This window comes from Euwallacea fornicatus, unplaced genomic scaffold (assembly GCF_040115645.1).
Source record: "Euwallacea fornicatus isolate EFF26 unplaced genomic scaffold, ASM4011564v1 scaffold_45, whole genome shotgun sequence".
NCBI lineage: Eukaryota > Metazoa > Arthropoda > Insecta > Coleoptera > Curculionidae > Euwallacea > Euwallacea fornicatus.
In genome coordinates this window covers 866,606-1,010,784 of record NW_027096013.1, presented here as the reverse complement: position 1 = coordinate 1,010,784, position 144,179 = coordinate 866,606, and positions in this window count along the sequence as shown.

The following is a 144,179-nucleotide window of genomic DNA, read 5'->3' as shown; positions in this document are numbered from 1 at the left end:
AAACTTTGAAGCTCGATAACTTCGGCAAATGAGGACCAAATTTGTTAAACAAAGTGCCAAATTAATCAGCTGGACGAGATTTTGAAGATGCCACAACACATCATTATTGAATCTTGTTGAAGTTGCAAGAAAAATAGTACTTTACGTGCTCAAACACACAAGTTTTGAGACTTTTCAAACTTCGAAGCTCGATAACTTCGGCAAATGAGGACCAAATTTGTTAAACAAAGTGTCACATTAATCAGCTGGACGAGATTTTGAAGATGCCACAACAAATCATGATTGCATCTTGTTGAATTTCCAAGAAAAATAGTACTTTACGTGCTCAAACTCACAACTTTTGAGACTATTCAAACTTTGAAGCTTGATAACCTCGGCAAATGAGGACCAAATTTGTTAAACAAAGTGTCAAATTAATCAGCTCGACAAGATCTTTAAGATGTCACAACAAATCATGATTGCATCTTGTTGAAGTTCCAAGAAAAATTGTACTTTATGTGCTCAAACACACAACTTTTGTGACTTTTCAAATTTTGAAGCTCGATAACTTCGGCAAATGAGGACCAAATTTGTTAAACAAAGTGTCAAATTAATCAGCTCGACGAGATTTTGAAGATGCCACAACACATCATTATTGCATCTTGTTGAATTTCCAAGAAAAATAGTACTTTACGTGCTCAAACACAGAACTTTTGAGACTCTTCAAACTTTGAAGCTCGATAACTTCGGCAAATGAGGACCAAATTTGTTAAACAAAGTGCCAAATTAATCAGCTCGACGAGATTTTGAAGATGCCACAACACATCATTATTGAATCTTGTTGAAGTTGCAAGAAAAATAGTACTTTACGTGCTCAAACACACAAGTTTTGAGACTTTTCAAACTTTGAAACTCGATAACTTCGGCAAATGAGGACCAAATTTGTTAAACAAAGTGTCAAATTAATCAGCTGGACGAGATTTTGAAGATGCCACAACACATCATTATTGAATCTTGTTGAATTTCCAAGAAAAATAGTACTTTACGTGCTCAAACACACAACTTTTGTGACTCTTCAAACTTTGAAGCTCGATAACTTCGGCAAATGAGGACCAAATTTGTTAAACAGAGTGTCAAATTAATCAGCTGGACGAGATTTTGAAGATGCCACAACACATCATTATTGAATCTTGTTGAATTTCCAAGAAAAATAGTACTTTACGTGCTCAAACACACAACTTTTGTGACTCTTCAAACTTTGAAGCTCGATAACTTCGGCAAATGAGGACCAAATTTGTTAAACAAAGTGCCAAATTAATCAGCTCGACGAGATTTTGAAGATGCCACAACACATCATTATTGAATCTTGTTGCATTTCCAAGAAAAATAGTACTTTACGTGCTCAAACACAGAACTTTTGAGACTTTTCAAACTTTGAAGCTCGATAACTTCGGCAAATGAGGACCAAATTTGTTAAACAAAGTGCCAAATTAATCAGATCGACGAGATTTTGAAGATGCCACAACACATCATTATTGCATCTTGTTGAATTTCCAAGAAACATAGTACTTTACGTGGTCAAACACAGAACTTTTGAGACTTTTCAAACTTTGAAGCTCGATAACTTCGGCAAATGAGGACCAAATTTGGTAAACAAAGTGACAAATTAATCAGCTCGACAAGATCTTTAAGATGTCACAACAAATCATGATTGCATCTTGTTGAATTTCCAAGAAAAATAGTACTTTACATGCTCAAACACAGAACTTTTGAGACTTTTAAAACTTTGATGCTCGATAACTTCGGCAATTGAGGACCAAATTTGTTAAACAAAGTGCCAAATTAATCAGATCGACGAGATTTTGAAGATGCCACAACACATCATTATTGCATTTCGTTGAATTTCAAAGAAAAATACTACTTTACGTGGTCAAACACGGAACTTTTGAGACTTTTCAAACTTTGAAGCTCGATAACTTCGGCAAATGAGGACCAAATTTGTTAAACAAAGTGGCAAATTAATCAGCTCGACGAGATTTTGAAGATGCCACAACACATCATTATTGAATCTTGTTGAATTTGCAAGAAAAATAGTACTTTACGTGCTCAAACAAACAACTTTTGAGACTTTTCAAACTTTGAAGCTCGATAACTTCGGCAAATGAGGACCAAATTTGGTAAACAAAGTGACAAATTAATCAGCTCGACAAGATCTTTAAGATGTCACAACAAATCATGATTGCATCTTGTTGAATTTCCAAGAAAAATAGTACTTTACGTGCTCAAACAAAGAACTTTTGAGACTTTTCAAACTTTGAAGCTCGATAACTTCGGCAAATGAGGAACAAATTTGTTAAACAAAGTGCCAAATTAATCAGCTCGACGAGATTTTGAAGATGCCACAACACATCATTATTGAATCTTGTTGAATTTGCAAGAAAAATAGTACTTTACGTGCTCAAACACAGAACTTTTGAGACTTTTCAAACTTTGAAGCTCGATAACTTCGGCAAATGAGGACCAAATTTGTTAAACAAAGTGTCAAATTCATCAGCTGGACGAGATTTTGAAGATGCCACAACACATCATTATTGCATCTTGTTGCATTTCCAAGAAAAATAGTACTTTACGTGTTCAAACACACAACTTTTGAGACTTTTCAAAATTTGAAGCTCGAAAACTTTCGCAAATGAGGACCAAATTTGTTAAACAAAGTGTCAAATTAATCAGCTCGACGAGATTTTGAAGATGCCACAACAAATCATGATTGCATCTTGTTGGATTTCCAAGAGAAATAGTACTTTAGGTTATCAAACAAACAACTTTTTTGACTTTTCAAACTTTGAAGCTCGATAAATTCGGCAAATGAGGACCAAATTTGTTAAACAAAGTGCCAAATTAATCAGCTCGACGAGATTTTGAAGATGCCACAACACATCATTATTGCATCTTGTAGCATTTCCAAGAAAAATAGTACTTTACGTGCTCAAACACAGAACTTTTAAGACTTTTCAAACTTTGAAGCTCGATAACTTCGGCAAATGAGAACCAAATTTGTTAAACAAAGTGTCAAATTAATCAGCTGGACGAGATTTTGAAGATGCCACAACACATCATTATTGAATCTTGTTGAATTTGCAAGAAAAATAGTACTTTACGTGCTCAAACACAGAACTTTTAAGACTTTTCAAACTTTGAAGCTCGATAACTTCGGCAAATGAGAACCAAATTTGTTAAACAAAGTGTCAAATTAATCAGCTGGACGAGATTTTGAAGATGCCACAACACATCATTATTGAATCTTGTTGAAGTTGCAAGAAAAATAGTACTTTACGTGCTCAAACACACAACTTTTGTGACTTTTCAAACTTTGAAGCTCGATAACTTCGGCAAATGAGGACCAAATTTGTTAAACAAAGTGTCAAATTACTCAGCTCGACGAGATTTTGAAGATGCCACAACAAATCATGATTGCATCTTGTTGGATTTCCAAGAGAAATAGTACTTTAGGTAATCAAACAAACAACTTTTTTGACTTTTCAAACTTTGAAGCTCGATAACTTCGGCAAATGAGGACCAAATTTGTTAAACAAAGTGCCAAATTAATCAGCTCGACGAGATTTTGAAGATGCCACAACACATCATTATTGAATCTTGTTGAATTTGCAAGAAAAATAGTACTTTACGTGCTCAAACACACATCTTTTGAGACTTTTCAAATTTTGAAGCTCGATAACTTCGGCAAATGAGGACCAAATTTGTTAAACAAAGTGTCAAATTAATCAGCTCGACGAGATCTTTAAGATGTCACAACAAATCATGATTGCATCTTGTTGAATTTCCAAGAAAAATAGTACTTTACGTGCTAAAACTCACAACTTTTGAGACTATTCAAACTTTGAAGCTTGATAACCTCGGCAAATGAGGACCAAATTTGTTAAACAAAGTGTCAAATTAATCAGCTCGACAAGATCTTTAAGATGTCACAACAAATCATGATTGCATCTTGTTGAAGTTCCAAGAAAAATAGTACTTTATGTGCTCAAACACACAACTTTTGTGACTTTTCAAACTTTGAAGCTCGATAACTTCGGCAAATGAGGACCAAATTTGTTAAACAAAGTGTCAAATTAATCAGCTGGACGAGATTTTGAAGATGCCACAACACATCATTATTGAATCTTGTTGAATTTCCAAGAAAAATAGTACTTTACGTGCTCAAACACACAACTTTTGTGACTCTTCAAACTTTGAAGCTCGATAACTTCGGCAAATGAGGACCAAATTTGTTAAACAAAGTGCCAAATTAATCAGCTCGACGAGATTTTGAAGATGCCACAACACATCATTATTGCATCTTGTTGAATTAACAAGAAAAATAGTACTTTATGTGATCAAACAAACAACTTTTGTGACTTTTCAAACTTTTAAGCTAGATAACTTCGGCAAATGAGGACCAAATTTGTTAAGCAAAGTACCAAATTAATCAACTCGACGAGATTTTGAAAATGCCACAACACATCATTATTGCATCTTGTTGCATTTCCAAGAAAAATAGTACTTTATGTGATCAAACACACAACTTTTGTGACTTTTCAAATTTTGAAGCTAGATAACTTCGGCAAATGAGGACCAAATTTGTTAAACAAAGTGGCAGATTCATCAGCTCGACGAGATCTTTAAGATGTCACAACAAATCATGATTGCATCTTGTTGAATTTCCAAGAAAAATAGTACTTTATGTGCTCAAACACACAACTTTTGTGACTTTTCAAACTTTTAAGCTAGATAAGTTCGGCAAATGAGGACCAAATTTGTTAAACAAAGTGTCAAATTCATCAGCTGGACGAGATTTTGAAGATGCCACAACACATCATTATTGCATCTTGTTGCATTTCCAAGAAAAATAGTACTTTACGTGTTCAAACACACAACTTTTGAGACTTTTCAAAATTTGAAGCTCGAAAACTTCGGCAAATGAGGACCAAATTTGTTAAACAAAGTGTCAAATTAATCAGCTCGACGAGATTTTGAAGATGCCACAACAAATCATGATTGCATCTTGTTGGATTTCCAAGAGAAATAGTACTTTAGGTTATCAAACAAACAACTTTTTTGACTTTTCAAACTTTGAAGCTCGATAAATTCGGCAAATGAGGACCAAATTTGTTAAACAAAGTGCCAAATTAATCAGCTCGACGAGATTTTGAAGATGCCACAACACATCATTATTGCATCTTGTAGCATTTCCAAGAAAAATAGTACTTTACGTGCTCAAACACAGAACTTTTAAGACTTTTCAAACTTTGAAGCTCGATAACTTCGGCAAATGAGAACCAAATTTGTTAAACAAAGTGTCAAATTAATCAGCTGGACGAGATTTTGAAGATGCCACAACACATCATTATTGAATCTTGTTGAATTTGCAAGAAAAATAGTACTTTACGTGCTCAAACACAGAACTTTTGAGACATTTCAAACTTTGAAGCTCGATAACTTCGGCAAATGAGGACCAAATTTGTTAAACAAAGTGCCAAATTAATCAGCTCGACGAGATTTTGAAGATGCCACAACACATCATTATTGAATCTTGTTGAAGTTGCAAGAAAAATAGTACTTTACGTGCTCAAACACACAAGTTTTGAGACTTTTCAAACTTTGAAACTCGATAACTTCGGCAAATGAGGACCAAATTTGTTAAACAAAGTGTCAAATTAATCAGCTGGACGAGATTTTGAAGATGCCACAACACATCATTATTGAATCTTGTTGAATTTCCAAGAAAAATAGTACTTTACGTGCTCAAACACACAACTTTTGTGACTCTTCAAACTTTGAAGCTCGATAACATCGGCAAATGAGGACCAAATTTGTTAAACAAAGTGTCAAATTAATCAGCTGGACGAGATTTTGAAGATGCCACAACACATCATTATTGAATCTTGTTGAATTTCCAAGAAAAATAGTACTTTACGTGCTCAAACACACAACTTTTGTGACTCTTCAAACTTTGAAGCTCGATAACTTCGGCAAATGAGGACCAAATTTGTTAAACAAAGTGCCAAATTAATCAGCTCGACGAGATTTTGAAGATGCCACAACACATCATTATTGAATCTTGTTGAAGTTGCAAGAAAAATAGTACTTTACGTGCTCAAACACACAAGTTTTGAGACTTTTCAAACTTTGAAACTCGATAACTTCGGCAAATGAGGACCAAATTTGTTAAACAAAGTGCCATATTAATCAGCTCGACGAGATTTTGAAGATGCCACAACACATCATTATTGCATCTTGTAGCATTTCCAAGAACAATAGTACTTTAGGTGCTCAAACACACAAATTTTGAGACTTTTCAAATTTTGAAGCTCGATAACTTCGGCAAATGAGGACCAAATTTGTTAAACAAAGTGTCAAATTAATCAGTTCGACGAGATTTTGAAGATGCCACAACACATCATTATTGAATCTTGTTGAAGTTGCAAGAAAAATAGTACTTTACGTGCTCAAACACACAAGTTTTGAGACTTTTCAAATTTTGAAGCTCGATAACTTCGGCAAATGAGGACCAAATTTGTTAAACAAAGTGTCAAATTAATCAGCTCGACGAGATCTTTAAGATGTCACAACAAATCATGATTGCATCTTGTTGAATTTCCAAGAAAAATAGTACTTTACGTGCTCAAACACACAACTTTTGTGACTCTTCAAACTTTGAAGCTCGATAACTTCGGCAAATGAGGACCAAATTTGTTAAACAAAGTGCCAAATTAATCAGCTCGACGAGATTTTGAAGATGCCACAACACATCATTATTGCATCTTGTGGCATTTCCAAGAAAAATAGTACTTTACGTGCTCAAACACAGAACTTTTAAGACTTTTCAAACTTTGAAGCTCGATAACTTCGGCAAATGAGGACCAAATTTGTTAAACAAAGTGTCAAATTAATCAGTTCGACGAGATTTTGAAGACGCCACAAAACACCATTATTGTATCTTGTTGAATTTCCAAGGAAAATAATACTTTATGTGCTCAAACACAGAACTTTTGAGACTTTTCAAACTTTGAAACTCGATAACTTCGGCAAATGAGGACCAAATTTGTTAAACAAAGTGTCAAATTAATCAGCTGGACGAGATTTTGAAGATGCCACAACACATCATTATTGAATCTTGTTGAAGTTGCAAGAAAAATAGTACTTTACGTGCTCAAACACACAAGTTTTGAGACTTTTCAAATTTTGAAGCTCGATAACTTCGGCAAATGAGGACCAAATTTGTTAAACAAAGTGTCAAATTAATCAGCTCGACGAGATCTTTAAGATGTCACAACAAATCATGATTGCATCTTGTTGAATTTCCAAGAAAAATAGTACTTTACGTGCTCAAACACACAACTTTTGTGACTCTTCAAACTTTGAAGCTCGATAACTTCGGCAAATGAGGACCAAATTTGTTAAACAAAGTGCCAAATTAATCAGCTCGACGAGATTTTGAAGATGCCACAACACATCATTATTGCATCTTGTGGCATTTCCAAGAAAAATAGTACTTTACGTGCTCAAACACAGAACTTTTAAGACTTTTCAAACTTTGAAGCTCGATAACTTCGGCAAATGAGGACCAAATTTGTTAAACAAAGTGTCAAATTAATCAGTTCGACGAGATTTTGAAGACGCCACAAAACACCATTATTGTATCTTGTTGAATTTCCAAGGAAAATAATACTTTATGTGCTCAAACACAGAACTTTTGAGACTTTTCAAACTTTGAAACTCGATAACTTCGGCAAATGAGGACCAAATTTGTTAAACAAAGTGTCAAATTAATCAGCTGGACGAGATTTTGAAGATGCCACAACACATCATTATTGCATCTTGTGGCATTTCCAAGAAAAATAGTACTTTACGTGCTCAAACACAGAACTTTTAAGACTTTTCAAACTTTGAAGCTCGATAACTTCGGCAAATGAGGACCAAATTTGTTAAACAAAGTGTCAAATTAATCAGTTCGACGAGATTTTGAAGACGCCACAAAACACCATTATTGTATCTTGTTGAATTTCCAAGGAAAATAATACTTTATGTGCTCAAACACAGAACTTTTGAGACTTTTCAAACTTTGAAACTCGATAACTTCGGCAAATGAGGACCAAATTTGTTAAACAAAGTGTCAAATTAATCAGCTGGACGAGATTTTGAAGATGCCACTACACATCATTATTGAATCTTGTTGAAGTTGCAAGAAAAATAGTACTTTACGTGTTCAAACACACAAGTTTTGAGACTTTTCAAACTTCGAAGCTCGATAACTTCGGCAAATGAGGACCAAATTTGTTAAACAAAGTGTCAAATTAATCAGCTCGACGAGATCTTTAAGATGTCACAACAAATCATTATTGAATCTTGTTGAATTTGCAAGAAAAATAGTACTTTACGTGCTCAAACACACAACTTTTCAGACTTTTCAAAATTTGAAGCTCGAAAATTTCGGCAAATGAGGACCAAATTTGTTAAACAAAGTGCCAAATTAATCAGCTCGACGAGATTTTGAAGATGCCACAACACATCATTATTGAATCTTGTTGAATTTGCAAGAAAAATAGTACTTTACGTGCTCAAACACACAACTTTTCAGACTTTTCAAAATTTGAAGCTCGAAAATTTCGGCAAATGAGGACCAAATTTGTTAAACAAAGTGTCAAATTAATCAGCTCGACGAGATCTTTAAGATGTCACACCACATCATGATTGCATCTTGTTGAATTTCCAAGAAAAATAGTACTTTACGTGCTCAAACTCACAACTTTTGAGACTATTCAAACTTTGAAGCTTGATAACCTCGGCAAATGAGGACCAAATTTGTTAAACAAAGTGGCAGATTCATCAGCTCGACGAGATCTTTAAGATGTCACAACAAATCATGATTGCATCTTGTTGAATTTCCAAGAAAAATAGTACTTTATGTGCTCAAACACACAACTTTTGTGACTTTTCAAACTTTTAAGCTAGATAAGTTCGGCAAATGAGGACCAAATTTGTTAAACAAAGTGTCAAATTCATCAGCTGGACGAGATTTTGAAGATGCCACAACACATCATTATTGCATCTTGTTGCATTTCCAAGAAAAATAGTACTTTACGTGTTCAAACACACAACTTTTGAGACTTTTCAAAATTTGAAGCTCGAAAACTTCGGCAAATGAGGACCAAATTTGTTAAACAAAGTGTCAAATTAATCAGCTCGACGAGATTTTGAAGATGCCACAACAAATCATGATTGCATCTTGTTAGATTTCCAAGAGAAATAGTACTTTAGGTGATCAAACAAACAACTTTTTTGACTTTTCAAACTTTGAAGCTCGATAAATTCGGCAAATGAGGACCAAATTTGTTAAACAAAGTGCCAAATTAATCAGCTCGACGAGATTTTGAAGATGCCACAACACATCATTATTGCATCTTGTAGCATTTCCAAGAAAAATAGTACTTTACGTGCTCAAACACAGAACTTTTAAGACTTTTCAAACTTTGAAGCTCGATAACTTCGGCAAATGAGGACCAAATTTGTTAACCAAAGTGTCAAATTAATCAGCTGGACGAGATTTTGAAGATGCCACAACACATCATTATTGAATCTTGTTGAATTTGCAAGAAAAATAGTACTTTACGTGCTCAAACACAGAACTTTTGAGACATTTCAAACTTTGAAGCTCGATAACTTCGGCAAATGAGGACCAAATTTGTTAAACAAAGTGTCAAATTACTCAGCTCGACGAGATTTTGAAGATGCCACAACAAATCATGATTGCATCTTGTTGGATTTCCAAGAGAAATAGTACTTTACGTGCTCAAACACACATCTTTTGAGACTTTTCAAATTTTGAAGCTCGATAACTTCGGCAAATGAGGACCAAATTTGTTAAACAAAGTGTCAAATTAATCAGCTCGACGAGATCTTTAAGATGTCACAACAAATCATGATTGCATCTTGTTGAATTTCCAAGAAAAATAGTACTTTACGTGTTCAAACACAGAACTTTTGAGACTTTTCAAACTTTGAAACTCGATAACTTCGGCAAATGAGGACCAAATTTGTTAAACAAAGTGTCAAATTAATCAGCTGGACGAGATTTTGAAGATGCCACTACACATCATTATTGAATCTTGTTGAAGTTGCAAGAAAAATAGTACTTTACGTGTTCAAACACACAAGTTTTGAGACTTTTCAAACTTCGAAGCTCGATAACTTCGGCAAATGAGGACCAAATTTGTTAAACAAAGTGTCAAATTAATCAGCTCGACGAGATCTTTAAGATGTCACAACAAATCATTATTGAATCTTGTTGAATTTGCAAGAAAAATAGTACTTTACGTGCTCAAACACACAACTTTTCAGACTTTTCAAAATTTGAAGCTCGAAAATTTCGGCAAATGAGGACCAAATTTGTTAAACAAAGTGTCAAATTAATCAGCTCGACGAGATCTTTAAGATGTCACACCACATCATGATTGCATCTTGTTGAATTTCCAAGAGAAATAGTACTTTACGTGCTCAAACTCACAACTTTTGAGACTATTCAAACTTTGAAGCTTGATAACCTCGGCAAATGAGGACCAAATTTGTTAAACAAAGTGGCAGATTCATCAGCTCGACGAGATCTTTAAGATGTCACAACAAATCATGATTGCATCTTGTTGAATTTCCAAGAAAAATAGTACTTTATGTGCTCAAACACACAACTTTTGTGACTTTTCAAACTTTTAAGCTAGATAAGTTCGGCAAATGAGGACCAAATTTGTTAAACAAAGTGTCAAATTCATCAGCTGGACGAGATTTTGAAGATGCCACAACACATCATTATTGCATCTTGTTGCATTTCCAAGAAAAATAGTACTTTACGTGTTCAAACACACAACTTTTGAGATTTTTCAAAATTTGAAGCTCGAAAACTTCGGCAAATGAGGACCAAATTTGTTAAACAAAGTGTCAAATTAATCAGCTCGGCGAGATTTTGAAGATGCCACAACAAATCATGATTGCATCTTGTTAGATTTCCAAGAGAAATAGTACTTTAGGTGATCAAACAAACAACTTTTTTGACTTTTCAAACTTTGAAGCTCGATAAATTCGGCAAATGAGGACCAAATTTGTTAAACAAAGTGCCAAATTAATCAGCTCGACGAGATTTTGAAGATGCCACAACACATCATTATTGCATCTTGTAGCATTTCCAAGAAAAATAGTACTTTACGTGCTCAAACACAGAACTTTTAAGACTTTTCAAACTTTGAAGCTCGATAACTTCGGCAAATGAGGACCAAATTTGTTAAACAAAGTGTCAAATTAATCAGCTGGACGAGATTTTGAAGATGCCACAACACATCATTATTGAATCTTGTTGAATTTGCAAGAAAAATAGTACTTTACGTGCTCAAACACAGAACTTTTGAGACATTTCAAACTTTGAAGCTCGATAACTTCGGCAAATGAGGACCAAATTTGTTAAACAAAGTGTCAAATTACTCAGCTCGACGAGATTTTGAAGATGCCACAACAAATCATGATTGCATCTTGTTGGATTTCCAAGAGAAATAGTACTTTAGGTGATCAAACAAACAACTTTTTTGACTTTTCAAACTTTGAAGCTCGATAACTTCGGCAAATGAGGACCAAATTTGTTAAACAAAGTGCCAAATTAATCAGCTCGACGAGATTTTGAAGATGCCACAACACATTATTATTGAATCTTGTTGAATTTGCAAGAAAAATAGTACTTTACGTGCTCAAACACACATCTTTTGAGACTTTTCAAATTTTGAAGCTCGATAACTTCGGCAAATGAGGACCAAATTTGTTAAACAAAGTGTCAAATTAATCAGCTCGACGAGATCTTTAAGATGTCACAACAAATCATGATTGCATCTTGTTGCATTTCCAAGAAAAATAGTACTTTACGTGTTCAAACACAGAACTTTTGAGACTTTTCAAACTTTGAAACTCGATAACTTCGGCAAATGAGGACCAAATTTGTTAAACAAAGTGTCAAATTAATCAGCTGGACGAGATTTTGAAGATGCCACAACACATCATTATTGAATCTTGTTGAAGTTGCAAGAAAAATAGTACTTTACGTGCTCAAACAAACAACTTTTGAGACTTTTCAAACTTTGAAGCTCGATAACTTCGGCAAATGAGGACCAAATTTGGTAAACAAAGTGACAAATTAATCAGCTCGACAAGATCTTTAAGATGTCACAACAAATCATGATTGCATCTTGTTGAATTTCCAAGAAAAATAGTACTTTACGTGCTCAAACAAAGAACTTTTGAGACTTTTCAAACTTTGAAGCTCGATAACTTCGGCAAATGAGGAACAAATTTGTTAAACAAAGTGCCAAATTAATCAGCTCGACGAGATTTTGAAGATGCCACAACACATCATTATTGAATCTTGTTGAATTTGCAAGAAAAATAGTACTTTACGTGCTCAAACACAGAACTTTTGAGACTTTTCAAACTTTGAAGCTCGATAACTTCGGCAAATGAGGACCAAATTTGTTAAACAAAGTGTCAAATTCATCAGCTGGACGAGATTTTGAAGATGCCACAACACATCATTATTGCATCTTGTTGCATTTCCAAGAAAAATAGTACTTTACGTGTTCAAACACACAACTTTTGAGACTTTTCAAAATTTGAAGCTCGAAAACTTTCGCAAATGAGGACCAAATTTGTTAAACAAAGTGTCAAATTAATCAGCTCGACGAGATTTTGAAGATGCCACAACAAATCATGATTGCATCTTGTTGGATTTCCAAGAGAAATAGTACTTTAGGTTATCAAACAAACAACTTTTTTGACTTTTCAAACTTTGAAGCTCGATAAATTCGGCAAATGAGGACCAAATTTGTTAAACAAAGTGCCAAATTAATCAGCTCGACGAGATTTTGAAGATGCCACAACACATCATTATTGCATCTTGTAGCATTTCCAAGAAAAATAGTACTTTACGTGCTCAAACACAGAACTTTTAAGACTTTTCAAACTTTGAAGCTCGATAACTTCGGCAAATGAGAACCAAATTTGTTAAACAAAGTGTCAAATTAATCAGCTGGACGAGATTTTGAAGATGCCACAACACATCATTATTGAATCTTGTTGAATTTGCAAGAAAAATAGTACTTTACGTGCTCAAACACAGAACTTTTAAGACTTTTCAAACTTTGAAGCTCGATAACTTCGGCAAATGAGAACCAAATTTGTTAAACAAAGTGTCAAATTAATCAGCTGGACGAGATTTTGAAGATGCCACAACACATCATTATTGAATCTTGTTGAAGTTGCAAGAAAAATAGTACTTTACGTGCTCAAACACACAACTTTTGTGACTTTTCAAACTTTGAAGCTCGATAACTTCGGCAAATGAGGACCAAATTTGTTAAACAAAGTGTCAAATTACTCAGCTCGACGAGATTTTGAAGATGCCACAACAAATCATGATTGCATCTTGTTGGATTTCCAAGAGAAATAGTACTTTAGGTAATCAAACAAACAACTTTTTTGACTTTTCAAACTTTGAAGCTCGATAACTTCGGCAAATGAGGACCAAATTTGTTAAACAAAGTGCCAAATTAATCAGCTCGACGAGATTTTGAAGATGCCACAACACATCATTATTGAATCTTGTTGAATTTGCAAGAAAAATAGTACTTTACGTGCTCAAACACACATCTTTTGAGACTTTTCAAATTTTGAAGCTCGATAACTTCGGCAAATGAGGACCAAATTTGTTAAACAAAGTGTCAAATTAATCAGCTCGACGAGATCTTTAAGATGTCACAACAAATCATGATTGCATCTTGTTGAATTTCCAAGAAAAATAGTACTTTACGTGCTAAAACTCACAACTTTTGAGACTATTCAAACTTTGAAGCTTGATAACCTCGGCAAATGAGGACCAAATTTGTTAAACAAAGTGTCAAATTAATCAGCTCGACAAGATCTTTAAGATGTCACAACAAATCATGATTGCATCTTGTTGAAGTTCCAAGAAAAATAGTACTTTATGTGCTCAAACACACAACTTTTGTGACTTTTCAAACTTTGAAGCTCGATAACTTCGGCAAATGAGGACCAAATTTGTTAAACAAAGTGTCAAATTAATCAGCTGGACGAGATTTTGAAGATGCCACAACACATCATTATTGAATCTTGTTGAATTTCCAAGAAAAATAGTACTTTACGTGCTCAAACACACAACTTTTGTGACTCTTCAAACTTTGAAGCTCGATAACTTCGGCAAATGAGGACCAAATTTGTTAAACAAAGTGCCAAATTAATCAGCTCGACGAGATTTTGAAGATGCCACAACACATCATTATTGAATCTTGTTGAATTTGCAAGAAAAATAGTACTTTACGTGCTCAAACACAGAACTTTTGAGACATTTCAAACTTTGAAGCTCGATAACTTCGGCAAATGAGGACCAAATTTGTTAAACAAAGTGTCAAATTACTCAGCTCGACGAGATTTTGAAGATGCCACAACAAATCATGATTGCATCTTGTTGGATTTCCAAGAGAAATAGTACTTTACGTGCTCAAACACACATCTTTTGAGACTTTTCAAATTTTGAAGCTCGATAACTTCGGCAAATGAGGACCAAATTTGTTAAACAAAGTGTCAAATTAATCAGCTCGACGAGATCTTTAAGATGTCACAACAAATCATGATTGCATCTTGTTGAATTTCCAAGAAAAATAGTACTTTACGTGTTCAAACACAGAACTTTTGAGACTTTTCAAACTTTGAAACTCGATAACTTCGGCAAATGAGGACCAAATTTGTTAAACAAAGTGTCAAATTAATCAGCTGGACGAGATTTTGAAGATGCCACTACACATCATTATTGAATCTTGTTGAAGTTGCAAGAAAAATAGTACTTTACGTGTTCAAACACAGAACTTTTAAGACTTTTCAAACTTTGAAGCTCGATAACTTCGGCAAATGAGAACCAAATTTGTTAAACAAAGTGTCAAATTAATCAGCTGGACGAGATTTTGAAGATGCCACAACACATCATTATTGAATCTTGTTGAAGTTGCAAGAAAAATAGTACTTTACGTGCTCAAACACACAACTTTTGTGACTTTTCAAACTTTGAAGCTCGATAACTTCGGCAAATGAGGACCAAATTTGTTAAACAAAGTGTCAAATTACTCAGCTCGACGAGATTTTGAAGATGCCACAACAAATCATGATTGCATCTTGTTGGATTTCCAAGAGAAATAGTACTTTAGGTAATCAAACAAACAACTTTTTTGACTTTTCAAACTTTGAAGCTCGATAACTTCGGCAAATGAGGACCAAATTTGTTAAACAAAGTGCCAAATTAATCAGCTCGACGAGATTTTGAAGATGCCACAACACATCATTATTGAATCTTGTTGAATTTGCAAGAAAAATAGTACTTTACGTGCTCAAACACACATCTTTTGAGACTTTTCAAACTTTGAAGCTTGATAACCTCGGCAAATGAGGACCAAATTTGTTAAACAAAGTGTCAAATTAATCAGCTCGACAAGATCTTTAAGATGTCACAACAAATCATGATTGCATCTTGTTGAAGTTCCAAGAAAAATAGTACTTTATGTGCTCAAACACACAACTTTTGTGACTTTTCAAACTTTGAAGCTCGATAACTTCGGCAAATGAGGACCAAATTTGTTAAACAAAGTGTCAAATTAATCAGCTGGACGAGATTTTGAAGATGCCACAACACATCATTATTGAATCTTGTTGAATTTCCAAGAAAAATAGTACTTTACGTGCTCAAACACACAACTTTTGTGACTCTTCAAACTTTGAAGCTCGATAACTTCGGCAAATGAGGACCAAATTTGTTAAACAAAGTGCCAAATTAATCAGCTCGACGAGATTTTGAAGATGCCACAACACATCATTATTGAATCTTGTTGAATTTGCAAGAAAAATAGTACTTTACGTGCTCAAACACAGAACTTTTGAGACATTTCAAACTTTGAAGCTCGATAACTTCGGCAAATGAGGACCAAATTTGTTAAACAAAGTGTCAAATTACTCAGCTCGACGAGATTTTGAAGATGCCACAACAAATCATGATTGCATCTTGTTGGATTTCCAAGAGAAATAGTACTTTACGTGCTCAAACACACATCTTTTGAGACTTTTCAAATTTTGAAGCTCGATAACTTCGGCAAATGAGGACCAAATTTGTTAAACAAAGTGTCAAATTAATCAGCTCGACGAGATCTTTAAGATGTCACAACAAATCATGATTGCATCTTGTTGAATTTCCAAGAAAAATAGTACTTTACGTGTTCAAACACAGAACTTTTGAGACTTTTCAAACTTTGAAACTCGATAACTTCGGCAAATGAGGACCAAATTTGTTAAACAAAGTGTCAAATTAATCAGCTGGACGAGATTTTGAAGATGCCACTACACATCATTATTGAATCTTGTTGAAGTTGCAAGAAAAATAGTACTTTACGTGTTCAAACACACAAGTTTTGAGACTTTTCAAACTTCGAAGCTCGATAACTTCGGCAAATGAGGACCAAATTTGTTAAACAAAGTGTCAAATTAATCAGCTCGACGAGATCTTTAAGATGTCACAACAAATCATTATTGAATCTTGTTGAATTTGCAAGAAAAATAGTACTTTACGTGCTCAAACACACAACTTTTCAGACTTTTCAAAATTTGAAGCTCGAAAATTTCGGCAAATGAGGACCAAATTTGTTAAACAAAGTGTCAAATTAATCAGCTCGACGAGATCTTTAAGATGTCACACCACATCATGATTGCATCTTGTTGAATTTCCAAGAGAAATAGTACTTTACGTGCTCAAACTCACAACTTTTGAGACTATTCAAACTTTGAAGCTTGATAACCTCGGCAAATGAGGACCAAATTTGTTAAACAAAGTGGCAGATTCATCAGCTCGACGAGATCTTTAAGATGTCACAACAAATCATGATTGCATCTTGTTGAATTTCCAAGAAAAATAGTACTTTATGTGCTCAAACACACAACTTTTGTGACTTTTCAAACTTTTAAGCTAGATAAGTTCGGCAAATGAGGACCAAATTTGTTAAACAAAGTGTCAAATTCATCAGCTGGACGAGATTTTGAAGATGCCACAACACATCATTATTGCATCTTGTTGCATTTCCAAGAAAAATAGTACTTTACGTGTTCAAACACACAACTTTTGAGATTTTTCAAAATTTGAAGCTCGAAAACTTCGGCAAATGAGGACCAAATTTGTTAAACAAAGTGTCAAATTAATCAGCTCGGCGAGATTTTGAAGATGCCACAACAAATCATGATTGCATCTTGTTAGATTTCCAAGAGAAATAGTACTTTAGGTGATCAAACAAACAACTTTTTTGACTTTTCAAACTTTGAAGCTCGATAAATTCGGCAAATGAGGACCAAATTTGTTAAACAAAGTGCCAAATTAATCAGCTCGACGAGATTTTGAAGATGCCACAACACATCATTATTGCATCTTGTAGCATTTCCAAGAAAAATAGTACTTTACGTGCTCAAACACAGAACTTTTAAGACTTTTCAAACTTTGAAGCTCGATAACTTCGGCAAATGAGGACCAAATTTGTTAAACAAAGTGTCAAATTAATCAGCTGGACGAGATTTTGAAGATGCCACAACACATCATTATTGAATCTTGTTGAATTTGCAAGAAAAATAGTACTTTACGTGCTCAAACACAGAACTTTTGAGACATTTCAAACTTTGAAGCTCGATAACTTCGGCAAATGAGGACCAAATTTGTTAAACAAAGTGTCAAATTACTCAGCTCGACGAGATTTTGAAGATGCCACAACAAATCATGATTGCATCTTGTTGGATTTCCAAGAGAAATAGTACTTTAGGTGATCAAACAAACAACTTTTTTGACTTTTCAAACTTTGAAGCTCGATAACTTCGGCAAATGAGGACCAAATTTGTTAAACAAAGTGCCAAATTAATCAGCTCGACGAGATTTTGAAGATGCCACAACACATTATTATTGAATCTTGTTGAATTTGCAAGAAAAATAGTACTTTACGTGCTCAAACACACATCTTTTGAGACTTTTCAAATTTTGAAGCTCGATAACTTCGGCAAATGAGGACCAAATTTGTTAAACAAAGTGTCAAATTAATCAGCTCGACGAGATCTTTAAGATGTCACAACAAATCATGATTGCATCTTGTTGCATTTCCAAGAAAAATAGTACTTTACGTGTTCAAACACAGAACTTTTGAGACTTTTCAAACTTTGAAACTCGATAACTTCGGCAAATGAGGACCAAATTTGTTAAACAAAGTGTCAAATTAATCAGCTGGACGAGATTTTGAAGATGCCACAACACATCATTATTGAATCTTGTTGAAGTTGCAAGAAAAATAGTACTTTACGTGCTCAAACAAACAACTTTTGAGACTTTTCAAACTTTGAAGCTCGATAACTTCGGCAAATGAGGACCAAATTTGGTAAACAAAGTGACAAATTAATCAGCTCGACAAGATCTTTAAGATGTCACAACAAATCATGATTGCATCTTGTTGAATTTCCAAGAAAAATAGTACTTTACGTGCTCAAACAAAGAACTTTTGAGACTTTTCAAACTTTGAAGCTCGATAACTTCGGCAAATGAGGAACAAATTTGTTAAACAAAGTGCCAAATTAATCAGCTCGACGAGATTTTGAAGATGCCACAACACATCATTATTGAATCTTGTTGAATTTGCAAGAAAAATAGTACTTTACGTGCTCAAACACAGAACTTTTGAGACTTTTCAAACTTTGAAGCTCGATAACTTCGGCAAATGAGGACCAAATTTGTTAAACAAAGTGTCAAATTCATCAGCTGGACGAGATTTTGAAGATGCCACAACACATCATTATTGCATCTTGTTGCATTTCCAAGAAAAATAGTACTTTACGTGTTCAAACACACAACTTTTGAGACTTTTCAAAATTTGAAGCTCGAAAACTTTCGCAAATGAGGACCAAATTTGTTAAACAAAGTGTCAAATTAATCAGCTCGACGAGATTTTGAAGATGCCACAACAAATCATGATTGCATCTTGTTGGATTTCCAAGAGAAATAGTACTTTAGGTTATCAAACAAACAACTTTTTTGACTTTTCAAACTTTGAAGCTCGATAAATTCGGCAAATGAGGACCAAATTTGTTAAACAAAGTGCCAAATTAATCAGCTCGACGAGATTTTGAAGATGCCACAACACATCATTATTGCATCTTGTAGCATTTCCAAGAAAAATAGTACTTTACGTGCTCAAACACAGAACTTTTAAGACTTTTCAAACTTTGAAGCTCGATAACTTCGGCAAATGAGAACCAAATTTGTTAAACAAAGTGTCAAATTAATCAGCTGGACGAGATTTTGAAGATGCCACAACACATCATTATTGAATCTTGTTGAATTTGCAAGAAAAATAGTACTTTACGTGCTCAAACACAGAACTTTTAAGACTTTTCAAACTTTGAAGCTCGATAACTTCGGCAAATGAGGACCAAATTTGTTAAACAAAGTGCCAAATTAATCAGCTGGACGAGATTTTGAAGATGCCACAACACATCATTATTGAATCTTGTTGAATTTGCAAGAAAAATAGTACTTTACGTGCTCAAACACACATCTTTTGAGACTTTTCAAATTTTGAAGCTCGATAACTTCGGCAAATGAGGACCAAATTTGTTAAACAAAGTGTCAAATTAATCAGCTCGACGAGATCTTTAAGATGTCACAACAAATCATGATTGCATCTTGTTGAATTTCCAAGAAAAATAGTACTTTACGTGCTAAAACTCACAACTTTTGAGACTATTCAAACTTTGAAGCTTGATAACCTCGGCAAATGAGGACCAAATTTGTTAAACAAAGTGTCAAATTAATCAGCTCGACAAGATCTTTAAGATGTCACAACAAATCATGATTGCATCTTGTTGAAGTTCCAAGAAAAATAGTACTTTATGTGCTCAAACACACAACTTTTGTGACTTTTCAAACTTTGAAGCTCGATAACTTCGGCAAATGAGGACCAAATTTGTTAAACAAAGTGTCAAATTAATCAGCTGGACGAGATTTTGAAGATGCCACAACACATCATTATTGAATCTTGTTGAATTTCCAAGAAAAATAGTACTTTACGTGCTCAAACACACAACTTTTGTGACTCTTCAAACTTTGAAGCTCGATAACTTCGGCAAATGAGGACCAAATTTGTTAAACAAAGTGCCAAATTAATCAGCTCGACGAGATTTTGAAGATGCCACAACACATCATTATTGCATCTTGTTGAATTAACAAGAAAAATAGTACTTTATGTGATCAAACAAACAACTTTTGTGACTTTTCAAACTTTTAAGCTAGATAACTTCGGCAAATGAGGACCAAATTTGTTAAGCAAAGTACCAAATTAATCAACTCGACGAGATTTTGAAAATGCCACAACACATCATTATTGCATCTTGTTGCATTTCCAAGAAAAATAGTACTTTCTGTGATCAAACACACAACTTTTGTGACTTTTCAAATTTTGAAGCTAGATAACTTCGGCAAATGAGGACCAAATTTGTTAAACAAAGTGGCAGATTCATCAGCTCGACGAGATCTTTAAGATGTCACAACAAATCATGATTGCATCTTGTTGAATTTCCAAGAAAAATAGTACTTTATGTGCTCAAACACACAACTTTTGTGACTTTTCAAACTTTTAAGCTAGATAAGTTCGGCAAATGAGGACCAAATTTGTTAAACAAAGTGTCAAATTCATCAGCTGGACGAGATTTTGAAGATGCCACAACACATCATTATTGCATCTTGTTGCATTTCCAAGAAAAATAGTACTTTACGTGTTCAAACACACAACTTTTGAGACTTTTCAAAATTTGAAGCTCGAAAACTTCGGCAAATGAGGACCAAATTTGTTAAACAAAGTGTCAAATTAATCAGCTCGACGAGATTTTGAAGATGCCACAACAAATCATGATTGCATCTTGTTGGATTTCCAAGAGAAATAGTACTTTAGGTTATCAAACAAACAACTTTTTTGACTTTTCAAACTTTGAAGCTCGATAAATTCGGCAAATGAGGACCAAATTTGTTAAACAAAGTGCCAAATTAATCAGCTCGACGAGATTTTGAAGATGCCACAACACATCATTATTGCATCTTGTAGCATTTCCAAGAAAAATAGTACTTTACGTGCTCAAACACAGAACTTTTAAGACTTTTCAAACTTTGAAGCTCGATAACTTCGGCAAATGAGAACCAAATTTGTTAAACAAAGTGTCAAATTAATCAGCTGGACGAGATTTTGAAGATGCCACAACACATCATTATTGAATCTTGTTGAATTTGCAAGAAAAATAGTACTTTACGTGCTCAAACACAGAACTTTTGAGACATTTCAAACTTTGAAGCTCGATAACTTCGGCAAATGAGGACCAAATTTGTTAAACAAAGTGTCAAATTACTCAGCTCGACGAGATTTTGAAGATGCCACAACACATCATTATTGCATCTTGTTGAATTTCGAAGAAAAATAGTACTTTACGTGTTCAAACACAGAACTTTTGAGACTTTTCAAACTTTGAAACTCGATAACTTCGGCAAATGAGGACCAAATTTGTTAAACAAAGTGTCAAATTAATCAGCTGGACGAGATTTTGAAGATGCCACAACACATCATTATTGAATCTTGTTGAATTTGCAAGAAAAATAGTACTTTACGTGCTCAAACACACATCTTTTGAGACTTTTCAAATTTTGAAGCTCGATAACTTCGGCAAATGAGGAACAAATTTGTTAAACAAAGTGTCAAATTAATCAGCTCGACGAGATCTTTAAGATGTCACAACAAATCATGATTGCATCTTGTTGAATTTCCAAGAAAAATAGTACTTTACGTGCTCAAACTCACAACTTTTGAGACTATTCAAACTTTGAAGCTTGATAACCTCGGCAAATGAGGACCAAATTTGTTAAACAAAGTGTCAAATTAATCAGCTCGACAAGATCTTTAAGATGTCACAACAAATCATGATTGCATCTTGTTGAAGTTCCAAGAAAAATAGTACTTTATGTGCTCAAACACACAACTTTTGTGACTCTTCAAACTTTGAAGCTCGATAACTTCGGCAAATGAGGACCAAATTTGTTAAACAAAGTGCCAAATTAATCAGCTCGACGAGATTTTGAAGATGCCACAACACATCATTATTGAATCTTGTTGAAGTTGCAAGAAAAATAGTACTTTACGTGCTCAAACACACAAGTTTTGAGACTTTTCAAACTTTGAAACTCGATAACTTCGGCAAATGAGGACCAAATTTGTTAAACAAAGTGTCAAATTAATCAGCTGGACGAGATTTTGAAGATGCCACAACACATCATTATTGAATCTTGTTGAATTTCCAAGAAAAATAGTACTTTACGTGCTCAAACACACAACTTTTGTGACTCTTCAAACTTTGAAGCTCGATAACATCGGCAAATGAGGACCAAATTTGTTAAACAAAGTGTCAAATTAATCAGCTGGACGAGATTTTGAAGATGCCACAACACATCATTATTGAATCTTGTTGAATTTCCAAGAAAAATAGTACTTTACGTGCTCAAACACACAACTTTTGTGACTCTTCAAACTTTGAAGCTCGATAACTTCGGCAAATGAGGACCAAATTTGTTAAACAAAGTGCCAAATTAATCAGCTCGACGAGATTTTGAAGATGCCACAACACATCATTATTGAATCTTGTTGAAGTTGCAAGAAAAATAGTACTTTACGTGCTCAAACACACAAGTTTTGAGACTTTTCAAACTTTGAAACTCGATAACTTCGGCAAATGAGGACCAAATTTGTTAAACAAAGTGCCATATTAATCAGCTCGACGAGATTTTGAAGATGCCACAACACATCATTATTGCATCTTGTAGCATTTCCAAGAACAATAGTACTTTAGGTGCTCAAACACACAAATTTTGAGACTTTTCAAACTTTGAAGCTCGATAACTTCGGCAAATGAGGACCAAATTTGTTAAACAAAGTGTCAAATTAATCAGTTCGACGAGATTTTGAAGATGCCACAACACATCATTATTGAATCTTGTTGAAGTTGCAAGAAAAATAGTACTTTACGTGCTCAAACACACAAGTTTTGAGACTTTTCAAATTTTGAAGCTCGATAACTTCGGCAAATGAGGACCAAATTTGTTAAACAAAGTGTCAAATTAATCAGCTCGACGAGATCTTTAAGATGTCACAACAAATCATGATTGCATCTTGTTGAATTTCCAAGAAAAATAGTACTTTACGTGCTCAAACACACAACTTTTGTGACTCTTCAAACTTTGAAGCTCGATAACTTCGGCAAATGAGGACCAAATTTGTTAAACAAAGTGCCAAATTAATCAGCTCGACGAGATTTTGAAGATGCCACAACACATCATTATTGCATCTTGTGGCATTTCCAAGAAAAATAGTACTTTACGTGCTCAAACACAGAACTTTTAAGACTTTTCAAACTTTGAAGCTCGATAACTTCGGCAAATGAGGACCAAATTTGTTAAACAAAGTGTCAAATTAATCAGTTCGACGAGATTTTGAAGACGCCACAAAACACCATTATTGTATCTTGTTGAATTTCCAAGGAAAATAATACTTTATGTGCTCAAACACAGAACTTTTGAGACTTTTCAAACTTTGAAACTCGATAACTTCGGCAAATGAGGACCAAATTTGTTAAACAAAGTGTCAAATTAATCAGCTGGACGAGATTTTGAAGATGCCACAACACATCATTATTGAATCTTGTTGAAGTTGCAAGAAAAATAGTACTTTACGTGCTCAAACACACAAGTTTTGAGACTTTTCAAATTTTGAAGCTCGATAACTTCGGCAAATGAGGACCAAATTTGTTAAACAAAGTGTCAAATTAATCAGCTCGACGAGATCTTTAAGATGTCACAACAAATCATGATTGCATCTTGTTGAATTTCCAAGAAAAATAGTACTTTACGTGCTCAAACACACAACTTTTGTGACTCTTCAAACTTTGAAGCTCGATAACTTCGGCAAATGAGGACCAAATTTGTTAAACAAAGTGCCAAATTAATCAGCTCGACGAGATTTTGAAGATGCCACAACACATCATTATTGCATCTTGTGGCATTTCCAAGAAAAATAGTACTTTACGTGCTCAAACACAGAACTTTTAAGACTTTTCAAACTTTGAAGCTCGATAACTTCGGCAAATGAGGACCAAATTTGTTAAACAAAGTGTCAAATTAATCAGTTCGACGAGATTTTGAAGACGCCACAAAACACCATTATTGTATCTTGTTGAATTTCCAAGGAAAATAATACTTTATGTGCTCAAACACAGAACTTTTGAGACTTTTCAAACTTTGAAACTCGATAACTTCGGCAAATGAGGACCAAATTTGTTAAACAAAGTGTCAAATTAATCAGCTGGACGAGATTTTGAAGATGCCACAACACATCATTATTGCATCTTGTGGCATTTCCAAGAAAAATAGTACTTTACGTGCTCAAACACAGAACTTTTAAGACTTTTCAAACTTTGAAGCTCGATAACTTCGGCAAATGAGGACCAAATTTGTTAAACAAAGTGTCAAATTAATCAGTTCGACGAGATTTTGAAGACGCCACAAAACACCATTATTGTATCTTGTTGAATTTCCAAGGAAAATAATACTTTATGTGCTCAAACACAGAACTTTTGAGACTTTTCAAACTTTGAAACTCGATAACTTCGGCAAATGAGGACCAAATTTGTTAAACAAAGTGTCAAATTAATCAGCTGGACGAGATTTTGAAGATGCCACTACACATCATTATTGAATCTTGTTGAAGTTGCATGAAAAATAGTACTTTACGTGTTCAAACACACAAGTTTTGAGACTTTTCAAACTTCGAAGCTCGATAACTTCGGCAAATGAGGACCAAATTTGTTAAACAAAGTGTCAAATTAATCAGCTCGACGAGATCTTTAAGATGTCACAACAAATCATTATTGAATCTTGTTGAATTTGCAAGAAAAATAGTACTTTACGTGCTCAAACACACAACTTTTCAGACTTTTCAAAATTTGAAGCTCGAAAATTTCGGCAAATGAGGACCAAATTTGTTAAACAAAGTGCCAAATTAATCAGCTCGACGAGATTTTGAAGATGCCACAACACATCATTATTGAATCTTGTTGAATTTGCAAGAAAAATAGTACTTTACGTGCTCAAACACACAACTTTTCAGACTTTTCAAAATTTGAAGCTCGAAAATTTCGGCAAATGAGGACCAAATTTGTTAAACAAAGTGTCAAATTAATCAGCTCGACGAGATCTTTAAGATGTCACACCACATCATGATTGCATCTTGTTGAATTTCCAAGAAAAATAGTACTTTACGTGCTCAAACTCACAACTTTTGAGACTATTCAAACTTTGAAGCTTGATAACCTCGGCAAATGAGGACCAAATTTGTTAAACAAAGTGGCAGATTCATCAGCTCGACGAGATCTTTAAGATGTCACAACAAATCATGATTGCATCTTGTTGAATTTCCAAGAAAAATAGTACTTTATGTGCTCAAACACACAACTTTTGTGACTTTTCAAACTTTTAAGCTAGATAAGTTCGGCAAATGAGGACCAAATTTGTTAAACAAAGTGTCAAATTCATCAGCTGGACGAGATTTTGAAGATGCCACAACACATCATTATTGCATCTTGTTGCATTTCCAAGAAAAATAGTACTTTACGTGTTCAAACACACAACTTTTGAGACTTTTCAAAATTTGAAGCTCGAAAACTTCGGCAAATGAGGACCAAATTTGTTAAACAAAGTGTCAAATTAATCAGCTCGACGAGATTTTGAAGATGCCACAACAAATCATGATTGCATCTTGTTAGATTTCCAAGAGAAATAGTACTTTAGGTGATCAAACAAACAACTTTTTTGACTTTTCAAACTTTGAAGCTCGATAAATTCGGCAAATGAGGACCAAATTTGTTAAACAAAGTGCCAAATTAATCAGCTCGACGAGATTTTGAAGATGCCACAACACATCATTATTGCATCTTGTAGCATTTCCAAGAAAAATAGTACTTTACGTGCTCAAACACAGAACTTTTAAGACTTTTCAAACTTTGAAGCTCGATAACTTCGGCAAATGAGGACCAAATTTGTTAACCAAAGTGTCAAATTAATCAGCTGGACGAGATTTTGAAGATGCCACAACACATCATTATTGAATCTTGTTGAATTTGCAAGAAAAATAGTACTTTACGTGCTCAAACACAGAACTTTTGAGACATTTCAAACTTTGAAGCTCGATAACTTCGGCAAATGAGGACCAAATTTGTTAAACAAAGTGTCAAATTACTCAGCTCGACGAGATTTTGAAGATGCCACAACAAATCATGATTGCATCTTGTTGGATTTCCAAGAGAAATAGTACTTTACGTGCTCAAACACACATCTTTTGAGACTTTTCAAATTTTGAAGCTCGATAACTTCGGCAAATGAGGACCAAATTTGTTAAACAAAGTGTCAAATTAATCAGCTCGACGAGATCTTTAAGATGTCACAACAAATCATGATTGCATCTTGTTGAATTTCCAAGAAAAATAGTACTTTACGTGTTCAAACACAGAACTTTTGAGACTTTTCAAACTTTGAAACTCGATAACTTCGGCAAATGAGGACCAAATTTGTTAAACAAAGTGTCAAATTAATCAGCTGGACGAGATTTTGAAGATGCCACTACACATCATTATTGAATCTTGTTGAAGTTGCAAGAAAAATAGTACTTTACGTGTTCAAACACACAAGTTTTGAGACTTTTCAAACTTCGAAGCTCGATAACTTCGGCAAATGAGGACCAAATTTGTTAAACAAAGTGTCAAATTAATCAGCTCGACGAGATCTTTAAGATGTCACAACAAATCATTATTGAATCTTGTTGAATTTGCAAGAAAAATAGTACTTTACGTGCTCAAACACACAACTTTTCAGACTTTTCAAAATTTGAAGCTCGAAAATTTCGGCAAATGAGGACCAAATTTGTTAAACAAAGTGTCAAATTAATCAGCTCGACGAGATCTTTAAGATGTCACACCACATCATGATTGCATCTTGTTGAATTTCCAAGAGAAATAGTACTTTACGTGCTCAAACTCACAACTTTTGAGACTATTCAAACTTTGAAGCTTGATAACCTCGGCAAATGAGGACCAAATTTGTTAAACAAAGTGGCAGATTCATCAGCTCGACGAGATCTTTAAGATGTCACAACAAATCATGATTGCATCTTGTTGAATTTCCAAGAAAAATAGTACTTTATGTGCTCAAACACACAACTTTTGTGACTTTTCAAACTTTTAAGCTAGATAAGTTCGGCAAATGAGGACCAAATTTGTTAAACAAAGTGTCAAATTCATCAGCTGGACGAGATTTTGAAGATGCCACAACACATCATTATTGCATCTTGTTGCATTTCCAAGAAAAATAGTACTTTACGTGTTCAAACACACAACTTTTGAGATTTTTCAAAATTTGAAGCTCGAAAACTTCGGCAAATGAGGACCAAATTTGTTAAACAAAGTGTCAAATTAATCAGCTCGGCGAGATTTTGAAGATGCCACAACAAATCATGATTGCATCTTGTTAGATTTCCAAGAGAAATAGTACTTTAGGTGATCAAACAAACAACTTTTTTGACTTTTCAAACTTTGAAGCTCGATAAATTCGGCAAATGAGGACCAAATTTGTTAAACAAAGTGCCAAATTAATCAGCTCGACGAGATTTTGAAGATGCCACAACACATCATTATTGCATCTTGTAGCATTTCCAAGAAAAATAGTACTTTACGTGCTCAAACACAGAACTTTTAAGACTTTTCAAACTTTGAAGCTCGATAACTTCGGCAAATGAGGACCAAATTTGTTAAACAAAGTGTCAAATTAATCAGCTGGACGAGATTTTGAAGATGCCACAACACATCATTATTGAATCTTGTTGAATTTGCAAGAAAAATAGTACTTTACGTGCTCAAACACAGAACTTTTGAGACATTTCAAACTTTGAAGCTCGATAACTTCGGCAAATGAGGACCAAATTTGTTAAACAAAGTGTCAAATTACTCAGCTCGACGAGATTTTGAAGATGCCACAACAAATCATGATTGCATCTTGTTGGATTTCCAAGAGAAATAGTACTTTAGGTGATCAAACAAACAACTTTTTTGACTTTTCAAACTTTGAAGCTCGATAACTTCGGCAAATGAGGACCAAATTTGTTAAACAAAGTGCCAAATTAATCAGCTCGACGAGATTTTGAAGATGCCACAACACATTATTATTGAATCTTGTTGAATTTGCAAGAAAAATAGTACTTTACGTGCTCAAACACACATCTTTTGAGACTTTTCAAATTTTGAAGCTCGATAACTTCGGCAAATGAGGACCAAATTTGTTAAACAAAGTGTCAAATTAATCAGCTCGACGAGATCTTTAAGATGTCACAACAAATCATGATTGCATCTTGTTGCATTTCCAAGAAAAATAGTACTTTACGTGTTCAAACACAGAACTTTTGAGACTTTTCAAACTTTGAAGCTCGATAACTTCGGCAAATGAGGACCAAATTTGTTAAACAAAGTGTCAAATTAATCATCTCGACGAGATTTTGAAGATGCCACAACACATCATTATTGCATCTTGTTGCATTTCCAAGAAAAATAGTACTTTACGTGCTCAAACAAAAAACTTTTGAGACTTTTCAAACTTTGAAGCTAGATAACTTCGGCAAATGAGGACCAAATTTGTTAAACAAAGTGTCAAATTAATCAGCTCGACGAGATCTTTAAGATGTCACAACAAATCATGATTGCATCTTGTTGAATTTCCAAGAAAAATAGTACTTTACGTGCTCAAACACACAACTTTTGTGACTCTTCAAACTTTGAAGCTCGATAACTTCGGCAAATGAGGACCAAATTTGTTAAACAAAGTGCCAAATTAATCAGCTCGACGAGATTTTGAAGATGCCACAACACATCATTATTGCATCTTGTAGCATTTCCAAGGAAAATAATACTTTATGTGCTCAAACACAGAACTTTTGAGACTTTTCAAACTTTGAAGCTCGATAACTTCGGCAAATGAGGACCAAATTTGTTAAACAAAGTGCCAAATTAATCAGCTCGACGAGATTTTGAAGATGCCACAACACATCATTATTGCATCTTGTAGCATTTCCAAGAAAAATAGTACTTTACGTGCTCAAACACAGAACTTTTAAGACTTTTCAAACTTTGAAGCTCGATAACTTCGGCAAATGAGGACCAAATTTGTTAAACAAAGTGTCAAATTAATCAGCTCGACGAGATCTTTAAGATGTCACACCACATCATGATTGCATCTTGTTGAATTTCCAAGAAAAATAGTACTTTACGTGCTCAAACTCACAACTTTTGAGACTATTCAAACTTTGAAGCTTGATAACTTCGGCAAATGAGGACCAAATTTGTTAAACAAAGTGTCAAATTAATCATCTCGACGAGATTTTGAAGATGCCACAACACATCATTATTGCATCTTGTTGCATTTCCAAGAAAAATAGTACTTTACGTGCTCAAACAAAAAACTTTTGAGACTTTTCAAACTTTGAAGCTAGATAACTTCGGCAAATGAGGACCAAATTTGTTAAACAAAGTGGCAGATTCATCAGCTCGACGAGATCTTTAAGATGTCACAACAAATCATGATTGCATCTTGTTCCATTTCCAAGGAAAATAATACATTATGTGCTCAAACACACAACTTTTGTGACTTTTCAAACATTTAAGCTAGATAAGTTCGGCAAATGAGGACCAAATTTGTTAAACAAAGTGTCAAATTCATCAGCTGGACGAGATTTTGAAGATGCCACAACACATCATTATTGCATCTTGTTGAATTAACAAGAAAAATAGTACTTTATGTGATCAAACAAACAACTTTTGTGACTTTTCAAACTTTTAAGCTAGATAACTTCGGCAAATGAGGACCAAATTTGTTAAGCAAAGTACCAAATTAATCAGCTCGACGAGATTTTGAAAATGCCACAACACATCATTATTGCATCTTGTTGCATTTCCAAGAAAAATAGTACTTTATGTGATCAAACACACAACTTTTGTGACTTTTCAAATTTTGAAGCTAGATAACTTCGGCAAATGAGGACCAAATTTGTTAAACAAAGTGGCAGATTCATCAGCTCGACGAGGTCTTTAAGATGTCACAACAAATCATGATTGCATCTTGTTGAATTTCCAAGAAAAATAGTACTTTATGTGCTCAAACACACAACTTTTGTGACTTTTCAAACTTTTAAGCTAGATAAGATCGGCAAATGAGGACCAAATTTGTTAAACAAAGTGTCAAATTCATCAGCTGGACGAGATTTTGAAGATTCCACAACACATCATTATTGCATCTTGTTGCATTTCCAAGAAAAATAGTACTTTACGTGTTCAAACACACAACTTTTCAGACTTTTCAAAATTTGAAGCTCGAAAACTTCGGCAAATGAGGACCAAATTTGTTAAACAAAGTGTCAAATTAATCAGCTCGACGAGATTTTGAAGATGCCACAACAAATCATGATTGCATCTTGTTGGATTTCCAAGAGAAATAGTACTTTAGGTGATCAAACAAACAACTTTTTTGACTTTTCAAACTTTGAAGCTCGATAAATTCGGCAAATGAGGACCAAATTTGTTAAACAAAGTGCCAAATTAATCAGCTCGACGAGATTTTGAAGATGCCACAACACATCATTATTGCATCTTGTAGCATTTCCAAGAAAAATAGTACTTTACGTGCTCAAACACAGAACTTTTAAGACTTTTCAAACTTTGAAGCTCGATAACTTCGGCAAATGAGGACCAAATTTGTTAAACAAAGTGTCAAATTAATCAGCTGGACGAGATTTTGAAGATGCCACAACACATCATTATTGAATCTTGTTGAAATTGCAAGAAAAATAGTACTTTACGTGCTCAAACACAGAACTTTTGAGACATTTCAAACTTTGAAGCTCGATAACTTCGGCAAATGAGGACCAAATTTGTTAAACAAAGTGTCAAATTACTCAGCTCGACGAGATTTTGAAGATGCCACAACAAATCATGATTGCATCTTGTTGGATTTCCAAGAGAAATAGTACTTTAGGTGATCAAACAAACAACTTTTTTGACTTTTCAAACTTTGAAGCTCGATAACTTCGGCAAATGAGGACCAAATTTGTTAAACAAAGTGCCAAATTAATCAGCTCGACGAGATTTTGAAGATGCCACAACACATCATTATTGAATCTTGTTGAATTTGCAAGAAAAATAGTACTTTACGTGCTCAAACACACATCTTTTGAGACTTTTCAAATTTTGAAGCTCGATAACTTCGGCAAATGAGGACCAAATTTGTTAAACAAAGTGTCAAATTAATCAGCTCGACGAGATCTTTAAGATGTCACAACAAATCATGATTGCATCTTGTTGAATTTCCAAGAAAAATAGTACTTTACGTGCACAAACACACAACTTTTGAGACTCTTCAAACTTTGAAGCTGGATAACGTCGGCAAATGAGGACCAAATTTGTTAAACAACGTCGCAAATTCATCAGCTCGACGAGATCTTTAAGATGTCACAACAAATCATGATTGCATCTTGTTGAATTTCCAAGAAAAATAGTACTTTACGTGCTCAAACACACAACTTTTGAGACTTTTCAAAATTTGAAGCTCGATAACTTCGGCAAATGAGGACCAAATTTGTTAAACAAAGTGCCAAATTAATCAGCTCGACGAGATCTTTAAGATGTCACAACAAATCAAGATTGCATCTTGTTGAATTTCCAAGAAAAATAGTACTTTACGTGCACAAACACACAACTTTTGAGACTCTTCAAACTTTGATGCTGGATAACGTCGGCAAATGAGGACCAAATTTGTTAAACAAAGTGTCAAATTAATCAGCTCGACGAGATCTTTAAGATGTCACACCACATCATGATTGCATCTTGTAGCATTTCCAAGGAAAATAGTACTTTATGTGCTCAAACACACATCTTTTGAGACTTTTCAAATTTTGAAGCTCGATAACTTCGGCAAATGAGGACCAAATTTGTTAAACAAAGTGTCAAATTAATCAGCTCGACGAGATCTTTAAGATGTCACAACACGTCACTATTGCGTCTTGTAGCATTTCCAAGAACAATAGTACTTTACGTGCTCCAACACACAAGTTTTGAGACTTTTCAAACTTCGAAGCTCGATAACTTCGGCAAATGAGGACCAAATTTGTTAAACAAAGTGTCAAATTAATCAGCTCGACGAGATCTTTAAGATGTCACACCACATCATGATTGCATCTTGTAGCATTTCCAAGGAAAATAGTACTTTATGTGCTCAAACACACATCTTTTGAGGCTTTTCAAATTTTGAAGCTCGATAACTTCGGCAAATGAGGACCAAATTTGTTAAACAAAGTGTCAAATTAATCAGCTCGACGAGATCTTTAAGATGTCACAACAAATCATGATTGCATCTTGTTGAATTTCCAAGAAAAATAGTACTTTACGTGCTCAAACACACAACTTTTGTGACTTTTCAAACTTTGAAGCTCGATAACTTCGGCAAATGAGGACCAAATTTGTTAAACAAAGTGCCAAATTAATCAGCTCGACGAGATTTTGAAGATGCCGCAACAAATCATGATTGCATCTTGTTGGATTTCCAAGAGAAATAGTACTTTAGGTGATCAAACAAACAACTTTTTTGACTTTTCAAACTTTGAAGCTCGATAAATTCGGCAAATGAGGACCAAATTTGTTAAACAAAGTGCCAAATTAATCAGCTCGACGAGATTTTGAAGATGCCACAACACATCATTATTGCATCTTGTAGCATTTCCAAGAAAAATAGTACTTTACGTGCTCAAACACAGAACTTTTAAGACTTTTCAAACTTTGAAGCTCGATAACTTCGGCAAATGAGGACCAAATTTGTTAAACAAAGTGTCAAATTAATCAGCTGGACGAGATTTTGAAGATGCCACAACACATCATTATTGAATCTTGTTGAATTTGCAAGAAAAATAGTACTTTACGTGCTCAAACACAGAACTTTTGAGACATTTCAAACTTTGAAGCTCGATAACTTCGGCAAATGAGGACCAAATTTGTTAAACAAAGTGTCAAATTACTCAGCTCGACGAGATTTTGAAGATGCCACAACAAATCATGATTGCATCTTGTTGGATTTCCAAGAGAAATAGTACTTTAGGTGATCAAACAAACAACTTTTTTGACTTTTCAAACTTTGAAGCTCGATAACTTCGGCAAATGAGGACCAAATTTGTTAAACAAAGTGCCAAATTAATCAGCTCGACGAGATTTTGAAGATGCCACAACACATCATTATTGAATCTTGTTGAATTTGCAAGAAAAATAGTACTTTACGTGCTCAAACACACATCTTTTGAGACTTTTCAAATTTTGAAGCTCGATAACTTCGGCAAATGAGGACCAAATTTGTTAAACAAAGTGTCAAATTAATCAGCTCGACGAGATCTTTAAGATGTCACAACAAATCATGATTGCATCTTGTTGAATTTCCAAGAAAAATAGTACTTTACGTGCTCAAACTCACAACTTTTGAGACTATTCAAATTTTGAAGCTTGATAACCTCGGCAAATGAGGACCAAATTTGTTAAACAAAGTGTCAAATTAATCAGCTCGACAAGATCTTTAAGATGTCACAACAAATCATGATTGCATCTTGTTGAAGTTCCAAGAAAAATAGTACTTTATGTGCTCAAACACACAACTTTTGTGACTTTTCAAACTTTGAAGCTCGATAACTTCGGCAAATGAGGACCAAATTTGTTAAACAAAGTGTCAAATTAATCAGCTCGACGAGATCTTTAAGATGTCACACCACATCATGATTGCATCTTGTTGAATTTCCAAGAAAAATAGTACTTTACGTGCTCAAACTCACAACTTTTGAGACTATTCAAACTTTGAAGCTTGATAACTTCGGCAAATGAGGACCAAATTTGTTAAACAAAGTGTCAAATTAATCATCTCGACGAGATTTTGAAGATGCCACAACACATCATTATTGCATCTTGTTGCATTTCCAAGAAAAATAGTACTTTACGTGCTCAAACAAAAAACTTTTGAGACTTTTCAAACTTTGAAGCTAGATAACTTCGGCAAATGAGGACCAAATTTGTTAAACAAAGTGGCAGATTCATCAGCTCGACGAGATCTTTAAGATGTCACAACAAATCATGATTGCATCTTGTTCCATTTCCAAGGAAAATAATACATTATGTGCTCAAACACACAACTTTTGTGACTTTTCAAACTTTTAAGCTAGATAAGTTCGGCAAATGAGGACCAAATTTGTTAAACAAAGTGTCAAATTCATCAGCTGGACGAGATTTTGAAGATGCCACAACACATCATTATTGCATCTTGTTGAATTAACAAGAAAAATAGTACTTTATGTGATCAAACAAACAACTTTTGTGACTTTTCAAACTTTTAAGCTAGATAACTTCGGCAAATGAGGACCAAATTTGTTAAGCAAAGTACCAAATTAATCAGCTCGACGAGATTTTGAAAATGCCACAACACATCATTATTGCATCTTGTTGCATTTCCAAGAAAAATAGTACTTTATGTGATCAAACACACAACTTTTGTGACTTTTCAAATTTTGAAGCTAGATAACTTCGGCAAATGAGGACCAAATTTGTTAAACAAAGTGGCAGATTCATCAGCTCGACGAGGTCTTTAAGATGTCACAACAAATCATGATTGCATCTTGTTGAATTTCCAAGAAAAATAGTACTTTATGTGCTCAAACACACAACTTTTGTGACTTTTCAAACTTTTAAGCTAGATAAGATCGGCAAATGAGGACCAAATTTGTTAAACAAAGTGTCAAATTCATCAGCTGGACGAGATTTTGAAGATTCCACAACACATCATTATTGCATCTTGTTGCATTTCCAAGAAAAATAGTACTTTACGTGTTCAAACACACAACTTTTCAGACTTTTCAAAATTTGAAGCTCGAAAACTTCGGCAAATGAGGACCAAATTTGTTAAACAAAGTGTCAAATTAATCAGCTCGACGAGATTTTGAAGATGCCACAACAAATCATGATTGCATCTTGTTGGATTTCCAAGAGAAATAGTACTTTAGGTGATCAAACAAACAACTTTTTTGACTTTTCAAACTTTGAAGCTCGATAAATTCGGCAAATGAGGACCAAATTTGTTAAACAAAGTGCCAAATTAATCAGCTCGACGAGATTTTGAAGATGCCACAACACATCATTATTGCATCTTGTAGCATTTCCAAGAAAAATAGTACTTTACGTGCTCAAACACAGAACTTTTAAGACTTTTCAAACTTTGAAGCTCGATAACTTCGGCAAATGAGGACCAAATTTGTTAAACAAAGTGTCAAATTAATCAGCTGGACGAGATTTTGAAGATGCCACAACACATCATTATTGAATCTTGTTGAATTTGCAAGAAAAATAGTACTTTACGTGCTCAAACACAGAACTTTTGAGACATTTCAAACTTTGAAGCTCGATAACTTCGGCAAATGAGGACCAAATTTGTTAAACAAAGTGTCAAATTACTCAGCTCGACGAGATTTTGAAGATGCCACAACAAATCATGATTGCATCTTGTTGGATTTCCAAGAGAAATAGTACTTTAGGTGATCAAACAAACAACTTTTTTGACTTTTCAAACTTTGAAGCTCGATAACTTCGGCAAATGAGGACCAAATTTGTTAAACAAAGTGCCAAATTAATCAGCTCGACGAGATTTTGAAGATGCCACAACACATCATTATTGAATCTTGTTGAATTTGCAAGAAAAATAGTACTTTACGTGCTCAAACACACATCTTTTGAGACTTTTCAAATTTTGAAGCTCGATAACTTCGGCAAATGAGGACCAAATTTGTTAAACAAAGTGTCAAATTAATCAGCTCGACGAGATCTTTAAGATGTCACAACAAATCATGATTGCATCTTGTTGAATTTCCAAGAAAAATAGTACTTTACGTGCACAAACACACAACTTTTGAGACTCTTCAAACTTTGAAGCTGGATAACGTCGGCAAATGAGGACCAAATTTGTTAAACAACGTCGCAAATTCATCAGCTCGACGAGATCTTTAAGATGTCACAACAAATCATGATTGCATCTTGTTGAATTTCCAAGAAAAATAGTACTTTACGTGCTCAAACACACAACTTTTGAGACTTTTCAAAATTTGAAGCTCGATAACTTCGGCAAATGAGGACCAAATTTGTTAAACAAAGTGCCAAATTAATCAGCTCGACGAGATCTTTAAGATGTCACAACAAATCAAGATTGCATCTTGTTGAATTTCCAAGAAAAATAGTACTTTACGTGCACAAACACACAACTTTTGAGACTCTTCAAACTTTGATGCTGGATAACGTCGGCAAATGAGGACCAAATTTGTTAAACAAAGTGTCAAATTAATCAGCTCGACGAGATCTTTAAGATGTCACACCACATCATGATTGCATCTTGTAGCATTTCCAAGGAAAATAGTACTTTATGTGCTCAAACACACATCTTTTGAGACTTTTCAAATTTTGAAGCTCGATAACTTCGGCAAATGAGGACCAAATTTGTTAAACAAAGTGTCAAATTAATCAGCTCGACGAGATCTTTAAGATGTCACAACACGTCACTATTGCGTCTTGTAGCATTTCCAAGAACAATAGTACTTTACGTGCTCCAACACACAAGTTTTGAGACTTTTCAAACTTCGAAGCTCGATAACTTCGGCAAATGAGGACCAAATTTGTTAAACAAAGTGTCAAATTAATCAGCTCGACGAGATCTTTAAGATGTCACACCACATCATGATTGCATCTTGTAGCATTTCCAAGGAAAATAGTACTTTATGTGCTCAAACACACATCTTTTGAGGCTTTTCAAATTTTGAAGCTCGATAACTTCGGCAAATGAGGACCAAATTTGTTAAACAAAGTGTCAAATTAATCAGCTCGACGAGATCTTTAAGATGTCACAACAAATCATGATTGCATCTTGTTGAATTTCCAAGAAAAATAGTACTTTACGTGCTCAAACACACAACTTTTGTGACTTTTCAAACTTTGAAGCTCGATAACTTCGGCAAATGAGGACCAAATTTGTTAAACAAAGTGCCAAATTAATCAGCTCGACGAGATTTTGAAGATGCCGCAACAAATCATGATTGCATCTTGTTGGATTTCCAAGAGAAATAGTACTTTAGGTGATCAAACAAACAACTTTTGTGACTTTTCAAACTTTGAAGCTCGATAAATTCGGCAAATGAGGACCAAATTTGTTAAACAAAGTGCCAAATTAATCAGCTCGACGAGATTTTGAAGATGCCACAACACATCATTATTGAATCTTGTTGAATTTGCAAGAAAAATAGTACTTTACGTGCTCAAACACAGAACTTTTAAGACTTTTCAAACTTTGAAGCTCGATAACTTCGGCAAATGAGGACCAAATTTGTTAAACAAAGTGTCAAATTAATCAGCTGGACGAGATTTTGAAGATGCCACAACACATCATTATTGAATCTTGTTGAATTTGCAAGAAAAATAGTACTTTACGTGCTCAAACACAGAACTTTTGAGACATTTCAAACTTTGAAGCTCGATAACTTCGGCAAATGAGGACCAAATTTGTTAAACAAAGTGTCAAATTACTCAGCTCGACGAGATTTTGAAGATGCCACAACAAATCATGATTGCATCTTGTTGGATTTCCAAGAGAAATAGTACTTTAGGTGATCAAACAAACAACTTTTTTGACTTTTCAAACTTTGAAGCTCGATAACTTCGGCAAATGAGGACCAAATTTGTTAAACAAAGTGCCAAATTAATCAGCTCGACGAGATTTTGAAGATGCCACAACACATCATTATTGAATCTTGTTGAATTTGCAAGAAAAATAGTACTTTACGTGCTCAAACACACATCTTTTGAGACTTTTCAAATTTTGAAGCTCGATAACTTCGGCAAATGAGGACCAAATTTGTTAAACAAAGTGTCAAATTAATCAGCTCGACGAGATCTTTAAGATGTCACAACAAATCATGATTGCATCTTGTTGAATTTCCAAGAAAAATAGTACTTTACGTGCTCAAACTCACAACTTTTGAGACTATTCAAATTTTGAAGCTTGATAACCTCGGCAAATGAGGACCAAATTTGTTAAACAAAGTGTCAAATTAATCAGCTCGACAAGATCTTTAAGATGTCACAACAAATCATGATTGCATCTTGTTGAAGTTCCAAGAAAAATAGTACTTTATGTGCTCAAACACACAACTTTTGTGACTTTTCAAACTTTGAAGCTCGATAACTTCGGCAAATGAGGACCAAATTTGTTAAACAAAGTGCCAAATTAATCAGCTCGACGAGATTTTGAAGATGCCACAACACGTCATTATTGCGTCTTGTAGCATTTCCAAGGAAAATAGTACTTTATGTGCTCAAATACACAACTTTTTTGGCTTTTCAAACTTTGAAGCTCGATAACTTCGGCAAATGAGGACCAAATTTGTTAAACAAAGTGTCAAATTAATCAGCTCGACGAGATCTTTAAGATGTCACAACAAATCATGATTGCATCTTATTGAATTTCCAAGAAAAATAGTACTTTACGTGCACAAACACACAACTTTTGAGACTCTTCAAACTTTGAAGCTGGATAACGTCGGCAAATGATGACCAAATTTGTTAAACAACGTCGCAAATTCATCAGCTCGACGAGATCTTTAAGATGTCACAACAAATCATGATTGCATCTTGTTGAATTTCCAAGAAAAATAGTACTTTACGTGCTCAAACACACAACTTTTGAGACTTTTCAAAATTTGAAGCTCGATAACTTCGGCAAATGAGGACCAAATTTGTTAAACAAAGTGTCAAATTAATCAGCTCGACAAGATCTTTAAGATGTCACAACAAATCATGATTGCATCTTGTTGAATTTCCAAGAAAAATAGTACTTTACGTGCTCAAACACACAACTTTTGAGACTTTTCAAAATTTGAAGCTCGATAACTTCGGCAAATGAGGACCAAATTTGTTAAACAAAGTGCCAAATTAATCAGCTCGACGAGATCTTTAAGATGTCACAACAAATCATGATTGCATCTTGTTGAATTTCCAAGAAAAATAGTACTTTACGTGCACAAACACACAACTTTTGAGACTCTTCAAACTTTGAAGCTGGATAACGTCGGCAAATGAGGACCAAATTTGTTAAACAAAGTGTCAAATTAATCAGCTCGACGAGATCTTTAAGATGTCACACCACATCATGATTGCATCTTGTAGCATTTCCAAGGAAAATAGTACTTTATGTGCTCAAACACACATCTTTTGAGACTTTTCAAATTTTGAAGCTCGATAACTTCGGCAAATGAGGACCAAATTTGTTAAACAAAGTGCCAAATTAATCAGCTCGACGAGATTTTGAAGATGCCGCAACAAATCATGATTGCATCTTGTTGGATTTCCAAGAGAAATAGTACTTTAGGTGATCAAACAAACAACTTTTTTGACTTTTCAAACTTTGAAGCTCGATAAATTCGGCAAATGAGGACCAAATTTGTTAAACAAAGTGCCAAATTAATCAGCTCGACGAGATTTTGAAGATGCCACAACACATCATTATTGCATCTTGTAGCATTTCCAAGAAAAATAGTACTTTACGTGCTCAAACACAGAACTTTTAAGACTTTTCAAACTTTGAAGCTCGATAACTTCGGCAAATGAGGACCAAATTTGTTAAACAAAGTGTCAAATTAATCAGCTGGACGAGATTTTGAAGATGCCACAACACATCATTATTGAATCTTGTTGAATTTGCAAGAAAAATAGTACTTTACGTGCTCAAACACAGAACTTTTGAGACATTTCAAACTTTGAAGCTCGATAACTTCGGCAAATGAGGACCAAATTTGTTAAACAAAGTGTCAAATTACTCAGCTCGACGAGATTTTGAAGATGCCACAACAAATCATGATTGCATCTTGTTGGATTTCCAAGAGAAATAGTACTTTAGGTGATCAAACAAACAACTTTTTTGACTTTTCAAACTTTGAAGCTCGATAACTTCGGCAAATGAGGACCAAATTTGTTAAACAAAGTGCCAAATTAATCAGCTCGACGAGATTTTGAAGATGCCACAACACATCATTATTGAATCTTGTTGAATTTGCAAGAAAAATAGTACTTTACGTGCTCAAACACACAACTTTTGTGACTCTTCAAACTTTGAAGCTCGATAACTTCGGCAAATGAGGACCAAATTTGTTAAACAAAGTGCCACATTAATCAGCTCGACGAGATTTTGAAGATGCCACAACACATCATTATTGCATCTTGTAGCATTTCCAAGAACAATAGTACTTTACGTGCTCAAACACACAAATTTTGAGACTTTTCAAACTTTGAAGCTCGATAACTTCGGCAAATGAGGACCAAATTTGTTAAACAAAGTGTCAAATTAATCAGTTCGACGAGATTTTGAAGACGCCACAAAACACCATTATTGTATCTTGTTGAATTTCCAAGGAAAATAATACTTTATGTGCTCAAACACAGAACTTTTGAGACTTTTCAAACTTTGAAACTCGATAACTTCGGCAAATGAGGACCAAATTTGTTAAACAAAGTGTCAAATTAATCAGCTGGACGAGATTTTGAAGATGCCACAACACATCATTATTGAATCTTGTTGAAGTTGCAAGAAAAATAGTACTTTACGTGCTCAAACACACAAGTTTTGAGACTTTTCAAATTTTGAAGCTCGATAACTTCGGCAAATGAGGACCAAATTTGTTAAACAAAGTGTCAAATTAATCATCTCGACGAGATTTTGAAGATGCCACAACACATCATTATTGCATCTTGTTGCATTTCCAAGAAAAATAGTACTTTACGTGCTCAAACAAAAAACTTTTGAGACTTTTCAAACTTTGAAGCTAGATAACTTCGGCAAATGAGGACCAAATTTGTTAAACAAAGTGTCAAATTAATCAGCTCGACGAGATCTTTAAGATGTCACAACAAATCATGATTGCATCTTGTTGAATTTCCAAGAAAAATAGTACTTTACGTGCTCAAACACACAACTTTTGTGACTCTTCAAACTTTGAAGCTCGATAACTTCGGCAAATGAGGACCAAATTTGTTAAACAAAGTGCCAAATTAATCAGCTCGACGAGATTTTGAAGATGCCACAACACATCATTATTGCATCTTGTAGCATTTCCAAGGAAAATAATACTTTATGTGCTCAAACACAGAACTTTTGAGACTTTTCAAACTTTGAAGCTCGATAACTTCGGCAAATGAGGACCAAATTTGTTAAACAAAGTGCCAAATTAATCAGCTCGACGAGATTTTGAAGATGCCACAACACATCATTATTGCATCTTGTAGCATTTCCAAGAAAAATAGTACTTTACGTGCTCAAACACAGAACTTTTAAGACTTTTCAAACTTTGAAGCTCGATAACTTCGGCAAATGAGGACCAAATTTGTTAAACAAAGTGTCAAATTAATCAGCTCGACGAGATCTTTAAGATGTCACACCACATCATGATTGCATCTTGTTGAATTTCCAAGAAAAATAGTACTTTACGTGCTCAAACTCACAACTTTTGAGACTATTCAAACTTTGAAGCTTGATAACTTCGGCAAATGAGGACCAAATTTGTTAAACAAAGTGTCAAATTAATCATCTCGACGAGATTTTGAAGATGCCACAACACATCATTATTGCATCTTGTTGCATTTCCAAGAAAAATAGTACTTTACGTGCTCAAACAAAAAACTTTTGAGACTTTTCAAACTTTGAAGCTAGATAACTTCGGCAAATGAGGACCAAATTTGTTAAACAAAGTGGCAGATTCATCAGCTCGACGAGATCTTTAAGATGTCACAACAAATCATGATTGCATCTTGTTCCATTTCCAAGGAAAATAATACATTATGTGCTCAAACACACAACTTTTGTGACTTTTCAAACTTTTAAGCTAGATAAGTTCGGCAAATGAGGACCAAATTTGTTAAACAAAGTGTCAAATTCATCAGCTGGACGAGATTTTGAAGATGCCACAACACATCATTATTGCATCTTGTTGAATTAACAAGAAAAATAGTACTTTATGTGATCAAACAAACAACTTTTGTGACTTTTCAAACTTTTAAGCTAGATAACTTCGGCAAATGAGGACCAAATTTGTTAAGCAAAGTACCAAATTAATCAGCTCGACGAGATTTTGAAAATGCCACAACACATCATTATTGCATCTTGTTGCATTTCCAAGAAAAATAGTACTTTATGTGATCAAACACACAACTTTTGTGACTTTTCAAATTTTGAAGCTAGATAACTTCGGCAAATGAGGACCAAATTTGTTAAACAAAGTGGCAGATTCATCAGCTCGACGAGGTCTTTAAGATGTCACAACAAATCATGATTGCATCTTGTTGAATTTCCAAGAAAAATAGTACTTTATGTGCTCAAACACACAACTTTTGTGACTTTTCAAACTTTTAAGCTAGATAAGATCGGCAAATGAGGACCAAATTTGTTAAACAAAGTGTCAAATTCATCAGCTGGACGAGATTTTGAAGATTCCACAACACATCATTATTGCATCTTGTTGCATTTCCAAGAAAAATAGTACTTTACGTGTTCAAACACACAACTTTTCAGACTTTTCAAAATTTGAAGCTCGAAAACTTCGGCAAATGAGGACCAAATTTGTTAAACAAAGTGTCAAATTAATCAGCTCGACGAGATTTTGAAGATGCCACAACAAATCATGATTGCATCTTGTTGGATTTCCAAGAGAAATAGTACTTTAGGTGATCAAACAAACAACTTTTTTGACTTTTCAAACTTTGAAGCTCGATAAATTCGGCAAATGAGGACCAAATTTGTTAAACAAAGTGCCAAATTAATCAGCTCGACGAGATTTTGAAGATGCCACAACACATCATTATTGCATCTTGTAGCATTTCCAAGAAAAATAGTACTTTACGTGCTCAAACACAGAACTTTTAAGACTTTTCAAACTTTGAAGCTCGATAACTTCGGCAAATGAGGACCAAATTTGTTAAACAAAGTGTCAAATTAATCAGCTGGACGAGATTTTGAAGATGCCACAACACATCATTATTGAATCTTGTTGAATTTGCAAGAAAAATAGTACTTTACGTGCTCAAACACAGAACTTTTGAGACATTTCAAACTTTGAAGCTCGATAACTTCGGCAAATGAGGACCAAATTTGTTAAACAAAGTGTCAAATTACTCAGCTCGACGAGATTTTGAAGATGCCACAACAAATCATGATTGCATCTTGTTGGATTTCCAAGAGAAATAGTACTTTAGGTGATCAAACAAACAACTTTTTTGACTTTTCAAACTTTGAAGCTCGATAACTTCGGCAAATGAGGACCAAATTTGTTAAACAAAGTGCCAAATTAATCAGCTCGACGAGATTTTGAAGATGCCACAACACATCATTATTGAATCTTGTTGAATTTGCAAGAAAAATAGTACTTTACGTGCTCAAACACACATCTTTTGAGACTTTTCAAATTTTGAAGCTCGATAACTTCGGCAAATGAGGACCAAATTTGTTAAACAAAGTGTCAAATTAATCAGCTCGACGAGATCTTTAAGATGTTACAACAAATCATGATTGCATCTTGTTGAATTTCCAAGAAAAATAGTACTTTACGTGCACAAACACACAACTTTTGAGACTCTTCAAACTTTGAAGCTGGATAACGTCGGCAAATGAGGACCAAATTTGTTAAACAACGTCGCAAATTCATCAGCTCGACGAGATCTTTAAGATGTCACAACAAATCATGATTGCATCTTGTTGAATTTCCAAGAAAAATAGTACTTTACGTGCTCAAACACACAACTTTTGAGACTTTTCAAAATTTGAAGCTCGATAACTTCGGCAAATGAGGACCAAATTTGTTAAACAAAGTGCCAAATTAATCAGCTCGACGAGATCTTTAAGATGTCACAACAAATCATGATTGCATCTTGTTGAATTTCCAAGAAAAATAGTACTTTACGTGCACAAACACACAACTTTTGAGACTCTTCAAACTTTGATGCTGGATAACGTCGGCAAATGAGGACCAAATTTGTTAAACAAAGTGTCAAATTAATCAGCTCGACGAGATCTTTAAGATGTCACACCACATCATGATTGCATCTTGTAGCATTTCCAAGGAAAATAGTACTTTATGTGCTCAAACACACATCTTTTGAGACTTTTCAAATTTTGAAGCTCGATAACTTCGGCAAATGAGGACCAAATTTGTTAAACAAAGTGTCAAATTAATCAGCTCGACGAGATCTTTAAGATGTCACAACACGTCACTATTGCGTCTTGTAGCATTTCCAAGAACAATAGTACTTTACGTGCTCCAACACACAAGTTTTGAGACTTTTCAAACTTCGAAGCTCGATAACTTCGGCAAATGAGGACCAAATTTGTTAAACAAAGTGTCAAATTAATCAGCTCGACGAGATCTTTAAGATGTCACACCACATCATGATTGCATCTTGTAGCATTTCCAAGGAAAATAGTACTTTATGTGCTCAAACACACATCTTTTGAGGCTTTTCAAATTTTGAAGCTCGATAACTTCGGCAAATGAGGACCAAATTTGTTAAACAAAGTGTCAAATTAATCAGCTCGACGAGATCTTTAAGATGTCACAACAAATCATGATTGCATCTTGTTGAATTTCCAAGAAAAATAGTACTTTACGTGCTCAAACACACAACTTTTGTGACTTTTCAAACTTTGAAGCTCGATAACTTCGGCAAATGAGGACCAAATTTGTTAAACAAAGTGCCAAATTAATCAGCTCGACGAGATTTTGAAGATGCCGCAACAAATCATGATTGCATCTTGTTGGATTTCCAAGAGAAATAGTACTTTAGGTGATCAAACAAACAACTTTTTTGACTTTTCAAACTTTGAAGCTCGATAAATTCGGCAAATGAGGACCAAATTTGTTAAACAAAGTGCCAAATTAATCAGCTCGACGAGATTTTGAAGATGCCACAACACATCATTATTGCATCTTGTAGCATTTCCAAGAAAAATAGTACTTTACGTGCTCAAACACAGAACTTTTAAGACTTTTCAAACTTTGAAGCTCGATAACTTCGGCAAATGAGGACCAAATTTGTTAAACAAAGTGTCAAATTAATCAGCTGGACGAGATTTTGAAGATGCCACAACACATCATTATTGAATCTTGTTGAATTTGCAAGAAAAATAGTACTTTACGTGCTCAAACACAGAACTTTTGAGACATTTCAAACTTTGAAGCTCGATAACTTCGGCAAATGAGGACCAAATTTGTTAAACAAAGTGTCAAATTACTCAGCTCGACGAGATTTTGAAGATGCCACAACAAATCATGATTGCATCTTGTTGGATTTCCAAGAGAAATAGTACTTTAGGTGATCAAACAAACAACTTTTTTGACTTTTCAAACTTTGAAGCTCGATAACTTCGGCAAATGAGGACCAAATTTGTTAAACAAAGTGCCAAATTAATCAGCTCGACGAGGTTTTGAAGATGCCACAACACATCATTATTGAATCTTGTTGAATTTGCAAGAAAAATAGTACTTTACGTGCTCAAACACACATCTTTTGAGACTTTTCAAATTTTGAAGCTCGATAACTTCGGCAAATGAGGACCAAATTTGTTAAACAAAGTGTCAAATTAATCAGCTCGACGAGATCTTTAAGATGTCACAACAAATCATGATTGCATCTTGTTGAATTTCCAAGAAAAATAGTACTTTACGTGCTCAAACTCACAACTTTTGAGACTATTCAAATTTTGAAGCTTGATAACCTCGGCAAATGAGGACCAAATTTGTTAAACAAAGTGTCAAATTAATCAGCTCGACAAGATCTTTAAGATGTCACAACAAATCATGATTGCATCTTGTTGAAGTTCCAAGAAAAATAGTACTTTATGTGCTCAAACACACAACTTTTGTGACTTTTCAAACTTTGAAGCTCGATAACTTCGGCAAATGAGGACCAAATTTGTTAAACAAAGTGCCAAATTAATCAGCTCGACGAGATTTTGAAGATGCCACAACACGTCATTATTGCGTCTTGTAGCATTTCCAAGGAAAATAGTACTTTATGTGCTCAAATACACAACTTTTTTGGCTTTTCAAACTTTGAAGCTCGATAACTTCGGCAAATGAGGACCAAATTTGTTAAACAAAGTGTCAAATTAATCAGCTCGACGAGATCTTTAAGATGTCACAACAAATCATGATTGCATCTTATTGAATTTCCAAGAAAAATAGTACTTTACGTGCACAAACACACAACTTTTGAGACTCTTCAAACTTTGAAGCTGGATAACGTCGGCAAATGAGGACCAAATTTGTTAAACAACGTCGCAAATTCATCAGCTCGACGAGATCTTTAAGATGTCACAACAAATCATGATTGCATCTTGTTGAATTTCCAAGAAAAATAGTACTTTACGTGCTCAAACACACAACTTTTGAGACTTTTCAAAATTTGAAGCTCGATAACTTCGGCAAATGAGGACCAAATTTGTTAAACAAAGTGTCAAATTAATCAGCTCGACAAGATCTTTAAGATGTCACAACAAATCATGATTGCATCTTGTTGAATTTCCAAGAAAAATAGTACTTTACGTGCTCAAACACACAACTTTTGAGACTTTTCAAAATTTGAAGCTCGATAACTTCGGCAAATGAGGACCAAATTTGTTAAACAAAGTGCCAAATTAATCAGCTCGACGAGATCTTTAAGATGTCACAACAAATCATGATTGCATCTTGTTGAATTTCCAAGAAAAATAGTACTTTACGTGCACAAACACACAACTTTTGAGACTCTTCAAACTTTGAAGCTGGATAACGTCGGCAAATGAGGACCAAATTTGTTAAACAAAGTGTCAAATTAATCAGCTCGACGAGATCTTTAAGATGTCACACCACATCATGATTGCATCTTGTAGCATTTCCAAGGAAAATAGTACTTTATGTGCTCAAACACACATCTTTTGAGACTTTTCAAATTTTGAAGCTCGATAACTTCGGCAAATGAGGACCAAATTTGTTAAACAAAGTGTCAAATTAATCAGCTCGACGAGATCTTTAAGATGTCACAACACGTCACTATTGCGTCTTGTAGCATTTCCAAGAACAATAGTACTTTACGTGCTCAAACACACAAGTTTTGAGACTTTTCAAACTTCGAAGCTCGATAACTTCGGCAAATGAGGACCAAATTTGTTAAACAAAGTGTCAAATTAATCAGCTCGACGAGATCTTTAAGATGTCACAACAAATCATTATTGAATCTTGTTGAATTTGCAAGAAAAATAGTACTTTACGTGCTCAAACACACAACTTTTCAGACTTTTCAAAATTTGAAGCTCGAAAATTTCGGCAAATGAGGACCAAATTTGTTAAACAAAGTGTCAAATTAATCAGCTCGACGAGATCTTTAAGATGTCACACCACATCATGATTGCATCTTGTAGCATTTCCAAGGAAAATAGTACTTTATGTGCTCAAACACACATCTTTTGAGGCTTTTCAAATTTTGAAGCTCGATAACTTCGGCAAATGAGGACCAAATTTGTTAAACAAAGTGTCAAATTAATCAGCTCGACGAGATCTTTAAGATGTCACAACAAATCATGATTGCATCTTGTTGAATTTCCAAGAAAAATAGTACTTTACGTGCTCAAACACACAACTTTTGTGACTTTTCAAACTTTGAAGCTCGATAACTTCGGCAAATGAGGACCAAATTTGTTAAACAAAGTGCCAAATTAATCAGCTCGACGAGATTTTGAAGATGCCACAACACATCATTATTGCATCTTGTTGAATTTCCAAGAAAAATAGTACTTTACGTGCTCAAACACAGAACTTTTAAGGCTTTTCAAACTTTGAAGCTCGATAACTTCGGCAAATGAGGACCAAATTTGTTAAACAAAGTGTCAAATTAATCAGTTCGACGAGATTTTGAAGACGCCACAAAACACCATTATTGTATCTTGTTGAATTTCCAAGGAAAATAATACTTTATGTGCTCAAACACAGAACTTTTGAGACTTTTCAAACTTTGAAACTCGATAACTTCGGCAAATGAGGACCAAATTTGTTAAACAAAGTGGCAAATTCATCAGCTCGGCGAGATCTTTAAGATGTCACACCACATCATGATTGCATCTTGTAGCATTTCCAAGGAAAATAATACTTTATGTGCTCAAACACAGAACTTTTGAGACTTTTCAAACTTTGAAACTCGATAACTTCGGCAAATGAGGACCAAATTTGTTAAACAAAGTGTCAAATTAATCAGCTGGACGAGATTTTGAAGATGCCACTACACATCATTATTGAATCTTGTTGAAGTTGCAAGAAAAATAGTACTTTACGTGTTCAAACACACAAGTTTTGAGACTTTTCAAATTTTGAAGCTCGATAACTTCGGCAAATGAGGACCAAATTTGTTAAACAAAGTGTCAAATTAATCAGCTCGACGAGATCTTTAAGATGTCACAACAAATCATGATTGCATCTTGTTGAATTTCCAAGAAAAATAGTACTTTACGTGCTCAAACACACAACTTTTGTGACTCTTCAAACTTTGAAGCTCGATAACTTCGGCAAATGAGGACCAAACTTGTTAAACAAAGTGCCAAATTAATCAGCTCGACGAGATTTTGAAGATGCCACAACACATCATTATTGCATCTTGTAGCATTTCCAAGAAAAATAGTACTTTACGTGCTCAAACACACAACTTTTGTGACTCTTCAAACTTTGAAGCTCGATAACTTCGGCAAATGAGGACCAAATTTGTTAAACAAAGTGCCAAATTAATAAGCTCGACGAGATTTTGAAGATGCCACAACACATCATTATTGCATCTTGTAGCATTTCCAAGAACAATAGTACTTTACGTGCTCAAACACACAAATTTTGAGACTTTTCAAACTTTGAAGCTCGATAACTTCGGCAAATGAGGACCAAATTTGTTAAACAAAGTGCCAAATTAATCAGCTCGACGAGATTTTGAAGATGCCACAACACATCATTATTGCATCTTGTTGAATTTCCAAGAAAAATAGTACTTCACGTGCTCAAACACAGAACTTTTAAGACTTTTCAAACTTTGAAGCTCGATAACTTCGGCAAATGAGGACCAAATTTGTTAAACAAAGTGTCAAATTAATCAGTTCGACGAGATTTTGAAGACGCCACAAAACACCATTATTGTATCTTGTTGAATTTCCAAGGAAAATAATACTTTATGTGCTCAAACACAGAACTTTTGAGACTTTTCAAACTTTGAAACTCGATAACTTCGGCAAATGAGGACCAAATTTGTTAAACAAAGTGTCAAATTAATCAGCTGGACGAGATTTTGAAGATGCCACAACACATCATTATTGAATCTTGTTGAAGTTGCAAGAAAAATAGTACTTTACGTGCTCAAACACACATCTTTTGAGACTTTTCAAATTTTGAAGCTCGATAACTTCGGCAAATGAGGACCAAATTTGTTAAACAAAGTGTCAAATTAATCAGCTCGACGAGATCTTTAAGATGTCACAACAAATCATGATTGCATCTTGTTGAATTTCCAAGAAAAATAGTACTTTACGTGCACAAACACACAACTTTTGAGACTCTTCAAACTTTGAAGCTGGATAACGTCGGCAAATGAGGACCAAATTTGTTAAACAACGTCGCAAATTCATCAGCTCGACGAGATCTTTAAGATGTCACAACAAATCATGATTGCATCTTGTTGAATTTCCAAGAAAAATAGTACTTTACGTGCTCAAACACACAACTTTTGAGACTTTTCAAAATTTGAAGCTCGATAACTTCGGCAAATGAGGACCAAATTTGTTAAACAAAGTGCCAAATTAATCAGCTCGACGAGATCTTTAAGATGTCACAACAAATCATGATTGCATCTTGTTGAATTTCCAAGAAAAATAGTACTTTACGTGCACAAACACACAACTTTTGAGACTCTTCAAACTTTGAAGCTGGATAACGTCGGCAAATGAGGACCAAATTTGTTAAACAAAGTGTCAAATTAATCAGCTCGACGAGATCTTTAAGATGTCACACCACATCATGATTGCATCTTGTAGCATTTCCAAGGAAAATAGTACTTTATGTGCTCAAACACACATCTTTTGAGACTTTTCAAATTTTGAAGCTCGATAACTTCGGCAAATGAGGACCAAATTTGTTAAACACAGTGTCAAATTAATCAGCTCGACGAGATCTTTAAGATGTCACACCACATCATGATTGCATCTTGTTGAATTTCCAAGAAAAATAGTACTTTACGTGCTCAAACACACAATTTTTGTGACTTTTCAAACTTTGAAGCTCGATAACTTCGGCAAATGAGGACCAAATTTGTTAAACAAAGTGCCAAATTAATCAGCTCGACGAGATTTTGAAGATGCCACAACACATCATTATTGCATCTTGTTGAATTTCCAAGGAAAATAATACTTTATGTGCTCAAACACAGAACTTTTGAGACTTTTCAAACTTTGAAACTCGATAACTTCGGCAAATGAGGACCAAATTTGTTAAACAAAGTGGCAAATTCATCAGCTCGGCGAGATCTTTAAGATGTCACACCACATCATGGTTGCATCTTGTAGCATTTCCAAGGAAAATAATACTTTATGTGCTCAAACACAGAACTTTTGAGACTTTTCAAACTTTGAAACTCGATAACTTCGGCAAATGAGGACCAAATTTGTTAAACAAAGTGTCAAATTAATCAGCTGGACGAGATTTTGAAGATGCCACTACACATCATTATTGAATCTTGTTGAAGTTGCAAGAAAAATAGTACTTTACGTGTTCAAACACACAAGTTTTGAGACTTTTCAAATTTTGAAGCTCGATAACTTCGGCAAATGAGGACCAAATTTGTTAAACAAAGTGTCAAATTAATCAGTTCGACGAGATTTTGAAGACGCCACAAAACACCATTATTGTATCTTGTTGAATTTCCAAGGAAAATAATACTTTATGTGCTCAAACACAGAACTTTTGAGACTTTTCAAACTTTGAAACTCGATAACTTCGGCAAATGAGGACCAAATTTGTTAAACAAAGTGTCAAATTAATCAGCTGGACGAGATTTTGAAGATGCCACAACACATCATTATTGAATCTTGTTGAAGTTGCAAGAAAAATAGTACTTTACGTGCTCAAACACACATCTTTTGAGACTTTTCAAATTTTGAAGCTCGATAACTTCGGCAAATGAGGACCAAATTTGTTAAACAACGTCGCAAATTCATCAGCTCGACGAGATCTTTAAGATGTCACAACAAATCATTATTGAATCTTGTTGAATTTGCAAGAAAAATAGTACTTTACGTGCTCAAACACACAACTTTTCAGACTTTTCAAAATTTGAAGCTCGAAAATTTCGGCAAATGAGGACCAAATTTGTTAAACAAAGTGTCAAATTAATCAGCTCGACGAGATCTTTAAGATGTCACACCACATCATGATTGCATCTTGTAGCATTTCCAAGGAAAATAGTACTTTATGTGCTCAAACACACATCTTTTGAGGCTTTTCAAATTTTGAAGCTCGATAACTTCGGCAAATGAGGACCAAATTTGTTAAACAAAGTGTCAAATTAATCAGCTCGACGAGATCTTTAAGATGTCACAACAAATCATGATTGCATCTTGTTGAATTTCCAAGAAAAATAGTACTTTACGTGCTCAAACACACAACTTTTGTGACTTTTCAAACTTTGAAGCTCGATAACTTCGGCAAATGAGGACCAAATTTGTTAAACAAAGTGCCAAATTAATCAGCTCGACGAGATTTTGAAGATGCCACAACACATCATTATTGCATCTTGTTGAATTTCCAAGAAAAATAGTACTTTACGTGCTCAAACACAGAACTTTTAAGGCTTTTCAAACTTTGAAGCTCGATAACTTCGGCAAATGAGGACCAAATTTGTTAAACAAAGTGTCAAATTAATCAGTTCGACGAGATTTTGAAGACGCCACAAAACACCATTATTGTATCTTGTTGAATTTCCAAGGAAAATAATACTTTATGTGCTCAAACACAGAACTTTTGAGACTTTTCAAACTTTGAAACTCGATAACTTCGGCAAATGAGGACCAAATTTGTTAAACAAAGTGGCAAATTCATCAGCTCGGCGAGATCTTTAAGATGTCACACCACATCATGATTGCATCTTGTAGCATTTCCAAGGAAAATAATACTTTATGTGCTCAAACACAGAACTTTTGAGACTTTTCAAACTTTGAAACTCGATAACTTCGGCAAATGAGGACCAAATTTGTTAAACAAAGTGTCAAATTAATCAGCTGGACGAGATTTTGAAGATGCCACTACACATCATTATTGAATCTTGTTGAAGTTGCAAGAAAAATAGTACTTTACGTGTTCAAACACACAAGTTTTGAGACTTTTCAAATTTTGAAGCTCGATAACTTCGGCAAATGAGGACCAAATTTGTTAAACAAAGTGTCAAATTAATCAGCTCGACGAGATCTTTAAGATGTCACAACAAATCATGATTGCATCTTGTTGAATTTCCAAGAAAAATAGTACTTTACGTGCTCAAACACACAACTTTTGTGACTCTTCAAACTTTGAAGCTCGATAACTTCGGCAAATGAGGACCAAACTTGTTAAACAAAGTGCCAAATTAATCAGCTCGACGAGATTTTGAAGATGCCACAACACATCATTATTGCATCTTGTAGCATTTCCAAGAAAAATAGTACTTTACGTGCTCAAACACACAACTTTTGTGACTCTTCAAACTTTGAAGCTCGATAACTTCGGCAAATGAGGACCAAATTTGTTAAACAAAGTGTCAAATTAATCAGCTGGACGAGATTTTGAAGATGCCACTACACATCATTATTGAATCTTGTTGAAGTTGCAAGAAAAATAGTACTTTACGTGTTCAAACACACAAGTTTTGAGACTTTTCAAATTTTGAAGCTCGATAACTTCGGCAAATGAGGACCAAATTTGTTAAACAAAGTGTCAAATTAATCAGCTCGACGAGATCTTTAAGATGTCACAACAAATCATGATTGCATCTTGTTGAATTTCCAAGAAAAATAGTACTTTACGTGCTCAAACACACAACTTTTGTGACTCTTCAAACTTTGAAGCTCGATAACTTCGGCAAATGAGGACCAAACTTGTTAAACAAAGTGCCAAATTAATCAGCTCGACGAGATTTTGAAGATGCCACAACACATCATTATTGCATCTTGTAGCATTTCCAAGAAAAATAGTACTTTACGTGCTCAAACACACAACTTTTGTGACTCTTCAAACTTTGAAGCTCGATAACTTCGGCAAATGAGGACCAAATTTGTTAAACAAAGTGCCAAATTAATCAGCTCGACGAGATTTTGAAGATGCCACAACACATCATTATTGCATCTTGTAGCATTTCCAAGAACAATAGTACTTTACGTGCTCAAACACACAAATTTTGAGACTTTTCAAACTTTGAAGCTCGATAACTTCGGCAAATGAGGACCAAATTTGTTAAACAAAGTGCCAAATTAATCAGCTCGACGAGATTTTGAAGATGCCACAACACATCATTATTGCATCTTGTTGAATTTCCAAGAAAAATAGTACTTCACGTGCTCAAACACAGAACTTTTAAGACTTTTCAAACTTTGAAGCTCGATAACTTCGGCAAATGAGGACCAAATTTGTTAAACAAAGTGTCAAATTAATCAGTTCGACGAGATTTTGAAGACGCCACAAAACACCATTATTGTATCTTGTTGAATTTCCAAGGAAAATAATACTTTATGTGCTCAAACACAGAACTTTTGAGACTTTTCAAACTTTGAAACTCGATAACTTCGGCAAATGAGGACCAAATTTGTTAAACAAAGTGTCAAATTAATCAGCTGGACGAGATTTTGAAGATGCCACAACACATCATTATTGAATCTTGTTGAAGTTGCAAGAAAAATAGTACTTTACGTGCTCAAACACACATCTTTTGAGACTTTTCAAATTTTGAAGCTCGATAACTTCGGCAAATGAGGACCAAATTTGTTAAACAAAGTGTCAAATTAATCAGCTCGACGAGATCTTTAAGATGTCACAACAAATCATGATTGCATCTTGTTGAATTTCCAAGAAAAATAGTACTTTACGTGCACAAACACACAACTTTTGAGACTCTTCAAACTTTGAAGCTGGATAACGTCGGCAAATGAGGACCAAATTTGTTAAACAAAGTGTCAAATTAATCAGCTCGACGAGATCTTTAAGATGTCACACCACATCATGATTGCATCTTGTAGCATTTCCAAGGAAAATAGTACTTTATGTGCTCAAACACACATCTTTTGAGACTTTTCAAATTTTGAAGCTCGATAACTTCGGCAAATGAGGACCAAATTTGTTAAACACAGTGTCAAATTAATCAGCTCGACGAGATCTTTAAGATGTCACACCACATCATGATTGCATCTTGTTGAATTTCCAAGAAAAATAGTACTTTACGTGCTCAAACACACAACTTTTGTGACTTTTCAAACTTTGAAGCTCGATAACTTCGGCAAATGAGGACCAAATTTGTTAAACAAAGTGCCAAATTAATCAGCTCGACGAGATTTTGAAGATGCCACAACACATCATTATTGCATCTTGTTGAATTTCCAAGGAAAATAATACTTTATGTGCTCAAACACAGAACTTTTGAGACTTTTCAAACTTTGAAACTCGATAACTTCGGCAAATGAGGACCAAATTTGTTAAACAAAGTGGCAAATTCATCAGCTCGGCGAGATCTTTAAGATGTCACACCACATCATGGTTGCATCTTGTAGCATTTCCAAGGAAAATAATACTTTATGTGCTCAAACACAGAACTTTTGAGACTTTTCAAACTTTGAAACTCGATAACTTCGGCAAATGAGGACCAAATTTGTTAAACAAAGTGTCAAATTAATCAGCTGGACGAGATTTTGAAGATGCCACTACACATCATTATTGAATCTTGTTGAAGTTGCAAGAAAAATAGTACTTTACGTGTTCAAACACACAAGTTTTGAGACTTTTCAAATTTTGAAGCTCGATAACTTCGGCAAATGAGGACCAAATTTGTTAAACAAAGTGTCAAATTAATCAGTTCGACGAGATTTTGAAGACGCCACAAAACACCATTATTGTATCTTGTTGAATTTCCAAGGAAAATAATACTTTATGTGCTCAAACACAGAACTTTTGAGACTTTTCAAACTTTGAAACTCGATAACTTCGGCAAATGAGGACCAAATTTGTTAAACAAAGTGTCAAATTAATCAGCTGGACGAGATTTTGAAGATGCCACAACACATCATTATTGAATCTTGTTGAAGTTGCAAGAAAAATAGTACTTTACGTGCTCAAACACACATCTTTTGAGACTTTTCAAATTTTGAAGCTCGATAACTTCGGCAAATGAGGACCAAATTTGTTAAACAAAGTGTCAAATTAATCAGCTCGACGAGATCTTTAAGATGTCACAACAAATCATGATTGCATCTTGTTGAATTTCCAAGAAAAATAGTACTTTACGTGCACAAACACACAACTTTTGAGACTCTTCAAACTTTGAAGCTGGATAACGTCGGCAAATGAGGACCAAATTTGTTAAACAACGTCGCAAATTCATCAGCTCGACGAGATCTTTAAGATGTCACAACAAATCATTATTGAATCTTGTTGAATTTGCAAGAAAAATAGTACTTTACGTGCTCAAACACACAACTTTTCAGACTTTTCAAAATTTGAAGCTCGAAAATTTCGGCAAATGAGGACCAAATTTGTTAAACAAAGTGTCAAATTAATCAGCTCGACGAGATCTTTAAGATGTCACACCACATCATGATTGCATCTTGTAGCATTTCCAAGGAAAATAGTACTTTATGTGCTCAAACACACATCTTTTGAGGCTTTTCAAATTTTGAAGCTCGATAACTTCGGCAAATGAGGACCAAATTTGTTAAACAAAGTGTCAAATTAATCAGCTCGACGAGATCTTTAAGATGTCACAACAAATCATGATTGCATCTTGTTGAATTTCCAAGAAAAATAGTACTTTACGTGCTCAAACACACAACTTTTGTGACTTTTCAAACTTTGAAGCTCGATAACTTCGGCAAATGAGGACCAAATTTGTTAAACAAAGTGCCAAATTAATCAGCTCGACGAGATTTTGAAGATGCCACAACACATCATTATTGCATCTTGTTGAATTTCCAAGAAAAATAGTACTTTACGTGCTCAAACACAGAACTTTTAAGGCTTTTCAAACTTTGAAGCTCGATAACTTCGGCAAATGAGGACCAAATTTGTTAAACAAAGTGTCAAATTAATCAGTTCGACGAGATTTTGAAGACGCCACAAAACACCATTATTGTATCTTGTTGAATTTCCAAGGAAAATAATACTTTATGTGCTCAAACACAGAACTTTTGAGACTTTTCAAACTTTGAAACTCGATAACTTCGGCAAATGAGGACCAAATTTGTTAAACAAAGTGGCAAATTCATCAGCTCGGCGAGATCTTTAAGATGTCACACCACATCATGATTGCATCTTGTAGCATTTCCAAGGAAAATAATACTTTATGTGCTCAAACACAGAACTTTTGAGACTTTTCAAACTTTGAAACTCGATAACTTCGGCAAATGAGGACCAAATTTGTTAAACAAAGTGTCAAATTAATCAGCTGGACGAGATTTTGAAGATGCCACTACACATCATTATTGAATCTTGTTGAAGTTGCAAGAAAAATAGTACTTTACGTGTTCAAACACACAAGTTTTGAGACTTTTCAAATTTTGAAGCTCGATAACTTCGGCAAATGAGGACCAAATTTGTTAAACAAAGTGTCAAATTAATCAGCTCGACGAGATCTTTAAGATGTCACAACAAATCATGATTGCATCTTGTTGAATTTCCAAGAAAAATAGTACTTTACGTGCTCAAACACACAACTTTTGTGACTCTTCAAACTTTGAAGCTCGATAACTTCGGCAAATGAGGACCAAACTTGTTAAACAAAGTGCCAAATTAATCAGCTCGACGAGATTTTGAAGATGCCACAACACATCATTATTGCATCTTGTAGCATTTCCAAGAAAAATAGTACTTTACGTGCTCAAACACACAACTTTTGTGACTCTTCAAACTTTGAAGCTCGATAACTTCGGCAAATGAGGACCAAATTTGTTAAACAAAGTGCCAAATTAATCAGCTCGACGAGATTTTGAAGATGCCACAACACATCATTATTGCATCTTGTAGCATTTCCAAGAACAATAGTACTTTACGTGCTCAAACACACAAATTTTGAGACTTTTCAAACTTTGAAGCTCGATAACTTCGGCAAATGAGGACCAAATTTGTTAAACAAAGTGCCAAATTAATCAGCTCGACGAGATTTTGAAGATGCCACAACACATCATTATTGCATCTTGTTGAATTTCCAAGAAAAATAGTACTTCACGTGCTCAAACACAGAACTTTTAAGACTTTTCAAACTTTGAAGCTCGATAACTTCGGCAAATGAGGACCAAATTTGTTAAACAAAGTGTCAAATTAATCAGTTCGACGAGATTTTGAAGACGCCACAAAACACCATTATTGTATCTTGTTGAATTTCCAAGGAAAATAATACTTTATGTGCTCAAACACAGAACTTTTGAGACTTTTCAAACTTTGAAACTCGATAACTTCGGCAAATGAGGACCAAATTTGTTAAACAAAGTGTCAAATTAATCAGCTGGACGAGATTTTGAAGATGCCACAACACATCATTATTGAATCTTGTTGAAGTTGCAAGAAAAATAGTACTTTACGTGCTCAAACACACATCTTTTGAGACTTTTCAAATTTTGAAGCTCGATAACTTCGGCAAATGAGGACCAAATTTGTTAAACAAAGTGTCAAATTAATCAGCTCGACGAGATCTTTAAGATGTCACAACAAATCATGATTGCATCTTGTTGAATTTCCAAGAAAAATAGTACTTTACGTGCACAAACACACAACTTTTGAGACTCTTCAAACTTTGAAGCTGGATAACGTCGGCAAATGAGGACCAAATTTGTTAAACAACGTCGCAAATTCATCAGCTCGACGAGATCTTTAAGATGTCACAACAAATCATGATTGCATCTTGTTGAATTTCCAAGAAAAATAGTACTTTACGTGCTCAAACACACAACTTTTGAGACTTTTCAAAATTTGAAGCTCGATAACTTCGGCAAATGAGGACCAAATTTGTTAAACAAAGTGCCAAATTAATCAGCTCGACGAGATCTTTAAGATGTCACAACAAATCATGATTGCATCTTGTTGAATTTCCAAGAAAAATAGTACTTTACGTGCACAAACACACAACTTTTGAGACTCTTCAAACTTTGAAGCTGGATAACGTCGGCAAATGAGGACCAAATTTGTTAAACAAAGTGTCAAATTAATCAGCTCGACGAGATCTTTAAGATGTCACACCACATCATGATTGCATCTTGTAGCATTTCCAAGGAAAATAGTACTTTATGTGCTCAAACACACATCTTTTGAGACTTTTCAAATTTTGAAGCTCGATAACTTCGGCAAATGAGGACCAAATTTGTTAAACACAGTGTCAAATTAATCAGCTCGACGAGATCTTTAAGATGTCACACCACATCATGATTGCATCTTGTTGAATTTCCAAGAAAAATAGTACTTTACGTGCTCAAACACACAACTTTTGTGACTTTTCAAACTTTGAAGCTCGATAACTTCGGCAAATGAGGACCAAATTTGTTAAACAAAGTGCCAAATTAATCAGCTCGACGAGATTTTGAAGATGCCACAACACATCATTATTGCATCTTGTTGAATTTCCAAGGAAAATAATACTTTATGTGCTCAAACACAGAACTTTTGAGACTTTTCAAACTTTGAAACTCGATAACTTCGGCAAATGAGGACCAAATTTGTTAAACAAAGTGGCAAATTCATCAGCTCGGCGAGATCTTTAAGATGTCACACCACATCATGGTTGCATCTTGTAGCATTTCCAAGGAAAATAATACTTTATGTGCTCAAACACAGAACTTTTGAGACTTTTCAAACTTTGAAACTCGATAACTTCGGCAAATGAGGACCAAATTTGTTAAACAAAGTGTCAAATTAATCAGCTGGACGAGATTTTGAAGATGCCACTACACATCATTATTGAATCTTGTTGAAGTTGCAAGAAAAATAGTACTTTACGTGTTCAAACACACAAGTTTTGAGACTTTTCAAATTTTGAAGCTCGATAACTTCGGCAAATGAGGACCAAATTTGTTAAACAAAGTGTCAAATTAATCAGCTCGACGAGATCTTTAAGATGTCACAACAAATCATGATTGCATCTTGTTGAATTTCCAAGAAAAATAGTACTTTACGTGCTCAAACACCCAACTTTTGTGACTCTTCAAACTTTGAAGCTCGATAACTTCGGCAAATGAGGACCAAACTTGTTAAACAAAGTGTCAAATTAATCAGCTCGACGAGATCTTTAAGATGTCACACCACATCATGATTGCATCTTGTAGCATTTCCAAGGAAAATAGTACTTTACGTGCTCAAACACACAACTTTTCAGACTTTTCAAAATTTGAAGCTCGAAAATTTCGGCAAATGAGGACCAAATTTGTTAAACAAAGTGTCAAATTAATCAGCTCGACGAGATCTTTAAGATGTCACACCACATCATGATTGCATCTTGTAGCATTTCCAAGGAAAATAGTACTTTACGTGCTCAAACACACAAGTTTTGAGACTTTTCAAACTTCGAAGCTCGATAACTTCGGCAAATGAGGACCAAATTTGTTAAACAAAGTGTCAAATTAATCAGCTCGACGAGATCTTTAAGATGTCACAACAAATCATGATTGCATCTTGTTGAATTTCCAAGAAAAATAGTACTTTACGTGCTCAAACACACAACTTTTGTGACTTTTCAAACTTTGAAGCTTGATAACTTCGGCAAATGAGGACCAAATTTGTTAAACAAAGTGTCAAATTAATCAGCTCGACGAGATCTTTAAGATGTCACACCACATCATGATTGCATCTTGTTGAATTTCCAAGAAAAATAGTACTTTACGTGCTCAAACACAGAACTTTTAAGACTTTTCAAACTTTGAAGCTCGATAACTTCGGCAAATGAGGACCAAATTTGTTAAACAAAGTGTCAAATTAATCAGTTCTACGAGATTTTGAAGATGCCACAACACATCATTATTGAATCTTGTTGAAGTTGCAAGAAAAATAGTACTTTACGTGCTCAAACACACAAGTTTTGAGACTTTTCAAATTTTGAAGCTCGATAACTTCGGCAAATGAGGACCAAATTTGTTAAACAAAGTGTCAAATTAATCAGCTCGACGAGATCTTTAAGATGTCACAACACGTCACTATTGCGTCTTGTAGCATTTCCAAGAACAATAGTACTTTACGTGCTCAAACACACAAGTTTTGAGACTTTTCAAACTTCGAAGCTCGATAACTTCGGCAAATGAGGACCAAATTTGTTAAACAAAGTGTCAAATTAATCAGCTCGACGAGATCTTTAAGATGTCACAACAAATCATTATTGAATCTTGTTGAATTTGCAAGAAAAATAGTACTTTACGTGCTCAAACACACAACTTTTCAGACTTTTCAAAATTTGAAGCTCGAAAATTTCGGCAAATGAGGACCAAATTTGTTAAACAAAGTGTCAAATTAATCAGCTCGACGAGATCTTTAAGATGTCACACCACATCATGATTGCATCTTGTAGCATTTCCAAGGAAAATAGTACTTTACGTGCTCAAACACACAAGTTTTGAGACTTTTCAAACTTCGAAGCTCGATAACTTCGGCAAATGAGGACCAAATTTGTTAAACAAAGTGTCAAATTAATCAGCTCGACGAGATCTTTAAGATGTCACAACAAATCATGATTGCATCTTGTTGAATTTCCAAGAAAAATAGTACTTTACGTGCTCAAACACACAACTTTTGTGACTTTTCAAACTTTGAAGCTCGATAACTTCGGCAAATGAGGACCAAATTTGTTAAACAAAGTGCCAAATTAATCAGCTCGACGAGATTTTGAAGATGCCACAACACATCATTATTGCATCTTGTTGAATTTCCAAGAAAAATAGTACTTTACGTGCTCAAACACAGAACTTTTAAGACTTTTCAAACTTTGAAGCTCGATAACTTCGGCAAATGAGGATAAAATTTGTTAAACAAAGTGTCAAATTAATCAGTTCGACGAGATTTTGAAGACGTCACAAAACACCATTATTGCATCTTGTTGGATTTCCAAGAGAAATAGTACTTTAGGTGATCAAACAAACAACTTTTTTGACTTTTCAAACTTTGAAGCTCGATAAATTCGGCAAATGAGGACCAAATTTGTTAAACAAAGTGCCAAATTAATCAGCTCGACGAGATTTTGAAGATGCCACAACACATCATTATTGCATCTTGTAGCATTTCCAAGAAAAATAGTACTTTACGTGCTCAAACACAGAACTTTTAAGACTTTTCAAACTTTGAAGCTCGATAACTTCGGCAAATGAGGACCAAATTTGTTAAACAAAGTGTCAAATTAATCAGTTCGACGAGATTTTGAAGACGCCACAAAACACCATTATTGTATCTTGTTGAATTTCCAAGGAAAATAATACTTTATGTGCTCAAACACAGAACTTTTGAGACTTTTCAAACTTTGAAACTCGATAACTTCGGCAAATGAGGACCAAATTTGTTAAACAAAGTGCCAAATTAATCAGCTGGACGAGATTTTGAAGATGCCACAACACATCATTATTGAATCTTGTTGAAGTTGCAAGAAAAATAGTACTTTACGTGCACAAACACACAAGTTTTGAGACTTTTCATACTTCGAAGCTCGAAAACTTCGGCAAATGAGGACCAAATTTGTTAAACAAAGTGTCAAATTAATTCAGCTCGACGAGATCTTTAAGATGTCACAACAAATCATGATTGCATCTTGTTGAATTTCCAAGAAAAATAGTACTTTACGTGCTCAAACACACAACTTTTGAGACTTTTCAAAATTTGAAGCTCGATAACTTCGGCAAATGAGGACCAAATTTGTTAAACAAAGTGCCAAATTAATCAGCTCGACGAGATCTTTAAGATGTCACAACAAATCATGATTGCATCTTGTTGAATTTCCAAGAAAAATAGTACTTTACGTGCACAAACACACAACTTTTGAGACTCTTCAAACTTTGAAGCTGGATAACGTCGGCAAATGAGGACCAAATTTGTTAAACAAAGTGTCAAATTAATCAGCTCGACGAGATCTTTAAGATGTCACACCACATCATGATTGCATCTTGTAGCATTTCCAAGGAAAATAGTACTTTACGTGCTCAAACACACAACTTTTGAGACTTTTCAAATTTTGAAGCTCGATAACTTCGGCAAATGAGGACCAAATTTGTTAAACAAAGTGTCAAATTAATCAGCTCGACGAGATCTTTAAGATGTCACACCACATCATGATTGCATCTTGTTGAATTTCCAAGAAAAATAGTACTTTACGTGCTCAAACACAGAACTTTTAAGACTTTTCAAACTTTGAAGCTCGATAACTTCGGCAAATGAGGACCAAATTTGTTAAACAAAGTGTCAAATTAATCAGTTCTACGAGATTTTGAAGATGCCACAACACATCATTATTGAATCTTGTTGAAGTTGCAAGAAAAATAGTACTTTACGTGCTCAAACACACAAGTTTTGAGACTTTTCAAATTTTGAAGCTCGATAACTTCGGCAAATGAGGACCAAATTTGTTAAACAAAGTGTCAAATTAATCAGCTCGACGAGATCTTTAAGATGTCACAACACGTCACTATTGCGTCTTGTAGCATTTCCAAGAACAATAGTACTTTACGTGCTCAAACACACAAGTTTTGAGACTTTTCAAACTTCGAAGCTCGATAACTTCGGCAAATGAGGACCAAATTTGTTAAACAAAGTGTCAAATTAATCAGCTCGACGAGATCTTTAAGATGTCACAACAAATCATGATTGCATCTTGTTGAATTTCCAAGAAAAATAGTACTTTACGTGCTCAAACACCCAACTTTTGTGACTCTTCAAACTTTGAAGCTCGATAACTTCGGCAAATGAGGACCAAACTTGTTAAACAAAGTGTCAAATTAATCAGCTCGACGAGATCTTTAAGATGTCACACCACATCATGATTGCATCTTGTAGCATTTCCAAGGAAAATAGTACTTTACGTGCTCAAACACACAACTTTTCAGACTTTTCAAAATTTGAAGCTCGAAAATTTCGGCAAATGAGGACCAAATTTGTTAAACAAAGTGTCAAATTAATCAGCTCGACGAGATCTTTAAGATGTCACACCACATCATGATTGCATCTTGTAGCATTTCCAAGGAAAATAGTACTTTACGTGCTCAAACACACAAGTTTTGAGACTTTTCAAACTTCGAAGCTCGATAACTTCGGCAAATGAGGACCAAATTTGTTAAACAAAGTGTCAAATTAATCAGCTCGACGAGATCTTTAAGATGTCACAACAAATCATGATTGCATCTTGTTGAATTTCCAAGAAAAATAGTACTTTACGTGCTCAAACACACAACTTTTGTGACTTTTCAAACTTTGAAGCTTGATAACTTCGGCAAATGAGGACCAAATTTGTTAAACAAAGTGTCAAATTAATCAGCTCGACGAGATCTTTAAGATGTCACACCACATCATGATTGCATCTTGTTGAATTTCCAAGAAAAATAGTACTTTACGTGCTCAAACACAGAACTTTTAAGACTTTTCAAACTTTGAAGCTCGATAACTTCGGCAAATGAGGACCAAATTTGTTAAACAAAGTGTCAAATTAATCAGTTCTACGAGATTTTGAAGATGCCACAACACATCATTATTGAATCTTGTTGAAGTTGCAAGAAAAATAGTACTTTACGTGCTCAAACACACAAGTTTTGAGACTTTTCAAATTTTGAAGCTCGATAACTTCGGCAAATGAGGACCAAATTTGTTAAACAAAGTGTCAAATTAATCAGCTCGACGAGATCTTTAAGATGTCACAACACGTCACTATTGCGTCTTGTAGCATTTCCAAGAACAATAGTACTTTACGTGCTCAAACACACAAGTTTTGAGACTTTTCAAACTTCGAAGCTCGATAACTTCGGCAAATGAGGACCAAATTTGTTAAACAAAGTGTCAAATTAATCAGCTCGACGAGATCTTTAAGATGTCACAACAAATCATTATTGAATCTTGTTGAATTTGCAAGAAAAATAGTACTTTACGTGCTCAAACACACAACTTTTCAGACTTTTCAAAATTTGAAGCTCGAAAATTTCGGCAAATGAGGACCAAATTTGTTAAACAAAGTGTCAAATTAATCAGCTCGACGAGATCTTTAAGATGTCACACCACATCATGATTGCATCTTGTAGCATTTCCAAGGAAAATAGTACTTTACGTGCTCAAACACACAAGTTTTGAGACTTTTCAAACTTCGAAGCTCGATAACTTCGGCAAATGAGGACCAAATTTGTTAAACAAAGTGTCAAATTAATCAGCTCGACGAGATCTTTAAGATGTCACAACAAATCATGATTGCATCTTGTTGAATTTCCAAGAAAAATAGTACTTTACGTGCTCAAACACACAACTTTTGTGACTTTTCAAACTTTGAAGCTCGATAACTTCGGCAAATGAGGACCAAATTTGTTAAACAAAGTGCCAAATTAATCAGCTCGACGAGATTTTGAAGATGCCACAACACATCATTATTGCATCTTGTTGAATTTCCAAGAAAAATAGTACTTTACGTGCTCAAACACAGAACTTTTAAGACTTTTCAAACTTTGAAGCTCGATAACTTCGGCAAATGAGGATAAAATTTGTTAAACAAAGTGTCAAATTAATCAGTTCGACGAGATTTTGAAGACGTCACAAAACACCATTATTGCATCTTGTTGGATTTCCAAGAGAAATAGTACTTTAGGTGATCAAACAAACAACTTTTTTGACTTTTCAAACTTTGAAGCTCGATAAATTCGGCAAATGAGGACCAAATTTGTTAAACAAAGTGCCAAATTAATCAGCTCGACGAGATTTTGAAGATGCCACAACACATCATTATTGCATCTTGTAGCATTTCCAAGAAAAATAGTACTTTACGTGCTCAAACACAGAACTTTTAAGACTTTTCAAACTTTGAAGCTCGATAACTTCGGCAAATGAGGACCAAATTTGTTAAACAAAGTGTCAAATTAATCAGTTCGACGAGATTTTGAAGACGCCACAAAACACCATTATTGTATCTTGTTGAATTTCCAAGGAAAATAATACTTTATGTGCTCAAACACAGAACTTTTGAGACTTTTCAAACTTTGAAACTCGATAACTTCGGCAAATGAGGACCAAATTTGTTAAACAAAGTGCCAAATTAATCAGCTGGACGAGATTTTGAAGATGCCACAACACATCATTATTGAATCTTGTTGAAGTTGCAAGAAAAATAGTACTTTACGTGCACAAACACACAAGTTTTGAGACTTTTCATACTTCGAAGCTCGAAAACTTCGGCAAATGAGGACCAAATTTGTTAAACAAAGTGTCAAATTAATTCAGCTCGACGAGATCTTTAAGATGTCACAACAAATCATGATTGCATCTTGTTGAATTTCCAAGAAAAATAGTACTTTACGTGCTCAAACACACAACTTTTGAGACTTTTCAAAATTTGAAGCTCGATAACTTCGGCAAATGAGGACCAAATTTGTTAAACAAAGTGCCAAATTAATCAGCTCGACGAGATCTTTAAGATGTCACAACAAATCATGATTGCATCTTGTTGAATTTCCAAGAAAAATAGTACTTTACGTGCACAAACACACAACTTTTGAGACTCTTCAAACTTTGAAGCTGGATAACGTCGGCAAATGAGGACCAAATTTGTTAAACAAAGTGTCAAATTAATCAGCTCGACGAGATCTTTAAGATGTCACACCACATCATGATTGCATCTTGTAGCATTTCCAAGGAAAATAGTACTTTACGTGCTCAAACACACAACTTTTGAGACTTTTCAAATTTTGAAGCTCGATAACTTCGGCAAATGAGGACCAAATTTGTTAAACAAAGTGTCAAATTAATCAGCTCGACGAGATCTTTAAGATGTCACACCACATCATGATTGCATCTTGTTGAATTTCCAAGAAAAATAGTACTTTACGTGCTCAAACACAGAACTTTTAAGACTTTTCAAACTTTGAAGCTCGATAACTTCGGCAAATGAGGACCAAATTTGTTAAACAAAGTGTCAAATTAATCAGTTCTACGAGATTTTGAAGATGCCACAACACATCATTATTGAATCTTGTTGAAGTTGCAAGAAAAATAGTACTTTACGTGCTCAAACACACAAGTTTTGAGACTTTTCAAATTTTGAAGCTCGATAACTTCGGCAAATGAGGACCAAATTTGTTAAACAAAGTGTCAAATTAATCAGCTCGACGAGATCTTTAAGATGTCACAACACGTCACTATTGCGTCTTGTAGCATTTCCAAGAACAATAGTACTTTACGTGCTCAAACACACAAGTTTTGAGACTTTTCAAACTTCGAAGCTCGATAACTTCGGCAAATGAGGACCAAATTTGTTAAACAAAGTGTCAAATTAATCAGCTCGACGAGATCTTTAAGATGTCACAACAAATCATTATTGAATCTTGTTGAATTTGCAAGAAAAATAGTACTTTACGTGCTCAAACACACAACTTTTCAGACTTTTCAAAATTTGAAGCTCGAAAATTTCGGCAAATGAGGACCAAATTTGTTAAACAAAGTGTCAAATTAATCAGCTCGACGAGATCTTTAAGATGTCACACCACATCATGATTGCATCTTGTAGCATTTCCAAGGAAAATAGTACTTTACGTGCTCAAACACACAAGTTTTGAGACTTTTCAAACTTCGAAGCTCGATAACTTCGGCAAATGAGGACCAAATTTGTTAAACAAAGTGTCAAATTAATCAGCTCGACGAGATCTTTAAGATGTCACAACAAATCATGATTGCATCTTGTTGAATTTCCAAGAAAAATAGTACTTTACGTGCTCAAACACACAACTTTTGTGACTTTTCAAACTTTGAAGCTCGATAACTTCGGCAAATGAGGACCAAATTTGTTAAACAAAGTGCCAAATTAATCAGCTCGACGAGATTTTGAAGATGCCACAACACATCATTATTGCATCTTGTTGAATTTCCAAGAAAAATAGTACTTTACGTGCTCAAACACAGAACTTTTAAGACTTTTCAAACTTTGAAGCTCGATAACTTCGGCAAATGAGGATAAAATTTGTTAAACAAAGTGTCAAATTAATCAGTTCGACGAGATTTTGAAGACGTCACAAAACACCATTATTGCATCTTGTTGGATTTCCAAGAGAAATAGTACTTTAGGTGATCAAACAAACAACTTTTTTGACTTTTCAAACTTTGAAGCTCGATAAATTCGGCAAATGAGGACCAAATTTGTTAAACAAAGTGTCAAATTAATCAGCTCGACGAGATCTTTAAGATGTCACAACAAATCATGATTGCATCTTGTTGAATTTCCAAGAAAAATAGTACTTTACGTGCTCAAACACACAACTTTTGTGACTTTTCAAACTTTGAAGCTCGATAACTTCGGCAAATGAGGACCAAATTTGTTAAACAAAGTGCCAAATTAATCAGCTCGACGAGATTTTGAAGATGCCACAACACATCATTATTGCATCTTGTTGAATTTCCAAGAAAAATAGTACTTTACGTGCTCAAACACAGAACTTTTAAGACTTTTCAAACTTTGAAGCTCGATAACTTCGGCAAATGAGGATAAAATTTGTTAAACAAAGTGTCAAATTAATCAGTTCGACGAGATTTTGAAGACGTCACAAAACACCATTATTGCATCTTGTTGGATTTCCAAGAGAAATAGTACTTTAGGTGATCAAACAAACAACTTTTTTGACTTTTCAAACTTTGAAGCTCGATAAATTCGGCAAATGAGGACCAAATTTGTTAAACAAAGTGCCAAATTAATCAGCTCGACGAGATTTTGAAGATGCCACAACACATCATTATTGCATCTTGTAGCATTTCCAAGAAAAATAGTACTTTACGTGCTCAAACACAGAACTTTTAAGACTTTTCAAACTTTGAAGCTCGATAACTTCGGCAAATGAGGACCAAATTTGTTAAACAAAGTGTCAAATTAATCAGTTCGACGAGATTTTGAAGACGCCACAAAACACCATTATTGTATCTTGTTGAATTTCCAAGGAAAATAATACTTTATGTGCTCAAACACAGAACTTTTGAGACTTTTCAAACTTTGAAACTCGATAACTTCGGCAAATGAGGACCAAATTTGTTAAACAAAGTGCCAAATTAATCAGCTGGACGAGATTTTGAAGATGCCACAACACATCATTATTGAATCTTGTTGAAGTTGCAAGAAAAATAGTACTTTACGTGCACAAACACACAAGTTTTGAGACTTTTCATACTTCGAAGCTCGAAAACTTCGGCAAATGAGGACCAAATTTGTTAAACAAAGTGTCAAATTAATCAGCTCGACGAGATCTTTAAGATGTCACAACAAATCATGATTGCATCTTGTTGAATTTCCAAGAAAAATAGTACTTTACGTGCTCAAACACACAACTTTTGTGACTTTTCAAACTTTGAAGCTCGATAACTTCGGCAAATGAGGACCAAATTTGTTAAACAAAGTGCCAAATTAATCAGCTCGACGAGATTTTGAAGATGCCACAACACATCATTATTGCATCTTGTTGAATTTCCAAGAAAAATAGTACTTTACGTGCTCAAACACAGAACTTTTAAGACTTTTCAAACTTTGAAGCTCGATAACTTCGGCAAATGAGGATAAAATTTGTTAAACAAAGTGTCAAATTAATCAGTTCGACGAGATTTTGAAGACGTCACAAAACACCATTATTGCATCTTGTTGGATTTCCAAGAGAAATAGTACTTTAGGTGATCAAACAAACAACTTTTTTGACTTTTCAAACTTTGAAGCTCGATAAATTCGGCAAATGAGGACCAAATTTGTTAAACAAAGTGCCAAATTAATCAGCTCGACGAGATTTTGAAGATGCCACAACACATCATTATTGCATCTTGTAGCATTTCCAAGAAAAATAGTACTTTACGTGCTCAAACACAGAACTTTTAAGACTTTTCAAACTTTGAAGCTCGATAACTTCGGCAAATGAGGACCAAATTTGTTAAACAAAGTGTCAAATTAATCAGTTCGACGAGATTTTGAAGACGCCACAAAACACCATTATTGTATCTTGTTGAATTTCCAAGGAAAATAATACTTTATGTGCTCAAACACAGAACTTTTGAGACTTTTCAAACTTTGAAACTCGATAACTTCGGCAAATGAGGACCAAATTTGTTAAACAAAGTGCCAAATTAATCAGCTGGACGAGATTTTGAAGATGCCACAACACATCATTATTGAATCTTGTTGAAGTTGCAAGAAAAATAGTACTTTACGTGCACAAACACACAAGTTTTGAGACTTTTCATACTTCGAAGCTCGAAAACTTCGGCAAATGAGGACCAAATTTGTTAAACAAAGTGTCAAATTAATTCAGCTCGACGAGATCTTTAAGATGTCACAACAAATCATGATTGCATCTTGTTGAATTTCCAAGAAAAATAGTACTTTACGTGCTCAAACACACAACTTTTGAGACTTTTCAAAATTTGAAGCTCGATAACTTCGGCAAATGAGGACCAAATTTGTTAAACAAAGTGCCAAATTAATCAGCTCGACGAGATCTTTAAGATGTCACAACAAATCATGATTGCATCTTGTTGAATTTCCAAGAAAAATAGTACTTTACGTGCACAAACACACAACTTTTGAGACTCTTCAAACTTTGAAGCTGGATAACGTCGGCAAATGAGGACCAAATTTGTTAAACAAAGTGTCAAATTAATCAGCTCGACGAGATCTTTAAGATGTCACACCACATCATGATTGCATCTTGTAGCATTTCCAAGGAAAATAGTACTTTATGTGCTCAAACACACATCTTTTGAGACTTTTCAAATTTTGAAGCTCGATAACTTCGGCAAATGAGGACCAAATTTGTTAAACAAAGTGTCAAATTAATCAGCTCGACGAGATCTTTAAGATGTCACACCACATCATGATTGCATCTTGTTGAATTTCCAAGAAAAATAGTACTTTACGTGCTCAAACACAGAACTTTTAAGACTTTTCAAACTTTGAAGCTCGATAACTTCGGCAAATGAGGACCAAATTTGTTAAACAAAGTGTCAAATTAATCAGTTCTACGAGATTTTGAAGATGCCACAACACATCATTATTGAATCTTGTTGAAGTTGCAAGAAAAATAGTACTTTACGTGCTCAAACACACAAGTTTTGAGACTTTTCAAATTTTGAAGCTCGATAACTTCGGCAAATGAGGACCAAATTTGTTAAACAAAGTGTCAAATTAATCAGCTCGACGAGATCTTTAAGATGTCACAACAAATCATGATTGCATCTTGTTGAATTTCCAAGAAAAATAGTACTTTACGTGCACAAACACACAACTTTTGAGACTCTTCAAACTTTGAAGCTGGATAACGTCGGCAAATGAGGACCAAATTTGTTAAACAAAGTGTCAAATTAATCAGCTCGACGAGATCTTTAAGATGTCACACCACATCATGATTGCATCTTGTAGCATTTCCAAGGAAAATAGTACTTTATGTGCTCAAACACACATCTTTTGAGACTTTTCAAATTTTGAAGCTCGATAACTTCGGCAAATGAGGACCAAATTTGTTAAACAAAGTGTCAAATTAATCAGCTCGACGAGATCTTTAAGATGTCACACCACATCATGATTGCATCTTGTTGAATTTCCAAGAAAAATAGTACTTTACGTGCTCAAACACAGAACTTTTAAGACTTTTCAAACTTTGAAGCTCGATAACTTCGGCAAATGAGGACCAAATTTGTTAAACAAAGTGTCAAATTAATCAGTTCTACGAGATTTTGAAGATGCCACAACACATCATTATTGAATCTTGTTGAAGTTGCAAGAAAAATAGTACTTTACGTGCTCAAACACACAAGTTTTGAGACTTTTCAAATTTTGAAGCTCGATAACTTCGGCAAATGAGGACCAAATTTGTTAAACAAAGTGTCAAATTAATCAGCTCGACGAGATCTTTAAGATGTCACAACAAATCATGATTGCATCTTGTTGAATTTCCAAGAAAAATAGTACTTTACGTGCACAAACACACAACTTTTGAGACTCTTCAAACTTTGAAGCTGGATAACGTCGGCAAATGAGGACCAAATTTGTTAAACAAAGTGTCAAATTAATCAGCTCGACGAGATCTTTAAGATGTCACACCACATCATGATTGCATCTTGTAGCATTTCCAAGGAAAATAGTACTTTATGTGCTCAAACACACATCTTTTGAGACTTTTCAAATTTTGAAGCTCGATAACTTCGGCAAATGAGGACCAAATTTGTTAAACAAAGTGTCAAATTAATCAGCTCGACGAGATCTTTAAGATGTCACACCACATCATGATTGCATCTTGTTGAATTTCCAAGAACAATAGTACTTTACGTGCTCAAACACAGAACTTTTAAGACTTTTCAAACTTTGAAGCTCGATAACTTCGGCAAATGAGGACCAAATTTGTTAAACAAAGTGTCAAATTAATCAGTTCTACGAGATTTTGAAGATGCCACAACACATCATTATTGAATCTTGTTGAAGTTGCAAGAAAAATAGTACTTTACGTGCTCAAACACACAAGTTTTGAGACTTTTCAAATTTTGAAGCTCGATAACTTCGGCAAATGAGGACCAAATTTGTTAAACAAAGTGTCAAATTAATCAGCTCGACGAGATCTTTAAGATGTCACAACAAATCATGATTGCATCTTGTTGAATTTCCAAGAAAAATAGTACTTTACGTGCACAAACACACAACTTTTGAGACTCTTCAAACTTTGAAGCTGGATAACGTCGGCAAATGAGGACCAAATTTGTTAAACAACGTCGCAAATTCATCAGCTCGACGAGATCTTTAAGATGTCACAACAAATCATGATTGCATCTTGTTGAATTTCCAAGAAAAATAGTACTTTACGTGCTCAAACATACAACTTTTGAGACTTTTCAAAATTTGAAGCTCGATAACTTCGGCAAATGAAGACCAAATTTGTTAAACAAAGTGCCAAATTAATCAGCTCGACGAGATCTTTAAGATGTCACAACAAATCATGATTGCATCTTGTTGAATTTCCAAGAAAAATAGTACTTTACGTGCACAAACACACAACTTTTGAGACTCTTCAAACTTTGAAGCTGGATAACGTCGGCAAATGAGGACCAAATTTGTTAAACAAAGTGTCAAATTAATCAGCTCGACGAGATCTTTAAGATGTCACGCCACATCATGATTGCATCTTGTAGCATTTCCAAGGAAAATAGTACTTTATGTGCTCAAACACACATCTTTTGAGACTTTTCAAATTTTGAAGCTCGATAACTTCGGCAAATGAGGACCAAATTTGTTAAACAAAGTGTCAAATTAATCAGCTCGACGAGATCTTTAAGATGTCACAACACGTCACTATTGCGTCTTGTAGCATTTCCAAGAACAATAGTACTTTACGTGCTCAAACACACAAGTTTTGAGACTTTTCAAACTTCGAAGCTCGATAACTTCGGCAAATGAGGACCAAATTTGTTAAACAAAGTGTCAAATTAATCAGCTCGACGAGATCTTTAAGATGTCACAACAAATCATTATTGAATCTTGTTGAATTTGCAAGAAAAATAGTACTTTACGTGCTCAAACACACAACTTTTCAGACTTTTCAAAATTTGAAGCTCGAAAATTTCGGCAAATGAGGACCAAATTTGTTAAACAAAGTGTCAAATTAATCAGCTCGACGAGATCTTTAAGATGTCACACCACATCATGATTGCATCTTGTAGCATTTCCAAGGAAAATAGTACTTTACGTGCTCAAACACACAAGTTTTGAGACTTTTCAAACTTCGAAGCTCGATAACTTCGGCAAATGAGGACCAAATTTGTTAAACAAAGTGTCAAATTAATCAGCTCGACGAGATCTTTAAGATGTCACAACAAATCATGATTGCATCTTGTTGAATTTCCAAGAAAAATAGTACTTTACGTGCTCAAACACACAACTTTTGTGACTTTTCAAACTTTGAAGCTCGATAACTTCGGCAAATGAGGACCAAATTTGTTAAACAAAGTGCCACATTAATCAGTTCGACGAGATTTTGAAGATGCCACAACACATCATTATTGCATCTTGTTGAATTTCCAAGAAAAATAGTACTTTACGTGCTCAAACACAGAACTTTTAAGACTTTTCAAACTTTGAAGCTCGATAACTTCGGCAAATGAGGATAAAATTTGTTAAACAAAGTGTCAAATTAATCAGTTCGACGAGATTTTGAAGACGTCACAAAACACCATTATTGCATCTTGTTGGATTTCCAAGAGAAATAGTACTTTAGGTGATCAAACAAACAACTTTTCTGACTTTTCAAACTTTGAAGCTCGATAAATTCGGCAAATGAGGACCAAATTTGTTAAACAAAGTGCCAAATTAATCAGCTCGACGAGATTTTGAAGATGCCACAACACATCATTATTGCATCTTGTAGCATTTCCAAGAAAAATAGTACTTTACGTGCTCAAACACAGAACTTTTAAGACTTTTCAAACTTTGAAGCTCGATAACTTCGGCAAATGAGGACCAAATTTGTTAAACAAAGTGTCAAATTAATCAGTTCGACGAGATTTTGAAGACGCCACAAAACACCATTATTGTATCTTGTTGAATTTCCAAGGAAAATAATACTTTATGTGCTCAAACACAGAACTTTTGAGACTTTTCAAACTTTGAAACTCGATAACTTCGGCAAATGAGGACCAAATTTGTTAAACAAAGTGCCAAATTAATCAGCTGGACGAGATTTTGAAGATGCCACAACACATCATTATTGAATCTTGTTGAAGTTGCAAGAAAAATAGTACTTTACGTGCACAAACACACAAGTTTTGAGACTTTTCATACTTCGAAGCTCGAAAACTTCGGCAAATGAGGACCAAATTTGTTAAACAAAGTGTCAAATTAATTCAGCTCGACGAGATCTTTAAGATGTCACAACAAATCATGATTGCATCTTGTTGAATTTCCAAGAAAAATAGTACTTTACGTGCACAAACACACAACTTTTGAGACTCTTCAAACTTTGAAGCTGGATAACGTCGGCAAATGAGGACCAAATTTGTTAAACAACGTCGCAAATTCATCAGCTCGACGAGATCTTTAAGATGTCACAACAAATCATGATTGCATCTTGTTGAATTTCCAAGAAAAATAGTACTTTACGTGCTCAAACACACAACTTTTGAGACTTTTCAAAATTTGAAGCTCGATAACTTCGGCAAATGAGGACCAAATTTGTTAAACAAAGTGCCAAATTAATCAGCTCGACGAGATCTTTAAGATGTCACAACAAATCATGATTGCATCTTGTTGAATTTCCAAGAAAAATAGTACTTTACGTGCACAAACACACAACTTTTGAGACTCTTCAAACTTTGAAGCTGGATAACGTCGGCAAATGAGGACCAAATTTGTTAAACAAAGTGTCAAATTAATCAGCTCGACGAGATCTTTAAGATGTCACACCACATCATGATTGCATCTTGTAGCATTTCCAAGGAAAATAGTACTTTATGTGCTCAAACACACATCTTTTGAGACTTTTCAAATTTTGAAGCTCGATAACTTCGGCAAATGAGGACCAAATTTGTTAAACAAAGTGTCAAATTAATCAGCTCGACGAGATCTTTAAGATGTCACACCACATCATGATTGCATCTTGTTGAATTTCCAAGAAAAATAGTACTTTACGTGCTCAAACACAGAACTTTTAAGACTTTTCAAACTTTGAAGCTCGATAACTTCGGCAAATGAGGACCAAATTTGTTAAACAAAGTGTCAAATTAATCAGTTCTACGAGATTTTGAAGATGCCACAACACATCATTATTGAATCTTGTTGAAGTTGCAAGAAAAATAGTACTTTACGTGCTCAAACACACAAGTTTTGAGACTTTTCAAATTTTGAAGCTCGATAACTTCGGCAAATGAGGACCAAATTTGTTAAACAAAGTGTCAAATTAATCAGCTCGACGAGATCTTTAAGATGTCACAACAAATCATGATTGCATCTTGTTGAATTTCCAAGAAAAATAGTACTTTACGTGCACAAACACACAACTTTTGAGACTCTTCAAACTTTGAAGCTGGATAACGTCGGCAAATGAGGACCAAATTTGTTAAACAAAGTGTCAAATTAATCAGCTCGACGAGATCTTTAAGATGTCACACCACATCATGATTGCATCTTGTAGCATTTCCAAGGAAAATAGTACTTTATGTGCTCAAACACACATCTTTTGAGACTTTTCAAATTTTGAAGCTCGATAACTTCGGCAAATGAGGACCAAATTTGTTAAACAAAGTGTCAAATTAATCAGCTCGACGAGATCTTTAAGATGTCACACCACATCATGATTGCATCTTGTTGAATTTCCAAGAACAATAGTGCTTTACGTGCTCAAACACAGAACTTTTAAGACTTTTCAAACTTTGAAGCTCGATAACTTCGGCAAATGAGGACCAAATTTGTTAAACAAAGTGTCAAATTAATCAGTTCTACGAGATTTTGAAGATGCCACAACACATCATTATTGAATCTTGTTGAAGTTGCAAGAAAAATAGTACTTTACGTGCTCAAACACACAAGTTTTGAGACTTTTCAAATTTTGAAGCTCGATAACTTCGGCAAATGAGGACCAAATTTGTTAAACAAAGTGTCAAATTAATCAGCTCGACGAGATCTTTAAGATGTCACAACAAATCATGATTGCATCTTGTTGAATTTCCAAGAAAAATAGTACTTTACGTGCACAAACACACAACTTTTGAGACTCTTCAAACTTTGAAGCTGGATAACGTCGGCAAATGAGGACCAAATTTGTTAAACAACGTCGCAAATTCATCAGCTCGACGAGATCTTTAAGATGTCACAACAAATCATGATTGCATCTTGTTGAATTTCCAAGAAAAATAGTACTTTACGTGCTCAAACATACAACTTTTGAGACTTTTCAAAATTTGAAGCTCGATAACTTCGGCAAATGAAGACCAAATTTGTTAAACAAAGTGCCAAATTAATCAGCTCGACGAGATCTTTAAGATGTCACAACAAATCATGATTGCATCTTGTTGAATTTCCAAGAAAAATAGTACTTTACGTGCACAAACACACAACTTTTGAGACTCTTCAAACTTTGAAGCTGGATAACGTCGGCAAATGAGGACCAAATTTGTTAAACAAAGTGTCAAATTAATCAGCTCGACGAGATCTTTAAGATGTCACACCACATCATGATTGCATCTTGTAGCATTTCCAAGGAAAATAGTACTTTATGTGCTCAAACACACATCTTTTGAGACTTTTCAAATTTTGAAGCTCGATAACTTCGGCAAATGAGGACCAAATTTGTTAAACAAAGTGTCAAATTAATCAGCTCGACGAGATCTTTAAGATGTCACAACAAATCATGATTGCATCTTGTTGAATTTCCAAGAAAAATAGTACTTTACGTGCTCAAACACACAACTTTTGTGACTTTTCAAACTTTGAAGCTCGATAACTTCGGCAAATGAGGACCAAATTTGTTAAACAAAGTGCCAAATTAATCAGCTCGACGAGATTTTGAAGATGCCACAACACATCATTATTGCATCTTGTTGAATTTCCAAGAAAAATAGTACTTTACGTGCTCAAACACAGAACTTTTAAGACTTTTCAAACTTTGAAGCTCGATAACTTCGGCAAATGAGGACCAAATTTGTTAAACAAAGTGTCAAATTAATCAGTTCTACGAGATTTTGAAGATGCCACAACACATCATTATTGAATCTTGTTGAAGTTGCAAGAAAAATAGTACTTTACGTGCTCAAACACACAAGTTTTGAGACTTTTCAAATTTTGAAGCTCGATAACTTCGGCAAATGAGGACCAAATTTGTTAAACAAAGTGTCAAATTAATCAGCTCGACGAGATCTTTAAGATGTCACAACAAATCATGATTGCATCTTGTTGAATTTCCAAGAAAAATAGTACTTTACGTGCTCAAACACACAACTTTTGTGACTCTTCAAACTTTGAAGCTCGATAACTTCGGCAAATGAGGACCAAACTTGTTAAACAAAGTTCCAAATTAATCAGCTCGACGAGATTTTGAAGATGCCACAACACATCATTATTGCATCTTGTAGCATTTCCAAGAAAAATAGTACTTTACGTGCACAAACACACAACTTTTGAGACTCTTCAAACTTTGAAGCTGGATAACGTCGGCAAATGAGGACCAAATTTGTTAAACAAAGTGTCAAATTAATCAGCTCGACGAGATCTTTAAGATGTCACACCACATCATGATTGCATCTTGTAGCATTTCCAAGGAAAATAGTACTTTATGTGCTCAAACACACATCTTTTGAGACTTTACAAATTTTGAAGCTCGATAACTTCGGCAAATGAGGACCAAATTTGTTAAACAAAGTGTCAAATTAATCAGCTCGACGAGATCTTTAAGATGTCACACCACATCATGATTGCATCTTGTAGCATTTCCAAGGAAAATAGTACTTTATGTGCTCAAACACACATCTTTTGAGGCTTTTCAAATTTTGAAGCTCGATAACTTCGGCAAATGAGGACCAAATTTGTTAAACAAAGTGTCAAATTAATCAGCTCGACGAGATCTTTAAGATGTCACAACAAATCATGATTGCATCTTGTTGAATTTCCAAGAAAAATAGTACTTTACGTGCTCAAACACACAACTTTTGTGACTTTTCAAACTTTGAAGCTCGATAACTTCGGCAAATGAGGACCAAATTTGTTAAACAAAGTGCCAAATTAATCAGCTCGACGAGATTTTGAAGATGCCACAACACATCATTATTGCATCTTGTTGAATTTCCAAGAAAAATAGTACTTTACGTGCTCAAACACAGAACTTTTAAGACTTTTCAAACTTTGAAGCTCGATAACTTCGGCAAATGAGGACTAAATTTGTTAAACAAAGTGTCAAATTAATCAGTTCTACGAGATTTTGAAGATGCCACAACACATCATTATTGAATCTTGTTGAAGTTGCAAGAAAAATAGTACTTTACGTGCTCAAACACACAAGTTTTGAGACTTTTCAAATTTTGAAGCTCGATAACTTCGGCAAATGAGGACCAAATTTGTTAAACAAAGTGTCAAATTAATCAGCTCGACGAGATCTTTAAGATGTCACAACAAATCATGATTGCATCTTGTTGAATTTCCAAGAAAAATAGTACTTTACGTGCACAAACACACAACTTTTGAGACTCTTCAAACTTTGAAGCTGGATAACGTCGGCAAATGAGGACCAAATTTGTTAAACAAAGTGTCAAATTAATCAGCTCGACGAGATCTTTAAGATGTCACACCACATCATGATTGCATCTTGTAGCATTTCCAAGGAAAATAGTACTTTATGTGCTCAAACACACATCTTTTGAGACTTTTCAAATTTTGAAGCTCGATAACTTCGGCAAATGAGGACCAAATTTGTTAAACAAAGTGTCAAATTAATCAGCTCGACGAGATCTTTAAGATGTCACACCACATCATGATTGCATCTTGTTGAATTTCCAAGAACAATAGTACTTTACGTGCTCAAACACAGAACTTTTAAGACTTTTCAAACTTTGAAGCTCGATAACTTCGGCAAATGAGGACCAAATTTGTTAAACAAAGTGTCAAATTAATCAGTTCTACGAGATTTTGAAGATGCCACAACACATCATTATTGAATCTTGTTGAAGTTGCAAGAAAAATAGTACTTTACGTGCTCAAACACACAAGTTTTGAGACTTTTCAAATTTTGAAGCTCGATAACTTCGGCAAATGAGGACCAAATTTGTTAAACAAAGTGTCAAATTAATCAGCTCGACGAGATCTTTAAGATGTCACAACAAATCATGATTGCATCTTGTTGAATTTCCAAGAAAAATAGTACTTTACGTGCACAAACACACAACTTTTGAGACTCTTCAAACTTTGAAGCTGGATAACGTCGGCAAATGAGGACCAAATTTGTTAAACAACGTCGCAAATTCATCAGCTCGACGAGATCTTTAAGATGTCACAACAAATCATGATTGCATCTTGTTGAATTTCCAAGAAAAATAGTACTTTACGTGCTCAAACATACAACTTTTGAGACTTTTCAAAATTTGAAGCTCGATAACTTCGGCAAATGAAGACCAAATTTGTTAAACAAAGTGCCAAATTAATCAGCTCGACGAGATCTTTAAGATGTCACAACAAATCATGATTGCATCTTGTTGAATTTCCAAGAAAAATAGTACTTTACGTGCACAAACACACAACTTTTGAGACTCTTCAAACTTTGAAGCTGGATAACGTCGGCAAATGAGGACCAAATTTGTTAAACAAAGTGTCAAATTAATCAGCTCGACGAGATCTTTAAGATGTCACACCACATCATGATTGCATCTTGTAGCATTTCCAAGGAAAATAGTACTTTATGTGCTCAAACACACATCTTTTGAGACTTTTCAAATTTTGAAGCTCGATAACTTCGGCAAATGAGGACCAAATTTGTTAAACAAAGTGTCAAATTAATCAGCTCGACGAGATCTTTAAGATGTCACAACAAATCATGATTGCATCTTGTTGAATTTCCAAGAAAAATAGTACTTTACGTGCTCAAACACACAACTTTTGTGACTTTTCAAACTTTGAAGCTCGATAACTTCGGCAAATGAGGACCAAATTTGTTAAACAAAGTGCCAAATTAATCAGCTCGACGAGATTTTGAAGATGCCACAACACATCATTATTGCATCTTGTTGAATTTTCAAGAAAAATAGTACTTTACGTGCTCAAACACAGAACTTTTAAGACTTTTCAAACTTTGAAGCTCGATAACTTCGGCAAATGAGGACCAAATTTGTTAAACAAAGTGTCAAATTAATCAGTTCTACGAGATTTTGAAGATGCCACAACACATCATTATTGAATCTTGTTGAAGTTGCAAGAAAAATAGTACTTTACGTGCTCAAACACACAAGTTTTGAGACTTTTCAAATTTTGAAGCTCGATAACTTCGGCAAATGAGGACCAAATTTGTTAAACAAAGTGTCAAATTAATCAGCTCGACGAGATCTTTAAGATGTCACAACAAATCATGATTGCATCTTGTTGAATTTCCAAGAAAAATAGTACTTTACGTGCTCAAACACACAACTTTTGTGACTCTTCAAACTTTGAAGCTCGATAACTTCGGCAAATGAGGACCAAACTTGTTAAACAAAGTTCCAAATTAATCAGCTCGACGAGATTTTGAAGATGCCACAACACATCATTATTGCATCTTGTAGCATTTCCAAGAAAAATAGTACTTTACGTGCACAAACACACAACTTTTGAGACTCTTCAAACTTTGAAGCTGGATAACGTCGGCAAATGAGGACCAAATTTGTTAAACAAAGTGTCAAATTAATCAGCTCGACGAGATCTTTAAGATGTCACACCACATCATGATTGCATCTTGTAGCATTTCCAAGGAAAATAGTACTTTATGTGCTCAAACACACATCTTTTGAGACTTTTCAAATTTTGAAGCTCGATAACTTCGGCAAATGAGGACCAAATTTGTTAAACAAAGTGTCAAATTAATCAGCTCGACGAGATCTTTAAGATGTCACACCACATCATGATTGCATCTTGTAGCATTTCCAAGGAAAATAGTACTTTATGTGCTCAAACACACATCTTTTGAGGCTTTTCAAATTTTGAAGCTCGATAACTTCGGCAAATGAGGACCAAATTTGTTAAACAAAGTGTCAAATTAATCAGCTCGACGAGATCTTTAAGATGTCACAACAAATCATGATTGCATCTTGTTGAATTTCCAAGAAAAATAGTACTTTACGTGCTCAAACACACAACTTTTGTGACTTTTCAAACTTTGAAGCTCGATAACTTCGGCAAATGAGGACCAAATTTGTTAAACAAAGTGCCAAATTAATCAGCTCGACGAGATTTTGAAGATGCCACAACACATCATTATTGCATCTTGTTGAATTTCCAAGAAAAATAGTACTTTACGTGCTCAAACACAGAACTTTTAAGACTTTTCAAACTTTGAAGCTCGATAACTTCGGCAAATGAGGACCAAATTTGTTAAACAAAGTGTCAAATTAATCAGTTCTACGAGATTTTGAAGATGCCACAACACATCATTATTGAATCTTGTTGAAGTTGCAAGAAAAATAGTACTTTACGTGCTCAAACACACAAGTTTTGAGACTTTTCAAATTTTGAAGCTCGATAACTTCGGCAAATGAGGACCAAATTTGTTAAACAAAGTGTCAAATTAATCAGCTCGACGAGATCTTTAAGATGTCACAACAAATCATGATTGCATCTTGTTGAATTTCCAAGAAAAATAGTACTTTACGTGCACAAACACACAACTTTTGAGACTCTTCAAACTTTGAAGCTGGATAACGTCGGCAAATGAGGACCAAATTTGTTAAACAAAGTGTCAAATTAATCAGCTCGACGAGATCTTTAAGATGTCACACCACATCATGATTGCATCTTGTAGCATTTCCAAGGAAAATAGTACTTTATGTGCTCAAACACACATCTTTTGAGACTTTTCAAATTTTGAAGCTCGATAACTTCGGCAAATGAGGACCAAATTTGTTAAACAAAGTGTCAAATTAATCAGCTCGACGAGATCTTTAAGATGTCACACCACATCATGATTGCATCTTGTTGAATTTCCAAGAACAATAGTACTTTACGTGCTCAAACACAGAACTTTTAAGACTTTTCAAACTTTGAAGCTCGATAACTTCGGCAAATGAGGACCAAATTTGTTAAACAAAGTGTCAAATTAATCAGTTCTACGAGATTTTGAAGATGCCACAACACATCATTATTGAATCTTGTTGAAGTTGCAAGAAAAATAGTACTTTACGTGCTCAAACACACAAGTTTTGAGACTTTTCAAATTTTGAAGCTCGATAACTTCGGCAAATGAGGACCAAATTTGTTAAACAAAGTGTCAAATTAATCAGCTCGACGAGATCTTTAAGATGTCACAACACGTCACTATTGCGTCTTGTAGCATTTCCAAGAACAATAGTACTTTACGTGCTCAAACACACAAGTTTTGAGACTTTTCAAACTTCGAAGCTCGATAACTTCGGCAAATGAGGACCAAATTTGTTAAACAAAGTGTCAAATTAATCAGCTCGACGAGATCTTTAAGATGTCACAACAAATCATTATTGAATCTTGTTGAATTTGCAAGAAAAATAGTACTTTACGTGCTCAAACACACAACTTTTCAGACTTTTCAAAATTTGAAGCTCGAAAATTTCGGCAAATGAGGACCAAATTTGTTAAACAAAGTGTCAAATTAATCAGCTCGACGAGATCTTTAAGATGTCACACCACATCATGATTGCATCTTGTAGCATTTCCAAGGAAAATAGTACTTTACGTGCTCAAACACACAAGTTTTGAGACTTTTCAAACTTCGAAGCTCGATAACTTCGGCAAATGAGGACCAAATTTGTTAAACAAAGTGTCAAATTAATCAGCTCGACGAGATCTTTAAGATGTCACAACAAATCATGATTGCATCTTGTTGAATTTCCAAGAAAAATAGTACTTTACGTGCTCAAACACACAACTTTTGTGACTTTTCAAACTTTGAAGCTCGATAACTTCGGCAAATGAGGACCAAATTTGTTAAACAAAGTGCCAAATTAATCAGCTCGACGAGATTTTGAAGATGCCACAACACATCATTATTGCATCTTGTTGAATTTCCAAGAAAAATAGTACTTTACGTGCTCAAACACAGAACTTTTAAGACTTTTCAAACTTTGAAGCTCGATAACTTCGGCAAATGAGGATAAAATTTGTTAAACAAAGTGTCAAATTAATCAGTTCGACGAGATTTTGAAGACGTCACAAAACACCATTATTGCATCTTGTTGGATTTCCAAGAGAAATAGTACTTTAGGTGATCAAACAAACAACTTTTTTGACTTTTCAAACTTTGAAGCTCGATAAATTCGGCAAATGAGGACCAAATTTGTTAAACAAAGTGCCAAATTAATCAGCTCGACGAGATTTTGAAGATGCCACAACACATCATTATTGCATCTTGTAGCATTTCCAAGAAAAATAGTACTTTACGTGCTCAAACACAGAACTTTTAAGACTTTTCAAACTTTGAAGCTCGATAACTTCGGCAAATGAGGACCAAATTTGTTAAACAAAGTGTCAAATTAATCAGTTCGACGAGATTTTGAAGACGCCACAAAACACCATTATTGTATCTTGTTGAATTTCCAAGGAAAATAATACTTTATGTGCTCAAACACAGAACTTTTGAGACTTTTCAAACTTTGAAACTCGATAACTTCGGCAAATGAGGACCAAATTTGTTAAACAAAGTGCCAAATTAATCAGCTGGACGAGATTTTGAAGATGCCACAACACATCATTATTGAATCTTGTTGAAGTTGCAAGAAAAATAGTACTTTACGTGCACAAACACACAAGTTTTGAGACTTTTCATACTTCGAAGCTCGAAAACTTCGGCAAATGAGGACCAAATTTGTTAAACAAAGTGTCAAATTAATTCAGCTCGACGAGATCTTTAAGATGTCACAACAAATCATGATTGCATCTTGTTGAATTTCCAAGAAAAATAGTACTTTACGTGCTCAAACACACAACTTTTGAGACTTTTCAAAATTTGAAGCTCGATAACTTCGGCAAATGAGGACCAAATTTGTTAAACAAAGTGCCAAATTAATCAGCTCGACGAGATCTTTAAGATGTCACAACAAATCATGATTGCATCTTGTTGAATTTCCAAGAAAAATAGTACTTTACGTGCACAAACACACAACTTTTGAGACTCTTCAAACTTTGAAGCTGGATAACGTCGGCAAATGAGGACCAAATTTGTTAAACAAAGTGTCAAATTAATCAGCTCGACGAGATCTTTAAGATGTCACACCACATCATGATTGCATCTTGTAGCATTTCCAAGGAAAATAGTACTTTACGTGCTCAAACACACAACTTTTGAGACTTTTCAAATTTTGAAGCTCGATAACTTCGGCAAATGAGGACCAAATTTGTTAAACAAAGTGTCAAATTAATCAGCTCGACGAGATCTTTAAGATGTCACACCACATCATGATTGCATCTTGTTGAATTTCCAAGAAAAATAGTACTTTACGTGCTCAAACACAGAACTTTTAAGACTTTTCAAACTTTGAAGCTCGATAACTTCGGCAAATGAGGACCAAATTTGTTAAACAAAGTGTCAAATTAATCAGTTCTACGAGATTTTGAAGATGCCACAACACATCATTATTGAATCTTGTTGAAGTTGCAAGAAAAATAGTACTTTACGTGCTCAAACACACAAGTTTTGAGACTTTTCAAATTTTGAAGCTCGATAACTTCGGCAAATGAGGACCAAATTTGTTAAACAAAGTGTCAAATTAATCAGCTCGACGAGATCTTTAAGATGTCACAACACGTCACTATTGCGTCTTGTAGCATTTCCAAGAACAATAGTACTTTACGTGCTCAAACACACAAGTTTTGAGACTTTTCAAACTTCGAAGCTCGATAACTTCGGCAAATGAGGACCAAATTTGTTAAACAAAGTGTCAAATTAATCAGCTCGACGAGATCTTTAAGATGTCACAACAAATCATTATTGAATCTTGTTGAATTTGCAAGAAAAATAGTACTTTACGTGCTCAAACACACAACTTTTCAGACTTTTCAAAATTTGAAGCTCGAAAATTTCGGCAAATGAGGACCAAATTTGTTAAACAAAGTGTCAAATTAATCAGCTCGACGAGATCTTTAAGATGTCACACCACATCATGATTGCATCTTGTAGCATTTCCAAGGAAAATAGTACTTTACGTGCTCAAACACACAAGTTTTGAGACTTTTCAAACTTCGAAGCTCGATAACTTCGGCAAATGAGGACCAAATTTGTTAAACAAAGTGTCAAATTAATCAGCTCGACGAGATCTTTAAGATGTCACAACAAATCATGATTGCATCTTGTTGAATTTCCAAGAAAAATAGTACTTTACGTGCTCAAACACACAACTTTTGTGACTTTTCAAACTTTGAAGCTCGATAACTTCGGCAAATGAGGACCAAATTTGTTAAACAAAGTGCCAAATTAATCAGCTCGACGAGATTTTGAAGATGCCACAACACATCATTATTGCATCTTGTTGAATTTCCAAGAAAAATAGTACTTTACGTGCTCAAACACAGAACTTTTAAGACTTTTCAAACTTTGAAGCTCGATAACTTCGGCAAATGAGGATAAAATTTGTTAAACAAAGTGTCAAATTAATCAGTTCGACGAGATTTTGAAGACGTCACAAAACACCATTATTGCATCTTGTTGGATTTCCAAGAGAAATAGTACTTTAGGTGATCAAACAAACAACTTTTTTGACTTTTCAAACTTTGAAGCTCGATAAATTCGGCAAATGAGGACCAAATTTGTTAAACAAAGTGTCAAATTAATCAGCTCGACGAGATCTTTAAGATGTCACAACAAATCATGATTGCATCTTGTTGAATTTCCAAGAAAAATAGTACTTTACGTGCTCAAACACACAACTTTTGTGACTTTTCAAACTTTGAAGCTCGATAACTTCGGCAAATGAGGACCAAATTTGTTAAACAAAGTGCCAAATTAATCAGCTCGACGAGATTTTGAAGATGCCACAACACATCATTATTGCATCTTGTTGAATTTCCAAGAAAAATAGTACTTTACGTGCTCAAACACAGAACTTTTAAGACTTTTCAAACTTTGAAGCTCGATAACTTCGGCAAATGAGGATAAAATTTGTTAAACAAAGTGTCAAATTAATCAGTTCGACGAGATTTTGAAGACGTCACAAAACACCATTATTGCATCTTGTTGGATTTCCAAGAGAAATAGTACTTTAGGTGATCAAACAAACAACTTTTTTGACTTTTCAAACTTTGAAGCTCGATAAATTCGGCAAATGAGGACCAAATTTGTTAAACAAAGTGCCAAATTAATCAGCTCGACGAGATTTTGAAGATGCCACAACACATCATTATTGCATCTTGTAGCATTTCCAAGAAAAATAGTACTTTACGTGCTCAAACACAGAACTTTTAAGACTTTTCAAACTTTGAAGCTCGATAACTTCGGCAAATGAGGACCAAATTTGTTAAACAAAGTGTCAAATTAATCAGTTCGACGAGATTTTGAAGACGCCACAAAACACCATTATTGTATCTTGTTGAATTTCCAAGGAAAATAATACTTTATGTGCTCAAACACAGAACTTTTGAGACTTTTCAAACTTTGAAACTCGATAACTTCGGCAAATGAGGACCAAATTTGTTAAACAAAGTGCCAAATTAATCAGCTGGACGAGATTTTGAAGATGCCACAACACATCATTATTGAATCTTGTTGAAGTTGCAAGAAAAATAGTACTTTACGTGGACAAACACACAAGTTTTGAGACTTTTCATACTTCGAAGCTCGAAAACTTCGGCAAATGAGGACCAAATTTGTTAAACAAAGTGTCAAATTAATTCAGCTCGACGAGATCTTTAAGATGTCACAACAAATCATGATTGCATCTTGTTGAATTTCCAAGAAAAATAGTACTTTACGTGCTCAAACACACAACTTTTGAGACTTTTCAAAATTTGAAGCTCGATAACTTCGGCAAATGAGGACCAAATTTGTTAAACAAAGTGCCAAATTAATCAGCTCGACGAGATCTTTAAGATGTCACAACAAATCATGATTGCATCTTGTTGAATTTCCAAGAAAAATAGTACTTTACGTGCACAAACACACAACTTTTGAGACTCTTCAAACTTTGAAGCTGGATAACGTCGGCAAATGAGGACCAAATTTGTTAAACAAAGTGTCAAATTAATCAGCTCGACGAGATCTTTAAGATGTCACACCACATCATGATTGCATCTTGTAGCATTTCCAAGGAAAATAGTACTTTATGTGCTCAAACACACATCTTTTGAGACTTTTCAAATTTTGAAGCTCGATAACTTCGGCAAATGAGGACCAAATTTGTTAAACAAAGTGTCAAATTAATCAGCTCGACGAGATCTTTAAGATGTCACACCACATCATGATTGCATCTTGTTGAATTTCCAAGAAAAATAGTACTTTACGTGCTCAAACACAGAACTTTTAAGACTTTTCAAACTTTGAAGCTCGATAACTTCGGCAAATGAGGACCAAATTTGTTAAACAAAGTGTCAAATTAATCAGTTCTACGAGATTTTGAAGATGCCACAACACATCATTATTGAATCTTGTTGAAGTTGCAAGAAAAATAGTACTTTACGTGCTCAAACACACAAGTTTTGAGACTTTTCAAATTTTGAAGCTCGATAACTTCGGCAAATGAGGACCAAATTTGTTAAACAAAGTGTCAAATTAATCAGCTCGACGAGATCTTTAAGATGTCACAACAAATCATGATTGCATCTTGTTGAATTTCCAAGAAAAATAGTACTTTACGTGCACAAACACACAACTTTTGAGACTCTTCAAACTTTGAAGCTGGATAACGTCGGCAAATGAGGACCAAATTTGTTAAACAAAGTGTCAAATTAATCAGCTCGACGAGATCTTTAAGATGTCACACCACATCATGATTGCATCTTGTAGCATTTCCAAGGAAAATAGTACTTTATGTGCTCAAACACACATCTTTTGAGACTTTTCAAATTTTGAAGCTCGATAACTTCGGCAAATGAGGACCAAATTTGTTAAACAAAGTGTCAAATTAATCAGCTCGACGAGATCTTTAAGATGTCACACCACATCATGATTGCATCTTGTTGAATTTCCAAGAACAATAGTACTTTACGTGCTCAAACACAGAACTTTTAAGACTTTTCAAACTTTGAAGCTCGATAACTTCGGCAAATGAGGACCAAATTTGTTAAACAAAGTGTCAAATTAATCAGTTCTACGAGATTTTGAAGATGCCACAACACATCATTATTGAATCTTGTTGAAGTTGCAAGAAAAATAGTACTTTACGTGCTCAAACACACAAGTTTTGAGACTTTTCAAATTTTGAAGCTCGATAACTTCGGCAAGTGAGGACCAAATTTGTTAAACAAAGTGTCAAATTAATCAGCTCGACGAGATCTTTAAGATGTCACAACAAATCATGATTGCATCTTGTTGAATTTCCAAGAAAAATAGTACTTTACGTGCACAAACACACAACTTTTGAGACTCTTCAAACTTTGAAGCTGGATAACGTCGGCAAATGAGGACCAAATTTGTTAAACAACGTCGCAAATTCATCAGCTCGACGAGATCTTTAAGATGTCACAACAAATCATGATTGCATCTTGTTGAATTTCCAAGAAAAATAGTACTTTACGTGCTCAAACATACAACTTTTGAGACTTTTCAAAATTTGAAGCTCGATAACTTCGGCAAATGAAGACCAAATTTGTTAAACAAAGTGCCAAATTAATCAGCTCGACGAGATCTTTAAGATGTCACAACAAATCATGATTGCATCTTGTTGAATTTCCAAGAAAAATAGTACTTTACGTGCACAAACACACAACTTTTGAGACTCTTCAAACTTTGAAGCTGGATAACGTCGGCAAATGAGGACCAAATTTGTTAAACAAAGTGTCAAATTAATCAGCTCGACGAGATCTTTAAGATGTCACGCCACATCATGATTGCATCTTGTAGCATTTCCAAGGAAAATAGTACTTTATGTGCTCAAACACACATCTTTTGAGACTTTTCAAATTTTGAAGCTCGATAACTTCGGCAAATGAGGACCAAATTTGTTAAACAAAGTGTCAAATTAATCAGCTCGACGAGATCTTTAAGATGTCACAACACGTCACTATTGCGTCTTGTAGCATTTCCAAGAACAATAGTACTTTACGTGCTCAAACACACAAGTTTTGAGACTTTTCAAACTTCGAAGCTCGATAACTTCGGCAAATGAGGACCAAATTTGTTAAACAAAGTGTCAAATTAATCAGCTCGACGAGATCTTTAAGATGTCACAACAAATCATTATTGAATCTTGTTGAATTTGCAAGAAAAATAGTACTTTACGTGCTCAAACACACAACTTTTCAGACTTTTCAAAATTTGAAGCTCGAAAATTTCGGCAAATGAGGACCAAATTTGTTAAACAAAGTGTCAAATTAATCAGCTCGACGAGATCTTTAAGATGTCACACCACATCATGATTGCATCTTGTAGCATTTCCAAGGAAAATAGTACTTTACGTGCTCAAACACACAAGTTTTGAGACTTTTCAAACTTCGAAGCTCGATAACTTCGGCAAATGAGGACCAAATTTGTTAAACAAAGTGTCAAATTAATCAGCTCGACGAGATCTTTAAGATGTCACAACAAATCATGATTGCATCTTGTTGAATTTCCAAGAAAAATAGTACTTTACGTGCTCAAACACACAACTTTTGTGACTTTTCAAACTTTGAAGCTCGATAACTTCGGCAAATGAGGACCAAATTTGTTAAACAAAGTGCCACATTAATCAGTTCGACGAGATTTTGAAGATGCCACAACACATCATTATTGCATCTTGTTGAATTTCCAAGAAAAATAGTACTTTACGTGCTCAAACACAGAACTTTTAAGACTTTTCAAACTTTGAAGCTCGATAACTTCGGCAAATGAGGATAAAATTTGTTAAACAAAGTGTCAAATTAATCAGTTCGACGAGATTTTGAAGACGTCACAAAACACCATTATTGCATCTTGTTGGATTTCCAAGAGAAATAGTACTTTAGGTGATCAAACAAACAACTTTTCTGACTTTTCAAACTTTGAAGCTCGATAAATTCGGCAAATGAGGACCAAATTTGTTAAACAAAGTGCCAAATTAATCAGCTCGACGAGATTTTGAAGATGCCACAACACATCATTATTGCATCTTGTAGCATTTCCAAGAAAAATAGTACTTTACGTGCTCAAACACAGAACTTTTAAGACTTTTCAAACTTTGAAGCTCGATAACTTCGGCAAATGAGGACCAAATTTGTTAAACAAAGTGTCAAATTAATCAGTTCGACGAGATTTTGAAGACGCCACAAAACACCATTATTGTATCTTGTTGAATTTCCAAGGAAAATAATACTTTATGTGCTCAAACACAGAACTTTTGAGACTTTTCAAACTTTGAAACTCGATAACTTCGGCAAATGAGGACCAAATTTGTTAAACAAAGTGCCAAATTAATCAGCTGGACGAGATTTTGAAGATGCCACAACACATCATTATTGAATCTTGTTGAAGTTGCAAGAAAAATAGTACTTTACGTGCACAAACACACAAGTTTTGAGACTTTTCATACTTCGAAGCTCGAAAACTTCGGCAAATGAGGACCAAATTTGTTAAACAAAGTGTCAAATTAATTCAGCTCGACGAGATCTTTAAGATGTCACAACAAATCATGATTGCATCTTGTTGAATTTCCAAGAAAAATAGTACTTTACGTGCACAAACACACAACTTTTGAGACTCTTCAAACTTTGAAGCTGGATAACGTCGGCAAATGAGGACCAAATTTGTTAAACAACGTCGCAAATTCATCAGCTCGACGAGATCTTTAAGATGTCACAACAAATCATGATTGCATCTTGTTGAATTTCCAAGAAAAATAGTACTTTACGTGCTCAAACACACAACTTTTGAGACTTTTCAAAATTTGAAGCTCGATAACTTCGGCAAATGAGGACCAAATTTGTTAAACAAAGTGCCAAATTAATCAGCTCGACGAGATCTTTAAGATGTCACAACAAATCATGATTGCATCTTGTTGAATTTCCAAGAAAAATAGTACTTTACGTGCACAAACACACAACTTTTGAGACTCTTCAAACTTTGAAGCTGGATAACGTCGGCAAATGAGGACCAAATTTGTTAAACAAAGTGTCAAATTAATCAGCTCGACGAGATCTTTAAGATGTCACACCACATCATGATTGCATCTTGTAGCATTTCCAAGGAAAATAGTACTTTATGTGCTCAAACACACATCTTTTGAGACTTTTCAAATTTTGAAGCTCGATAACTTCGGCAAATGAGGACCAAATTTGTTAAACAAAGTGTCAAATTAATCAGTTCTACGAGATTTTGAAGATGCCACAACACATCATTATTGAATCTTGTTGAAGTTGCAAGAAAAATAGTACTTTACGTGCTCAAACACACAAGTTTTGAGACTTTTCAAATTTTGAAGCTCGATAACTTCGGCAAATGAGGACCAAATTTGTTAAACAAAGTGTCAAATTAATCAGCTCGACGAGATCTTTAAGATGTCACAACAAATCATGATTGCATCTTGTTGAATTTCCAAGAAAAATAGTACTTTACGTGCACAAACACACAACTTTTGAGACTCTTCAAACTTTGAAGCTGGATAACGTCGGCAAATGAGGACCAAATTTGTTAAACAAAGTGTCAAATTAATCAGCTCGACGAGATCTTTAAGATGTCACACCACATCATGATTGCATCTTGTAGCATTTCCAAGGAAAATAGTACTTTATGTGCTCAAACACACATCTTTTGAGACTTTTCAAATTTTGAAGCTCGATAACTTCGGCAAATGAGGACCAAATTTGTTAAACAAAGTGTCAAATTAATCAGCTCGACGAGATCTTTAAGATGTCACACCACATCATGATTGCATCTTGTTGAATTTCCAAGAACAATAGTGCTTTACGTGCTCAAACACAGAACTTTTAAGACTTTTCAAACTTTGAAGCTCGATAACTTCGGCAAATGAGGACCAAATTTGTTAAACAAAGTGTCAAATTAATCAGTTCTACGAGATTTTGAAGATGCCACAACACATCATTATTGAATCTTGTTGAAGTTGCAAGAAAAATAGTACTTTACGTGCTCAAACACACAAGTTTTGAGACTTTTCAAATTTTGAAGCTCGATAACTTCGGCAAATGAGGACCAAATTTGTTAAACAAAGTGTCAAATTAATCAGCTCGACGAGATCTTTAAGATGTCACAACAAATCATGATTGCATCTTGTTGAATTTCCAAGAAAAATAGTACTTTACGTGCACAAACACACAACTTTTGAGACTCTTCAAACTTTGAAGCTGGATAACGTCGGCAAATGAGGACCAAATTTGTTAAACAACGTCGCAAATTCATCAGCTCGACGAGATCTTTAAGATGTCACAACAAATCATGATTGCATCTTGTTGAATTTCCAAGAAAAATAGTACTTTACGTGCTCAAACATACAACTTTTGAGACTTTTCAAAATTTGAAGCTCGATAACTTCGGCAAATGAAGACCAAATTTGTTAAACAAAGTGCCAAATTAATCAGCTCGACGAGATCTTTAAGATGTCACAACAAATCATGATTGCATCTTGTTGAATTTCCAAGAAAAATAGTACTTTACGTGCACAAACACACAACTTTTGAGACTCTTCAAACTTTGAAGCTGGATAACGTCGGCAAATGAGGACCAAATTTGTTAAACAAAGTGTCAAATTAATCAGCTCGACGAGATCTTTAAGATGTCACACCACATCATGATTGCATCTTGTAGCATTTCCAAGGAAAATAGTACTTTATGTGCTCAAACACACATCTTTTGAGACTTTTCAAATTTTGAAGCTCGATAACTTCGGCAAATGAGGACCAAATTTGTTAAACAAAGTGTCAAATTAATCAGCTCGACGAGATCTTTAAGATGTCACAACAAATCATGATTGCATCTTGTTGAATTTCCAAGAAAAATAGTACTTTACGTGCTCAAACACACAACTTTTGTGACTTTTCAAACTTTGAAGCTCGATAACTTCGGCAAATGAGGACCAAATTTGTTAAACAAAGTGCCAAATTAATCAGCTCGACGAGATTTTGAAGATGCCACAACACATCATTATTGCATCTTGTTGAATTTCCAAGAAAAATAGTACTTTACGTGCTCAAACACAGAACTTTTAAGACTTTTCAAACTTTGAAGCTCGATAACTTCGGCAAATGAGGACCAAATTTGTTAAACAAAGTGTCAAATTAATCAGTTCTACGAGATTTTGAAGATGCCACAACACATCATTATTGAATCTTGTTGAAGTTGCAAGAAAAATAGTACTTTACGTGCTCAAACACACAAGTTTTGAGACTTTTCAAATTTTGAAGCTCGATAACTTCGGCAAATGAGGACCAAATTTGTTAAACAAAGTGTCAAATTAATCAGCTCGACGAGATCTTTAAGATGTCACAACAAATCATGATTGCATCTTGTTGAATTTCCAAGAAAAATAGTACTTTACGTGCTCAAACACACAACTTTTGTGACTCTTCAAACTTTGAAGCTCGATAACTTCGGCAAATGAGGACCAAACTTGTTAAACAAAGTTCCAAATTAATCAGCTCGACGAGATTTTGAAGATGCCACAACACATCATTATTGCATCTTGTAGCATTTCCAAGAAAAATAGTACTTTACGTGCACAAACACACAACTTTTGAGACTCTTCAAACTTTGAAGCTGGATAACGTCGGCAAATGAGGACCAAATTTGTTAAACAAAGTGTCAAATTAATCAGCTCGACGAGATCTTTAAGATGTCACACCACATCATGATTGCATCTTGTAGCATTTCCAAGGAAAATAGTACTTTATGTGCTCAAACACACATCTTTTGAGACTTTTCAAATTTTGAAGCTCGATAACTTCGGCAAATGAGGACCAAATTTGTTAAACAAAGTGTCAAATTAATCAGCTCGACGAGATCTTTAAGATGTCACACCACATCATGATTGCATCTTGTAGCATTTCCAAGGAAAATAGTACTTTATGTGCTCAAACACACATCTTTTGAGGCTTTTCAAATTTTGAAGCTCGATAACTTCGGCAAATGAGGACCAAATTTGTTAAACAAAGTGTCAAATTAATCAGCTCGACGAGATCTTTAAGATGTCACAACAAATCATGATTGCATCTTGTTGAATTTCCAAGAAAAATAGTACTTTACGTGCTCAAACACACAACTTTTGTGACTTTTCAAACTTTGAAGCTCGATAACTTCGGCAAATGAGGACCAAATTTGTTAAACAAAGTGCCAAATTAATCAGCTCGACGAGATTTTGAAGATGCCACAACACATCATTATTGCATCTTGTTGAATTTCCAAGAAAAATAGTACTTTACGTGCTCAAACACAGAACTTTTAAGACTTTTCAAACTTTGAAGCTCGATAACTTCGGCAAATGAGGACCAAATTTGTTAAACAAAGTGTCAAATTAATCAGTTCTACGAGATTTTGAAGATGCCACAACACATCATTATTGAATCTTGTTGAAGTTGCAAGAAAAATAGTACTTTACGTGCTCAAACACACAAGTTTTGAGACTTTTCAAATTTTGAAGCTCGATAACTTCGGCAAATGAGGACCAAATTTGTTAAACAAAGTGTCAAATTAATCAGCTCGACGAGATCTTTAAGATGTCACAACAAATCATGATTGCATCTTGTTGAATTTCCAAGAAAAATAGTACTTTACGTGCACAAACACACAACTTTTGAGACTCTTCAAACTTTGAAGCTGGATAACGTCGGCAAATGAGGACCAAATTTGTTAAACAAAGTGTCAAATTAATCAGCTCGACGAGATCTTTAAGATGTCACACCACATCATGATTGCATCTTGTAGCATTTCCAAGGAAAATAGTACTTTATGTGCTCAAACACACATCTTTTGAGACTTTTCAAATTTTGAAGCTCGATAACTTCGGCAAATGAGGACCAAATTTGTTAAACAAAGTGTCAAATTAATCAGCTCGACGAGATCTTTAAGATGTCACACCACATCATGATTGCATCTTGTTGAATTTCCAAGAACAATAGTACTTTACGTGCTCAAACACAGAACTTTTAAGACTTTTCAAACTTTGAAGCTCGATAACTTCGGCAAATGAGGACCAAATTTGTTAAACAAAGTGTCAAATTAATCAGTTCTACGAGATTTTGAAGATGCCACAACACATCATTATTGAATCTTGTTGAAGTTGCAAGAAAAATAGTACTTTACGTGCTCAAACACACAAGTTTTGAGACTTTTCAAATTTTGAAGCTCGATAACTTCGGCAAATGAGGACCAAATTTGTTAAACAAAGTGTCAAATTAATCAGCTCGACGAGATCTTTAAGATGTCACAACAAATCATGATTGCATCTTGTTGAATTTCCAAGAAAAATAGTACTTTACGTGCACAAACACACAACTTTTGAGACTCTTCAAACTTTGAAGCTGGATAACGTCGGCAAATGAGGACCAAATTTGTTAAACAACGTCGCAAATTCATCAGCTCGACGAGATCTTTAAGATGTCACAACAAATCATGATTGCATCTTGTTGAATTTCCAAGAAAAATAGTACTTTACGTGCTCAAACATACAACTTTTGAGACTTTTCAAAATTTGAAGCTCGATAACTTCGGCAAATGAAGACCAAATTTGTTAAACAAAGTGCCAAATTAATCAGCTCGACGAGATCTTTAAGATGTCACAACAAATCATGATTGCATCTTGTTGAATTTCCAAGAAAAATAGTACTTTACGTGCACAAACACACAACTTTTGAGACTCTTCAAACTTTGAAGCTGGATAACGTCGGCAAATGAGGACCAAATTTGTTAAACAAAGTGTCAAATTAATCAGCTCGACGAGATCTTTAAGATGTCACACCACATCATGATTGCATCTTGTAGCATTTCCAAGGAAAATAGTACTTTATGTGCTCAAACACACATCTTTTGAGACTTTTCAAATTTTGAAGCTCGATAACTTCGGCAAATGAGGACCAAATTTGTTAAACAAAGTGTCAAATTAATCAGCTCGACGAGATCTTTAAGATGTCACAACAAATCATGATTGCATCTTGTTGAATTTCCAAGAAAAATAGTACTTTACGTGCTCAAACACACAACTTTTGTGACTTTTCAAACTTTGAAGCTCGATAACTTCGGCAAATGAGGACCAAATTTGTTAAACAAAGTGCCAAATTAATCAGCTCGACGAGATTTTGAAGATGCCACAACACATCATTATTGCATCTTGTTGAATTTCCAAGAAAAATAGTACTTTACGTGCTCAAACACAGAACTTTTAAGACTTTTCAAACTTTGAAGCTCGATAACTTCGGCAAATGAGGACCAAATTTGTTAAACAAAGTGTCAAATTAATCAGTTCTACGAGATTTTGAAGATGCCACAACACATCATTATTGAATCTTGTTGAAGTTGCAAGAAAAATAGTACTTTACGTGCTCAAACACACAAGTTTTGAGACTTTTCAAATTTTGAAGCTCGATAACTTCGGCAAATGAGGACCAAATTTGTTAAACAAAGTGTCAAATTAATCAGCTCGACGAGATCTTTAAGATGTCACAACAAATCATGATTGCATCTTGTTGAATTTCCAAGAAAAATAGTACTTTACGTGCTCAAACACACAACTTTTGTGACTCTTCAAACTTTGAAGCTCGATAACTTCGGCAAATGAGGACCAAACTTGTTAAACAAAGTTCCAAATTAATCAGCTCGACGAGATTTTGAAGATGCCACAACACATCATTATTGCATCTTGTAGCATTTCCAAGAAAAATAGTACTTTACGTGCACAAACACACAACTTTTGAGACTCTTCAAACTTTGAAGCTGGATAACGTCGGCAAATGAGGACCAAATTTGTTAAACAAAGTGTCAAATTAATCAGCTCGACGAGATCTTTAAGATGTCACACCACATCATGATTGCATCTTGTAGCATTTCCAAGGAAAATAGTACTTTATGTGCTCAAACACACATCTTTTGAGACTTTTCAAATTTTGAAGCTCGATAACTTCGGCAAATGAGGACCAAATTTGTTAAACAAAGTGTCAAATTAATCAGCTCGACGAGATCTTTAAGATGTCACACCACATCATGATTGCATCTTGTAGCATTTCCAAGGAAAATAGTACTTTATGTGCTCAAACACACATCTTTTGAGGCTTTTCAAATTTTGAAGCTCGATAACTTCGGCAAATGAGGACCAAATTTGTTAAACAAAGTGTCAAATTAATCAGCTCGACGAGATCTTTAAGATGTCACAACAAATCATGATTGCATCTTGTTGAATTTCCAAGAAAAATAGTACTTTACGTGCTCAAACACACAACTTTTGTGACTTTTCAAACTTTGAAGCTCGATAACTTCGGCAAATGAGGACCAAATTTGTTAAACAAAGTGCCAAATTAATCAGCTCGACGAGATTTTGAAGATGCCACAACACATCATTATTGCATCTTGTTGAATTTCCAAGAAAAATAGTACTTTACGTGCTCAAACACAGAACTTTTAAGACTTTTCAAACTTTGAAGCTCGATAACTTCGGCAAATGAGGACCAAATTTGTTAAACAAAGTGTCAAATTAATCAGTTCTACGAGATTTTGAAGATGCCACAACACATCATTATTGAATCTTGTTGAAGTTGCAAGAAAAATAGTACTTTACGTGCTCAAACACACAAGTTTTGAGACTTTTCAAATTTTGAAGCTCGATAACTTCGGCAAATGAGGACCAAATTTGTTAAACAAAGTGTCAAATTAATCAGCTCGACGAGATCTTTAAGATGTCACAACAAATCATGATTGCATCTTGTTGAATTTCCAAGAAAAATAGTACTTTACGTGCACAAACACACAACTTTTGAGACTCTTCAAACTTTGAAGCTGGATAACGTCGGCAAATGAGGACCAAATTTGTTAAACAAAGTGTCAAATTAATCAGCTCGACGAGATCTTTAAGATGTCACACCACATCATGATTGCATCTTGTAGCATTTCCAAGGAAAATAGTACTTTATGTGCTCAAACACACATCTTTTGAGACTTTTCAAATTTTGAAGCTCGATAACTTCGGCAAATGAGGACCAAATTTGTTAAACAAAGTGTCAAATTAATCAGCTCGACGAGATCTTTAAGATGTCACACCACATCATGATTGCATCTTGTTGAATTTCCAAGAACAATAGTACTTTACGTGCTCAAACACAGAACTTTTAAGACTTTTCAAACTTTGAAGCTCGATAACTTCGGCAAATGAGGACCAAATTTGTTAAACAAAGTGTCAAATTAATCAGTTCTACGAGATTTTGAAGATGCCACAACACATCATTATTGAATCTTGTTGAAGTTGCAAGAAAAATAGTACTTTACGTGCTCAAACACACAAGTTTTGAGACTTTTCAAATTTTGAAGCTCGATAACTTCGGCAAATGAGGACCAAATTTGTTAAACAAAGTGTCAAATTAATCAGCTCGACGAGATCTTTAAGATGTCACAACAAATCATGATTGCATCTTGTTGAATTTCCAAGAAAAATAGTACTTTACGTGCACAAACACACAACTTTTGAGACTCTTCAAACTTTGAAGCTGGATAACGTCGGCAAATGAGGACCAAATTTGTTAAACAACGTCGCAAATTCATCAGCTCGACGAGATCTTTAAGATGTCACAACAAATCATGATTGCATCTTGTTGAATTTCCAAGAAAAATAGTACTTTACGTGCTCAAACATACAACTTTTGAGACTTTTCAAAATTTGAAGCTCGATAACTTCGGCAAATGAAGACCAAATTTGTTAAACAAAGTGCCAAATTAATCAGCTCGACGAGATCTTTAAGATGTCACAACAAATCATGATTGCATCTTGTTGAATTTCCAAGAAAAATAGTACTTTACGTGCACAAACACACAACTTTTGAGACTCTTCAAACTTTGAAGCTGGATAACGTCGGCAAATGAGGACCAAATTTGTTAAACAAAGTGTCAAATTAATCAGCTCGACGAGATCTTTAAGATGTCACACCACATCATGATTGCATCTTGTAGCATTTCCAAGGAAAATAGTACTTTATGTGCTCAAACACACATCTTTTGAGACTTTTCAAATTTTGAAGCTCGATAACTTCGGCAAATGAGGACCAAATTTGTTAAACAAAGTGTCAAATTAATCAGCTCGACGAGATCTTTAAGATGTCACAACAAATCATGATTGCATCTTGTTGAATTTCCAAGAAAAATAGTACTTTACGTGCTCAAACACACAACTTTTGTGACTTTTCAAACTTTGAAGCTCGATAACTTCGGCAAATGAGGACCAAATTTGTTAAACAAAGTGCCAAATTAATCAGCTCGACGAGATTTTGAAGATGCCACAACACATCATTATTGCATCTTGTTGAATTTCCAAGAAAAATAGTACTTTACGTGCTCAAACACACAAGTTTTGAGACTTTTCAAATTTTGAAGCTCGATAACTTCGGCAAATGAGGACCAAATTTGTTAAACAAAGTGTCAAATTAATCAGCTCGACGAGATCTTTAAGATGTCACAACAAATCATGATTGCATCTTGTTGAATTTCCAAGAAAAATAGTACTTTACGTGCACAAACACACAACTTTTGAGACTCTTCAAACTTTGAAGCTGGATAACGTCGGCAAATGAGGACCAAATTTGTTAAACAACGTCGCAAATTCATCAGCTCGACGAGATCTTTAAGATGTCACAACAAATCATGATTGCATCTTGTTGAATTTCCAAGAAAAATAGTACTTTACGTGCTCAAACATACAACTTTTGAGACTTTTCAAAATTTGAAGCTCGATAACTTCGGCAAATGAAGACCAAATTTGTTAAACAAAGTGCCAAATTAATCAGCTCGACGAGATCTTTAAGATGTCACAACAAATCATGATTGCATCTTGTTGAATTTCCAAGAAAAATAGTACTTTACGTGCACAAACACACAACTTTTGAGACTCTTCAAACTTTGAAGCTGGATAACGTCGGCAAATGAGGACCAAATTTGTTAAACAAAGTGTCAAATTAATCAGCTCGACGAGATCTTTAAGATGTCACACCACATCATGATTGCATCTTGTAGCATTTCCAAGGAAAATAGTACTTTATGTGCTCAAACACACATCTTTTGAGACTTTTCAAATTTTGAAGCTCGATAACTTCGGCAAATGAGGACCAAATTTGTTAAACAAAGTGTCAAATTAATCAGCTCGACGAGATCTTTAAGATGTCACAACAAATCATGATTGCATCTTGTTGAATTTCCAAGAAAAATAGTACTTTACGTGCTCAAACACACAACTTTTGTGACTTTTCAAACTTTGAAGCTCGATAACTTCGGCACATGAGGACCAAATTTGTTAAACAAAGTGCCAAATTAATCAGCTCGACGAGATTTTGAAGATGCCACAACACATCATTATTGCATCTTGTTGAATTTCCAAGAAAAATAGTACTTTACGTGCTCAAACACAGAACTTTTAAGACTTTTCAAACTTTGAAGCTCGATAACTTCGGCAAATGAGGACCAAATTTGTTAAACAAAGTGTCAAATTAATCAGTTCTACGAGATTTTGAAGATGCCACAACACATCATTATTGAATCTTGTTGAAGTTGCAAGAAAAATAGTACTTTACGTGCTCAAACACACAAGTTTTGAGACTTTTCAAATTTTGAAGCTCGATAACTTCGGCAAATGAGGACCAAATTTGTTAAACAAAGTGTCAAATTAATCAGCTCGACGAGATCTTTAAGATGTCACAACAAATCATGATTGCATCTTGTTGAATTTCCAAGAAAAATAGTACTTTACGTGCTCAAACACACAACTTTTGTGACTCTTCAAACTTTGAAGCTCGATAACTTCGGCAAATGAGGACCAAACTTGTTAAACAAAGTGCCAAATTAATCAGCTCGACGAGATCTTTAAGACGTCACACCACATCATGATTGCATCTTGTAGCATTTCCAAGGAAAATAGTACTTTATGTGCTCAAACACACATCTTTTGAGACTTTTCAAATTTTGAAGCTCGATAACTTCGGCAAATGAGGACCAAATTTGTTAAACAAAGTGTCAAATTAATCAGCTCGACGAGATCTTTAAGATGTCACAACAAATCATGATTGCATCTTGTTGAATTTCCAAGAAAAATAGTACTTTACGTGCTCAAACACACAACTTTTGTGACTTTTCAAACTTTGAAGCTCGATAACTTCGGCAAATGAGGACCAAATTTGTTAAACAAAGTGCCAAATTAATCAGCTCGACGAGATTTTGAAGATGCCACAACACATCATTATTGCATCTTGTTGAATTTCCAAGAAAAATAGTACTTTACGTGCTCAAACACAGAACTTTTAAGACTTTTCAAACTTTGAAGCTCGATAACTTCGGCAAATGAGGACCAAATTTGTTAAACAAAGTGTCAAATTAATCAGTTCTACGAGATTTTGAAGATGCCACAACACATCATTATTGAATCTTGTTGAAGTTGCAAGAAAAATAGTACTTTACGTGCTCAAACACACAAGTTTTGAGACTTTTCAAATTTTGAAGCTCGATAACTTCGGCAAATGAGGACCAAATTTGTTAAACAAAGTGTCAAATTAATCAGCTCGACGAGATCTTTAAGATGTCACAACAAATCATGATTGCATCTTGTTGAATTTCCAAGAAAAATAGTACTTTACGTGCTCAAACACACAACTTTTGTGACTCTTCAAACTTTGAAGCTCGATAACTTCGGCAAATGAGGACCAAACTTGTTAAACAAAGTGCCAAATTAATCAGCTCGACGAGATTTTGAAGATGCCACAACACATCATTATTGCATCTTGTAGCATTTCCAAGAAAAATAGTACTTTACGTGCTCAAACACACAACTTTTGTGACTCTTCAAACTTTGAAGCTCGATAACTTCGGCAAATGAGGACCAAACTTGTTAAACAAAGTGCCAAATTAATCAGCTCGACGAGATTTTGAAGATGCCACAACACATCATTATTGCATCTTGTAGCATTTCCAAGAAAAATAGTACTTTACGTGCTCAAACACACAACTTTTGTGACTCTTCAAACTTTGAAGCTCGATAACTTCGGCAAATGAGGACCAAATTTGTTAAACAAAGTGCCAAATTAATCAGCTCGACGAGATTTTGAAGATGCCACAACACATCATTATTGCATCTTGTAGCATTTCCAAGAACAATAGTACTTTACGTGCTCAAACACACAAATTTTGAGACTTTTCAAACTTTGAAGCTCGATAACTTCGGCAAATGAGGACCAAATTTGTTAAACAAAGTGCCAAATTAATCAGCTCGACGAGATCTTTAAGATGTCACAACAAATCATGATTGCATCTTGTTGAATTTCCAAGAAAAATAGTACTTTACGTGCTCAAACACACAACTTTTGTGACTTTTCAAACTTTGAAGCTCGATAACTTCGGCAAATGAGGACCAAATTTGTTAAACAAAGTGCCAAATTAATCAGCTCGACGAGATTTTGAAGATGCCACAACACATCATTATTGCATCTTGTTGAATTTCCAAGAAAAATAGTACTTTACGTGCTCAAACACAGAACTTTTAAGACTTTTCAAACTTTGAAGCTCGATAACTTCGGCAAATGAGGACCAAATTTGTTAAACAAAGTGTCAAATTAATCAGTTCTACGAGATTTTGAAGATGCCACAACACATCATTATTGAATCTTGTTGAAGTTGCAAGAAAAATAGTACTTTACGTGCACAAACACACAAGTTTTGAGACTTTTCATACTTCGAAGCTCGAAAACTTCGGCAAATGAGGACCAAATTTGTTAAACAAAGTGTCAAATTAATTCAGCTCGACGAGATCTTTAAGATGTCACAACAAATCATGATTGCATCTTGTTGAATTTCCAAGAAAAATAGTACTTTACGTGCTCAAACACACAACTTTTGTGACTTTTCAAACTTTGAAGCTCGATAACTTCGGCAAATGAGGACCAAATTTGTTAAACAAAGTGCCAAATTAATCAGCTCGACGAGATTTTGAAGATGCCACAACACATCATTATTGCATCTTGTTGAATTTCCAAGAAAAATAGTACTTTACGTGCTCAAACACAGAACTTTTAAGACTTTTCAAACTTTGAAGCTCGATAACTTCGGCAAATGAGGACCAAATTTGTTAAACAAAGTGTCAAATTAATCAGTTCTACGAGATTTTGAAGATGCCACAACACATCATTATTGAATCTTGTTGAAGTTGCAAGAAAAATAGTACTTTACGTGCTCAAACACACAAGTTTTGAGACTTTTCAAATTTTGAAGCTCGATAACTTCGGCAAATGAGGACCAAATTTGTTAAACAAAGTGTCAAATTAATCAGCTCGACGAGATCTTTAAGATGTCACAACAAATCATGATTGCATCTTGTTGAATTTCCAAGAAAAATAGTACTTTACGTGCTCAAACACACAACTTTTGTGACTCTTCAAACTTTGAAGCTCGATAACTTCGGCAAATGAGGACCAAACTTGTTAAACAAAGTGCCAAATTAATCAGCTCGACGAGATTTTGAAGATGCCACAACACATCATTATTGCATCTTGTAGCATTTCCAAGAAAAATAGTACTTTACGTGCTCAAACACACAACTTTTGTGACTCTTCAAACTTTGAAGCTCGATAACTTCGGCAAATGAGGACCAAATTTGTTAAACAAAGTGCCAAATTAATCAGCTCGACGAGATTTTGAAGATGCCACAACACATCATTATTGCATCTTGTAGCATTTCCAAGAACAATAGTACTTTACGTGCTCAAACACACAAATTTTGAGACTTTTCAAACTTTGAAGCTCGATAACTTCGGCAAATGAGGACCAAATTTGTTAAACAAAGTGCCAAATTAATCAGCTCGACGAGATCTTTAAGATGTCACAACAAATCATGATTGCATCTTGTTGAATTTCCAAGAAAAATAGTACTTTACGTGCTCAAACACACAACTTTTGTGACTTTTCAAACTTTGAAGCTCGATAACTTCGGCAAATGAGGACCAAATTTGTTAAACAAAGTGCCAAATTAATCAGCTCGACGAGATTTTGAAGATGCCACAACACATCATTATTGCATCTTGTTGAATTTCCAAGAAAAATAGTACTTTACGTGCTCAAACACAGAACTTTTAAGACTTTTCAAACTTTGAAGCTCGATAACTTCGGCAAATGAGGACCAAATTTGTTAAACAAAGTGTCAAATTAATCAGTTCTACGAGATTTTGAAGATGCCACAACACATCATTATTGAATCTTGTTGAAGTTGCAAGAAAAATAGTACTTTACGTGCACAAACACACAAGTTTTGAGACTTTTCATACTTCGAAGCTCGAAAACTTCGGCAAATGAGGACCAAATTTGTTAAACAAAGTGTCAAATTAATTCAGCTCGACGAGATCTTTAAGATGTCACAACAAATCATGATTGCATCTTGTTGAATTTCCAAGAAAAATAGTACTTTACGTGCTCAAACACACAACTTTTGAGACTCTTCAAACTTTGAAGCTGGATAACGTCGGCAAATGAGGACCAAATTTGTTAAACAAAGTGTCAAATTAATCAGCTCGACGAGATCTTTAAGATGTCACACCACATCATGATTGCATCTTGTAGCATTTCCAAGGAAAATAGTACTTTATGTGCTCAAACACACATCTTTTGAGACTTTTCAAATTTTGAAGCTCGATAACTTCGGCAAATGAGGACCAAATTTGTTAAACAAAGTGTCAAATTAATCAGCTCGACGAGATCTTTAAGATGTCACAACAAATCATGATTGCATCTTGTTGAATTTCCAAGAAAAATAGTACTTTACGTGCTCAAACACACAACTTTTGTGACTTTTCAAACTTTGAAGCTCGATAACTTCGGCAAATGAGGACCAAATTTGTTAAACAAAGTGCCAAATTAATCAGCTCGACGAGATTTTGAAGATGCCACAACACATCATTATTGCATCTTGTTGAATTTCCAAGAAAAATAGTACTTTACGTGCTCAAACACAGAACTTTTAAGACTTTTCAAACTTTGAAGCTCGATAACTTCGGCAAATGAGGACCAAATTTGTTAAACAAAGTGTCAAATTAATCAGTTCTACGAGATTTTGAAGATGCCACAACACATCATTATTGAATCTTGTTGAAGTTGCAAGAAAAATAGTACTTTACGTGCTCAAACACACAAGTTTTGAGACTTTTCAAATTTTGAAGCTCGATAACTTCGGCAAATGAGGACCAAATTTGTTAAACAAAGTGTCAAATTAATCAGCTCGACGAGATCTTTAAGATGTCACAACAAATCATGATTGCATCTTGTTGAATTTCCAAGAAAAATAGTACTTTACGTGCTCAAACACACAACTTTTGTGACTCTTCAAACTTTGAAGCTCGATAACTTCGGCAAATGAGGACCAAACTTGTTAAACAAAGTGCCAAATTAATCAGCTCGACGAGATTTTGAAGATGCCACAACACATCATTATTGCATCTTGTAGCATTTCCAAGAAAAATAGTACTTTACGTGCTCAAACACACAACTTTTGTGACTCTTCAAACTTTGAAGCTCGATAACTTCGGCAAATGAGGACCAAATTTGTTAAACAAAGTGCCAAATTAATCAGCTCGACGAGATTTTGAAGATGCCACAACACATCATTATTGCATCTTGTAGCATTTCCAAGAACAATAGTACTTTACGTGCTCAAACACACAAATTTTGAGACTTTTCAAACTTTGAAGCTCGATAACTTCGGCAAATGAGGACCAAATTTGTTAAACAAAGTGCCAAATTAATCAGCTCGACGAGATCTTTAAGATGTCACAACAAATCATGATTGCATCTTGTTGAATTTCCAAGAAAAATAGTACTTTACGTGCTCAAACACACAACTTTTGTGACTTTTCAAACTTTGAAGCTCGATAACTTCGGCAAATGAGGACCAAATTTGTTAAACAAAGTGCCAAATTAATCAGCTCGACGAGATTTTGAAGATGCCACAACACATCATTATTGCATCTTGTTGAATTTCCAAGAAAAATAGTACTTTACGTGCTCAAACACAGAACTTTTAAGACTTTTCAAACTTTGAAGCTCGATAACTTCGGCAAATGAGGACCAAATTTGTTAAACAAAGTGTCAAATTAATCAGCTCGACGAGATCTTTAAGATGTCACAACAAATCATTATTGAATCTTGTTGAATTTGCAAGAAAAATAGTACTTTACGTGCTCAAACACACAACTTTTGTGACTCTTCAAACTTTGAAGCTCGATAACTTCGGCAAATGAGGACCAAATTTGTTAAACAAAGTGTCAAATTAATCAGCTCGACGAGATTTTTAAGATGTCACAGCAAATCATGATTGCATCTTATTGAATTTCCAAGGAAAATATTACTTTATGTGCTCAAACACACAACTTTTGTGACTTTTCAAACTTTGAAGCTCGATAACTTCGGCAAATGAGGACCAAATTTGTTAAACAAAGTGCCAAATTAATCAGCTCGACGAGATCTTTAAGATGTCACAACAAATCATGATTGCATCTTGTTGAATTTCCAAGAAAAATAGTACTTTACGTGCTCAAACACAGAACTTTTGAGACATTTCAAACTTTGAAGCTCGATAACTTCGGCAAATGAGGACCAAATTTGTTAACCAAAGTGGCAAATTCATCAGCTCGACGAGAACTTTAAGATGTCACACCACATCATGATTGCATCTTGTTGCATTTCCAAGGAAAATAATACTTTATGTGCTCAAACACACAACTTTTGTGACTTTTCAAATTTCGAAGCTCGATAACATCGGTAAATGAGGACCAAATTTGTTAAACAAAGTGCCAAATTAATCAGCTCGACGAGATTTTGAAGATGCCGCAACACATCATTATTGCATCTTGTAGCATTTCCAAGAACAATAGTACTTTATGTGCTCAAACACACAACTTTTGTGACTTTTCAAACTTTGAAGCTCGATAACATCGGCAAATGAGGACCAAATTTGTTAAACAAAGTGTCAAATTAATCAGCTCGAAGAGATCTTTAAGATGTGACAACAAATCAAGATTGCATCTTGTTGCATTTCCAAGAAAAATAGTACTTTACGTGCTCAAACACAGAACTTTTGAGACTTTTCAAACTTTGAAGCTCGTTAACTTCGGCAAATGAGGGCCAAATTTGTTAAACAAAGTGCCAAATTAATCAGCTCGACGAGATTTTGAAGATGCCACAACACATCATTATTGAATCTTGTTGAATTTGCAAGAAAAATAGTACTTTTCGTGTTTAAACACAGAAATTTTGAGACTTTTCAAACTTTGAAGCTCGATAACTTTGGCAAATGAGGACCAAATTTGTTAAACAAAGTGCCAAATTAATCAGCTCGACGAGATTTTGAAGATGCCACAACACATCATTATTGAATCTTGTTGAATTTGCAAGAAAAATAGTACTTTACGCGCTCAAGCACACAACTTTTCAGACTTTTCAAAATTTGAAGCTCGAAAACATCGGCAAATGAGGACCAAATTTGTTAACCAAAGTGTCAAATTAATCAGCTCGACGAGATCTTTTAGATGTCACACCACATCATGATTGCATCTTGTAGCATTTCCAAGGAAAATAGTACTTTATGTGCTCAAACACACATCTTTTGAGGCTTTTCAAATTTTGAAGCTCGATAACTTCGGCAAATGAGGACCAAATTTGTTAAACAAAGTGTCAAATTAATCAGCTCGACGAGATCTTTAAGATGTCACAACAAATCATGATTGCATCTTGTTGAATTTCCAAGAAAAATAGTACTTTACGTGCTCAAACACACAACTTTTGTGACTTTTCAAACTTTGAAGCTCGATAACTTCGGCAAATGAGGACCAAATTTGTTAAACAAAGTGCCAAATTAATCAGCTCGACGAGATTTTGAAGATGCCACAACACATCATTATTGCATCTTGTTGAATTTCCAAGAAAAATAGTACTTTACGTGCTCAAACACAGAACTTTTAAGGCTTTTCAAACTTTGAAGCTCGATAACTTCGGCAAATGAGGACCAAATTTGTTAAACAAAGTGTCAAATTAATCAGTTCGACGAGATTTTGAAGACGCCACAAAACACCATTATTGTATCTTGTTGAATTTCCAAGGAAAATAATACTTTATGTGCTCAAACACAGAACTTTTGAGACTTTTCAAACTTTGAAACTCGATAACTTCGGCAAATGAGGACCAAATTTGTTAAACAAAGTGTCAAATTAATCAGCTGGACGAGATTTTGAAGATGCCACAACACATCATTATTGAATCTTGTTGAAGTTGCAAGAAAAATAGTACTTTACGTGCTCAAACACACAAGTTTTGAGACTTTTCAAATTTTGAAGCTCGATAACTTCGGCAAATGAGGACCAAATTTGTTAAACAAAGTGTCAAATTAATCAGCTCGACGAGATCTTTAAGATGTCACAACAAATCATGATTACATCTTGTTGAATTTCCAAGAAAAATAGTACTTTACGTGCTCAAACACACAACTTTTGTGACTCTTCAAACTTTGAAGCTCGATAACTTCGGCAAATGAGGACCAAACTTGTTAAACAAAGTGCCAAATTAATCAGCTCGACGAGATTTTGAAGATGCCACAACACATCATTATTGCATCTTGTAGCATTTCCAAGAAAAATAGTACTTTACGTGCTCAAACACACAACTTTTGTGACTCTTCAAACTTTGAAGCTCGATAACTTCGGCAAATGAGGACCAAATTTGTTAAACAAAGTGTCAAATTAATCAGCTCGACGAGATCTTTAAGATGTCAAACCACATCATGATTGCATCTTGTAGCATTTCCAAGGAAAATAGTACTTTATGTGCTCAAACACACATCTTTTGAGACTTTTCAAATTTTGAAGCTCGATAACTTCGGCAAATGAGGACCAAATTTGTTAAACAAAGTGTCAAATTAATCAGCTCGACGAGATCTTTAAGATGTCACAACACGTCACTATTGCGTCTTGTAGCATTTCCAAGAACAATAGTACTTTACGTGCTCAAACACACAAGTTTTGAGACTTTTCAAACTTCGAAGCTCGATAACTTCGGCAAATGAGGACCAAATTTGTTAAACAAAGTGTCAAATTAATCAGCTCGACGAGATCTTTAAGATGTCACACCACATCATGATTGCATCTTGTAGCATTTCCAAGAACAATAGTACTTTACGTGCTCAAACACACAAATTTTGAGACTTTTCAAACTTTGAAGCTCGATAACTTCGGCAAATGAGGACCAAATTTGTTAAACAAAGTGTCAAATTAATCAGCTCGAAGAGATCTTTAAGATGTCACAACAAATCATGATTGCATCTTGTTGAATTTCCAAGAAAAATAGTACTTTACGTGCTCAAACACAGAACTTTTGAGACATTTCAAACTTTGAAGCTCGATAACTTCGGCAAATGAGGACCAAATTTGTTAACCAAAGTGGCAAATTCATCAGCTCGACGAGATCTTTAAGATGTCACACCACATCATGATTGCATCTTGTAGCATTTCCAAGGAAAATAGTACTTTGTGTGCTCAAGCACACATCTTTTGAGACTTTTCAAATTTTGAAGCTCGATAACTTCGGCAAATGAGGACCAAATGTGTTAAACAAAGTGCCAAATTAATCAGCTCGACGAGATTTTGAAGATGCCACAACACATCATTATTGAATCTTGTTGAATTTGCAAGAAAAATAGTACTTTACGTGTTCAAACACACAAGTTTTGAGACTTTTCAAACTTCGAAGCTCGATAACTTCGGCAAATGAGGACCAAATTTGTTAAACAAAGTGGCAAATTAATCAGCTCGACGAGATTTTGAAGATGCCACAACACATCATTATTGAATCTTGTTGAATTTGCAAGAAAAATAGTACTTTACGTGTTCAAACACACAAGTTTTGAGACTTTTCAAACTTCGAAGCTCGATAACTTCGGCAAATGAGGACCAAATTTGTTAAACAAAGTGGCAAATTCATCAGCTCGACGAGATCTTTAAGATGTCACACCACATCATGATTGCGTCTTGTAGCATTTCCAAGGAAAATAGTACTTTATGTGCTCAAACACACAACTTTTGAGACTTTTCAAAATTTGAAGCTCGATAACTTCGGCAAATGAGGACCAAATTTGTTAAACAAAGTGCCAAATTAATCAGCTCGACGAGATCTTTAAGATGTCACAACAAATCATGATTGCATCTTGTTGAATTTCCAAGAAAAATAGTACTTTACGTGCACAAACACACAACTTTTGAGACTCTTCAAACTTTGAAGCTGGATAACGTCGGCAAATGAGGACCAAATTTGTTAAACAAAGTGTCAAATTAATCAGCTCGACGAGATCTTTAAGATGTCACACCACATCATGATTGCATCTTGTAGCATTTCCAAGGAAAATAGTACTTTATGTGCTCAAACACACATCTTTTGAGACTTTTCAAATTTTGAAGCTCGATAACTTCGGCAAATGAGGACCAAATTTGTTAAACAAAGTGTCAAATTAATCAGCTCGACGAGATCTTTAAGATTTCACAACAAATCATTATTGAATCATGTTGAATTTGCAAGAAAAATAGTACTTTACGTGCTCAAACACACAACTTTTCAGACTTTTCAAAATTTGAAGCTCGATAACTTCGGCAAATGAGGACCAAATTTGTTAAACAAAGTGTCAAATTAATCAGCTCGACGAGATCTTTAAGATGTCACAACAAATCATGATTGCATCTTGTTGAATTTCCAAGAAAAATAGTACTTTACGTGCTCAAACACACAACTTTTGTGACTTTTCAAACTTTGAAGCTCGATAACTTCGGCAAATGAGGACCAAATTTGTTAAACAAAGTGTCAAATTAATTCAGCTCGACGAGATCTTTAAGATGTCACAACAAATCATGATTGCATCTTGTTGAATTTCCAAGAAAAATAGTACTTTATGTGCTCAAACACACAACTTTTGAGACTTTTCAAACGTCGAAGCTCGATAACTTCGGCAAATGAGGACCAAATTTGTTAAACAAAGTGTCAAATTAATCAGCTGGACGAGATTTTGAAGATGCCACAACACATCATTATTGAATCTTGTTGAATTTCCAAGAAAAATAGTACTTTACGTGCTCAAACACACAACTTTTGTGACTCTTCAAACTTTGAAGCTCGATAACTTCGGCAAATGAGGACCAAATTTGTTAAACAAAGTGTCAAATTAATCAGCTCGACGAGATCTTTAAGATGTCACAACAAATCATTATTGAATCTTGTTGAATTTGCAAGAAAAATAGTACTTTACGTGCTCAAACACACAACTTTTGTGACTCTTCAAACTTTGAAGCTCGATAACTTCGGCAAATGAGGACCAAATTTGTTAAACAAAGTGCCAAATTAATCAGCTCGACGAGATCTTTATGATGTCACAACAAATCATGATTGCATCTTGTTGAATTTCCAAGAAAAATAGTACTTTATGTGCTCAAACACACAACTTTTGAGACTTTTCAAACGTCGAAGCTCGATAACTTCGGCAAATGAGGACCAAATTTGTTAAACAAAGTGTCAAATTAATCAGCTCGACGAGATTTTTAAGATGTCACAGCAAATCATGATTGCATCTTATTGAATTTCCAAGGAAAATATTACTTTATGTGCTCAAACACACAACTTTTGTGACTTTTCAAACTTTGAAGCTCGATAACTTCGGCAAATGAGGACCAAATTTGTTAAACAAAGTGCCAAATTAATCAGCTCGACGAGATCTTTAAGATGTCACAACAAATCATGATTGCATCTTGTTGAATTTCCAAGAAAAATAGTACTTTACGTGCTCAAACACAGAACTTTTGAGACATTTCAAACTTTGAAGCTCGATAACTTCGGCAAATGAGGACCAAATTTGTTAACCAAAGTGGCAAATTCATCAGCTCGACGAGAACTTTAAGATGTCACACCACATCATGATTGCATCTTGTTGCATTTCCAAGGAAAATAATACTTTATGTGCTCAAACACACAACTTTTGTGACTTTTCAAATTTCGAAGCTCGATAACATCGGTAAATGAGGACCAAATTTGTTAAACAAAGTGCCAAATTAATCAGCTCGACGAGATTTTGAAGATGCCGCAACACATCATTATTGCATCTTGTAGCATTTCCAAGAACAATAGTACTTTATGTGCTCAAACACACAACTTTTGTGACTTTTCAAACTTTGAAGCTCGATAACATCGGCAAATGAGGACCAAATTTGTTAAACAAAGTGTCAAATTAATCAGCTCGAAGAGATCTTTAAGATGTGACAACAAATCAAGATTGCATCTTGTTGCATTTCCAAGAAAAATAGTACTTTACGTGCTCAAACACAGAACTTTTGAGACTTTTCAAACTTTGAAGCTCGTTAACTTCGGCAAATGAGGGCCAAATTTGTTAAACAAAGTGCCAAATTAATCAGCTCGACGAGATTTTGAAGATGCCACAACACATCATTATTGAATCTTGTTGAATTTGCAAGAAAAATAGTACTTTTCGTGTTTAAACACAGAAATTTTGAGACTTTTCAAACTTTGAAGCTCGATAACTTTGGCAAATGAGGACCAAATTTGTTAAACAAAGTGCCAAATTAATCAGCTCGACGAGATTTTGAAGATGCCACAACACATCATTATTGCATCTTGTTGAATTTCCAAGAAAAATAGTACTTTACGTGCTCAAACACAGAACTTTTGAGACTTTTCAAACTTTGAAGCTCGTTAACTTCGGCAAATGAGGGCCAAATTTGTTAAACAAAGTGCCAAATTAATCAGCTCGACGAGATTTTGAAGATGCCACAACACATCATTATTGAATCTTGTTGAATTTGCAAGAAAAATAGTACTTTACGCGCTCAAGCACACAACTTTTCAGACTTTTCAAAATTTGAAGCTCGAAAACATCGGCAAATGAGGACCAAATTTGTTAAACAAAGTGTCAAATTAATCAGCTCGACGAGATCTTTTAGATGTCACACCACATCATGATTGCATCTTGTAGCATTTCCAAGGAAAATAGTACTTTATGTGCTCAAACACACATCTTTTGAGGCTTTTCAAATTTTGAAGCTCGATAACTTCGGCAAATGAGGACCAAATTTGTTAAACAAAGTGTCAAATTAATCAGCTCGACGAGATCTTTAAGATGTCACAACAAATCATGATTGCATCTTGTTGAATTTCCAAGAAAAATAGTACTTTACGTGCTCAAACACACAACTTTTGTGACTTTTCAAACTTTGAAGCTCGATAACTTCGGCAAATGAGGACCAAATTTGTTAAACAAAGTGTCAAATTAATTCAGCTCGACGAGATCTTTAAGATGTCACAACAAATCATGATTGCATCTTGTTGAATTTCCAAGAAAAATAGTACTTTACGTGCACAAACACACAACTTTTGAGACTCTTCAAACTTTGAAGCTGGATAACGTCGGCAAATGAGGACCAAATTTGTTAAACAACGTCGCAAATTCATCAGCTCGACGAGATCTTTAAGATGTCACAACAAATCATGATTGCATCTTGTTGAATTTCCAAGAAAAATAGTACTTTACGTGCTCAAACACACAACTTTTGAGACTTTTCAAAATTTGAAGCTCGATAACTTCGGCAAATGAGGACCAAATTTGTTAAACAAAGTGCCAAATTAATCAGCTCGACGAGATCTTTAAGATGTCACAACAAATCATGATTGCATCTTGTTGAATTTCCAAGAAAAATAGTACTTTACGTGCACAAACACACAACTTTTGAGACTCTTCAAACTTTGAAGCTGGATAACGTCGGCAAATGAGGACCAAATTTGTTAAACAAAGTGTCAAATTAATCAGCTCGACGAGATCTTTAAGATGTCACACCACATCATGATTGCATCTTGTAGCATTTCCAAGGAAAATAGTACTTTATGTGCTCAAACACACATCTTTTGAGACTTTTCAAATTTTGAAGCTCGATAACTTCGGCAAATGAGGACCAAATTTGTTAAACAAAGTGTCAAATTAATCAGCTCGACGAGATCTTTAAGATGTCACACCACATCATGATTGCATCTTGTTGAATTTCCAAGAAAAATAGTACTTTACGTGCTCAAACACACAACTTTTGTGACTTTTCAAACTTTGAAGCTCGATAACTTCGGCAAATGAGGACCAAATTTGTTAAACAAAGTGCCAAATTAATCAGCTCGACGAGATTTTGAAGATGCCACAACACATCATTATTGCATCTTGTTGAATTTCCAAGAAAAATAGTACTTTACGTGCTCAAACACAGAACTTTTAAGACTTTTCAAACTTTGAAGCTCGATAACTTCGGCAAATGAGGACCAAATTTGTTAAACAAAGTGTCAAATTAATCAGTTCTACGAGATTTTGAAGATGCCACAACACATCATTATTGAATCTTGTTGAAGTTGCAAGAAAAATAGTACTTTACGTGCTCAAACACACAAGTTTTGAGACTTTTCAAATTTTGAAGCTCGATAACTTCGGCAAATGAGGACCAAATTTGTTAAACAAAGTGTCAAATTAATCAGCTCGACGAGATCTTTAAGATGTCACGCCACATCATGATTGCATCTTGTAGCATTTCCAAGGAAAATAGTACTTTATGTGCTCAAACACACATGTTTTGAGACTTTTCAAATTTTGAAGCTCGATAACTTCGGCAAATGAGGACCAAATTTGTTAAACAAAGTGTCAAATTAATCAGCTCGACGAGATCTTTAAGATGTCACAACACGTCATGATTGCATCTTGTAGCATTTCCAAGGAAAATAGTACTTTATGTGCTCAAACACACATGTTTTGAGACTTTTCAAATTTTGAAGCTCGATAACTTCGGCAAATGAGGACCAAATTTGTTAAACAAAGTGTCAAATTAATCAGCTCGACGAGATCTTTAAGATGTCACGCCACATCATGATTGCATCTTGTAGCATTTCCAAGGAAAATAGTACTTTATGTGCTCAAACACACATGTTTTGAGACTTTTCAAATTTTGAAGCTCGATAACTTCGGCAAATGAGGACCAAATTTGTTAAACAAAGTGTCAAATTAATCAGCTCGACGAGATCTTTAAGATGTCACAACAAATCATGATTGCATCTTGTTGAATTTCCAAGAAAAATAGTACTTTACGTGCTCAAACACACAACTTTTGTGACTTTTCAAACTTTGAAGCTCGATAACTTCGGCAAATGAGGACCAAATTTGTTAAACAAAGTGTCAAATTAATTCAGCTCGACGAGATCTTTAAGATGTCACAACAAATCATGATTGCATCTTGTTGAATTTCCAAGAAAAATAGTACTTTACGTGCACAAACACACAACTTTTGAGACTCTTCAAACTTTGAAGCTGGATAACGTCGGCAAATGAGGACCAAATTTGTTAAACAACGTCGCAAATTCATCAGCTCGACGAGATCTTTAAGATGTCACAACAAATCATGATTGCATCTTGTTGAATTTCCAAGAAAAATAGTACTTTACGTGCTCAAACACACAACTTTTGAGACTTTTCAAAATTTGAAGCTCGATAACTTCGGCAAATGAGGACCAAATTTGTTAAACAAAGTGCCAAATTAATCAGCTCGACGAGATCTTTAAGATGTCACAACAAATCATGATTGCATCTTGTTGAATTTCCAAGAAAAATAGTACTTTACGTGCACAAACACACAACTTTTGAGACTCTTCAAACTTTGAAGCTGGATAACGTCGGCAAATGAGGACCAAATTTGTTAAACAAAGTGTCAAATTAATCAGCTCGACGAGATCTTTAAGATGTCACACCACATCATGATTGCATCTTGTAGCATTTCCAAGGAAAATAGTACTTTATGTGCTCAAACACACATCTTTTGAGACTTTTCAAATTTTGAAGCTCGATAACTTCGGCAAATGAGGACCAAATTTGTTAAACAAAGTGTCAAATTAATCAGCTCGACGAGATCTTTAAGATGTCACACCACATCATGATTGCATCTTGTTGAATTTCCAAGAAAAATAGTACTTTACGTGCTCAAACACACAACTTTTGTGACTTTTCAAACTTTGAAGCTCGATAACTTCGGCAAATGAGGACCAAATTTGTTAAACAAAGTGCCAAATTAATCAGCTCGACGAGATTTTGAAGATGCCACAACACATCATTATTGCATCTTGTTGAATTTCCAAGAAAAATAGTACTTTACGTGCTCAAACACAGAACTTTTAAGACTTTTCAAACTTTGAAGCTCGATAACTTCGGCAAATGAGGACCAAATTTGTTAAACAAAGTGTCAAATTAATCAGTTCTACGAGATTTTGAAGATGTCACAACACAACATTATTGAATCTTGTTGAAGTTGCAAGAAAAATAGTACTTTACGTGCTCAAACACACAAGTTTTGAGACTTTTCAAATTTTGAAGCTCGATAACTTCGGCAAATGAGGACCAAATTTGTTAAACAAAGTGTCAAATTAATCAGCTCGACGAGATCTTTAAGATGTCACACCACATCATGATTGCATCTTGTTGAATTTCCAAGAAAAATAGTACTTTACGTGCTCAAACACACAACTTTTGTGACTTTTCAAAATTTGAAGCTCGAAAATTTCGGCAAATGAGGACCAAATTTGTTAAACAAAGTGTCAAATTAATCAGCTCGACGAGATCTTTAAGATGTCACACCACATCATGATTGCATCTTGTAGCATTTCCAAGGAAAATAGTACTTTATGTGCTCAAACACACATCTTTTGAGGCTTTTCAAATTTTGAAGCTCGATAACTTCGGCAAATGAGGACCAAATTTGTTAAACAAAGTGTCAAATTAATCAGCTCGACGAGATCTTTAAGATGTCACAACACGTCACTATTGCGTCTTGTAGCATTTCCAAGAACAATAGTACTTTACGTGCTCAAACACACAAGTTTTGAGACTTTTCAAACTTCGAAGCTCGATAACTTCGGCAAATGAGGACCAAATTTGTTAAACAAAGTGTCAAATTAATCAGCTCGACGAGATCTTTAAGATGTCACAACAAATCATGATTGCATCTTGTTGAATTTCCAAGAAAAATAGTACTTTACGTGCTCAAACACACAACTTTGGTGACTTTTCAAACTTTGAAGCTCGATAACTTCGGCAAATGAGGACCAAATTTGTTAAACAAAGTGTCAAATTAATCAGCTCGACGAGATCTTTAAGATGTCACACCACATCATGATTGCATCTTGTTGAATTTCCAAGAAAAATAGTACTTTACGTGCTCAAACACACAACTTTTGTGACTTTTCAAACTTTGAAGCTCGATAACTTCGGCAAATGAGGACCAAATTTGTTAAACAAAGTGCCAAATTAATCAGCTCGACGAGATTTTGAAGATGCCACAACACATCATTATTGCATCTTGTTGAATTTCCAAGAAAAATAGTACTTTACGTGCTCAAACACAGAACTTTTAAGACTTTTCAAACTTTGAAGCTCGATAACTTCGGCAAATGAGGACCAAATTTGTTAAACAAAGTGTCAAATTAATCAGTTCTACGAGATTTTGAAGATGCCACAACACAACATTATTGAATCTTGTTGAAGTTGCAAGAAAAATAGTACTTTACGTGCTCAAACACACAAGTTTTGAGACTTTTCAAATTTTGAAGCTCGATAACTTCGGCAAATGAGGACCAAATTTGTTAAACAAAGTGTCAAATTAATCAGCTCGACGAGATCTTTAAGATGTCACACCACATCATGATTGCATCTTGTTGAATTTCCAAGAAAAATAGTACTTTACGTGCTCAAACACACAACTTTTGTGACTTTTCAAAATTTGAAGCTCGAAAATTTCGGCAAATGAGGACCAAATTTGTTAAACAAAGTGTCAAATTAATCAGCTCGACGAGATCTTTAAGATGTCACACCACATCATGATTGCATCTTGTAGCATTTCCAAGGAAAATAGTACTTTATGTGCTCAAACACACATCTTTTGAGGCTTTTCAAATTTTGAAGCTCGATAACTTCGGCAAATGAGGACCAAATTTGTTAAACAAAGTGTCAAATTAATCAGCTCGACGAGATCTTTAAGATGTCACAACAAATCATGATTGCATCTTGTTGAATTTCCAAGAAAAATAGTACTTTACGTGCTCAAACACAGAACTTTTAAGGCTTTTCAAACTTTGAAGCTCGATAACTTCGGTAAATGAGGACCAAATTTGTTAAACAAAGTGTCAAATTAATCAGTTCGACGAGATTTTGAAGACGCCACAAAACACCATTATTGTATCTTGTTGAATTTCCAAGGAAAATAATACTTTATGTGCTCAAACACAGAACTTTTGAGACTTTTCAAACTTTGAAACTCGATAACTTCGGCAAATGAGGACCAAATTTGTTAAACAAAGTGTCAAATTAATCAGCTGGACGAGATTTTGAAGATGCCACAACACATCATTATTGAATCTTGTTGAAGTTGCAAGAAAAATAGTACTTTACGTGCACAAACACACAACTTTTGAGACTCTTCAAACTTTGAAGCTGGATAACGTCGGCAAATGAGGACCAAATTTGTTAAACAACGTCGCAAATTAATCAGCTCGACGAGATCTTTAAGATGTCACACCACATCATGATTGCATCTTGTAGCATTTCCAAGGAAAATAGTACTTTATGTGCTCAAACACACAACTTTTGTGACTTTTCAAACTTTGAAGCTTGATAACTTCGGCAAATGAGGACCAAATTTGTTAAACAAAGTGCCAAATTAATCAGCTCGACGAGATTTTGAAGATGCCACAACACATCATTATTGCATCTTGTTGAATTTCCAAGAAAAATAGTACTTTACGTGCTCAAACACAGAACTTTTAAGGCTTTTCAAACTTTGAAGCTCGATAACTTCGGTAAATGAGGACCAAATTTGTTAAACAAAGTGTCAAATTAATCAGTTCGACGAGATTTTGAAGACGCCACAAAACACCATTATTGTATCTTGTTGAATTTCCAAGGAAAATAATACTTTATGTGCTCAAACACAGAACTTTTGAGACTTTTCAAACTTTGAAACTCGATAACTTCGGCAAATGAGGACCAAATTTGTTAAACAAAGTGTCAAATTAATCAGCTGGACGAGATTTTGAAGATGCCACAACACATCATTATTGAATCTTGTTGAAGTTGCAAGAAAAATAGTACTTTACGTGCACAAACACACAACTTTTGAGACTCTTCAAACTTTGAAGCTGGATAACGTCGGCAAATGAGGACCAAATTTGTTAAACAACGTCGCAAATTCATCAGCTCGACGAGATCTTTAAGATGTCACAACAAATCATGATTGCATCTTGTTGAATTTCCAAGAAAAATAGTACTTTACGTGCTCAAACACACAACTTTTGAGACTTTTCAAAATTTGAAGCTCGATAACTTCGGCAAATGAGGACCAAATTTGTTAAACAAAGTGCCAAATTAATCAGCTCGACGAGATTTTTAAGATGTCACAACAAATCATGATTGCATCTTGTTGAATTTCCAAGAAAAATAGTACTTTACGTGCACAAACACACAACTTTTGAGACTCTTCAAACTTTGAAGCTGGATAACGTCGGCAAATGTGGACCAAATTTGTTAAACAAATTGTCAAATTAATCAGCTCGACGAGATCTTTAAGATGTCACACCACATCATGATTGCATCTTGTAGCATTTCCAAGGAAAATAGTACTTTATGTGCTCAAACACACATCTTTTGAGACTTTTCAAATTTTGAAGCTCGATAACTTCGGCAAATTAGGACCAAATTTGTTAAACAAAGTGTCAAATTAATCAGCTCGACGAGATCTTTAAGATGTCACAACACGTCACTATTGCGTCTTGTAGCATTTCCAAGAACAATAGTACTTTACGTGCTCAAACACACAAGTTTTGAGACTTTTCAAACTTCGAAGCTCGATAACTTCGGCAAATGAGGACCAAATTTGTTAAACAAAGTGTCAAATTAATCAGCTCGACGAGATCTTTAAGATGTCACAACAAATCATTATTGAATCTTGTTGAATTTGCAAGAAAAATAGTACTTTACGTGCTCAAACACACAACTTTTGTGACTTTTCAAACTTTGAAGCTCGATAACTTCGGCAAATGAGGACCAAATTTGTTAAACAAAGTGCCAAATTAATCAGCTCGACGAGATTTTGAAGATGCCACAACACATCATTATTGCATCTTGTTGAATTTCCAAGAAAAATAGTACTTTACGTGCTCAAACACAGAACTTTTAAGACTTTTCAAACTTTGAAGCTCGATAACTTCGGCAAATGAGGACCAAATTTGTTAAACAAAGTGTCAAATTAATCAGTTCTACGAGATTTTGAAGATGCCACAACACAACATTATTGAATCTTGTTGAAGTTGCAAGAAAAATAGTACTTTACGTGCTCAAACACACAAGTTTTGAGACTTTTCAAATTTTGAAGCTCGATAACTTCGGCAAATGAGGACCAAATTTGTTAAACAAAGTGTCAAATTAATCAGCTCGACGAGATCTTTAAGATGTCACACCACATCATGATTGCATCTTGTTGAATTTCCAAGAAAAATAGTACTTTACGTGCTCAAACACACAACTTTTGTGACTTTTCAAAATTTGAAGCTCGAAAATTTCGGCAAATGAGGACCAAATTTGTTAAACAAAGTGTCAAATTAATCAGCTCGACGAGATCTTTAAGATGTCACACCACATCATGATTGCATCTTGTAGCATTTCCAAGGAAAATAGTACTTTATGTGCTCAAACACACATCTTTTGAGGCTTTTCAAATTTTGAAGCTCGATAACTTCGGCAAATGAGGACCAAATTTGTTAAACAAAGTGTCAAATTAATCAGCTCGACGAGATCTTTAAGATGTCACAACAAATCATGATTGCATCTTGTTGAATTTCCAAGAAAAATAGTACTTTACGTGCTCAAACACACAACTTTTGTGACTTTTCAAACTTTGAAGCTTGATAACTTCGGCAAATGAGGACCAAATTTGTTAAACAAAGTGCCAAATTAATCAGCTCGACGAGATTTTGAAGATGCCACAACACATCATTATTGCATCTTGTTGAATTTCCAAGAAAAATAGTACTTTACGTGCTCAAACACAGAACTTTTAAGGCTTTTCAAACTTTGAAGCTCGATAACTTCGGTAAATGAGGACCAAATTTGTTAAACAAAGTGTCAAATTAATCAGTTCGACGAGATTTTGAAGACGCCACAAAACACCATTATTGTATCTTGTTGAATTTCCAAGGAAAATAATACTTTATGTGCTCAAACACAGAACTTTTGAGACTTTTCAAACTTTGAAACTCGATAACTTCGGCAAATGAGGACCAAATTTGTTAAACAAAGTGTCAAATTAATCAGCTGGACGAGATTTTGAAGATGCCACAACACATCATTATTGAATCTTGTTGAAGTTGCAAGAAAAATAGTACTTTACGTGCACAAACACACAACTTTTGAGACTCTTCAAACTTTGAAGCTGGATAACGTCGGCAAATGAGGACCAAATTTGTTAAACAACGTCGCAAATTCATCAGCTCGACGAGATCTTTAAGATGTCACAACAAATCATGATTGCATCTTGTTGAATTTCCAAGAAAAATAGTACTTTACGTGCTCAAACACACAACTTTTGAGACTTTTCAAAATTTGAAGCTCGATAACTTCGGCAAATGAGGACCAAATTTGTTAAACAAAGTGCCAAATTAATCAGCTCGACGAGATTTTTAAGATGTCACAACAAATCATGATTGCATCTTGTTGAATTTCCAAGAAAAATAGTACTTTACGTGCACAAACACACAACTTTTGAGACTCTTCAAACTTTGAAGCTGGATAACGTCGGCAAATGTGGACCAAATTTGTTAAACAAATTGTCAAATTAATCAGCTCGACGAGATCTTTAAGATGTCACACCACATCATGATTGCATCTTGTAGCATTTCCAAGGAAAATAGTACTTTATGTGCTCAAACACACATCTTTTGAGACTTTTCAAATTTTGAAGCTCGATAACTTCGGCAAATTAGGACCAAATTTGTTAAACAAAGTGTCAAATTAATCAGCTCGACGAGATCTTTAAGATGTCACAACACGTCACTATTGCGTCTTGTAGCATTTCCAAGAACAATAGTACTTTACGTGCTCAAACACACAAGTTTTGAGACTTTTCAAACTTCGAAGCTCGATAACTTCGGCAAATGAGGACCAAATTTGTTAAACAAAGTGTCAAATTAATCAGCTCGACGAGATCTTTAAGATGTCACAACAAATCATTATTGAATCTTGTTGAATTTGCAAGAAAAATAGTACTTTACGTGCTCAAACACACAACTTTTGTGACTTTTCAAACTTTGAAGCTCGATAACTTCGGCAAATGAGGACCAAATTTGTTAAACAAAGTGTCAAATTAATCAGTTCGACGAGATTTTGAAGACGCCACAAAACACCATTATTGTATCTTGTTGAATTTCCAAGGAAAATAATACTTTATGTGCTCAAACACAGAACTTTTGAGACTTTTCAAACTTTGAAACTCGATAACTTCGGCAAATGAGGACCAAATTTGTTAAACAAAGTGTCAAATTAATCAGCTCGACGAGATCTTTAAGATGTCACAACAAATCATTATTGAATCTTGTTGAATTTGCAAGAAAAATAGTACTTTACGTGCTCAAACACACAACTTTTGTGACTCTTCAAACTTTGAAGCTCGATAACTTCGGCAAATGAGGACCAAATTTGTTAAACAAAGTGCCAAATTAATCAGCTCGACGAGATCTTTAAGATGTCACAACAAATCATGATTGCATCTTGTTGAATTTCCAAGAAAAATAGTACTTTATGTGCTCAAACACACAACTTTTGAGACTTTTCAAACGTCGAAGCTCGATAACTTCGGCAAATGAGGACCAAATTTGTTAAACAAAGTGTCAAATTAATCAGCTCGACGAGATCTTTAAGATGTCACAGCAAATCATGATTGCATCTTATTGAATTTCCAAGGAAAATATTACTTTATGTGCTCAAACACACAACTTTTGTGACTTTTCAAACTTTGAACCTCGATAACTTCGGCAAATGAGGACCAAATTTGTTAAACAAAGTGCCAAATTAATCAGCTCGACGAGATCTTTAAGATGTCACAACAAATCATGATTGCATCTTGTTGAATTTCCAAGAAAAATAGTACTTTACGTGCTCAAACACAGAACTTTTGAGACATTTCAAACTTTGAAGCTCGATAACTTCGGCAAATGAGGACCAAATTTGTTAACCAAAGTGGCAAATTCATCAGCTCGACGAGATCTTTAAGATGTCACACCACATCATGATTGCATCTTGTTGCATTTCCAAGGAAAATAATACTTTATGTGCTCAAACACACAACTTTTGTGACTTTTCAAATTTCGAAGCTCGATAACATCGGTAAATGAGGACCAAATTTGTTAAACAAAGTGCCAAATTAATCAGCTCGACGAGATTTTGAAGATGCCGCAACACATCATTATTGCATCTTGTAGCATTTCCAAGAACAATAGTACTTTATGTGCTCAAACACACAACTTTTTTGGCTTTTCAAACTTTGAAGCTCGATAACTTCGGCAAATGAGGACCAAATTTGTTAAACAAAGTGTCAAATTAATCAGCTCGAAGAGATCTTTAAGATGTGACAACAAATCAAGATTGCATCTTGTTGCATTTCCAAGAAAAATAGTACTTTACGTGCTCAAACACAGAACTTTTGAGACTTTTCAAACTTTGAAGCTCGTTAACTTCGGCAAATGAGGGCCAAATTTGTTAAACAAAGTGCCAAATTAATCAGCTCGACGAGATTTTGAAGATGCCACAACACATCATTATTGAATCTTGTTGAATTTGCAAGAAAAATAGTACTTTTCGTGCTTAAACACAGAAATTTTGAGACTTTTCAAACTTTGAAGCTCGATAACTTTGGCAAATGAGGACCAAATTTGTTAAACAAAGTGCCAAATTAATCAGCTCGACGAGATTTTGAAGATGCCACAACACATCATTATTGCATCTTGTTGAATTTCCAAGAAAAATAGTACTTTACGTGCTCAAACACAGAACTTTTGAGACTTTTCAAACTTTGAAGCTCGTTAACTTCGGCAAATGAGGGCCAAATTTGTTAAACAAAGTGCCAAATTAATCAGCTCGACGAGATTTTGAAGATGCCACAACACATCATTATTGAATCTTGTTGAATTTGCAAGAAAAATAGTACTTTACGCGCTCAAGCACACAACTTTTCAGACTTTTCAAAATTTGAAGCTCGAAAACATCGGCAAATGAGGACCAAATTTGTTAAACAAAGTGTCAAATTAATCAGCTCGACGAGATCTTTTAGATGTCACACCACATCATGATTGCATCTTGTAGCATTTCCAAGGAAAATAGTACTTTATGTGCTCAAACACACATCTTTTGAGACTTTTCAAATTTTGAAGCTCGATAACTTCGGCAAATGAGGACCAAATTTGTTAAACAAAGTGCCAAATTAATCAGCTCGACGAGATTTTGAAGATGCCACAACACATCATTATTGCATCTTGTTGAATTTCCAAGAAAAATAGTACTTTACGTGCTCAAACAGAGAACTTTTGAGACTTTTCAAACTTTGAAGCTCGTTAACTTCGGCAAATGAGGGCCAAATTTGTTAAACAAAGTGCCAAATTAATCAGCTCGACGAGATTTTGAAGATGCCACAACACATCATTATTGAATCTTGTTGAATTTGCAAGAAAAATAGTACTTTTCGTGCTTAAACACAGAAATTTTGAGACTTTTCAAACATTGAAGCTCGATAACTTTGGCAAATGAGGACCAAATTTGTTAAACAAAGTGCCAAATTAATCAGCTCGACGAGATTTTGAAGACGCCACAAAACACCATTATTGTAACTTGTTGAATTTCCAAGGAAAATAATACTTTATGTGCTCAAACACACAACTTTTGTGACTTTTCAAATTTTGAAGCTCGATAACTTCAGTAAATGAGGACCAAATTTGTTAAACAAAGTGCCAAATTAATCAGCTCGACGAGATTTTGAAGATGCCACAACACATCATTATTGAATCTTGTTGAATTTGCAAGAAAAATAGTACTTTACGTGTTCAAACACACAACTTTTGTGACTTTTCAAACTTTGAAGCTCGATAACTTCGGCAAATGAAAACCAAATTTGTTAAACAAAGTGCCAAATTAATCAGCTCGACGAGATTTTGAAGATGCCACAACACGTCATTATTGCGTCTTGTAGCATTTCCAAGGAAAATAGTACTTTATGTGCTCAAACACACAACTTTTTTGGCTTTTCAAACTTTGAAGCTCGATAACATCGGCAAATGAGTACCAAACTTGTTAAACAAAGTGACAAATTAATCAGCTCGACGAGATCTTTAAGATGTCACAACAAATCATGATTGCATCTTGTTGAATTTCCAAGAAAAATAGTACTTTATGTGCTCAATCACACAACTTTTGAGACTTTTCAAACGTCGAAGCTCGATAACTTCGGCAAATGAGGACCAAATTTGTTAAACAAAGTGTCAAATTAATCAGCTCGACGAGATCTTTAAGATGTCACAGCAAATCATGATTGCATCTTGTTGAATTTCCAAGAAAAATAGTACTTTACGTGCTCAAACACAGAACTTTTGAGACTTTTCAAACTTTGAAGCTCGTTAACTTCGGCAAATGAGGGCCAAATTTGTTAAACAAAGTGCCAAATTAATCAGCTCGACGAGATTTTGAAGATGCCACAACACATCATTATTGAATCTTGTTGAATTTGCAAGAAAAATAGTACTTTACGCGCTCAAGCACACAACTTTTCAGACTTTTCAAAATTTGAAGCTCGAAAACATCGGCAAATGAGGACCAAATTTGTTAAACAAAGTGTCAAATTAATCAGCTCGACGAGATCTTTTAGATGTCACACCACATCATGATTGCATCTTGTAGCATTTCCAAGGAAAATAGTACTTTATGTGCTCAAACACACATCTTTTGAGACTTTTCAAATTTTGAAGCTCGATAACTTCGGCAAATGAGGACCAAATTTGTTAAACAAAGTGCCAAATTAATCAGCTCGACGAGATTTTGAAGATGCCACAACACATCATTATTGCATCTTGTTGAATTTCCAAGAAAAATAGTACTTTACGTGCTCAAACACAGAACTTTTGAGACTTTTCAAACTTTGAAGCTCGTTAACTTCGGCAAATGAGGGCCAAATTTGTTAAACAAAGTGCCAAATTAATCAGCTCGACGAGATTTTGAAGATGCCACAACACATCATTATTGAATCTTGTTGAATTTGCAAGAAAAATAGTACTTTTCGTGCTTAAACACAGAAATTTTGAGACTTTTCAAACTTTGAAGCTCGATAACTTTGGCAAATGAGGACCAAATTTGTTAAACAAAGTGCCAAATTAATCAGCTCGACGAGATTTTGAAGACGCCACAAAACACCATTATTGTAACTTGTTGAATTTCCAAGGAAAATAATACTTTATGTGCTCAAACACACAACTTTTGTGACTTTTCAAATTTTGAAGCTCGATAACTTCAGTAAATGAGGACCAAATTTGTTAAACAAAGTGCCAAATTAATCAGCTCGACGAGATTTTGAAGATGCCACAACACATCATTATTGAATCTTGTTGAATTTGCAAGAAAAATAGTACTTTACGTGTTCAAACACACAACTTTTGTGACTTTTCAAACTTTGAAGCTCGATAACTTCGGCAAATGAGGACCAAATTTGTTAAACAAAGTGCCAAATTAATCAGCTCGACGAGATTTTGAAGATGCCACAACACGTCATTATTGCGTCTTGTAGCATTTCCAAGGAAAATAGTACTTTATGTGCTCAAACACACAACTTTTTTGGCTTTTCAAACTTTGAAGCTCGATAACTTCGGCAAATGAGGACCAAACTTGTTAAACAAAGTGCCAAATTAATCAGCTCGACGAGATCTTTAAGATGTCACAACAAATCATGATTGCATCTTGTTGAATTTCCAAGAAAAATAGTACTTTATGTGCTCAATCACACAACTTTTGAGACTTTTCAAACGTCGAAGCTCGATAACTTCGGCAAATGAGGACCAAATTTGTTAAACAAAGTGTCAAATTAATCAGCTCGACGAGATCTTTAAGATGTCACAGCAAATCATGATTGCATCTTATTGAATTTCCAAGGAAAATATTACTTTATGTGCTCAAACACACAACTTTTGTGACTTTTCAAACTTTGAAGCTCGATAACTTCGGCAAATGAGGACCAAATTTGTTAAACAAAGTGCCAAATTAATCAGCTCGACGAGATCTTTAAGATGTCACAACAAATCATGATTGCATCTTGTTGAATTTCCAAGAAAAATAGTACTTTACGTGCTCAAACACAGAACTTTTGAGACATTTCAAACTTTGAAGCTCGATAACTTCGGCAAATGAGGACCAAATTTGTTAACCAAAGTGGCAAATTCATCAGCTCGACGAGATCTTTAAGATGTCACAACACATCATGATTGCATCTTGTTGCATTTCCAAGGAAAATAATACTTTATGTGCTCAAACACACAACTTTTGTGACTTTTCAAATTTCGAAGCTCGATAACATCGGTAAATGAGGACCAAATTTGTTAAACAAAGTGCCAAATTAATCAGCTCGACGAGATTTTGAAGATGCCGCAACACATCATTATTGCATCTTGTAGCATTTCCAAGAACAATAGTACTTTATGTGCTCAAACACACAACTTTTTTGGCTTTTCAAACTTTGAAGCTCGATAACTTCGGCAAATGAGGACCAAATTTGTTAAACAAAGTGTCAAATTAATCAGCTCGAAGAGATCTTTAAGATGTGACAACAAATCAAGATTGCATCTTGTTGCATTTCCAAGAAAAATAGTACTTTACGTGCTCAAACACAGAACTTTTGAGACTTTTCAAACTTTGAAGCTCGTTAACTTCGGCAAATGAGGGCCAAATTTGTTAAACAAAGTGCCAAATTAATCAGCTCGACGAGATTTTGAAGATGCCACAACACATCATTATTGAATCTTGTTGAATTTGCAAGAAAAATAGTACTTTTCGTGCTTAAACACAGAAATTTTGAGACTTTTCAAACTTTGAAGCTCGATAACTTTGGCAAATGAGGACCAAATTTGTTAAACAAAGTGCCAAATTAATCAGCTCGACGAGATTTTGAAGATGCCACAACACATCATTATTGCATCTTGTTGAATTTCCAAGAAAAATAGTACTTTACGTGCTCAAACACAGAACTTTTGAGACTTTTCAAACTTTGAAGCTCGTTAACTTCGGCAAATGAGGGCCAAATTTGTTAAACAAAGTGCCAAATTAATCAGCTCGACGAGATTTTGAAGATGCCACAACACATCATTATTGAATCTTGTTGAATTTGCAAGAAAAATAGTACTTTACGCGCTCAAGCACACAACTTTTCAGACTTTTCAAAATTTGAAGCTCGAAAACATCGGCAAATGAGGACCAAATTTGTTAAACAAAGTGTCAAATTAATCAGCTCGACGAGATCTTTTAGATGTCACACCACATCATGATTGCATCTTGTAGCATTTCCAAGGAAAATAGTACTTTATGTGCTCAAACACACATCTTTTGAGACTTTTCAAATTTTGAAGCTCGATAACTTCGGCAAATGAGGACCAAATTTGTTAAACAAAGTGCCAAATTAATCAGCTCGACGAGATTTTGAAGATGCCACAACACATCATTATTGCATCTTGTTGAATTTCCAAGGAAAATAATACTTTATGTGCTCAAACACACAACTTTTGTGACTTTTCAAAATTTGAAGCTCGAAAACATCGGCAAATGAGGACCAAATTTGTTAAACAAAGTGTCAAATTAATCAGCTCGACGAGATTTTGAAGATGCCACAACACATCATTATTGAATCTTGTTGAATTTGCAAGAAACATAGTACTTTACGCGCTCAAGCACACAACTTTTCAGACTTTTCAAAATTTGAAGCTCGAAAACATCGGCAAATGAGGACCAAATTTGTTAAACAAAGTGTCAAATTAATCAGCTCGAAGAGATCTTTAAGATGTGACAACAAATCAAGATTGCATCTTGTTGCATTTCCAAGAAAAATAGTACTTTACGTGCTCAAACACAGAACTTTTGAGACTTTTCAAACTTTGAAGCTCGATAACTTTGGCAAATGAGGACCAAATTTGTTAAACAAAGTGCCAAATTAATCAGCTCGACGAGATTTTGAAGACGCCACAAAACACCATTATTGTAAATTGTTGAATTTCCAAGGAAAATAATACTTTATGTGCTCAAACACACAACTTTTGTGACTTTTCAAATTTTGAAGCTCGATAACTTCAGTAAATGAGGACCAAATTTGTTAAACAAAGTGCCAAATTAATCAGCTCGACGAGATTTTGAAGATGCCACAACACATCATTATTGAATCTTGTTGAATTTGCAAGAAAAATAGTACTTTACGTGTTCAAACACACAACTTTTGTGACTTTTCAAACTTTGAAGCTCGATAACTTCGGCAAATGAGGACCAAATTTGTTAAACAAAGTGCCAAATTAATCAGCTCGACGAGATTTTGAAGATGCCACAACACGTCATTATTGCGTCTTGTAGCATTTCCAAGGAAAATAGTACTTTATGTGCTCAAACACACAACTTTTTTGGCTTTTCAAACTTTGAAGCTCGTTAACTTCGGCAAATGAGGACCAAATTTGTTAAACAAAGTGTCAAATTAATCAGCTCGAAGAGATCTTTAAGATGTCACAACAAATCATGATTGCATCTTGTTGAATTTCCAAGAAAAATAGTATTTTACGTGCTCAAACACAGAACTTTTGAGACTTTTCAAATTTTGAAGCTCGATAACTTCGGCAAATGAGGACCAAATTTATTAAACAAAGTGCCAAATTAATCAGCTGGACCAGATTTTGAAGATGCCACAACACATCATTATTGAATCTTGTTGAATTTGCAAGAAAAATAGTACTTTATGTGCTCAAACACACAACTTTTGAGACTTTTCAAACGACGAAGCTCGATAACTTCGGCAAATGAGGACCAAATTTGTTAAACAAAGTGTCAAATTAATCAGCTCGACGATATCTTTAAGATGTCACAACAAATCATGATTGCATCTTATTGAATTTCCAAGGAAAATATTACTTTATGTGCTCAAACACACATCTTTTGAGACTTTTCAAATTTTGAAGCTCGATAACTTCGGCAAATGAGGACCAAATTTGTTAAACAAAGTGCCAAATTAATCAGCTCGACGAGATTTTGAAGATGCCACAACACATCATTATTGCATCTTGTTGAATTTCCAAGAAAAATAGTACTTTACGTGCTCAAACACAGAACTTTTGAGACTTTTCAAACTTTGAAGCTCGTTAACATCGGCAAATGAGGGCCAAATTTGTTAAACAAAGTGGCAAATTCATCAGCTCGACGAGATTTTGAAGACGCCACAAAACACCATTATTGTAACTTGTTGAATTTCCAAGGAAAATAATACTTTATGTGCTCAAACATACAACTTTTGTGACTTTTCAAACTTTGAAGCTCGATAACTTCGGCAAATGAGGACCAAATTTGTTAAACAAAGTCGCAAATTCATCAGCTCGACGAGATCTTTAAGATGTCGCAACAAATCATGATTGCATTTTGTTGCATTTCCAAGGAAAATAGTACTTTATGTGCTCAAACACACATCTTTTGAGACTTTTCAAAATTTGAAGCTCGATAACTTCGGCAAATGAGGACCAAATTTGTTAAACAAAGTGTCAAATTAATCAGCTCGAAGAGATCTTTAAGATGTCACAACAAATCATGATTGCATCTTGTTGAATTTCCAAGAAAAATAGTACTTTACGTGCTCAAACACAGAACTTTTGAGACATTTCAAACTTTGAAGCTCGATAACTTCGGCAAATGAGGACCAAATTTGTTAACCAAAGTGGCAAATTCATCAGCTCGACGAGATCTTTAAGATGTCACACCACATCATGATTGCATCTTGTTGCATTTCCAAGGAAAATAATACTTTATGTGCTCAAACACACAACTTTTGTGACTTTTCAAATTTCGAAGCTCGATAACATCGGTAAATGAGGACCAAATTTGTTAAACAAAGTGGCAAATTCATCAGCTCGTCGAGATCTTTAAGATGTCACACCACATCATGATTGCATCTTGTTGCATTTCCAAGGAAAATAATACTTTACGTGTTCAAACACACAACTTTTGTGACTTTTCAAACTTTGAAGCTCGATAACTTCGGCAAATGAGGACCAAATTTGTTAAACAAAGTGCCAAATTAATCAGCTCGACGAGATTTTGAAGATGCCACAACACGTCATTATTGCGTCTTGTAGCATTTCCAAGGAAAATAGTACTTTATGTGCTCAAACACACAACTTTTTTGGCTTTTCAAACTTTGTAGCTCGATAACTTCGGCAAATGAGGACCAAACTTGTTAAACAAAGTGCCAAATTAATCAGCTCGACGAGATATTTAAGATGTCACAACAAATCATGATTGCATCTTGTTGAATTTCCAAGAAAAATAGTACTTTATGTGCTCAATCACACAACTTTTGAGACTTTTCAAACGTCGAAGCTCGATAACTTCGGCAAATGAGGACCAAATTTGTTAAACAAAGTGTCAAATTAATCAGCTCGACGAGATCTTTAAGATGTCACAGCAAATCATGATTGCATCTTGTTGAATTTCCAAGAAAAATAGTACTTTACGTGCTCAAACACAGAACTTTTGAGACTTTTCAAACTTTGAAGCTCGTTAACTTCGGCAAATGAGGGCCAAATTTGTTAAACAAAGTGCCAAATTAATCAGCTCGACGAGATTTTGAAGATGCCACAACACATCATTATTGAATCTTGTTGAATTTGCAAGAAAAATAGTACTTTACGCGCTCAAGCACACAACTTTTCAGACTTTTCAAAATTTGAAGCTCGAAAACATCGGCAAATGAGGACCAAATTTGTTAAACAAAGTGTCAAATTAATCAGCTCGACGAGATCTTTTAGATGTCACACCACATCATGATTGCATCTTGTAGCATTTCCAAGGAAAATAGTACTTTATGTGCTCAAACACACATCTTTTGAGACTTTTCAAATTTTGAAGCTCGATAACTTCGGCAAATGAGGACCAAATTTGTTAAACAAAGTGCCAAATTAATCAGCTCGACGAGATTTTGAAGATGCCACAACACATCATTATTGCATCTTGTTGAATTTCCAAGAAAAATAGTACTTTACGTGCTCAAACACAGAACTTTTGAGACTTTTCAAACTTTGAAGCTCGTTAACTTCGGCAAATGAGGGCCACATTTGTTAAACAAAGTGCCAAATTAATCAGCTCGACGAGATTTTGAAGATGCCACAACACATCATTATTGAATCTTGTTGAATTTGCAAGAAAAATAGTACTTTTCGTGCTTAAACACAGAAATTTTGAGACTTTTCAAACTTTGAAGCTCGATAACTTTGGCAAATGAGGACCAAATTTGTTAAACAAAGTGCCAAATTAATCAGCTCGACGAGATTTTGAAGACGCCACAAAACACCATTATTGTAACTTGTTGAATTTCCAAGGAAAATAATACTTTATGTGCTCAAACACACAACTTTTGTGACTTTTCAAATTTTGAAGCTCGATAACTTCAGTAAATGAGGACCAAATTTGTTAAACAAAGTGCCAAATTAATCAGCTCGACGAGATTTTGAAGATGCCACAACACATCATTATTGAATCTTGTTGAATTTGCAAGAAAAATAGTACTTTACGTGTTCAAACACACAACTTTTGTGACTTTTCAAACTTTGAAGCTCGATAACTTCGGCAAATGAGGACCAAATTTGTTAAACAAAGTGCCAAATTAATCAGCTCGACGAGATTTTGAAGATGCCACAACACGTCATTATTGCGTCTTGTAGCATTTCCAAGGAAAATAGTACTTTATGTGCTCAAACACACAACTTTTTTGGCTTTTCAAACTTTGAAGCTCGATAACTTCGGCAAATGAGGACCAAACTTGTTAAACAAAGTGCCAAATTAATCAGCTCGACGAGATCTTTAAGATGTCACAACAAATCATGATTGCATCTTGTTGAATTTCCAAGAAAAATAGTACTTTATGTGCTCAATCACACAACTTTTGAGACTTTTCAAACGTCGAAGCTCGATAACTTCGGCAAATGAGGACCAAATTTGTTAAACAAAGTGTCAAATTAATCAGCTCGACGAGATCTTTAAGATGTCACAGCAAATCATGATTGCATCTTATTGAATTTCCAAGGAAAATATTACTTTATGTGCTCAAACACACAACTTTTGTGACTTTTCAAACTTTGAAGCTCGATAACTTCGGCAAATGAGGACCAAATTTGTTAAACAAAGTGCCAAATTAATCAGCTCGACGAGATCTTTAAGATGTCACAACAAATCATGATTGCATCTTGTTGATTTTCCAAGAAAAATAGTACTTTACGTGCTCAAACACAGAACTTTTGAGACATTTCAAACTTTGAAGCTCGATAACTTCGGCAAATGAGGACCAAATTTGTTAACCAAAGTGGCAAATTCATCAGCTCGACGAGATCTTTAAGATGTCACAACACATCATGATTGCATCTTGTTGCATTTCCAAGGAAAATAATACTTTATGTGCTCAAACACACAACTTTTGTGACTTTTCAAATTTCGAAGCTCGATAACATCGGTAAATGAGGACCAAATTTGTTAAACAAAGTGCCAAATTAATCAGCTCGACGAGATTTTGAAGATGCCGCAACACATCATTATTGCATCTTGTAGCATTTCCAAGAACAATAGTACTTTATGTGCTCAAACACACAACTTTTTTGGCTTTTCAAACTTTGAAGCTCGATAACTTCGGCAAATGAGGACCAAATTTGTTAAACAAAGTGTCAAATTAATCAGCTCGAAGAGATCTTTAAGATGTCACAACAAATCATGATTGCATCTTATTGAATTTCCAAGGAAAATATTACTTTATGTGCTCAAACACACAACTTTTGTGACTTTTCAAACTTTGAAGCTCGATAACTTCGGCAAATGAGGACCAAATTTGTTAAACAAAGTGCCAAATTAATCAGCTCGACGAGATCTTTAAGATGTCACAACAAATCATGATTGCATCTTGTTGATTTTCCAAGAAAAATAGTACTTTACGTGCTCAAACACAGAACTTTTGAGACATTTCAAACTTTGAAGCTCGATAACTTCGGCAAATGAGGACCAAATTTGTTAACCAAAGTGGCAAATTCATCAGCTCGACGAGATCTTTAAGATGTCACAACACATCATGATTGCATCTTGTTGCATTTCCAAGGAAAATAATACTTTATGTGCTCAAACACACAACTTTTGTGACTTTTCAAATTTCGAAGCTCGATAACATCGGTAAATGAGGACCAAATTTGTTAAACAAAGTGCCAAATTAATCAGCTCGACGAGATTTTGAAGATGCCGCAACACATCATTATTGCATCTTGTAGCATTTCCAAGAACAATAGTACTTTATGTGCTCAAACACACAACTTTTTTGGCTTTTCAAACTTTGAAGCTCGATAACTTCGGCAAATGAGGACCAAATTTGTTAAACAAAGTGTCAAATTAATCAGCTCGAAGAGATCTTTAAGATGTGACAACAAATCAAGATTGCATCTTGTTGCATTTCCAAGAAAAATAGTACTTTACGTGCTCAAACACAGAACTTTTGAGACTTTTCAAACTTTGAAGCTCGTTAACTTCGGCAAATGAGGGCCAAATTTGTTAAACAAAGTGCCAAATTAATCAGCTCGACGAGATTTTGAAGATGCCACAACACATCATTATTGAATCTTGTTGAATTTGCAAGAAAAATAGTACTTTTCGTGCTTAAACACAGAAATTTTGAGACTTTTCAAACTTTGAAGCTCGATAACTTTGGCAAATGAGGACCAAATTTGTTAAACAAAGTGCCAAATTAATCAGCTCGACGAGATTTTGAAGATGCCACAACACATCATTATTGCATCTTGTTGAATTTCCAAGAAAAATAGTACTTTACGTGCTCAAACACAGAACTTTTGAGACTTTTCAAACTTTGAAGCTCGTTAACTTCGGCAAATGAGGGCCAAATTTGTTAAACAAAGTGCCAAATTAATCAGCTCGACGAGATTTTGAAGATGCCACAACACATCATTATTGAATCTTGTTGAATTTGCAAGAAAAATAGTACTTTACGCGCTCAAGCACACAACTTTTCAGACTTTTCAAAATTTGAAGCTCGAAAACATCGGCAAATGAGGACCAAATTTGTTAAACAAAGTGTCAAATTAATCAGCTCGACGAGATCTTTTAGATGTCACACCACATCATGATTGCATCTTGTAGCATTTCCAAGGAAAATAGTACTTTATGTGCTCAAACACACATCTTTTGAGACTTTTCAAATTTTGAAGCTCGATAACTTCGGCAAATGAGGACCAAATTTGTTAAACAAAGTGCCAAATTAATCAGCTCGACGAGATTTTGAAGATGCCACAACACATCATTATTGCATCTTGTTGAATTTCCAAGAAAAATAGTACTTTACGTGCTCAAACACAGAACTTTTGAGACTTTTCAAACTTTGAAGCTCGTTAACTTCGGCAAATGAGGGCCAAATTTGTTAAACAAAGTGCCAAATTAATCAGCTCGACGAGATTTTGAAGATGCCACAACACATCATTATTGAATCTTGTTGAATTTGCAAGAAAAATAGTACTTTTCGTGCTTAAACACAGAAATTTTGAGACTTTTCAAACTTTGAAGCTCGATAACTTTGGCAAATGAGGACCAAATTTGTTAAACAAAGTGCCAAATTAATCAGCTCGACGAGATTTTGAAGACGCCACAAAACACCATTATTGTAACTTGTTGAATTTCCAAGGAAAATAATACTTTATGTGCTCAAACACACAACTTTTGTGACTTTTCAAATTTTGAAGCTCGATAACTTCAGTAAATGAGGACCAAATTTGTTAAACAAAGTGCCAAATTAATCAGCTCGACGAGATTTTGAAGATGCCACAACACATCATTATTGAATCTTGTTGAATTTGCAAGAAAAATAGTACTTTACGTGTTCAAACACACAACTTTTGTGACTTTTCAAACTTTGAAGCTCGATAACTTCGGCAAATGAGGACCAAATTTGTTAAACAAAGTGCCAAATTAATCAGCTCGACGAGATTTTGAAGATGCCACAACACGTCATTATTGCGTCTTGTAGCATTTCCAAGGAAAATAGTACTTTATGTGCTCAAACACACAACTTTTTTGGCTTTTCAAACTTTGAAGCTCGATAACTTCGGCAAATGAGGACCAAACTTGTTAAACAAAGTGCCAAATTAATCAGCTCGACGAGATCTTTAAGATGTCACAACAAATCATGATTGCATCTTGTTGAATTTCCAAGAAAAATAGTACTTTATGTGCTCAATCACACAACTTTTGAGACTTTTCAAACGTCGAAGCTCGATAACTTCGGCAAATGAGGACCAAATTTGTTAAACAAAGTGTCAAATTAATCAGCTCGACGAGATCTTTAAGATGTCACAGCAAATCATGATTGCATCTTATTGAATTTCCAAGGAAAATATTACTTTATGTGCTCAAACACACAACTTTTGTGACTTTTCAAACTTTGAAGCTCGATAACTTCGGCAAATGAGGACCAAATTTGTTAAACAAAGTGCCAAATTAATCAGCTCGACGAGATCTTTAAGATGTCACAACAAATCATGATTGCATCTTGTTGATTTTCCAAGAAAAATAGTACTTTACGTGCTCAAACACAGAACTTTTGAGACATTTCAAACTTTGAAGCTCGATAACTTCGGCAAATGAGGACCAAATTTGTTAACCAAAGTGGCAAATTCATCAGCTCGACGAGATCTTTAAGATGTCACAACACATCATGATTGCATCTTGTTGCATTTCCAAGGAAAATAATACTTTATGTGCTCAAACACACAACTTTTGTGACTTTTCAAATTTCGAAGCTCGATAACATCGGTAAATGAGGACCAAATTTGTTAAACAAAGTGCCAAATTAATCAGCTCGACGAGATTTTGAAGATGCCGCAACACATCATTATTGCATCTTGTAGCATTTCCAAGAACAATAGTACTTTATGTGCTCAAACACACAACTTTTTTGGCTTTTCAAACTTTGAAGCTCGATAACTTCGGCAAATGAGGACCAAATTTGTTAAACAAAGTGTCAAATTAATCAGCTCGAAGAGATCTTTAAGATGTCACAACAAATCATGATTGCATCTTATTGAATTTCCAAGGAAAATATTACTTTATGTGCTCAAACACACAACTTTTGTGACTTTTCAAACTTTGAAGCTCGATAACTTCGGCAAATGAGGACCAAATTTGTTAAACAAAGTGCCAAATTAATCAGCTCGACGAGATCTTTAAGATGTCACAACAAATCATGATTGCATCTTGTTGATTTTCCAAGAAAAATAGTACTTTACGTGCTCAAACACAGAACTTTTGAGACATTTCAAACTTTGAAGCTCGATAACTTCGGCAAATGAGGACCAAATTTGTTAACCAAAGTGGCAAATTCATCAGCTCGACGAGATCTTTAAGATGTCACAACACATCATGATTGCATCTTGTTGCATTTCCAAGGAAAATAATACTTTATGTGCTCAAACACACAACTTTTGTGACTTTTCAAATTTCGAAGCTCGATAACATCGGTAAATGAGGACCAAATTTGTTAAACAAAGTGCCAAATTAATCAGCTCGACGAGATTTTGAAGATGCCGCAACACATCATTATTGCATCTTGTAGCATTTCCAAGAACAATAGTACTTTATGTGCTCAAACACACAACTTTTTTGGCTTTTCAAACTTTGAAGCTCGATAACTTCGGCAAATGAGGACCAAATTTGTTAAACAAAGTGTCAAATTAATCAGCTCGAAGAGATCTTTAAGATGTGACAACAAATCAAGATTGCATCTTGTTGCATTTCCAAGAAAAATAGTACTTTACGTGCTCAAACACAGAACTTTTGAGACTTTTCAAACTTTGAAGCTCGTTAACTTCGGCAAATGAGGGCCAAATTTGTTAAACAAAGTGCCAAATTAATCAGCTCGACGAGATTTTGAAGATGCCACAACACATCATTATTGAATCTTGTTGAATTTGCAAGAAAAATAGTACTTTTCGTGCTTAAACACAGAAATTTTGAGACTTTTCAAACTTTGAAGCTCGATAACTTTGGCAAATGAGGACCAAATTTGTTAAACAAAGTGCCAAATTAATCAGCTCGACGAGATTTTGAAGATGCCACAACACATCATTATTGCATCTTGTTGAATTTCCAAGAAAAATAGTACTTTACGTGCTCAAACACAGAACTTTTGAGACTTTTCAAACTTTGAAGCTCGTTAACTTCGGCAAATGAGGGCCAAATTTGTTAAACAAAGTGCCAAATTAATCAGCTCGACGAGATTTTGAAGATGCCACAACACATCATTATTGAATCTTGTTGAATTTGCAAGAAAAATAGTACTTTACGCGCTCAAGCACACAACTTTTCAGACTTTTCAAAATTTGAAGCTCGAAAACATCGGCAAATGAGGACCAAATTTGTTAAACAAAGTGTCAAATTAATCAGCTCGACGAGATCTTTTAGATGTCACACCACATCATGATTGCATCTTGTAGCATTTCCAAGGAAAATAGTACTTTATGTGCTCAAACACACATCTTTTGAGACTTTTCAAATTTTGAAGCTCGATAACTTCGGCAAATGAGGACCAAATTTGTTAAACAAAGTGCCAAATTAATCAGCTCGACGAGATTTTGAAGATGCCACAACACATCATTATTGCATCTTGTTGAATTTCCAAGAAAAATAGTACTTTACGTGCTCAAACACAGAACTTTTGAGACTTTTCAAACTTTGAAGCTCGTTAACTTCGGCAAATGAGGGCCAAATTTGTTAAACAAAGTGCCAAATTAATCAGCTCGACGAGATTTTGAAGATGCCACAACACATCATTATTGAATCTTGTTGAATTTGCAAGAAAAATAGTACTTTACGCGCTCAAGCACACAACTTTTCAGACTTTTCAAAATTTGAAGCTCGAAAACATCGGCAAATGAGGACCAAATTTGTTAAACAAAGTGTCAAATTAATCAGCTCGACGAGATTTTGAAGATGCCACAACACATCATTATTGAATCTTGTTGAATTTGCAAGAAACATAGTACTTTACGCGCTCAAGCACACAACTTTTCAGACTTTTCAAAATTTGAAGCTCGAAAACATCGGCAAATGAGGACCAAATTTGTTAAACAAAGTGTCAAATTAATCAGCTCGAAGAGATCTTTAAGATGTGACAACAAATCAAGATTGCATCTTGTTGCATTTCCAAGAAAAATAGTACTTTACGTGCTCAAACACAGAACTTTTGAGACTTTTCAAACTTTGAAGCTCGATAACTTTGGCAAATGAGGACCAAATTTGTTAAACAAAGTGCCAAATTAATCAGCTCGACGAGATTTTGAAGACGCCACAAAACACCATTATTGTAACTTGTTGAATTTCCAAGGAAAATAATACTTTATGTGCTCAAACACACAACTTTTGTGACTTTTCAAATTTTGAAGCTCGATAACTTCAGTAAATGAGGACCAAATTTGTTAAACAAAGTGCCAAATTAATCAGCTCGACGAGATTTTGAAGATGCCACAACACATCATTATTGAATCTTGTTGAATTTGCAAGAAAAATAGTACTTTACGTGTTCAAACACACAACTTTTGTGACTTTTCAAACTTTGAAGCTCGATAACTTCGGCAAATGAGGACCAAATTTGTTAAACAAAGTGCCAAATTAATCAGCTCGACGAGATTTTGAAGATGCCACAACACGTCATTATTGCGTCTTGTAGCATTTCCAAGGAAAATAGTACTTTATGTGCTCAAACACACAACTTTTTTGGCTTTTCAAACTTTGAAGCTCGTTAACTTCGGCAAATGAGGACCAAATTTGTTAAACAAAGTGTCAAATTAATCAGCTCGAAGAGATCTTTAAGATGTCACAACAAATCATGATTGCATCTTGTTGAATTTCCAAGAAAAATAGTATTTTACGTGCTCAAACACAGAACTTTTGAGACTTTTCAAATTTTGAAGCTCGATAACTTCGGCAAATGAGGACCAAATTTATTAAACAAAGTGCCAAATTAATCAGCTGGACCAGATTTTGAAGATGCCACAACACATCATTATTGAATCTTGTTGAATTTGCAAGAAAAATAGTACTTTATGTGCTCAAACACACAACTTTTGAGACTTTTCAAACGACGAAGCTCGATAACTTCGGCAAATGAGGACCAAATTTGTTAAACAAAGTGTCAAATTAATCAGCTCGACGATATCTTTAAGATGTCACAACAAATCATGATTGCATCTTATTGAATTTCCAAGGAAAATATTACTTTATGTGCTCAAACACACATCTTTTGAGACTTTTCAAATTTTGAAGCTCGATAACTTCGGCAAATGAGGACCAAATTTGTTAAACAAAGTGCCAAATTAATCAGCTCGACGAGATTTTGAAGATGCCACAACACATCATTATTGCATCTTGTTGAATTTCCAAGAAAAATAGTACTTTACGTGCTCAAACACAGAACTTTTGAGACTTTTCAAACTTTGAAGCTCGTTAACATCGGCAAATGAGGGCCAAATTTGTTAAACAAAGTGGCAAATTCATCAGCTCGACGAGATTTTGAAGACGCCACAAAACACCATTATTGTAACTTGTTGAATTTCCAAGGAAAATAATACTTTATGTGCTCAAACATACAACTTTTGTGACTTTTCAAACTTTGAAGCTCGATAACTTCGGCAAATGAGGACCAAATTTGTTAAACAAAGTCGCAAATTCATCAGCTCGACGAGATCTTTAAGAAGTCGCAACAAATCATGATTGCATTTTGTTGCATTTCCAAGGAAAATAGTACTTTATGTGCTCAAACACACATCTTTTGAGACTTTTCAAAATTTGAAGCTCGATAACTTCGGCAAATGAGGACCAAATTTGTTAAACAAAGTGTCAAATTAATCAGCTCGAAGAGATCTTTAAGATGTCACAACAAATCATGATTGCATCTTGTTGAATTTCCAAGAAAAATAGTACTTTACGTGCTCAAACACAGAACTTTTGAGACATTTCAAACTTTGAAGCTCGATAACTTCGGCAAATGAGGACCAAATTTGTTAACCAAAGTGGCAAATTCATCAGCTCGACGAGATCTTTAAGATGTCACACCACATCATGATTGCATCTTGTTGCATTTCCAAGGAAAATAATACTTTATGTGCTCAAACACACAACTTTTGTGACTTTTCAAATTTCGAAGCTCGATAACATCGGTAAATGAGGACCAAATTTGTTAAACAAAGTGGCAAATTCATCAGCTCGTCGAGATCTTTAAGATGTCACACCACATCATGATTGCATCTTGTTGCATTTCCAAGGAAAATAATACTTTATGTGCTCAAACACACAACTTTTGTGACTTTTCAAACTTTGAAGCTCGATAACTTTGGCAAATGAGGACCAAATTTGTTAAACAAAGTGCCAAATTAATCAGCTCGACGAGATTTTGAAGATGCCACAACACATCATTATTGAATCTTGTTGAATTTGCAAGAAAAATAGTACTTTACGTGTTCAAACACACAAGTTTTGAGACTTTTCAAACTTCGAAGCTCGATAACTTCGGCAAATGAGGACCAAATTTGTTAAACCAAGTGCCAAATTAATCAGCTCGACGAGATTTTGAAGATGCCACAACACATCATTATTGAATCTTGTTGAATTTCCAAGAAAAATAGTACTTTACGTGCTGAAACACACAACTTTTGAGACTCTTCAAACTTTGAAGCTGGATAACCTCGGCAAATGAGGACCAAATTTGTTAAACAAAGTCGCAAATTCATCAGCTCGACGAGATCTTTAAGATGTCGCAACAAATCATGATTGCATCTTGTTGAATTTCCAAGAAAAATAGTATTTTACGTGCTCAAACACAGAACTTTTGAGACTTTTCAAATTTTGAAGCTCGATAACTTCGGCAAATGAGGACCAAATTTATTAAACAAAGTGCCAAATTAATCAGCTGGACCAGATTTTGAAAATGCCACAACACATCATTATTGAATCTTGTTGAATTTGCAAGAAAAATAGTACTTTATGTGCTCAAACACACAACTTTTGAGACTTTTCAAACGTCGAAGCTCGATAACTTCGGCAAATGAGGACCAAATTTGTTAAACAAAGTGCCAAATTAATCAGCTCGACGAGATCTTTAAGATGTCACAACAAATCATGATTGCATCTTGTTGAATTTCCAAGAAAAATAGTACTTTACGTGCTCAAACACAGAACTTTTGAGACATTTCAAACTTTGAAGCTCGATAACTTCGGCAAATGAGGACCAAATTTGTTAACCAAAGTGGCAAATTCATCAGCTCGACGAGATCTTTAAGATGTCACAACAAATCATGATTGCATCTTATTGAATTTCCAAGGAAAATATTACTTTATGTGCTCAAACACACATCTTTTGAGACTTTTCAAATTTTGAAGCTCGATAACTTCGGCAAATGAGGACCAAATTTGTTAAACAAAGTGCCAAATTAATCAGCTCGACGAGATTTTGAAGATGCCACAACACATCATTATTGCATCTTGTTGAATTTCCAAGAAAAATAGTACTTTACGTGCTCAAACACAGAACTTTTGAGACTTTTCAAACTTTGAAGCTCGTTAACATCGGCAAATGAGGGCCAAATTTGTTAAACAAAGTGGCAAATTCATCAGCTCGACGAGATTTTGAAGACGCCACAAAACACCATTATTGTAACTTGTTGAATTTCCAAGGAAAATAATACTTTATGTGCTCAAACATACAACTTTTGTGACTTTTCAAACTTTGAAGCTCGATAACTTCGGCAAATGAGGACCAAATTTGTTAAACAAAGTCGCAAATTCATCAGCTCGACGAGATCTTTAAGAAGTCGCAACAAATCATGATTGCATTTTGTTGCATTTCCAAGGAAAATAGTACTTTATGTGCTCAAACACACATCTTTTGAGACTTTTCAAAATTTGAAGCTCGATAACTTC